The 144179-nt window shown below is 40.6% G+C and overlaps 2 protein-coding genes across 4 annotated transcripts; one reads left to right on the top strand and one right to left on the bottom strand.

Annotated features, from left to right (window-relative positions):
- The first annotated feature begins 5689 nt into the window (after positions 1-5689).
- Positions 5690-8479, top strand: LOC121606990 (probable G-protein coupled receptor 21). Its single transcript, XM_041937635.1, has one exon. It carries the CDS (start codon positions 6062-6064, stop codon positions 7130-7132), a length of 1071 nt encoding a protein of 356 aa, XP_041793569.1. The 5' UTR covers positions 5690-6061; the 3' UTR covers positions 7133-8479.
- Positions 8480-40641: 32162 nt separating this feature from the next.
- On the bottom strand, positions 40642-119199 carry LOC121606156 (spermatid perinuclear RNA-binding protein-like). Of its 3 annotated transcripts, XM_041936344.1 has the most exons (19): positions 118981-119199; positions 88426-88498; positions 79899-80032; positions 76342-76571; positions 73911-74076; positions 70704-70848; positions 65013-65131; positions 62524-62619; positions 62223-62334; positions 59650-59747; positions 57432-57525; positions 57088-57156; positions 48513-48721; positions 47485-47634; positions 46146-46280; positions 44110-44250; positions 43869-43992; positions 41993-42043; positions 40642-41887 (listed from the first exon to the last, which is right to left on the bottom strand). In XM_041936344.1, exons 3-19 carry the CDS (start codon positions 79899-79901, stop codon positions 41802-41804), a joined length of 2028 nt encoding a protein of 675 aa, XP_041792278.1. In that variant the 5' UTR covers positions 79902-80032; positions 88426-88498; positions 118981-119199; the 3' UTR covers positions 40642-41801. The 3 variants fall into 3 exon arrangements, with proteins under 3 accessions (XP_041792278.1, XP_041792277.1, XP_041792279.1); XM_041936343.1 differs by lacking the exon at positions 88426-88498; XM_041936345.1 differs by lacking the exons at positions 76342-76571; positions 79899-80032; positions 88426-88498; positions 118981-119199 and having other exon boundaries at positions 70704-70861; positions 73911-74044.
- Positions 119200-144179: the final 24980 nt, after the last annotated feature.

Here is a 144179-nt window from a genome sequence, read left to right as displayed (position 1 = left end):
GTGAAGACTCCTTCCTTATGGGGACAAAACACAAGTCCTCATGATAAATCTTTAGACTTCAATCAGACTTGGGTTTAGGTCAGGGCTAGGGTTAGGCAAGTAATAGTTATGTTAGGATAAGCCTCCAGAAAGTCCCCAGAGGTGTCCCCAGAAGTGATGGAAACATGACTCTCTCTCTCGCTCTCTCTCTCTCTGATTTTATTGTTGACGTTTGAAATAGTGAAGAATAAAATGCGGGTGTACTTGAGACGAACTGTATTCCAAAAGCTATATATGACGTATGTTTATTGGTTTGTTGCTGCAGTGTATGAGTGATGTATATATACTGTATATATTTAGAAATCTAAATAAAAGAAGGAATGGCCTTCATGATGAAAGTGTGATTAAATGGTCTGTACTTTCCCTGTTTTCCATTGCCCTTTGCTAAAACATTTGATCAGAGATTCATTCGTGTTGGCACTATATTCCTAGTGTCGCTCAAAAAGCCTTGTAGGCTAAACTCTGGGTAGAAATGGCAGTGGGAATGATTCTCAACCTGTGAAGCATTTTCAGTTGTGACAGTAGCTAATTTGTCTTTGATGTCTCTTACTCATAAGTCTAATCCTAACATGGTCAAACGTCAGCAGTAAAGATCAGAATTAAGGATGATTCCCTCAGTACGAAGACACTCCGGTCTTCACACTGCTCTGTAACAGACTTCGCTTCAGGGCTCCACAACAACTGTTGTGATTTTCAGAACTTGCCTGCTGGTGCTCGAACCACTGCATCACAAGCTCTCCTTCACAAAAACTGGGTCACAAGGTGGCTTTCCCCCGCCAGTCTGCCTGCTGCCTGCCTGCTGTTTACTCAGAGCACCGCGTTGACTTGGTAACATGATGGAGGTGCTGATGGCTCTGTTCTTGTTAACATGTCTTACAAGATGTCAGACAACTGACCGCTTGTCAAGCTGCCTCGATGTTCTGCCTCGTAACTTGGGCAGATGTGGCACCTCTGACCCCTGACATGGAAAATAAAAGCAAAAACAGACGCGTAGTGTCTGAATGGTGTCTGTGTTCCCCACCGACAGTCGGCCTGGAAGGGAAAGACGTTCTCGCAGTGCAATGACCCCTCCGGTTCCTGCTGAACCAAATATCACAGGAGATGCTGTGGTTTGATGTGGCGAATCAGCAGATAACACAGTGGGGTAATGACGCATGCTGTTATAGAACCCGGTGCTTTATTTATTGTTTTGTTTTTTTATGTTATGTTCTCATTAAAACAAAAAATAGACCAAGCTTTTCCTGTGGGGATATGAGAGTCCTGCAGAAGAGAGTCGGAAAGAATAAATAAAATGAAGATTATAATGGTTTTATGTGCTGAACAATTAATTAAAATATTATTGAAGCTGCAACATGGCCAAGTACAATTTCCAAACTGCAGGAGCTTCAATTTTTTGATCAAGGTAAAATGTGTCACAACATACCATCATAAATGAAGCGTTGCTACAAATCATTCTCTCCACATGTAAGGGAACATGCTGGCTGGTGCAGACCCCGGCAAAGTCTCATCCTTTTCACATTTTTTCAATGAAAATGAAATGCAAAGATTTGACCTTTGAAAGCAGAGAGCTGAGAAGCTGGTTTCCACCATGTCCACCATGAAGGCCAAGTGTGAAATACTTCCACACACTGTCTTCGCAGATGCCTCGCTGACGTCCTCCTTCATCAACACGTCTTCCATCTTTATTTATCTATTAGCTTAGCTTACTGATACTCAACAAGGCATGTATTAGTTGATGATGGTAGTGAATCCACCTTCCGTCCTCCCACCGGGAGCTTTTCAGAAGTAAAGCCTTTTACCTGCCTGATTTTGATCATTTGCTGAAATTTTGCTGACTTGGTCATTCTGCATGAGTAAATAGGCTACATAGTGAATTGGGTTCTGCACAGGATGTTTTATGTTGAAAACTGCTCGGCTCGATCTTCTCTGTGCAGCTTGTCTCTCGAAAATAGACTAGACTATTCTCCATGGAGCAGAGGAACGAGCCACTTCTGGGACTCTGCGGCGCTTCTGGTCACAAGTGTTGTCTAGAATGGCATACTTTATTCGCAATATTTTTTTCAGACGATTAACCTTACAGATTAAATTGTGCTCAATTTTGACTTTAAACTTCTGTTTAAACGTCAGGCAAATTAGTAGGTCTGAACAGCCCTGATTTCTTCACATACATGGATGTCTGAATAAATGTTGTTTTTGTGACTGGGCACTGACCTTACCAGTATTTCCAATGACAACCATTCACTGTGAGATCTGAGGATTGTCTACAGCAGGACATTGATTATATTTTTTTTAATATAATTTAGAAGAAAAATCTGTCTTTGTGTAATTTGTATGAACTGACCGTTTAATAGCTTTATCTATTACGACATAGTCCTGGCCTTGCTCTGCTTGCACTCTGACAGTTACTGCAGGGGGTTTCTGGCTGAACCTGTTGCGTTTTAACGAGCAGCAGTGTGTTTGTGTGTGTTTGTGTGTGTTTGTGTGTGTGTGCTGCTGCAGATCAGGATGACAGAAAAAAAAAGCACATCACTGTATTTTTCCAGGCTTGTCCTCTCTGTCACACCTTTAGCAGCTTAGTGTTTGTTCCTCTCTCTTCCATCCTTTATCTTCCTTGCATCCTTTCATCCACCTCTGCTTTCATTGGACGCTGCAGGAATTAAAAAGATTGTAGATGCGCATGAACATCCCTCGCTGTGTCTCTGAACACGTGTGTGTTGCCGTGTCATTGCATTTGCACGGGTACACTTCATATGTGAGGGAAGCCTGCTGAGGAGGGTGTGCGTGTGTGAGCACGTGGGTGGGCGTGAGCAGTCTCTGTGGAGCTAGAAACCTGCTCGCTGCTTACTGGCTAACAGATATGGAGGTTGGGAGGGGCTTCCTTCAAGGAGCAGTGAGAGGGTCCATGGAGACGAGGATGGAAGGATACAGAGACATGGGGGATATGTACAGTTACAGTAACAGTGATGATGAATCTGAGTAACATAGAGAGGTAGAAAAAGGATTAGAGGAAATACAGCAGAGATGTAAAGTCACACTGTAATGAATTAATTAACTACTCCAACATGGCTCTGATATACAGCCACAAAGTGAAACCTAATCTTTATACAGTACAATGATTCTTTCATAATCATCTTCATGGCCAAGTATGTGTACACTTACAAAGAATTTGACTCTGTTTTTGTCAATGTGCTTGTATGCAGTTCCAGGAACAATTATCAGAAAGACAGAAATAAACAACAAAGCTGAAAACAGAGACATAGGATAAAAATAAACATGGGACTATAGTACAGTGGGTGAAAAAAAAGATAAATGAAATTAAAAAGCAACACTGAACAACAGCATACAGTGTCAGACCATTTGATCACATGCCTTCAGCTGAAACATAAATGTGTTATGTTAACCTCCTTTTTGTATACCGTGACAGATACACAAAAAAGAAAAATGTCAATGACATTCACATGAACATCCACAGCCAAAGACCCCCCACAGCAACAACAGTTTCATTTCAACATGGCCCAGTTCTTCATGAACAATGGTTTTAAAAATGTTTAAAGGAAATCATTTGTGATTAATCCCATGTAGCAGGACCTCCATCTCAAGTCACTAAAGGGAGTTAAATTCCTTCAATCCAGTGCCGCAGAGATCCTTGTGTGGGAAGCCAGTGCGGGATCACCTTGTTGCAAAAGTGGAGCAGAAATCTGCAAAAAAATCAAACGATAATTTGGTAAGAAAAATATGGATACTGATGCCTTTTGGAATGTCGAGGGAAGCCATTCAATCGAAGTTTTAAAATCTGTGGGAATTTTTGGTGGGGTACAAACCAGCTTTCTATAAGTTATTGATCTGAAGGAGAAGAAGAGCCTTGTTGTGTCACCACACTTTCCGATTTAATTTTTATGCTTGAATTTCTCCAAGATGCAGCAACTAGTTATGCACCAATATCAATACCAGTATAGGGTATCTCCGTCTACTCTGACAAAATGTGGCGTTAACCTCTTGTCAGTTGAGCGGGGAGGTGGAGGAGGAGCAATGTCAGCAGTTCTCAGATATTTTAGGATGAGTGATGATGACAAAAGTATTATATTATAGAGTGCAAATTATGCCGTGCTAAACTGTCAAGAGGAGGGGTGAACTGCAAGTCCTTCAACAAGCCGTGTGATAAAACATCTAAAGAAGCAACACAACGCACAGCTCAAGAAGCATGCTAATGCTAGCAGCGGGAAACAACCAACTTTGTGAGAGAAAATGACCAGAGACAAATAAAAATAACAGAAGCTCTTACCCAGTACATTGCCCATGAGGACCAGCCATTGTCAGCTGTAGATGATGTGAGCTGTCATCTTTTTCTGAGTGCTTCAGAGCACAGAGCCAAGGTATGAGATGCCCAGCCCTCACCACGTCACAGAAACCGTATTGCCGAACATGCTTTGGCCACAGATGAGGATCATGGCATCAATAAAGGGAACCTTAACAGCAGCCGTCAAGACACCAACAAGGAAAAAACTCACTCTGCTGCATTGCTACTGAAGTAAAGTGTGTCTGTGCGTGTGCTGAGCATGCTAGAACTATAATGGTATTATTAAGTACTCATATTGGTACTCGCTATTGGCAAGTACCCATATGCAAGTACCTGTACTTCTGAAAACAAGATTCTGTCAGTGCATCCCTAGGCTACGCAAAATTCAGACACAATTCCTGTTCAGTTTGAACTGGTTTAGTGTCATCTGTAATCTGTTTTAACCAAAAGAGGAAATACAGTAACAGTGAGGAAAAAGAGTAAGAAAGAAAAAAGGAAAATGTGAGGGAGAGATGTGGAGAAGGGAGGAAGAGAAGGGTGAGTATGTGAAAGAAAAAAGTGGGCAAAGGCTGGACTAGAGGGAGTGAGGAGAAAGGGAAGGGAGGGAAAATGTGCATGTAAGAAAAAGAGAGAAGGGGAGGGATCACCAGTGTGTGTGTGTGTGTGTGTGTGTGTGTGTGTGTGTGTGTGAGAGAGAGAGAGAGAGAGAGAGAGAGAGCAGGGGGAGGAGAGGGAAGCAGCAGTGGCAGCGCTGCATCATCACTACTGCCACTACAGCAGAGAGGAGAGGCAGTTTACTGGCTGCCTCCCTGATCGCCCTGTCTCGCTCTCTCTCACACGCACACACACACATTCATGCATACACACCCTCTTACTTTATGCACTTGCACACACGCACACACACACACTGGAAGTCAGCCGTCTGACTCTGAGCCTCACTCGAAGCTTCACGGTGAGAAGATACCGGTGATACTATCCATCACCTCTGGATGTTTGCCTGCCTGTCCTCGCCTGTCTTCAGGACTCTCCCTGCTTAAGACGCTGTGAGAGTGAGTGTGTGTGTGTTTGTGTGTGTGTGTGTGTTCATTCCCTGTCAGCGGACCGTGGACGAGGCTGCCACTTCCACATCCGACTCCTCTTGTTCAGACTCTCTTGCTCTTGTTTGCTGACAGCCGTCACTGTCAGCATGAACGAGTGTTAACGTTGGAGCTGCGGGGAATTTTGCCGTTGTGTGTTCCTTTTCCTTCGCTGGAGCTCAAACAGCAGAAGTGGATGCCTGGATTTTTCGGTGGCTGTGTGCCGGAGCAGAGTGCTTACCTCAGGATTTGCAGTCAAGGGGGAGGGATATGATAAACAGCTGCAAGGGGAGGACAGTTTGCACTGCAGCATCAGACTGGCATCTCTTGTTCTACGTTTGGGATTTTTTTTTGCCTCTTGAGGTTGCACACATGCACATATTTCACACTCAGCAGCAGCAGCAGCAGCAGCAGCAGCAGCAGTGCCTGTCTGCATTTCGCATACACCGATGGATTACTGCTAGTTTAAGGACAGGCTCCCTGCCCACTGAGGAGGAAAGATGCTGATTTAAGGGGAACAGGAGACACGCTTTGTTTTTGGAGACAGGACCAGCAACTTCAGGATTAAAAAAGAGACTCGGACGACAGGATGATGGCTGCGTTGAGCTGAAACCGCCCCCTCCTCCTTCCTCCCCCCTCCAGTCCAAACATGAACTCTTCCTCCGATGTGAACCAAAGCGGTTCTCCCCCATTCTGCCTGCTGGGTGCCGTTGGTTACTCCCACAGCCTGGATACCTGCGTGCTGGAGGTGGTCGTCATCCTCTTCCTTACTGTGCTCATCATCGCCGGCAACCTGGTGGTAATCTTTGTCTTCCACTGTGCCCCACTGCTACACCACCACACCACCAGCCACTTCATCCAGACTATGGCCTATGCTGACCTGCTGGTTGGCGTCAGCTGCCTTGTGCCCTCGCTGTCCCTCCTCCACTATCTCCGTGGCCTGAATGAGGAGCTCACCTGCAAGGCTTTTGGCTATATGGTGTCTGTGCTGAAGAGCGTCTCCATGGCCTCACTGGCGTGCATCAGCGTGGATCGCTACATCGCCATCACCCGCCCGCTGTCGTACGCCACACTGGTAACGCCATGCCGGCTGAGAGTGTGCATCGTCCTCATCTGGGTTTACTCTGCTTTGATCTTCCTGCCATCCTTCTTCGGCTGGGGGAAGCCAGGTTACCACGGGGACATATTTCAGTGGTGCGCAGACTCCTGGAAGACCAACCCAGGGTTCAGCACCTTCATCGTTGGGCTGCTCTATGCACCAGCAGCGCTCACTGTCTGCTTTACATACGGGAGTATATTCAGGATCTGCAGGCAGCACACGAGGGAGATCACCCAGCGGCACGCCCGCTTCAGCTCTCAGACAGAAGGTGATAAGGGCGAGCGGGGAGAGCGTTGCGAGGGCTGCCCAGACAAACGCTACGCCATGGTGCTGTTCCGCATCACCAGCGTGTTCTACGTGCTGTGGATGCCATATATCCTCTACTTCCTCCTGGAGAGCGCTGGGCTGTATCACCACAAGGTGGCGTCCTTCCTCACCACATGGTTGGCAATTAGCAACAGCTTCTGCAACTGTCTCATCTACAGCCTCTCCAACAGCGTCTTCCGGAAAGGTCTCGGTCGCCTCTTTAGCTCGTGGTTTCCTTCCTGCCTGGGCTGCACGGACGGCAAAAAGGCTCCAGCTCCAGTCAGCCCGCGACCAGACCCTCCATGCCAAGTGTGAGCCCCAACAACGATGGATTCGACCCGGTCACTTTGGCGGCACTGGCCCTCTGTGTGTGCTTTGCTCTCAGCTGTGGAGCATGATACAGGTCTTTTTGGTCTCACAGTGAAATATGTCGAGGACCCCCTGCATGGAGCATGAAGAGGTGCTCGTGCAGATGCCTGTTGGTCATCTCAAAGGCTGATTCTGTGGAAAAGAAGGCTGTGAAATTCCCTCTGGGTCTTTCTCGAATCCTCTTCAGTATGATGCTGCTCTTTCAAGAATGAGAAGCTGGTGACACGGAGTGATATCAATGAAGAAAGTGGACTGTAGGAATAAGATTCATGTGTGTCAGTTCAGAGGTCTTAATTAAGACTCCTGTCTGCTCTGATCCCAGATGCAAAAAAGAGAAGCAACAACGCAGCACAACACGACTTGTGTTGTGCCATCAACTGAAATGCAAATAATATTTTAAATCTTTCCAAGCCTGACTAAAGAATCTGCAAATTGTCTTGGTCCATTCAGGGTAGAATTAGGTAATGCAAAAAATGTTGACAACACTTGAAACAGACTACTGATCTGTTTCCCTAGGGGAACTTGATGAGTCAATGAGTGTGTGAAAAATAATTTCCACAGAAGTCATCTATTAATGAGCCTGTGTGTGTGTGTGTGTGTGTGTGTGCGTGTGTGAGTGAAAAATGTGACTTGGATGTGCTCATTTCCCAGAGAAAAGAATGAGGTTTATTTAGGAGCTCCTTTCCTCTGAAGTCAGGTGTTCGTGGGAAGCTCCAAGTATGTTTACACAGTCTCTGGTTTCACACGAAAATGTTCTTTTAAGAATTAGCTTTACTTAAGACGGCCGCTGACCCAGGAGGTTTTCCTGCCCGCGGGCTGTGGCGTATCACCGTCAAAGAGACTATAAATTGTATTTATTTGGAGAGTTTTATTCTCTGTTTGTGTTTCCTCCTCAGGTTGATCAGCAGTCCTCTGTTAAGCCTTTGAGCTCAGCTGAAACAATACATGACTCTTGCATCACAAGCCACGTACCGTCGTAAGATAATCACCTCCTGACTTGTTGTACAGTTGTTGTCAGTGTTGATGATGAATCTGCTGTCTGCCAGGATCCATGCGGCCTTCATGCAAAGACTAAATTCATTGCAACCCGTAACTTTAATGCTTGTGTCTCTCTCTTTAGCCCCCCCGCGGCTGATAGCTGTTCAGATCCGTGTTAACGCTGTGCATCACAGGCCTGACCTCAGACACTTTTCTGAGAGCCAATAACAGCTGTGGGTTTTTTTGCTACATGTAAATACACTTCAGAGTTTAAATATTAAAACAGCGGGTCCTTTGGGAGGATTTTTGGCTGTCCCTGAGTTAGAGTAGCCCTCCAGGATTACAAATGATTAGGTGGATAAGGTGTTATTACGTTAAGATAATTTATTTGTCACAGCCAAGTGGTCTGACATGCTGCACTCAAGACTGAATCTGCTTTTTGTTTTTTTTTTACAGTGTTGAGAAGACGTGTTTATTTATAAACTGCAGAAAGATTTAAGACCTTTTCAGATGTAGAGTTTGGTTTTAAAGTCACAATGAAATGACATTTCTGAGAGCGTCTTGCTCCTGAATTTGACATATTTGGAGGGCTGAAAAAGAAGAGGAAATAAAACAAGAAAGAAACTGTACAGGAAGATTCTTCAACACTAATTAACAAAAGCAGACCACATACGTTTGTGTCCTTTTTGTCTGGGGCTGTTTTCATGGTCTGGTCCAGACTCCACGCATGTAGTATTTTCTATCACCTGTTTTAAACATTATGCCATAAAAATGTACGCGTGAAAACAGCATGCAAAACTAAACCACAAACTAAACTAAATGGAACTAAAAACCAAATCACAGTTGCTCCACTCTGGTGTTGTAATTTCTACTTTATTGGTTTATTTAACGGGGAAGTCCATTTAATGAACATTGCTGTAAACAAGCTAGAATTAGCCAAAGGGTTTAGCTGAGCAGGAGAGCTATATCAAGTTTAAACAACCTAGACTTAGCTAGCTTTAGCTAACGTTTTTCCTTAACTATTTATTGTAAATGTCACATGACATTTTTGACAGACAGATGTTTTGATAAACATCGTTGTCGCTGTAAGTAACCCCTGCTAGACGAGACTTGCTAAATGCTGACTAGCCTAGCTTAGCAGAGTAGCATGAACTGCTATCTCAGCTTCCGACTGTAGTGGAATTCACTTTATTTATTGTGGTCAGGCAATGTTTAAATGACATATTTAAGTGCATTAAATTCTATATTCATTCATTGTGCTGATTTCAATGTAATTATCAACATACAGTGGATGGAAATGCTGTATTTCCCCCTCACAGGGTTAATGCCAATGTGTTTGAGGGTAAAAGTACATAAAATGAAGGCAGTATCTTATATCTCGTCTATCTGTTCCAGCCTGAATACGCTAAACCCTTTGCTTGTTGACATCAGCTTTTCTGTAGGTTGCTCACGAACATTTGCTCCTATGGTGTTCTATATATGCTCATAAAGTGTAGTAAATATGTTTTTGATATAAAAACAAATAAGACATTAACAAAACCCATGTGCGTGTACTATCAGAAGGGAAACCACTTTAAAACATTCAAAAAGTCAAGATTGAAGTTTGTCTCCATTTAGCTCATCTGGAGCTATTGATTGTATAAGATGGAGTTTTCCATGTGGACATTTTCTTACAATTGAACTTTAACCTTGAAAAAGTCATGTCTCATTTCACTGTGACTTTAAAAGCAGCTATTGCTGTAAGGTGGTGAGGATTTTTTTTTTTACATTGACCCTCTAGAGACATTTCACCACAGGGGTTCAGGGGTCAGAGGTCAGAAAAACGGTGGGGTTCAGAGTTTAACTGGAGGACATTTCTGATGTAACAGGGACACCAGCTGCTGTCAGGGAGACTGAATGTCCTACTGACCCTGCTGCCCCCAATATGTTGTATTTATGTAACATTTTTCTATGTAACAGTATGTGTTATGTATACAGTATCTGCTGATGTAATTTCATGCCAAGTGCTGACATGTTTGATCCCTGCTTGATTTGTTGTGAAACATGCTCCTCCGACGGACTTGAACTGCATGATTCTGAATCAGTGTTCCTGTCTCATGATGCTACTGAGACCAGTTTACTGACTGTACTCCTTGTCTTAGTATCCTAATTACTGTTGTATAACGCAGATGGCTTATCGTGTTTTTTATGAGGGCCAAGAGTTCCTGTTTGCAACTGCTCATGTCAGAAAACAAGACTGACCTGCAGAAGACTGTCTGGCATGCCTGTAATCTTCTCCTGATGCTGCTGCCGGGACAAAATGACGCAAATCTGCAAAAAGGGACGTTTTGTAAGGAGCTTAAAACAACAAAAAACGTTTGAAGTCATACATTCAGAGACTGACAATTTTCAAGAGCAGAAGCATTAAAGGTTTGAAGGAACCTGCAGATGACAGAGAAAACGTTTGCAGTTTGCAGTTTTTGTGTTATTTTTCTTGCCAGCAGTGCGATGCTGCTCAACAGTGGAAGTCAGTGCAATAAAGCTCACTGGTGTTCCCTGAAATCACATCAAATCAATAACAGCAGGATAAAAATCAGAGTGAAAGGGCTTTAATTATCTTGACTCTGGCTGAGCTGTGTGCTATTCAGCATGTGAACAAGTTACTTTGAAAATGTGCTGCAGATTACTGTAAATATGGGGGTGTAATTGTGTGATTAAACTGAAGTATTCGGATTTGCTGAATTGATTTGGTACCAAAAATCCTCAAAAAGCACCATCAGACATTTTTTTTACAGCGCAGTAGGGAGGTCCTGTAAAAAAGCTAAATCTAATTAAGATTGATTATTACTTCCTTAATCCCTTAACAACAGTAAATATATGATGGGAGAGGGATTTATTACCTGATTCAGGATTGCATCTGGTTGAACGCCTCATCTCCACTGAATTTCACCGTGTTCAGTGATTCAGTGAAACTGATATTTTATCGCTGTTCTCTACTGGTTAGAAAACTGGATGCAGCACTCCATCTTATCTTTTTGTATCTGTGCTTCCTTACAGATAACTGTAGCATTCCTTCTCCAGCCACATAGACTACAAAAGTGAACAAGCAAAATGAGTTTTTCTTTATGTACATATAAGACGAAGTCGATAACAAGTGAAGTGCATCATAAAATTGAAATTTCGTGTCAATGTCCAATAAATTTAAGACGAATTCGCAAGTTCTTCAGGGTTCTTGCATGCTATTGTATGGGTTGCATGTATGGTGTTTATCATCTCATGATGCACATTATATCTTAATTAGTTTAAATTTGGTGGCTTATTTTCCTGATTGCTAATTTTCCTGGTTGCTTATTTTCAATGTGAGACACTTGGATTTACCTGTCTGCGATTTTACCAAAGGCTTCATTTTGCTGCTAAATTTTTCTGCTTTAAAAACTGTTGCTACTGGGCCTCAATTCTGATTTTTTGACAGTAAACCCAAAGAGCAGCCATCCAAAAGAGAACAGGTACTTTACTGTCCACTGATTACACTGACTGACTACACAAAGAGACAGTGCTTGTTAAGGGATTAAATCAGGAAACCCACTGAGTAAAATCAGTCATTCAATAAATCAGTCATTTCCTGGATTTTATATATATATATATATATATATATATATATATATATATATATATATATATATATATATATATATATAATGACTCAGTTTAAGTTTTACACCCCAAAATTCTAAAATCCAAGGTGTTTCGAGTCTGGCAGGTAATTTGTGTCATGATGACAATGTCAGTGTGCTTCATCCTCCTGTAGCTGACTACAGAGCCAATCCAGATGTTGTTCTGTACAGTAATCCCTCCACATGTCATGCGTTCCTCCAGCTCTGTCTCCAGTCTGCAGAGTCCTGCTTTATTTGCCTCACATGACTGCTCTGTTTCGGTGCCAACTGACTGTTCCTGCTGTGCTCACATGATGTGACTATTTGTGTTTGATGCAATTGATTAGGCTCACATGAAAGTTTTTGATTGGGAGAAAGTATAACAATGTGGAATTGTCCCAGTGAGGGCTGCTTTTTTCCCTTTTTGTCTGAACTGTGTTCCAGGATTCAGAGCGTCCGCAGCACCAGCACGCAGCTTTGACGTAACTGAGTGATGCTGGAGTTGATGTAGACCTCACTACAAGTCACTGAACACTAAAACTAACCAATGAATCCAAACTAATAAAATTCATTCTGCGTCAGGAACTTGTTATGAAAGGCTCAACCATACTAACGCTTTGAAAGATACACTCTGATGTTATCAAGCATCCTCAAACATGGCCCAGTTGACCTGCTCGGTAGCCCTGGAGCAAAAATGAGCCGCTGGGACCTTATTAACCCCCCTACCCTGTCACAATCATTGTCTACAGTTTTTCTCTGCTAGTAAACTACCTGACCACAGATTTGCTGTGGTGTAATTTGATTCAGCATAGTAGTTTATGAATATGTATCATATTAGAAGGGAAAAAATGAAGGCTTTTAAACTGCACTTCACATCAGGGCCTCAAGATCAGGTAATGACGCAGGACCACCATAAGGCCCCCATCATATTGTTGATAGTGTACAGAGGTGGACACAATTCTCAGATAATTTACTAAAGTAAAAACATGAATTATCAGGTAAATATATTCAAAGTATCAAAAGTAAAAGCACTAAAAGTAAAGTAAACGTAAAATAGTCAAATGTTTAGGATTAATATTACTGCTGCATTTATGTGTATGTTGCATTTTACTGCTGTAGATGTGTGTCTTTTGAACTACTTTATATACTGTCAGGTAGTTTAATATACAGCACTGCATCATATTCTATAAGATCATCATATGTTTGTAGTGACGCTGTCCTGTGGAAACCTCGTATCTCTAAACAGTCAACTTTTCATGAGCTCAGAGAAACGGCCTGTTTTCAGCTGTGTGATGAAGTATTTTACAGCTGATCCAAGAGGCTTTTAAACAGTTTATTTAGCTGAAGGAGTGGGAGAATTTTCTCAACCTATAAAGGGAAACTTCATCCTTCAGTTTATGACAAATATTCACATTCAAAGTCACCAAATTTGGGGATACATGGTTTTAACAAGATGGGAAGGTATCAAAACTAAAGCTGTAACCAGTAACTAAAGCTGTGAGAGAGATGTAAAGGAGAAAAAGGTACAATATTACCCTGCGAGATGTAGGGGAGTAGAAGTATTAAGTTGCTTAAAATGCAAATACTCGAGTAAAGTACAAGTACTTTGAATTTGGCCTTGAGTAGAGTACTTGAGTAAATGTAGATAGATAGATAGATAGATAGATAGATAGATAGATAGATAGATAGATAGATAGATAGATAGATGTTCATCCAAGCCTGTTTTTAACAGTAGGAGTCTGCTGCATGTGCTCTCCAGTGAGTAAAAATCAGCTTTTTTTAATCATAGAAATCCTGATGATGGCCCAGTGTCCACTGTGTCAGTTATTTTTCAGGTCTCCTGTTACTTGATATTGCCTCACAGCCTCACAGTGTTCTGACTTTCCGTCCTGAGTGTGTGATTCCTTTTTGAAAAGGAAGCTGCTTCCTGCGTTACATTGGGCTTGTTGTGTGGCACACTCAGATCCCACGACGCTTCTCCTCTCACAGCTTTGATCCCATGGCTCAAAAACATGTTATGTCAAAGTTTATGTTTTTATTTTCCTGTGGGAAAATCATGATGTTGTCAGACTTAGACTGCAGTCAAGAGTTAGACAGAGCCTGATCCCCCGGGGAAATGCTTTTTCACAGAGGCCGACAGTGCCAAATTTGGACCAGGACTGAGAGTCAGAAGAGGGGTGGGGGTGAAGGTTTAGAAGTGGGTGAGATTTCATGTATTTAGCTTGGAACAGTCCAGCTCGGCTCTCCTCCGCCCACACACTATCATTTCCAATGTGTGATCTGATAAATGTGACGCCTGCTGGCACGAAAGCAAAACTCACTGTTGGTTGAAATTATTTATGTTGAAACCTGTATTCATCACACGCTCTGTATTTTGGGAGTACTGAGCTATGAAAATTAGGTAACAGCGTTGAAATCCAGTTGAAATAAACCCAATTCACTGTCACAATGTTTGTTTCTGATGCATATTGACAAGACATGGAGGTTATTATAGCTAATTGTAATGTGTTTTAGTGATGTGAAATGAGGATATACTGTGTAAGTCAGCTCTATGCTATGAAGACGTATAAAATCGTCGGGCCGGTACTGTAAACATTTGGGAAGTTGTGCTCCAAAATGAGGTATCTGCCAGTTTTTCAGCCATTGTAGCTTTTAGGGTTAGTACTCCTGTAAAGCTCGAACTGGAGCCATAATGGACGTCTGGTTGTCTGTAAGTAATGGATAGATTTGTACAAACAAGCCAAGAAGCAGCCAAGAAAGTCTTTGTTGTGCAGCTCCTTGTCTGTCTCTACTTCAGATCAGCTGGATCACAGTTAACCCTGAAAAACTTATCAGCAGGTTTGTTTAGCCTGTAGTCTGTAAGTGTGAATAAGTCAATCACCAGAACCTCAGTCCTGAACGATTTTGATAATTAATTGATAGTTTAAAGACACAACTTGGAGCAAAACTCGCCATTTATCATAATAAGGTAGTTCTAGTTCTGAACATGTTTACTGCAACAGCAGTCACTAAAGTATCTGTTCACTGGGTCACTGTATGCTTGTTTTTTCAATAGACTGTATAAAACATGGATGTAGTGACGTCACCAACAGGTTTCTGAAGAGTCAGTGTGAAGCTCAGTGTCAGTGGCTCCGGCTGTTGCCATCCTGGCAGTTCCTGACTCCCCAAACTCCCAGCTTATCCAAAAATTTGAAAGAGGTGAAGCGTGGGTGGAACTGACGCGGGCTGAATGAAGCCTGGTTGCTGAAACCTAGCAGCTAGCTGTCACTCAAAGCAGCCACAGCCATAATTATGCATAACGTTTAAGGTTTAATATAATTTAAACAAATGAGTTATATAAAAAATGAACCCTGTATTGCAGTCACGAATGGGAACTTAGCTATAGAGACCAGAACTGGTTTTTGTACCAGGCTGTGAACATGTTTATTTCTGCTGTAAAGTTTAATTTTAATATGGAGGTCTTTGGGGACAACCTGCCCAGGGTGTCCCCTGCCTTCGAGACGGCTGGGATAGGCTCCAGCCCCCCCGTGACCCTGCAAAGGATTCAGCGGTGTATAGATAATGGATGGATGGATGGTCTTTGGGGATTGACTCGCTTTTGGAGACAGCCTCAAGTGGCCTTTTGAGGAACTGCAGTTTTTGGCACTTCATGGCTTCATTTTTCAGCTCTGTCGGTTGCTGCTTGGTTTTCCTTGCCTGGTTGCTCTTTGTGTTTCACTCAATCAAATCAATCGCCTCCGCAGTAATTCTTTAATGCTGGAATAGAGGTGATTTTATCAGTCCCTTTTTCTTTAATATGATTAACTTTTAATTTCTATTTTACTATTTTCTCAAATTGTGTGGTTTGTGTAATAATGTAACAAATCAAAATAGAAAAGATTTAGAAAAGAGCAGCATTTGTTATATCTTGTACCAGCATGGAAACAGGATTAAAATAACCGACTAGTGACATTTTTTGCAGTGTGGTCCTGTGAGTGGCTGCATTGTTGGTGTTTGGGAAACTGGGCGATAAAAAGGTGGAGGTCCTATCTGAAATCAGAGAGAAGGAGGGCAGTGAAAACAGCCCGTTCATGCTGCCGGTTATTCTTAGAGCCAAGGAAATTAGCCTGGAGCCAGGACGACTCACCTGACCGCAATCACACACACACAGGCATGCAGACGTACAGAGACACAGCACAATGCGAATACACAGATATGCCACAGACAGAAAGACTACAGTTACATACTGTGAACATTTCTGAGAAGCAGAAATAATATCAGTTAACCTGAAGTTCAGTGGAGGGGGGTTAGGGGGTTTCACACACAAGGAATCTGTCTTCGTATTTTGATGCAAGGGAAAACTCCCCAAAAACCGTTTAACAGGGAAAAAATTTAAGAAACTTCAGGAAGATGGATCCCTCTCCTAGGATGGACAGATGCAATAGATGTTGTGTGTACAGAGCAGACCAACGAAAAAAATCACAGTATACACACAATAAATTACAGATACATCTATGCATTAACTACAAAGGCTGCCCTGCAGATACAGTACATACAGTCTGTAGGTACACAAAGCAGGTACTTGCTCCGTCCCTTCTACAGGATGGTGTACTTTGAAGAATATTTAGTCTTTTCAATGCAAAGACAGATATATGCAGATGACCATGCACACGTTTATAATTCTACTTCCACAATGTCACGTATGAGGCCTAATCCTATCTTTTAACCCTGACCTTTACCACTGAGATAAGGTTGAGAAGATGAAATGCTCAAAAAGTGTTTTGAAAAAGTGAGGACCTTAAAATATATCACGTCTACATCTCAACTTGGTCCCCATGAAGAAGTGTAGAAATGCACACACTCACACATTTTCTGTACCTTTTGCAGTTTTTGTGTGGCAGCTTACCAAAATAGAAACGGTTAATAGCAGCATGATGTAATCTGGGTCCTTGAAAATGTGTGTGTTGTGTTTATGTGTGTTTGTGTGTGTGTGTGTGTGTGCGTGTGTGTGAGAGAGACCCTGATAACCAGAAATAGAGATACATAAACACTGATGATTATCATGGCCAAAGAACAGTGCACTGCAAAAAAAATCTGCCACTAATTTTGATGTAGCTCCTCACAGAGCAGAAGCACACTTTGTGCTGCACCACTATTTTTGTATATATGTTAGTTGTAATCGGGGATATCACATTGTGTTCAGTGTGAATTTGACAGGATTTCCAGTGTGACTGAATGTAATTTGCCTCATTGTGCTGGTTGTTTAGGTAACTTAAGACTGACATTTTTAGCAGTGCATGGTCTGCAGCTCCACAGGTCTCTGGTGGGAACCCCTCATACAGAAAGCTGAAATTCCTCAGCTTCTCCCTCGGTTCATTATCCTCACTTCCTGTCATTCTTCTGTACTCACGTACTCTCTCTCACTCTCTCTCTCTCTCTTTCTCTCTCTCTTTCTCTTTCTCTTTCTTAAACTAAAGTTGAGAATTTCATTACATAACGATGTTAATTTTCTGCTGAAAGTATTGTGTCCCACAAAGGCAGAGTGCAGGAACAGAAGCAGTGAAGTTGAGAAAAAAGGCTTTAAAATTTTCAGGCTGTGCAGCAAACTGTAAAACAGAGAGAAAGGTTGTGATGCTTTCACTTTATGTCTGTTTCACTTGTGGCAGGGTGGCCTTGTAAATAAAGAATAAAGAAGCTGAATAAACCGATAAGAGGGCTGGCTCTGCGCTGGGCACTGCTCTGGAGGTAGTTGTGGAGAGGAGGATGTTGGATGCTGCATTCTACCATTGGATAATAAAACAAGTGTTTCCTCTCTTCTCTCTGCTCGTTAACTTGTTTAAGAAAATTAAGAAATTTTAAGAAAGTCCAAGTCCAAACTGTCCAAGTACTACTTTTAAGATTTGTTAATGCTAACGTGAGACCCGGTGGCATGACCTCCGCAGATGGGTATGGGCTAAGAGAGCGCACAGAGGTGTTTATGCTCAACACACTGTCCACTGCAGCCAGGAGGTGTATAACAACTGTTATTTTCATTATGTTTTTTTTATCTGACCAACAGTCCAAACCCAAAGATTTTAAGGTAGCCATCATACAGCAGATGCAGACACATGTCGCATCAGCAGTAACTCAGTGACCAGATCTGAGAGGGGCTGATCTCTTCACTGTGGAGGGACTTTCTGACGTACATTACATTACTGGACAATTTACACTGAGTGAAAGGAATCCATGTCAACACACACACACACACACACACTGTACTTTCATGCTCAGATAAAGGAATCTGCAGAGGTTTGTTCTGCATGATGAGCTTAATTCTGTCGGGGGTGTTGCCATCAGCTTTTAGCTGTGTCATCAGCTGCTGTTAATCACTCCCATGTTGTTTCTTTAAAATTAGATTTCATTCATTTTATTTTTAGATTGGCTGAGATGTTTGTTACTCGCCTGTTTGCCTCCCTTGTTTGACAACAGTTGTTACATAAAACTGTATGTTCACAAGGAAGAAAGCCAATATGACTGCTTGTTCTCCTGAAGCGAAAAGTGAGAACATTTTTCATTAATATTTCTGGTGGAGTTTACTGCAGACAATTCACATTTGCTTGTGATTCTAATTAGTTGATTAGTATAATTAGTTGCATGATATGTGTGTATTTCGGTTTCCATAGCCAAAAAACGTTATTACAGATGTGGCGATGTTACAATCGCACTGTTTCTCCCATGAGACCACTGTCACTGAGTGCTGCATAACAGCTGCTTTCTGTATGAAGTTTGTTGCTCCTGTCCCAACTTGTCTGAAACGTGTTGCTGCACCAAATTAAGAATAAGCACATATTTACACAAAATCAGGGTTGTGGTTGCATGCAAACGTATCAGTATCGTCAGAGCTTCTGGCCTACTTTCAGTATTAGTAGTTACCAGTAACAGTCACACTGCTGTTGTGATCTTCGGATTTGAATAAAGACTCTGTTGCTGCCATCACTTTTATATGAGAATCAGATTTATTGGACCAGCTTGAGGTGTGTGTTAAATCCCGTCATAGCGGGTTAAAAAACAGGAGGAAGATAGAAAAAGTTTGAATCAATAAAGCAAAGTGATATGGCCTGTTAGCATTCTGAACATTCAGGCTTCCCACTGCAGCAGTAGCTGGCTCTGCTTCTCGGGTTAAATGAGGCGTGTTAACAACCCCAACAAACCATTTTAGGAAAAAATAAAGGATTGACTGTATAAACTTTAATGTTTATTAATCATGTAATAATCAAAAAATGTTCCAAACATCTGAGTGGTTTTTGATTTGCAGTTTGTATGGAGGCTGTTAGCACATCAAAGCGTCTCGGCTTGAGTGTACATGATGGCAGCTTTAAAGGGATGAGAGAGTCAGTGCCTCTCCTTCACTTTTCTCTGTCAGCTTTCCAGCTACATGCCTGCGTATTATCCAGCTCATGCAACATGTCGCCTTTCCAGAAACAAACAAACAATCCTTCATTATAGCTTGATGGCAATGCATTTTTCATCTTAACTGCCTTGTTATGAAAGCTCAAGAGTTCATAGAATCTTATCAGCTCATAGGAGAGCGTACGATTGAAGCAAAAACATAAAATTAATCAGTACAAATATGAGGTTTTTTTGCTGAGGGTATGAGATGTCAGAGAGGTAATGCAAGGATACATTAAACAGTGTCCTACCGAAGATGGTGATTTTGGCTGGCTGTTTTAAAGCTCATTTTACTATTATACCTCGGGGTGGTTTAATTTACTATATAGCAGTGCCTTATATTTGGCATGCTCATTACAGGTTTTCAAAATCTTACCTGCAAAGTAACATAATAACAACAGCTGTCAAATCAATGTGGTACAGTACAGTAGTACAATATTTCCCTCTGAATTTAAGTGGAGCATAAGTATTAAGTGGCAAAGAGTTGTAATACTCAAGTAAAGCATCTCAGAATTGTACTTCCTTTTTGTACTTGAGTAAATGTATTTATACATTTACATACATTATACATCAACCTTTGCTAAAACTGCAGCACAGTGACGTGAGGTTGTCTTACAGGCATGATTTGCTTCAGCTTTTCACATAAATCATGGGAAAACTTCAAAAAAATCTCTTTAAAAAAAGGGCATTTCTAAACCTATGCTGTAGTTCCTTGTATCGCTGTTTTCTTTGTAACCAGTCATACACAACGAATTTACAAAAAGTAAAGAAAGTGGACGGTGCAGTTAGTATTTCAGAGTTAGTAGTATTTAATCTTATTTATCTATATACATACTTTATCATGTGACTAGTTCCTTTTCTGGTTCCTGACACCAACAAGAGTTCTTTTGGTTTGGCCCACTGGACAATAACACATCTGCTGTAAGTCGACCACTGGATGTAAGCCTATTCCTTACAGTAACTACCCATAATGTAAATACCCTCATATCAAAATACTTGGGAAGACATTGTTACAACAAATGACAAAAGTTTATGAAACGTTAATATGGTTTGCTTTGAATTTCCCAAATTGGCCCCACAGAGCAGTGTGTGTATGTCACAGTCCTCTCTTGTTAATTTTATGGAGTCGTTTTCTTCCGTAGTTATGGTATTATTTCAGTATTTCAAAACTGTGATGGACACAGTGTTGGAATTTAACTATGTGCATTTATTAAAGTGCTTAGTACTGACCTTTCATTTAGTGTCACCATCAGGTCCCAATAAAATACTTTGGGACAAGAGAACAAATTCTCCGTTTGTGCTCCCACAGACAGCGTTATCTTTGCGGAGACTTGGTAGATGGATCTGTCCTGTTAGTTGCATGTGGATTTGTAGTCAGAAACCAGTTTGGTTTCTCTAACTCAAGCCCACTGAAGCCTCATTTTGGTTTCAGTTTCATTTTTGAATGCATTTCTGTGCAAGGACCGTGGATGTTGTCCCCATGCCTTGCAGCCAGATTAACAAGGGATCAATTCACAGCCAGCAGTGATGGAGGAAGTATTGAGATAACTTTCCTATGCAGAAATACCTCATAACAAGTAAAGGTCCTGCATTCAGAATCCTACCTAAGAACAAAGACAGTCCTATCAAACGTATGTAGAGTTCTTGTAACATAGAAAAATGTCCCTGTGACTGATGTATCACTTTAAATGACACTGTTGACACTAATGCATCAGTGTGGAAGCAGCATTTTACTGCGATGGCTGCTCAAGGTTGAGCTAGTTTTGATTACTTTACCAGTTTGGTAGTAGTGGTCCCCAACCTAGGGGCCAGGGCTCCCCTAAGAGTCGCAAGATAAGTGGGAACAAAGGTCAACCATGCTTGCATGTATATTCATTTTTTGGAGAGGACTTTTCTCTAATCTTGTTTTGTTTTGGACAACTCTCAGATAGTTTGCCTCACAGGGTCCTGGTGTTACATCACTCTTTAAACTGAAAAGCTTCTAAATTAATGTAGACGAGTAAAACATACAATATTTTCCTCTGAAATGTTTTCCTCAAATGTATATAGTAGCAGAAAATGGAAAAAACTCAAGTAAAATACAAATACTGTACTTGAGGTAAATTGTACAATTCTATGCAAGAACAGTATTTGAGGAGATGTTACTTTCTACCACTTATTGCCAGCAACCCTTTCAACATACATGTAACCCGTGAATATTACATTAAGGCAGACAAAAAATCCGAACCCATCCTTATAATGAACAAGGCATCACACTGCAGCATGCACATAAACTGACACATACTCGAGCTGGCCTCAGCAAAGTTACATGTGGAAGTCTGATGAACACTTAGTAAGTTGACGGGAGAAGAGACTGCCAAGATACAACCACTGTAAATCAGGGTAAGCAAAGAGCCAAAAGAAACCCACAACTGTCATGTTAACAAAGCTGTTTTCACTTTGGATTGATTTGAATTAATCCTGTAATAACACTCAGCACCATCCAAGTTCACGCCACAGTGCCCTGCAGGGAAACCACATTAACCGCTCCGCTGCTCTGATAGCTGAATATCATCAAACAGTCGGCTGCCAGATTGTGTAAAAATAAACCCATATCCAACCGAAATATTTTCATTTCATTATTATCAAGTATGGGAATGTTAATACTCAAATTGTCTGGACCATAACAATTATTGTTGATAATACAGGGCTGAAAGCAACACATAAGGTGCACCACATTTCACTTAAAATGTCCATAGCATAGTGAAAGCTGGCTGTAGCAGAGCAGCAGCTTAAGTCCTCCATCAGGATGCATTCAGGCACAACGTTTAGTGTAGGTCAACCACGGTTTGGCAGTGCTGAAACAATTGCTGCAGTTTAAAGCAGAAGAAAATAGACTAGAAGCATAAAAATACACTTTGCATTATGGCTACTTGTGTAAAGCAGAAATAAAATGCAATCTCTAACACCTGTTACAAGCCTGCGTAGACAGATGTATTAATTAAAATAGACAAGTATCAGTTCTGTCAGATGTGCAGAAGACGTAAGACTGAAAAACACTGCTGGAAATAGTCTCTGCGAGGTTGTACTGAAGCTAAATGCTAATGCTAAATTTGTATTCCCCAGAGGATGGATCTGATAATGACTTTGATGGTCCCTTGGCTTTCTCTCTAGTGCTACCATGAGCTTCACAGTTGTAGTTTTAAGTGAAATGTCTCAGCAACTGATGGATTACATGACATTTACCGTTTATGTTCCTGTCAGGATGTCAGCAAGCTACATTAAGATGGTGAACATATTAGGCTGCTTGGCATCGGCACGTTAGGGTTGTCACTGTGAACATGCTAGCATGCTGACGTTAGCATTCAGGGGTTACCAAGTCTGCAACAGCAACATTTTATGGTCAAAGTCCATCTGGTGGGTTACGGTTAAACCAAGCAAACACTGGTTATGGACAGTAACCCCAGATGAGTATAGACCCTAAATTAGTCTCTGATTGGTACATGATGCCTATCATGTTGTTTGTTTGTGTGTGTGTACTGTAAGTTAGTGATGGAGTCTGTTTTAAATTCTACAAATCTTGAGCATGTCCATTTTGCGTTTGAAAAACGTAAATATAGAAAAAGATTCAGGATTGTGCTGCAGAGAATTCTCTCCTTCATGGCACAGATACAATCAGTGACATTAGCTTTTGGAGAGTTCTGCAAACACATAAGAAAGGTTAATATATTAAGTGAAAAATGATCCTCCGTGCCTGTAAAAACAGTTATCGAAGTAGTTGAGTGTTTTCAAGTCAGCACACGACAGTATGTATCACCCCTGGCATGTAGATTTATCAGTGACACACACAGTACAGGTTATTATAGTCAGTAAATGAATAGCATGGATGATGAATTGGCAGCAGACTAGACGCAGCAGCCCTCCACAGGTTGTCTTCTGTTGAGTTTTATATTGTATATCAGTGTAGCATCTAGATCTGCTCCAGAAACGTCCACAACTTTCAAGAATCTCCTGGCAGCGTCCAGCACCATCTTAATCCTTTCTGACTTCCCCTGAATTTAACAGCACAATTAGTAACCATGACAATAAATGTCAAAAATCCTTGTCCATGTTGGTATTCTGGTATTTCTTTCCTGTCAACATTTCACCATTTCTCTACATTCTCTCAGCATCTTCGGTGTATGACAAACCCTTTCCTGCTCTGATCTTATTCACCTCCATTTCCTTCAATGTTTTGGACTCTCTGCTGACTCCGTCTGGTGATTTTTCCCTCACAGTGGAGGCACTTTGCCGTCCCACATCTTCTGCCTCGTCTACACACTGCAGCAGAAACATCTGGGATCTCCCTCACGTGGCCTCAGCTTGTAACACACACACTCAAGTTACACTCTGTTCAGCAACAGTCAAACACACTGACTCGCTGTCCTCCTTCTCCCCTACTTGGAGTCTGGTTAGTCTTCCTGCTTCACACACACCTGCAATATCCAGAGACGACTCAGCCTCGCCGACCAAGGCACAACACTCACCAACCCTTTCTTCTTTCTGATGGGGAAGTAAGTCACACAGGTAATCTGGAAGTGCACTAATCCTCAGGGCTCTGTCTCTTTGATACACGTTCAATGATAACCATTATACTTCTTATAATCCTGACCAGGCATTCGTCCCAAGTTTTCCTCCTTCAGACTTTCCAACCACATGTGGATCCTTGAAAATCCCGTCTCTTTGTGTCTCCACTATCATCCCAACAAGATAAGTCTCCTCTTTCCTCATTTCCTGATGAATTTGCTTCCCTTTCCTCACATGTCCCCCTTTCAATTTCACGCTCCGAGTCCAGCTCCAGCTCCATCAGCACCATCTTCCATCTCACCGAAAAGCCAATTTCATATTTAACCAGATTTTAGATTTTTTTTTGTTGAGCTGTGAATCTTTTTCTTGAGAAGATCCTGAACCAAAGTCACAGCACAATTATATTAAAACTGGGAGAAGGTGGGGAAACCACAAATAAAAATTAAAACACACTAAAATACAAAATGTTTTTATTCACACACTTGACTTTTTGTAAAGAAAGTATAGCGTGACCTCTCCTTCATCTATTCCTCCCATCCTAATTTGTTTCCTACCATCCGTGCCCCCGTACTCTCCACCTCCTCCTCCGCTTGTCCCAAAAGCAGCAGCAGAGTCGGGGTTCAATCCATTATTCAGCGAGGCCTCTCTGCTGCACACAAACACAGCATCAATAATGGAACCAGCAGCTAATTAATCATTGAAAACAGCAGGAGTGTAAGCTATGGACCACTATGGAGAATATGCAGTGTGCGTGTGTGTATGTCCTTGTACCCACAAAGTTAACTGTTTGGTTTAGGGTTAAGACTGGTAGTGTGTGTGTGTGTGTGTGTGTGTGTGTGTGTGTGTGTGTGTGTGTGTGTGTGTGTGAAGGCTGGAGATGGTTGGCTTTGCGTGGGAGGCAGCAGTCAGCTTTGCTTCCTGCTGCTCCAATCACCACACCAGCATCTTCCCTCCTCGGTCTGCTAATAGGGGGAGTCTTTCCAGTGAATCTACAGGACTTCCTCCGTGTACTTGCGCCCCCCACAGGACGGGAGGCTATGCTATTCAGCTCTGCTGGTCTCTTGAAAAATAACTCCTACCCTTCCATCAGTAAAGTTATGTGACAACGCAGAAAATAGATTTTTTTCAGCATGGGGGTGATCGGCAAAACAACTCCTTATTATATAAGTCTGGCGTTCTGTAATTTCTCAATCTTAATGGGAGAAACTGACACAACAAGTGTCAAAAAGTCAAACCAGCCATTTGCTTTTCTCTCTCCACCTATTTTCTCTATGTTAGTGAATTTCAGCTCAATTTAAAGGCTAGTTAATAAATTACTCATGAATTTCTTTCAGATCCATTTGGATTATTAAAAAAAATGCAAAGGCACCAATTTCAAGGCTTCTTTTCTAATAATAATTCCTATTTTGGAGACATGACAGCGGCAGCTTTGCTGTTTGAACAGTTAAAATGTTTAGTTGCACTGCTCCATAAGGCTGAATATCCCTCTGGCTGAATTAAACAAACAAAGTTGGGAGACAATCATCAGTGGGCAGAACCGCAGTGTTTTGGTAGCACTGCAGGATATCAAGCAAACTTGGATAGCAAAGCTGGTCAAAAACTCTAAATCATGGTGTTATGACATTGAATGGTCAGCTGGGTATAATCTAACTTCCTCAGACAGCTCTCGTCTCATTTGTCTATTTTGAACTCGGAGGGCCGGCTAGACAAAAATAATTAACTTAGATTTTATCAAATTAAATCGCTTTTCTGTTACTTCTCTGATTTGCTTTGGCCCTCAGGCATACAAGCCACAAGCAGATGACTGGTGGTGCAGAATTTACTCACATACTGAGGTGAACACCAGGAAATAATGTGCTCAGGATGAGAACTGCAGCTATTAGCTGAGTCATTGACTAGTCATCTTCATTCTGGTATATTTTTAATTGCATTTATGAATATTTTTATTGCATGTTGGTTCATTTTATTGTAGTTATCTTAATTTTATTCTTTCTAATCTTTCGTATCTTTCTTATTATCTTGTTTCTAACATGGGGGTTGCAATGAAAATTTCATTGACATGTCATGCTCAATGACAATAAAGAAATCTTGAATCTTGAATCTTGAACATGTTATCCCTCCATAAAATGAGGCTGTGCAGTGTTACTGAGTGAGAAACTGAAATTGTTTTTTGTAATTAATCTTTGAGTAACTGTGAAAGTCTGTATAGAGTATATAGAGGTTGCATTAATATTTCAGATGGTTGAAGGCTTCCTGCTGCTGGAGAGGAAACAGAGGTTGAATAGTGTGAAATGTATTTTTAATGTGGTTAATTTTGTCTCTTTACACGCATGGACTCTGCTTTATAGCAGTGATGCTTTTAGCGCTAAGCCTTGCCACCCGTCTATCATAACGCCAATTCCAACTGTGTTTAATACTTTATATTCAGCAATATAAGCCTTGGAAGTTCAGTTTGATTAACAGGTTACAAAAGTTTGTTCATGCTGAAGGAATGCTGGGAAAAATGGCCAGCACACAGACTAAAATAGTTTGATTTTTGAAGGTGGCGCTGATGGACTGGGCAGGAAATAAAGGCACCACTTTTACAGCTGAAAAAAAGCGAAATTGTGGACGACTACTCCAAAGACAGCTCAGAAAATCATTAAACACAGTAACAAATAACTCTAAAGACATTTTGCCTAATATTTGCAAAGTTCTAAAACTACACTTTTTTTCCATTTCCTGCAGGACTGACAAAAATAACACTGCCAAACATCAAACCGTTGTTTTTGTTGCAGGATATTTCGTCCAAAATGGTGCTAGAAGAGGTTGTAATAAACAACGTACACCTTATTGGTATGATGTATTACGCAGCATTCACAGAAGTTACACTCGGGCTTGTTTTTAAAGCTGCAGTCATATATTTGACCACTAGGGGGCAGAGAAACTCAACAACAAGCCTTCATGCAGGCGTAACATTTTATCGCCCCTTTAGTTACTTTGGTTAACATGTTAGCAAAATGTTGCAACATTTTTCAGGAAAGATAAGGGAAACTTGCACTTAAATGAGCCATGAGGAGCAGTGACTGCAACTAATGATTGTTTTTACTGTCAATAATCTTTAAGTTATTGTCTCCGTGGATTCTAGGAAATGCCAGAAAAAAGTGAAAAATAATAATAATAAATAGTTCCTCAGAGACCAAGACGATCTTCAAATGCCTTTTGTCACCACCGTCCCTTTAACCATCCTGAAAAACAATTTTAACTGTCACGATGTGAATGTAATCAAAATGTTGATTCTTTATTATCAAACGTTTGTTAGCTAAAAGTATTGGCATTCAAGGTACTTTTACCTCCAAACTGTACTCTGCTGAAGTACTTCACTACATTAATTTACTTTGAACCTGTTGTCACATCGAACTGCAGTTCACTGTTTAAAGCATCATTCCTCTGAATTAGTCATGCCGATGATTGGATGTTTAGCTCCACTAGCTGTTAGCTTTGTTAGCTCTGCTAGCTGTTAGCTCCATTAGCTGTTAGCTCTGCTGGCTCTATTAGCGCCGCTACCTGTTAGCTCCACTAGTCAAAAACATTGCAGGACTCTGCTGCCCACAGGCCGCTAACAGCTAACAGCTGAGCAAAAGTTGAGCATACTGAGAGTTTTGAAAGAGTATTTTCTCCGTAGTCAGAGTCATTTGATTCAAAGTGTATGTAAAATATCTAAATTTCAGAGATGAGCTCAGTTAATGATCATATTTTAGCCAGCTAGCATCCTGTCTGAAACGTGTTACAATTCACACTGTTCTGTTCTTCATACCACTGAGTGTATATTTTCATGATTTTTGCATCCTTTTTATTCTTTGTATTTTCACTGACTCGTTTGCAGTGGGTTTTTTTTGGATTTTTAATAGTTCCCGAAAATAATAAATAGGTTTTAGAGTCAACAACATAAAAATGGATACTGTCCTGTTTCCACTCCTCTGGGGATTCTCGGGGGTGGGGGTAGGGGGAAGCGGCAGTCTGGAGGACTTTGGACCCGGGTTGGATCGATTAGCCTCCGGCTGCTTCGCCACAATACAGCCCAATGTTGAGGAGAGAGACAGCGGCTCTGTTATCAGTCTGTCTCATGATCTGCAGGTGCAGCAGCAAAACACCATCCAGAACCACAATGAGGCTGTAGCTGATCTTCACCCACACATGTGACTTAGGTTTGATCTTTACGCTGATTACAGTTAGGGCTGTGACTCTTTATTTACATATTGACTATTCTGCCAAACACTTAATCGATTTATCAGTCTAGAATAGTGTGATTTCTGCAAATTGCCTGTTTGGCTGAAAAACGGCTTGAGAAGCAAAGATTATAGTGTTTGTTTTGCTAACTGCAAACTATTTTAGACTGATAAATCCATTAATGAACAAAGTATTTGGCAGAATAATCAATATGTAAATAAAGATTTGTAGCCTGGAAGCAGCATATTTGAGGCATTTAACACCAAAACACTGCATGGAGTCACTTTTTTGTGGCTGTCAGCTGAATAAGCATTACATGTTGTGACTCGCATATGTTTGACAGGTAAAGCTTCTCCCAAGACCGTCTCAGTTTCACACTGAGTGAAATGTGTTTTTTATTGAATTCAGGCTGAAAAGCTGTGTTTCACTGTCCTCTCCAAGTCAGTTTCACTTCATGCTGGGTGTGGTTGAGTGTGGTCAGAAACATTGCTCTGTTGCACCAGTCACTACACCCAACAGTGATGCCACACTGTGCTGGCACACCCCGGAGTACACTTCACTACATCACTGCGGCCTGATGACAAATGAAACCAATGGAGGTCCCGAGTTTGTTTTAGCTAGCTTTTGTCATTTAAAACGTGTTTAAGACAACAAAGGCCAAGTTACAGCTGATTAATGAATATCTCTCATTTCAGCGTGTGTGTAAACCTCAACAGCAGCTGTCCAAGTCACAAAAATCTCCTGCTGGTTATACACTTTTTTTTTATGTTGTAGTTACATACATCCTATCTGCCCACTGTCCCTCAGCTCCTCCGTGACAGATGTTAAATAAGAGTAATCTGGGATTTTTGGGAAAAACTTGATGCTTTATTGTTGTTGTTGTTGTTTTTGGTCTGAATGAACCTCAGAGCTTCCTCGTGATGAACACACAGAGCTTTTGTTTACTGCAGATGCTTAAAACACTCGGTACCTTCTTTGAAATCTGCGCAGGGCAGCCTGAAGAGTTGGGTGATTCACTGAGGGTGTGATCAGAGAGAAATAAAGACACCGTGTGATAACGGCCTGCATGAAGTCAAAGATTCGGTGCAGACAATAAGGTGTTTTGTGCATTTTAGCGTCAGAGGAGACAAAGCAGCCAGTGTTTATGCTGTAGCTGATCTCAGTTCAGACAGACTGGCAGAGAGGTTTGCTGCCATCTGCTGGTTTAATGTAATATCTGCTGAAATGATGATGAGGAGGGTCTCTGTAGTCTCTAATAGAAAGTGCCTCATACCATTCATTCCTTTCTTACAACCAGTTTTTAATTCTTCCTGGCTTTTTTATTTTCTGTCTTTTTTTCTCCGTTTCTCTTGCAATTTTGCTTTGACTACACCAGTAAAATAAAAATAATGCTGCTAGAATATGCCAGGAGAGAAGGTGCAGCAGGAGAGGAGGCAGAGGTAGAGGAAAGAGGAACATTGTGATGGAAATGTAAGTAGGGAAGGAAATGAGGAGGTAGATATTGGAGAAGGAGGAAGGAAAGGAAATGTCATGAAGTCTAAAAACATCACTGCTGATACCGGCTTTTGAGAAAACCATGAAGCTCGGAGGAAACTCCACCAGCAGAGGGCGCTCTGGTCACACATTAAAACTCCTGCGTTGTCAGAGCCCGTGTGTGTTTGTGGATTTGTTGAAGTTCAGATGGAAAGAAGGATGAAAGGATCAGTTACCTGCAGCTCAGCAGTAGAAGAATAACAAGCTCTTAGACCTCCGAACAGCCTCAACGTCTTACTGACTGTGTGGTGGTTGTCTCTTTTCAGACTGAAGTTTTAGTCTGTGGAATACTTATATAATCATTTTCATAAATTTTCAAGATGACCTGCAGCATCAATCAGTGCTCTGGTCTCTGGTCATATTTTTAATATGTCGTTGACTCTACTGTGTATTTTTTTCAGCAGTTTTCCACTTAACTTTAATATAAAGGTTACACTTAGCTTCTGATTAGTTCATCAGTAGTTCCTTTGTCACAACTCTGTAGTTTGTGTTCGATATTATATCACCAATAAAATAAATCACACTACGAGGAAATGTTAACATTTAATAGATGAAAAAAAAAATCAAAGACTTTTTAAATATCAAGCTTTATGCTAAATCTGAACCTATGTGTTGGGAGAAACATTTTTACATTTTTATTTGGTGGAGAGAAAAACAGGAAAATGATAATCACTCATTTACTGCACAGAATCTGACTTTTTGTCTCTCAGAACACAAACACTGATATGTGAGGAAAAATCTTCCTGAAAAGTGTACGTTAACAATTTTTGTTAAATCAAAAGTTTTAATGTGGTCAAATTATAAATTAGTAAACAAAAACGTTGGGTCCAGAAATCCAGTGGAAAAGAGGAAAAAGTTTGATCCAATCACCTTAATAACCAAAACAAAGTCACAGACAAACAAAAGACAACATAACAACATAACATGAAAAGAAGAAAAGGGCAACAATTAGGCCAAGGTATTAGAATCTAATATTACGCAAATTCACTATAACTGCTGCTAATAATGATAAAGTCTTATAATATCAATGTCAACATTTCTGGCATTTTTCTTCCTCACAAGTCTCCATCTCCACAGCGTGACTGTCCTTCTGAGCTGATGTCAGAGGTGTTTGTGTTGGTGTGAGAAGGTGGCTAAACTGCAGCAGAAGTGCGTCTAGGCTGCTTTGCATCATGATCCTGAGTGCTGATATAAGATGACAAACTGCCACCAGTGAGGGCGGCATGCGCCCACATTGCGTAATCCAACACCTTCTGGCTTCTCTCTCACAGCTAAAAATACCAGCAGGATCTGGACCTCCATCTGATACCATCCTTGCTGTCAGCACTCGCATGCTTCTTCCTCACAAAAAAGCAAACACAAGACATCCTCATCACTCACGCAATCTAACGCAGAGGCGTCGTAATGTCTCGGTTATTTCCAAAACAACAGAACAGCTCTACCAGCAGGGCGAGAGGACTTCAGAATGGCCGCTGGATCAGGAAGATGCTGCCTGAAATTCTGCTGCTGTCACAGTTTTGTTTGTGGTGAAGGATCATGTTGGTCCATCCTCTGCAGGCCCAGTGAGGTCTGATGCCACCATGCTGCAGGGTGCAACCGTAGGTCAGCAGCAGGACACTTTCTCAGACACCAGGGCCTTAAAGAAGCAGCAGAAACACTGTCCACATGCTCCAGTCGCTTTCAGCACTGATTTGTGTCAGTCTGCGTTTCAGCGCCATACAATGTCACAAGGACAGCAGCCATCTGTTTCTAAAAGTACAGCAACTCCATGTTGTATAAATAAAACTACTATTCTTAGACTAGTTTGTCGGGATGTTGGGAAATGTGCTTTCTTGCTGCAAGCTGCACGAGAAGCTCAACACTGACATTACTCTGGTGTCTGCAGCCAGAGGCGGTGTGGAAACACAGGGGGCTTAGATTTTCAACTGATAACTGCACCATTTTCAAGTTGTTGCACATTACAAACACAAGACTCCCGCACCTAATCCTCTGCAGTCTGTGCACTGAAACGCTCTCATGTATGCATTTCTCTGATTGCGAGTGCAGAGGACAGCATGCAGGAGCCTGTGCAAAAGTTTGCTCCTCTTAAGTTATGTTGAATAAAACGAATAGAGGATGAATTAGCATGAGAAGTGTGGGGCTGTAGGGGCTGCAGCCCCCCCTGCTGGCCGGAGTAAAACAGAGCGGAAATATCATTTGACCTTTTTAAGTCATCTGATGGAAACGTTTTAACAGTTTCGACTCGACTGCTTGTGGAAACATTCTGTTGTGGTTCAAGTCTGGAAAATATGTTAATTTGGAAGGACAAACATACAGTTTTCTACTTAAACAGCTTGACATGACTGCAAAATCCTGCTGCAGAAAACAACATAAAATCTAACATATCTTCACTAAAAATATTCATTTATGCTGTGGTTTACTCCTTGGGGGATTATATCCTGTAATCCCAGTGTTTTCTTATTCTGTTGAAACCGAATCTATTTATGTTGTCATGTGCACTGAGGTTAATTTAAGGGGAAAAAACATGCAAAAACTAGATTACATTTAAATTTGACTTTTACCGAGCTGGTTATTGTATGAATCCTTGTAACAAAAAAATAAAAATGTATAAATACGGAAAACATGGTGGAGATTTTCAGCATGTCCAGAAAAGTGAGTTAAACTAACCAGAGACATCACGGGCTCTTGGCAGGATGTTCCAGCTGCTGTTTTCATCTTTGGAGCTCTGCAGGTCCCAGACAACAAAAAGTCTCGTCTGTAGTGAAAATGATGTAGCCATGATTGTCACAGCCTCTAATGCACCTACTCATAATGTACGACAAACTGTTCACCCCGGCAGCCTGACTCCTGTAGTGAAATCTGCATGTTGTCTGTAATCTGCACAATTAGATCAGATCACTTTATTTTATAGACCTAACCAATTATTTGAACGCACCAGCCAATATCAGATTATATAAAAGCAAAGCATTAATGAACTATTCCATCCAATGGGGGCTACTGTAGTCATCAGTGCTCATTATTCCATATGAGCTGACAGTCACACAACACAGCAGCTATACTGACTGCCAGCTACAGGCTGTAGTCAATGTAGCAGTGTAATCAATGGATTCTGTGCTCTCTCATCTGATAACATCTGTCTTCACGACCTCATCCCTTCCTCTGCTCCGCTCTTGTTGCTCTCTCTCTCTGTCTCTCTCTCTCTCTGTCTCTCTCAGGATTTACATACAGTAACATGTAAAGGCATGCCTTGGAAATACCTGCTTCGTATATTGGGAGCTGGTCAGGTGTCCCTTGGAATTAGTCTTATTTCTGATGATTTAGCTTTAATCACATGTAGCCTAAAGGTTAGAGGTTGGAAATACTTGATTTCATAAATGTTGCATCTTGTGAGAAAATCAGTTGAGAACCAATGAGCTCGACTAGCTGGCTAGTGTGAAGGCTGAACACACAAAAAAAGAGGACAGGATCATCCATACTGGAGGATACAGGAAACCCACACACACAGAACAGTACTTCCTATTTGACCCTCATAAGTTAGACCAGGCCCAAGAGAAGGAGCACAAACATCTGAGGGACACACGTAAAGCTTGTGGAAACCCTACCTGGACCTGTGAAAACAGTGCACCGCAGGAGGTGGAGACACAAAGAAACACAACAGCATCATTATTCCATACATGTCCGTAGTATCTGAGAAACTCAGGAGGAGTCTCAACAAACACCACATCCCTGTGTTTCTCAAACCCAGCAACACACCAAGACAGAACATGGACTGCTCACCGAAACACACAAGAAACAATCTAGTGTGTGCAGTCCAATGCAGGGAGGAGTGCACAGACCTGTATACTGGAGAAACTAGACAACCAATAAGCAGATGCATGGCTCAACACAGGAGGGTCAACTCCTCAGGTCACGACTCAGCAGTTTACCTCCACCTGGAGGAGAAGAGAGGACAACAACATACACATTTTGAACACGGAGGGCAGATGGTTTGAAAGAAGGAAAGGAGTGAAGGAGGCGACTTGCGTAAAAATAGAGGAAGCATCCTTTGACAGAGGAGAAGGTCTACAGCACCACCACCCCTATCATGCTGATAAAACACATTGATTTGTGGAGCTTTTACCATTTACGCTTTATTTTGAATTTAAATATTGGACAGTAAGTGTTCATTTTGATCCAGAGGAAAAAGAAAATGTGTACATCTGTTTTTAGCCTCCTGTGTTGCGATGCTCACACTGCTGCGCGTGTCGCGTGGCACCGAGGTGAGATGTGGGGAACATCATTGGGATACTGGACACCAGATAAGCTTCCTGCAGAGTCACAAACAGCCTCCCTGCACATTTCTTCTCATTAAGTGCCACAGCTTTTCATAGAAACAGCTGGTTAAATGTCTTGTTTTGGGCTGTTATTTGATCCTCGCAGTGTGGAATCGGACATTTCTTCCACTTTTTGTTCACTCTGATGTAATTAGTGTGACTGGAACACTCGGCCTGCACGTATTTCACAAACGCAGGAAAGACCGGAACCAGCCTCAAAGACAGATCAGAAACCTGCAGGAGCTGCACAGAACTATGAGTATGGAAGTTCAGAAAGGGCGCCATCGAGTGAGGCCGAAACAAGTGTGAGCGGGAGCACTAAGTTCAGAGTTGAGAGCATGCAGAGGCAGAAGCAGCTTTGAGGAAGCGTGAAGGCAGGGTCAATGAGCTGGAGGAAGGCTGGGCTGATTGTGATACGATAAGATTGTCATGTTTACATCACACAAACATTAACGGGCAAACACGATGGATGTGTGATGTCAGAGTTGGCCAGAGTTTCAGTATAAATTCGAGTGTATCCATAAAATCTGGGCTTCATTCCCCTGAACATGGGCTGATGTGAGGCGTCCATATTGTTTCCCTTTTCAGGCATGTCTGTTTTATTAAAGATCCCCTCCAGACGTGTTTAAGATGTATATAAACCACTGTACTTTGATTAATGGTGTATTTCTGATGTTTTTCCACAAAAAAAGTCAATGAATCATGAATCCAAGATTATGCAAATACGTGCCGTTTCAAAAGTTCAACCCTACTTTACTGAGCTGTCCATTCTCAGTGTTCGTGCACTGGAGGCTTCACACTTACATATGTTGAATATAAGACCAGGATTGGCTTTCTAAACTATTTGTGATGTCACAAATCACACTCATAGGCCCGCCTCTTCAAAAGGGGATGTTGAATGAGCACAGAGAAAATGTCCACGTTCAGCAGACGAATGTGAAAACAGCCTGCTAGTCTCAGGCTGCACATTTATTATTCTGCACAGTGAAGCTCAAACATTCGACTGTAGGAACAAGAAGAAGGAAACAGATTTTGGGTGGAGGGGGACTTAAAGTCAGACATGTGGAAGCTTACAGAAAAATCACAATAGAAAGATACGCAATGGTGTTTACAACCTGGATGCTGATGTGTCACTGGTAACTATGGTAACTCCCATTTAACATTAATGTGGTAATATGTACAGTATCATGAGATAATGAAAAGATTTGGATACTGGAGGATATTTTTCTGCGGTGGTTAATTAATGCCGCTGGTTGTATTAGGCCACAGTGCAAAACAATCAGCAGTGCAGCTTTATGACAATTTAGGATTTATTTCTGTAGCCAGGGGTGGAATGTAACTAAGTACATTCATGAGTGCTGTACTTAAGCACAAGTACTTGTGGTGTATTTGAGTATTTCCATTTTATGCTACTCTATACTATAAATACAAACCATGACTCAATTAATAAATAATGATGTATTATTATAGATTAGGATCCCCTACAGTTTATACAGTACAGTAATTAAAATGAGCTGCAACACTACAGTGATGCACACATGAATGCATCCATGATTGGAATATAAACATATTCATATATTCATGCCTCCGTTCTGTTTGATATCCCTCACACGAGTCTCCTGTTGACGCAATTTCATATTCTTAAATTCATGTAATCCATCTGATGAGGAGTTGGCGAGAGCAGGTTCTAACCTGAGCACACAATAAACATCTTTAACTGCACGTACACATTTTTCAATGAACTTCCGTACGTCAGAGGTCAGGACTGTGATTAGAAATAAATAATATAATAAAACCAACACTGAAGCGTTGGACCTGTGTGATTTTTGTACCTGTTAATCTTCTGTAGAACTAATAACATTTGGTTTCATGTTACAATTCAACAGTCCAGGATATGACATAACCGTTTATATTATCACTCACATTCTGTCATAGCATGGAGTCATCTACAGCACAGAAGCTTTGTTGACAGTCTTCTGTCATTTTCATTTGTGTGCGTGTCGCATAATCAGAGTAAGTCTGCATTCCTGTGGTCTTTTCATGGTTTTAATGTTCCTGAGTTCAATATTGCTTCAGACTCTTGTGCTTTCCAGTCAGGCTGCAGTCAGGAACAAAGCACCAAAACATCTTCATCTGGTACCACTTCAGAAAACTCTATCATTGCTTTAAATCCAATCCTTTTCTTTCTCAGAGTGAACCCACTGTTGTCAGGGGCTGTTGCTCAGTGATGTACACCGATGAGCTAATGGGAACGAGCTTGGGAGCTCACTTTCAGCTGTTTTTCACCTGTTTCTTGGCAATCAAGATTCATTTTGTTCATTTATCCTGAAAGAGAGTTCCCCTTTTTTTAAACATGTTTTTAAAAATATTCATTGAAGTTTCAGTTGTTTACTGCAATTAGCATCAGGTGCCTCTTAGCAACAACTGCGAAAACCTGAAAATTCAGAAACGTTGCACACTGTCCAGCACACTGTTCCACTGGCATCTGTTGCCCCACGTATTTCTATCTGGAGGGAGTCTGAAACATGATCCTGAGCTTTTCTGTTCATATTCTACAATAAATGAGTATCTATCGCTATACCGAACAGTAAAAACCATGTCAACTACAACTTAACATCATCTTAACTACAGCTCACATTAGTAATAAAATAAGTGGGCTCAAAGCACCATGGTGCATAACTGAAATTAGCTGTCTAAATATTTCCTTCTATTTTTCTATTTTTTACTTGCCATCTATTGAAAATCAGTGATTGTCCAAATTAGGATTGCTAAGAAACATCTTGCTGCAGGCAAATGATCTATTGACTGTTTTTACTCAACAGTTTATACAGAGATATGCATCCCTTTAATCTCTCTGGGTGCATTAGACCATTGTGGACAATACTGTAAACACAATGTGCAGAGCTGCTCTGTGATAAATTCAGATTTTCAGGATTGTTGCATCCATGCAATTAAGTTTCTGGAGTAATTTGTGGATTGGCCAAAAACCGAGATTCATAAACGATTTCCGAATTAATCTCTATAATATCAACTATAGTGCAGTATGTATGGACATTGTGATAAAAAACAACATATTCCATGATAAAAGCTTTAATCCAGAAATATGAGAAAAAGTTCTGATATTTCTTAATTAGCATTAAAACCCTGCAAATGTCTTTGAGGATCACCTGCAACCATTTAAACCAGCTTTTAGCTTGACAGCCTTTAAAATGAAGAAAAGTCTACTGGTGACCGTTGTTACCTGTTGAATAGTCTGTAAAAAATAAACGTAGTTTGTGTAGAAATATGTTTTCTGTGTTCCTCTAAGACTCGTCCTGCGACCTCTTGTGGGCGCCCCTGCCCCGGTTTTGGAAACCATTGATTTAAACCAAAAACCCAACAGATGTGTAGCAGCAGGAGCGCTTACAACAGATACAGACTTCAATTTAAGAGCTTATCAGTAGAAAACAAGTAATTAAAACATGGTATTGTCACATTGGTGCTTTGAAATGGAATATTACTACTTAGTCTACTGTGTGTAGTCATGTTTAAATAGGGATTATATACCATCAACATACCAATACAGTGTTATAGACATGTTGTAAAATGTATTTTACTCTTAATATTTATAGATAGCATATCTGAGAGTGCTTTCAACACAAAGCTACTTCAGTCACTATTTACATTCAGAGATATATTATAAATATGTTTCTTTACCCATATTTGAGTTTTACATATTCAAACGTATTAACATGTTTATATATATATATATATATTCAAAACTCACATACATCCATATATACAGATAGTAAATATCCCTTTTACATGGAGCAGGTCACATTGTTGTGCATGTGCCGGAGCTGATGGTCTGTTTGAATTCAGCAGCTTGACTGAAAAGCAGTTTCAGACTCCAGTCAAGTTGCTTTGGAACACGTTGAGATTCCCGAAGGCAGAAGAAGTATTGCTTTGTGTTTTATTGACATTTTCTGAGTGAGCTGGGTCAAACCAAGTCTCAGCTGTGGCTTCTTCTTCACTACAGACCGGTCCGGACTTGACAGAGTGTTGCCCGAGGTGTTTTCTCCTCCATATTGCTTTCAATAGTGCTGTGTCTCGTGTGGAGGGAGAAACCAGGGGGGGCAGCGCCGCAGTAATCGAGAGGAGCTGACAGAGTTTAATAAGGGTGAGGGATTAAACAGGAGGTCGAGGCTGCTGCCGAGGCTGCTCTCGGTACATCGGTGGGGTCAGAAAAGATCCTGAGGGCCCAGGTGGATGATAATAGGTGTGGCTATGGTCTGCGGGTGGTAATAGGCACTGTCGATGTACAGGCCGCCTAAAGACAGGAGACATGAGCAACGGGGGTTAACAGGCACAGAAATAATCCTGATCACATAATATAGGTCCTCTGTTTCCTTAACTCTGAAGAGATAAATATGAATGCTGAAAACTAGTTTGAAGACAAAGTTGCAAATTCATAGAAGATTACAGACTCCTGGCAGGCTGTTGTTATTGTAGCTGCTCTCAGGAGGCCTAACTTTTACAGTAGCTCCCAGAACCCTAGAGCTCAGGGGAAATAAGAAGACCCAGGGCAACTTGTCACATTTATTGACCCCTATATCAAACACTACAAAGTTATTTCTCTCTACAGAAGCACAGCGGAATTCTGGGTGTTCAGATCTGTAAAGCAATTATAACAAACTGCTGATAGGGACTGTTGGTGTGTGAAACAGCCTGGAGCAGCTTTAACTCCAGTTTATTACAATTTGGGTTTTGTCCATCATTTGTGTCAACTGACACAGCACATACTGTATGTAGTTTTACACTGACAGTAGTGAAACGTTCATTGTAATTTTTGAAACAATGGGTCCTTGATTTCAGGCAGTAGCAGACTTCTCATTCTCCAGCCCCCATTCCAGCTGTCCCTTTCTACAACAAAACTCTTGTGAATGGGGGGAAATCTTGTAAATATGTACTTATACAGCACTGTACATGATATTGTGCCTAAAGCCTGAGGATAAAGCTGCATGTCCGAGGCATGAGTTATCTTCACCAGTTTACTGATCTATGGCTGTGGAAGTAGTGCTTGGTTACTCCTCTAAACCAGTTAGCTGGGCATGCTAATGACTGTGGATACATTAGAGCAGAAAAAGCACACAGTTTAATCCTTTACTAACTTTACTCTTGCATTTTTGGCTTTGGAAAGGCAAAAAAAAATGCACCGCACTTCAAACTCGTGCGGCCCCACGTTAAAGGCTTCGACATGTGGAGAAACCCAAAGGTAGACACACCTGCTGTGCCAAGATACTGTTGCTTAAGAATAATTGGACAATCAGTGCTTGGGAAATTACTATAATGTTGTACTCAAAATAATCGCTGGGTGCATGGCAACATAGCTGAAAAGTCAGGCAATCACATTCTGAAAGTGACAGCACCTGAAATATCTTTAACAATCCCTCGGTGTGCAGGAAAACTGTGTGCGCACAGTTACATTACATTAGTTACAGTCAGAGTGGAGGTCATTGTGCGTCTGAAAAGATTGTGTCAAATGCACTTGGCTAACCTCTTTTCTTTGTGTTTCTCAACTTTTTAGTGATGTCAGCAATCAATGTGGTGAGTATAATGTCATTATTATGTTTGATAGAAATAATGGCAAAAGCTTTTATCCCTAAACAGCTTATCACTGGACACATGAGGAAAAAGGTTGAGTATAACACTAAGGATGCTGTGTAAAACTTATGAAAACAGAAAGCAATCATTTGCAAAGACGCTGCGTTTACTGACAGCAGTTTTACAAAGAGTTCCTGAGCCCATGTATTAACATCCTTTATACAATCATGTGTTCACAAAATGGTGAACCTCGCTCCATCCTCTGGGACCCAGACTGAGCCTTTCATAGGCTCTTTCATAGCCAGTGGTAAATTCTGAATGGACTGTGTTTATATAGCACTTTCTTTTCTAGTCTGATGACCACTCAAAGCTTTTACAACACAAGCCTTCATTCACCCAATCACACAATGGCAGCTAGACCACCTGCTGTATATACTACAACCTGTGTATTGCCCGAAGTATACTTCAACATGTAGTTGTAGGGATCGAACCACCGACCTTCTCATAGGTGGACGTCCGCTCTACTTCCTGAGCCCCAATCATGATACTATCACCTGTTGTCTGTACATAAATAACTTTACACTCCAAAGACTTTTAGAAGGCAACCTATCTATTATCTAAAAGTAATTAGATGGTCTAATAATGTAAAACACAATCATATGAAGATAGTACATATACATATAGCATCTTACCTGGGTGTGTGGGTAAACCGTGAACCATGATAAAACTTTTATGAACCACAAGTTAGTCAGCTGTTGACGAAATATTCATTTATTTAAACAGAGTATAACCTACAAACAGGTCAAAATAAAATCTCTCTCTAAAAAGAAAGTATTTTAACTCAACACAAAAAGGCTCAACAGCTGAAATACTCAACGCGTAGCTGTAAACTTGGACACTTAATATCCAGACTAAAGGAAAAAAGGTTCCTCAGTGCAACCGATTAATGCAAACCTGTTTTCTCCTCTCCACAGAAACTTAAAACATCAATAGAAAACAGAGAGAAAGTAAAACACAAAACAGTGTTTGCATCCATCCATCAGTTGCATTTTGTCATCATGTTGTCACTTTTCTATCTGTGTATTTGCTTTTAGTATTACACTGTTGTTCTTTACTTCCTTACAGCTGCAGTTACAGTTGATTTATTAAGCTCCCTGTTCTGGATATTTAATATTCAGTGCATGTTTTCTTAAGTTCCCTGTACTGACAAAGTATTTCTTTACTTTGCGACAGTGGCTGGTTTTAGTTTGATATGGTGGATGTTGAGTTAAAAGCTACAAGGTTCATTTATTCAGTTCCCACACAGACGATGTTTGGTTGCCTGCATTGTTTGGGCTATTACTGGTGACGTGCAGCCAATCAGATCAGACATTGAGTGACTACAGACAGAGGCGGCTGTATCAGAGCTCTAAATACATACATGTATGTGTATCTATATGTTGACGAAACTGATGAGTTGTATTCATTAAAGAAAGTTGACATAATAAAAAATTCATTCAATCGGAGGAATCACTTCATTCACATTTAGGATTTTATTTGTTGTTTTAGCCCCAGTGATAAGTATCCATTGTAAGAAACTAAGTAAATATCCACTGTAAGAAACTAAACATCCAATTCCAACAGGGGATGTTTGGTTCCTTACAGTGGATATTAACTTAGTTTCTGACATTGAATATCTAGCAGTAGGTGACCAGTTGGTTTGTTTGGTGACTGGTGATTTAGTTCTTCACAGAGAATATTTAAACAGTCAGAGAGCTGTTTCTTTAGTTCCTAGCAGAGAATGTTTTTTTTCCTTTCTTTGGTTACTAGTTTTGGTTCCTACATATAGTTGCTGTACTTAAGACGCCTTTTTAAGCTCCCAACAGCAACTGTATGTTTAGTTTGCTTTGCTCTGGTTGATGTGGGGTTAGTTCCTCTATGGAGGATTTACTAGTCTGAGTTTTCAGTTCCTTTGAGTAGCTACTATTTTTTTTAGGTCGGTGCGACGACATGCTGTGTTTATTTAGTTCACTGTCTTTGGTTAATGGTTGGGTTTCCTATGGTGGGTGACTAATTTGTTTAGCTCCCTACTGTGTTGTACTTACACACACTGCAGCACAATAAATGCTGAGCTCAGATTTTCATTGCATAATGGTTTGATGATCAAAGAGCTTATTTGTCAAACTCTGTGTTTACACACTTAGTATTTCAACTGCCACACAAATTTCCAATGGCCAATTTAATCTAGCTGGATTGTAGCACAGCGGGAACGTGCTGGTACTGCCTGATTTGAAGCTGACTGGGGATACTGGTCAAATATTTGTGGATATCCAGAGTTGGTTTTTGAAGCGTGTGTCATGGACAGACAGTAAAACGTCAGGATATAACTAACAAGTGATTTCCTCTGAAGTGAGTGAGATGAGGTGAGGGAGGGTCCTAATAGGGGTAGAGGTGGGTGATGGGGTATGTTGTGGGGACCCTGATGACTGGGACAACTACTGAGGGCATTCTGGAGGGAAAACCTGAAGAAGAGCAAAAAAAAAGAGAAAGAACTTAAATGTTGTGATGTAGTGATGAACAAATCAAATGGATGGATTATTGATCAGATAGAATGAGTGTGAGTTTACCGTAGGGTGGGAGGGCGCCTGCAGGGCTGTAACCATAAGGAGCACCAAAGCCTGCCAGGAAAAAGACAGAAAGGATAACAAACATAGTATAATCACTACACAGTCAGCTACATTAATGCATCCAGTTGAAACAGATGATTCCTCAGCCTCCTTAGTCCTGTTTGTTTCTTACAGAAGCCAAAAACAAGTGATTCTTTTCTGCAAATTGAACAATTTTCCTTCAACTTCAACTTAAACTGTCTATCACTGTGGATTTTTGATGCAGATCCAGATGGACATGAAAGATTTCTGAAAACAACCCTGTTTGTAAGACAGATTCAAAGCTGTGTAAGATGCAAATAAGAACAGAATGCAGTGGTGAACCTCGCTTGTGAACGACTGAGCCTTTCATACCCAATCATGACACTATGACCTGTTACCAATCAACCTGTTTACCTGTGGAATGATCCAAACAGGTGTTTTTGGAGCATTCCATAACTTTCCCAGTCTTTAGTTGCTCCTGACTTGTTTGGAACGTGCTGCATCAGATTCAGATAATGCTGGCAGTCTCCCGGTGCAGTACCAGGAGAAAACATATACCTCTTCTCTGAAGAAATAGTTCAACATTTTGGGAAAATACACATTTTCGCTTTCTGGCAGAGAGTTACAGGAAGAAGATGGTACCACACGCACATCTGTATGGAGCTACTGTCAGCAGCCGTTAGCTCAGGATAAAGACTGAAAACAGGGAGAGATGAACGGCCTGTCTCTGTCCAACAACAAAATCCATCTACCAGCACCTCTAAAGCTCACTTAAGAAATAATCCGGCTCAAAACCTCCCTGGAAAAATGGCGAGATGTCATTTTTCTGTTTTTGTACAGATTAAAGGGATACTTCAGGATTTTTGAGGTGGGGTTATATGAGGTACTAATCAATGGTCTGTGTATTTCCCACAGCAGATGGTGGTCGGTGCGCCCCCAGTTTGGAGAAGCAGAGAGTAGCAGTGGGGTCAGCAGCAAAATCTGTATACTGTGTTTACAATATGAACAGCGTTTTACCCCGCTGTCAGACAGCCCTTCCCTTTGGCTCTACATGTTCTCACCTGTGCTGACTGCCTCCCACTGTAGTAATGCACATATTCCTAACTGCTATTACTAACTTTTTCTTTTAAAAAGATTTTTTGGGTGGCTTCTGCAGCGAGAGAGAGAGGGGAAGGTATGTAGCACTGAATCTGGGCTTCTGTGCTCTCTAATGTCTAACTGTAATACACTGACTATTGGTAAGTACCTCATACAACCCCATTCAAAAAGCAAATGAGATATAATGTGTTAATAAGTGAGAGTGAGCTGGTAGGGGAATTTTATTAGCTTTTTCCCCTGCTACTAGTCTTTGTGCTAAGCTAACAGACTGCCAGACTTAGTATTTATTCTACAGACATGAAAGCAGTGTCAATCCTCTCAGTGAATTTGTGGATTTCTGAAAATGTCAGTTAGTATTCCTTCAAAGACTTAATTGCCTCACCATTAGACTGTAACTCAACCAAATCGTAACCAATAACCCTTCATTTCTTTTGTCAAAGTAAAACCTTTAGATTGCTTAAGCAGAGCCTTCAGATTGATAAGTCAAGCACGTTTTGGATCACTGACATCGTAAGTAAAACTGTACATAAACCTAAAGTGGCATGTTACCAGCGAATCAACACATTTTTACCACAGCTGGGTTTAAAAGAAAAAAACAGAAAAACATTAAACTTTTATGGAATGAGCTTCAACATGTTTATTCTGAAATATAACTGCTTCTCTTTCCTCAGTGTTTTTTTCTATAAATCATGCAAACAAGGCTTGTACTCTGCTGTGTGAGATGTGGTCAGGTAATTTGTAATGCAGCTGGACTCACCTGGGGGGATGTACCCATGTGTGGGCGGGGTGCTGATGTACGGAGCTCTGGGGATGACGGGGACTCGTGGAGGTCTGGCGGCGAGGGCCGGGAGGGTCAGCACTGAGGCTATGGGTCGCTTTGGCTACACAAACACACACGCGCACACGTGCACACACACACACACACACAGTACACATCAGCACTGTAACATGACGCTGTGTCATTTCTGGCTGACTGTAGCAGCACTTCATTTACTCACAGGAGGGTTGGGCCGTTTCTTCTTGTTGGTCGTGGTTTTGGAGCCAGAGAACAGGCTGTTCAGGGCTGCGAGTGCTGCGCTGGCTTTGGCTACTTTCTTATTGGGCCCCATCCCTCGAAAAACCTGCTTATCCACCTCCACCTGTCACAACGCACACCGCATAGAGAGGAGGATGTCTTCTGATGAATTTGTATGAAACATGATGCTCCTTTTTTCTCTTGATGGTGGTAGAAGGACTGAAAAGATTAATTGATTGATGGATGTGGATGGATTGACAAAAAAATGTTATGCAATGAAAGTAGCTGTTTTGATAGTCAGTTAACTCTGAGGACAAATGCCAAACATTCTCTGTTTCTGCAGGTCTCTCATATTAGTTCTGGACCACTTTGCTTGAGAAAGATGTTTTTTGGCACCTAACTTCATGTTGGACCCTTTCACAGTACAGCTCTGCTCCGATGAACCACGGTTGGGTCCTCTAATATCATTACTGATTCTGCTAAATATTGCTGATTTCTGAGAGACAGACCTGAAGCTCTGCAGTGTGAAATTCTTATTTTTACTTCAAATTTGCTCACAATCAGAGCAGAGCAGAAGTCCTTAAATGGTAACTTTAGGGGAATCGATTATGCCAATAATGAGAGCTCATGAACATTCACCTCCTCATATTCATCAAGTTGAAGTGAGACATTTACAACAAAGAGAAGTCAAGTGAATCTGACTACAGACACTTACAGAGAAAAGTACAACTTTTAGGATGAAAGAATATGCAAATGTTCAGGTCTTCATTTGATTCTTTGTTTGTAAAGTTTGGCTCTTTTTCTTTATCTGTTCAATCACTGTGGGTATCACTGCTCATGTAAACTACACTACTTGTTTTGTTTATCCTAAACAAACTGGAAACACATTGTTTCTATTTGCCAAAGTGTGTGCATACAGATTTATCATGACTGTCATAGAGAAATAATCCCTAAATGACACAAGATTTTGGTGGCTAACAACGTCTCGAAATACCAAAAACATAATATCTGGACCCAAACTACACGTAAAAGATGAGATTCAGACACCCCTTTCACAACTTGTGTTTAAATGTGTCTCACATCCAAATTATATCTAGATATGATTTAACCTGCTTAAATCGGGTATTAATATATGTCTCCACATTGAGATCTGCTCTCTCTGTCCAGCTTCTGCTTCTTGTTTTTCCTTCTTACACCCTCCTCTCGTTTGTGTGGATCCACACACACACACACACACACACACACACACACACACACACACACACACACACACACACACACAGCCATGTGTGAAACTGCGCTACTGTGTGGACTGATTGCTTTTCAAAGCAGGGGAAGAAGCCGTTTTCAACAACAGGAATAATGAAGGCGACAGCAGAGTACGAAGCTGGATGTAGGAACACAGTCGAGACTGGTGGGAGAGGAAAGTGATAGGGACCATCATGGATGAAGATTGGGTGTCAAACTGATGTATGCGCCATTAAACATTTGATTTTATTTGCAGAAGACTGCGACCGGTGTTATCCAGAGGAGACATGCACTTTCACTCTGTCATGCAGTTGGAGAAGAGGTTCACGGTGACCATCTGGTACCTAGCAACAGGTTTCATTCCCACGCAACTGCATTTGGAATTGCATTTACACTTGTGTTCAATGAGGTCACAATGCGTGTCTGACCACCTCTGGAGGTGGTTCGGTTGATCAGATCACAAACCGTTCTCAGTGCATTGTGGGTGCATTTACACCTGGACTTTCATGTGGTCAAGCACTATCAGACTGCAATTCGATCACCAAAAATGCATTTCAATGCATGGTGTAAAGGGGTGAGAGTGATTCCACAGGATAAAATTGGTTTCAAGTTCAGCTGGCATTTTTGAGATGTGTGAAGACATTTTGATATGCAGGAAGCACAGAGGAGCCGCACATCAAACACGTTCCCTCTCTCATCAATTCCTAATCAGACCCTCTGAAAGCAAGGCAGGAAATCTGTGAAATGGAGTGTGTGTGTGTGTTTTCGTACCTCTATGATGAAGCGTTTGTCATAGCTGCTGCCGCTCTCTGATATCAGCTCATATTTGAGGCCACGGCGTTTCTCATTCAGCTCCATCACTGGGTTCTTACCTCCCGCTGTCAGGATCGGACCTGGAGCTCTGGACTACAGAGACAGAAGAGATAGTGTGTGACACAACTCTTACATTTGTTATAAATTCCTAAACAAAAGTGCTCATGATTCCCCACAGTGAGACAAGATTTCCCATCAGCCCGCTCATGTCATGTATCCCTTCTACATGTTGAAGAGAAAAACAAATGTATCATTATTCTTTTAAAGATGTTTTTCTATTGTATTAGACCTACTGACACTACATTTTTTGCACATTTTTTAACAATTTTTGTTTATTGTTTCCGTTATGCACAAAATTACAAAAGCAAATTCTCTGTATGTTGAAAACCTACTAATAAACCTGATTCTGATTCAGATAAGATAATAACATCGACAATGCTGATCAGACAGTCAGGCTAATTCATAATGCTGGTCTATAATGTAGTGAAAAAGGCCACAATGTTGACACATTTTGACCTGAGGAAGGAGTTAGTGTGCAGGCGTTGCCTTTTTTCATTGATATTATTAGATTATTCATAGTGAATTTCTCCATTGTCAGATCAATAAAGTCTGATCTAATATAACTACTCTCCTTCAACAATGATGCAAACAAATGAAATCATTAAAGCTTTACCATCAGTGTTCATCCATTCAGAAGCTCCTCTGTTTTATTATTTTATGTTGAATGGTTTGGTATGACTTGTTACAAAACTATAATTGCTGTATTTCATTTTATTGATGTGTTTTGTTGCTGCATGATTAGTTTTTTTCATCTTTATTGTGCGCATCAGCATTCTGTTGACCCTTAATCACTTCATGATTCTGTTTTTGAAAAGTGCTCTAAAAGTATGGATTATTAGGACTATTTGTCTCTGAAAGTTGGAAACTTTCATTTTACTGCCAAAGCTTTGAGTATTCAGTAAATCCTTTTGTTCAAAGTGCAGTCAACCTCTGGCGGAGCAAGAGCTCGATGTCATGCACATGTTTTTGGGGAGGACTTTAGCTGAGGGTTTACAGCTTGTTTCTTTGGCAGGTTGGCAAATTAACTAAAGAAATTTGAATCATATTGACTTTTAATTGAACGTCACTGAAGTGTTCTTGTGATATGTGAGGAATCTCTATCACATCACAGGTTGGTGACACTGATATTTCACAAAAGAACACTGTCCGTCTGTGCACCAGTCTAACCCTCATGTGTACGTGTTAATAATCCCAGTGTTTCTGTGTGTGTGTGTGTGTGTGTGTGTGCACTCCCCACCTCCTGTGTGTCTGTGGAGGAGGTGATGGAGGTGGAGCTGGAGCTGGTGGACATCCTGTCATTCTTGCCTTCGCCATCTGACTTCTCGTCGGCGCTCAGCGAGTCCACATCTCCATCGCCACCGACCACGAACCCCAGAGCCTGCAACGCCTGAGGAGGGAACAACATGTCCAACACAAGATGACAAAACACACACACACACACACACACACACACACACACACACACACACATTTATTTACCTTTCCCAAACATTTTAACATGCAAGTCTCTACTGCATACAGGCCTTCATGGCCAACATATAACTAGAAATGTAACTGGTAAACTTCCTTTAATGCAATGACAGTCCCTGAACACACCACAGACGGGAAATGGATCACACTTCCATCATCTGTGACTGAGCTGTCCCTGAGCAAGGCACTCAACCACCTAACAGCTGCTGCAGTGAGCCAGTGAGGCGGCAAAGTGGCCATCAGCAACAACAACAACAACACAAAGGCTGGTTGTACTGGACAGCTCTGACGTGTCAATGTGTAACTCAGTGAATAAATTTGTGTGACAAAGAGAAAGCAGTCAAACTTAACAAGTTCAATGAAAGCTTGTTCAGAAAAAGAACATTCTCTCCTTTCAGTGCAACTGTTCTTTTGTCTAAGTTAATGTTCAAGTTTTCATCGACACCTTCAAGTGCAGAATGAGAGACAAACGTCAGTGAAAGGCAGCGAGAGGAATGACTGCTAAAGCCCTTAGTCTAGAAAAAGCAAGAGGCAGAAAGAAACATGGATGTAATTCTTAATGCTCAACTACAATCAACTGTGTGGAAAAACTTAGCAGTACAAGCACAGATTGGTTTGAACAATCATTGTCTATGTTATGCAGTAAATAAACAGAATTTAAGTTGTTTAGAGAAGAGAAAGCAGTCGCATTATAACCACAGTCAAACGTATTTCCAGCTCAGACAAGCTTGCAGGGAGTTTAGTCCAATCAGATCACAGTATTTATAATGTAGCAGTCTGAATTGAGTTGAATACCTTGAGGGCTACTTGGAGCTTGGCAGTTCTCTTAGAGTTCCCGGTGGCCTGGTACGTGGTTCCCTGGATGTCTACAGACATGGTGAAGACCGGAGCATGCACCGGGCCGGACTGGGACAGCAGGCGGTACTGGAGGCCCGGGTGGATTTGATTCAGACGCATCAGAGCGTTCATGGGGTGGTTTGGATCCATCATCCTCCAGTCCAGGACTAAAGGAAGAGAGGTCTATATGTTAGCTGCAGCAACATTTATTGTCCTCTCTGTTTATCAGTTACATGGAAGAACAGGTCCACTGTCACAAGGCAGTTAAACCTATCCTTAATAACACAATAAAGACGCAATCTTAGCCCTTGATTTCAATTAATGTCTGTATGATATGAAAATTAACTAGCACACTCTTGAAATGTTCTTGAGTTAAATCTGATCAATGTGGGAACAATAAATATCAGTGCTTCTAGAATAATGAGGCGATCAAAAGTCAGCTTATAGAATGCATTTATATGGAAAAACATCTCAACAATAAGGCTTTTCTAAATAAAGATTTCTGACAGGTAATGCTTATAAAGCAAACAGACAGGAACGTATAATGAAACCTGTCTCAGTATCACTGTCAGTGTAGCAGGAGAGCCTGTTTGTGACTAGTTTAATATTTGACATTAGCACAACAGGAACACATGTTAAAGTGAGCGGAAACATGCAGTTCATGTTCTTGATAATGTTATTTCATTAAAATAATGTTCAACTTGACGTGTTTTGTTACTAATTTCCTTATCAATCAAAGTGAAATTAGTTCATTGAAGGTTTTTTTGGTTTTGACAGGGAAAAAAAAAGGTTTGAGAACCACTGTTTGCGCTCGAGTGGTGGTGCGGCCAGCGGTGGTAGAAGCACTCAGATCTTTTATGTTTAAGTAAAAGTAACAATACCACAGTGTAAAAATACAAGTAAAACTTCTATATTCAAGCATGTTTAAGAGTACAAAGGATTATTATCAAAATACACGTAAAGTACCGAAGGTAAAAGTATTCAATATGCAGATTGACCCATTTCGATATTGAGAGACAGTGTTTCTTTATATCGATCAAATAACTGAAACAATGACTCAAATGAATGCTGACTTGATGTTCACTGTGAGTTTCAAGAATCTGCTCATAGATTTTCACATTAAGGAGACAAACTACATGATAAATGATTCCTACCAACAGTTAATATCATGGCACAAACAACAAGAATATACACACAAAGACTCTTCCATGATCCCACACACACTACATCTCTATTACAAGTGAGGAATAAAATTAACAACTGGCTAACCCTAACTGTGTATGGTTCTGTCCTATACATTTCATTATGACAAACACACAGGTTTTAATGTTGCACATTTTTCTGAGCATATAAAAGTACGTGTTGACAAAGAAAACGTCAACAAATAACACCTAAAAATGGATGCTGAGCTCTTGTGCATGGACTGCATCAAAAGTCAATTTCCATCAATAACATAAGAGAAATAAGTAAGAAGCCAGAGTGCTCACGTCCCTCATGAATACAGAACCAGGAAGTCCCTTCACTATTAATAACCAACTGATGAGACTGAGACGACTGACACTGCCCCTGGCGTTACACTGATGACACTCTCCCGAGTCAGAGCACTTCATACTTCCACAATGCCAAGAGATGAGGAGAGCCCCCTGCTTCCCCAGAGCTCCTGAGCAGTAATATCTCACAGATGAATTGAAAATGAAACCGTGACACTTGGTGACATCTATTATAACAAAACTGCAGACCGTCTCCATAATAAATGCTTTTTTTTCTTCCTGCTTTCAGTCCAATTTTGTCAATTGTGCTTTCTATATACAAAATATTTGCTTTACTTTGTTCAGTCTGTAAACACTTTGGAACAACAAGACAAAGCAAATGAAAATGAGACCTGAAGGGAGAAGGAAACTTCAGTATTACTGGATTATACAGAAAAACTACTAATATACTGCACTTGATAAACTTGATTTCTGCTTTGAGAGAAGCATTTTGAAAGAGTCTCTTTCAACCAGAAGGCTCTGATGTTCCATAAGGCTTCTGCTGCTGTGAGGTTTGAAGGTTATGGGCATCAGACTTTACTGTGGATCCTTACTGTGGTTTTAAGATAACTTATTTTTAGATTTGACTTCCTTTACTGTTGCAAAATCCTGGAATAATGTTAGTAAACTGGACACCGCACCAAAAGAAACAATGTACACCTATCTGGCAAATGACATCATGTAACTTGTACAATAACTAATTACAAATGAATGTCACTAAATTCACAGCAGAAGAATTGTCTCATTTCAGAAAATGTTGCTCAAACTGAAAGCCGCCATTGTTTTACATCTTCAAAAACGAAGCAGCTTCTGAAACTTAGAAAGACTTATAAAGCTTTAAATAGTGACTAACCACCACATGATCATTCAGAAGATAATTGTAGCTGTCTGGGAGATCTTATGGCTTTTTAAAAATTATGTTTTTGGGGCTTTCAAACTTGATAATATTAGAAATTTCTGCAAGGTTGTGAAGTCAGAAAGAAGGCCAACAGGCATCCAACTAATGCTACACCGTATTTTTGTTTTGAGCTGCCACTCAGAGAATATTTCATGTAGTGAAGCATACAGCAGCGTCTACACTTGTCTTTTGTCCTGCAGTCACTGTGTGTAATGACTGTGAGCCTCTGACAGGCACTTAAGACTGAAGGGTGGTTCAACATGAATATGGATGGAGACGCTGTGTAAGAAGATGAATGTGAAGGTGCTGATGGACAGGTGCTGGGAGGAAGAGAGGGGGAGGTGTTAATGCACTGTGTGTGTGGTGTGTGTGTATGCCCATACATCAATGTGTGTGTGCGTGTGCGTGGTGGGAGGTAGCAAGATAATTGCGTGGCAGCAGCCTGTAGTATTAATCCCTCTCTATCTCTGCCTCCCATCACCTCCTTTGAAATGGAAGCAGATGAGAGTTGCCGGGGACGATCGTCCCAGTGAGGGCCCATTTAATTACTGTGACGCCAACAGACAGGGTGGAGAGAGACAGAGACAGAGAGAGAGAGAGGAAGGAGGGTGGAGGTTGTAGCTGTTAGTGAGGACTGCTTAGTTGTCTTTTAGGGAATTATTATTCAGTCCAGTTCACTGTTCAACTGTTTGTTTTCCCCTTTGGTACGATTTGTTTGGGAAGATCTGAACACTCATTCGCACTCAGGTGTGCAGCAAAACAATCCCTTTAGAGGAAGTGCGAATACTGGAGCAGTTTGTCTGCGGTGGAACCGTGAGATGACCTCGGCCTGACCCAGCTCAGAGGTGTACTCTACAAGTTTGATCTGAACGGCTCCCTTAAGCCAGGTGTGCTTGAAATCGGTGTCGCTAGCAGCTAGCCAGGCAATGAGGTCTCACCTGGACTAGAAAATCTGTGCATTCAGTTCTTGAGATCTGGGCCTTCTCAGTGTGTTTACTCAGACAGATCTAACCCAGGAGTGGGTGCATTTTGGTTTGCATTCATTTTTGTCTGTGTGAAAAGAAAGCGAACCAAACAAGTTCACAGACTCATCTGATTCAGACCAGAACTAACCAACAACAGCGTTTGATAAACACCTTCATTTTACTGCTGAGCAGATAGAAACACTCTTAAAGTAATTCGGATGTTTAGTAAAAATGAAAAAGTGAAAAAAAGTGAAAGTTTGAAAGTCTGCACAAAAACCGTGTCTACAATACTAGCAACATATATCAGCCGAACAGAGCAGACGGGGGTCCATACACAACACTGTAAATCACATCTTGACAGCACCACATGATGTTGTGTCAGCCAAGAAATATGACAATATGAAGAGTGAAAAAATCTGTCGGCAGTAATGACAGCGGCACACTTCACAGAGAGCTGCCGCTGATTGAAAACTACATTTGTATTAAAGAGAGGTGTACGGACCCGCTGAAGGTCATGGTGGGAATTTCTTTTCTGAACTACTTCTTTGTTCCCTCGCATCAACTCTTGAGTTCACTCTGATCCATGAGAACAGTTAGTGTGTTGGTTCAGTCCAGTTATAACCTAGTTTAGGGAATGTTATGCCCCGGTCTAGGGGAACCTTTGACAAAACATGATGAGGTGCTCCCCCAGTCTTCCCACTCCAAGAAAGCCAGCAACCACAAGGCAAGTTCAAATAATAAGAGCAGTTTTATTGGCTTCAGAGGGAGAAATAACAAACAAAAACACTCTAGATAGCCCTGACTTACCTAACCAAAAGAAAAGGGAAATAAATGACAACTGATAAGCCTACCTCCTATAAATGAGGAAACAGGAGAAAACTGGATTAAATCAAAGGCTTCTCCCTCCTACTACTGCTCACTTTCTACTTAAAGGAATTTAATAGAGTTTGACAATCACCATGATTCACACTACACACGCTACAAACGGATCGTAAGATGCTGCCGTTCACAATGATGACCTGGCATTTCCTGGTGGTGGAAAGGCTGGAGAGGAGGGGGCGCGCAGTCCGCTGGCTGTTCAAATAGTGCGGGGGATCCGCCCCTTGACCAATCAGGCGAGGCAATCACATCACCCAATGGACACACCCGCTCCTCGTTCACACATCATTGACACACACACACACCTAGAAGAGAGGGGAAAACTCAAACAAACAGACAAAACTAAAAATATGAACCACAGGGTCATAACAGGGAAACACTGTACAGATACTACAAAAAGAAGAGATGATGTGACACTTACATGATGCGTTTGCTGCTTATTCCTCCTTTCGGGAGGCTGACAGTATACAGCCACTGGCTGTGAGCATGGCTGCAGCTGCTCTGTCTGGACTGCTGGGTAAAGCTGTGGCTGTGGAGATGGTTAGTGCTCCGACTACTGCTGCATTTGCAGTTACATCTATGATGCTATAGATTTGGCTACAGTGGCTGTACTGTAAGTACTCTTGCCTGCTCCTATTAACACTAGCCAAGAAAGCATCATTAAGGCTCAGCGGCTGGGTCTACTACACAGTACATAATACTATGTCATAATACAGCTAAGCCTTCCTCTATTGATGAAAGGCAATGCAAAACATATTACTAGGTGATTCAAAATAAAAAACTAGTTCAGAAAACAAATTCCCACTGTATCCTTCTGGGGCTTGGTACAAGTGAAGTGTTAAAATAAAACTGGAACAATAAAACCATTGCCTCCCTCGGCTTCCTGATGGCGGGGGTGCTGCTCCCCAACTTTCAGCAGGTATGCATTAAACTAACACTCATCGTGACGACCGCAGTGACAGCAAAGCCTCCGCCAGAGCAGCTGATTTCTGGCATCAAATAAGAGAAGTTACGTCTTGTCAAAATATTCCTCTGATTCCTCTGTCCAGCACAGAGGCATGTCAGGTGTTTCTCCAACATTTCTCATTCTTATGTTTTCTCTCCATTTTCTCTAGTTCGACTGCCAGCCAACATGCAGGGCTATAAAAGTGCCACATAAACATAGAGAGTGTCCACGTTACAGATAAAATGAAACTTTAATGTGAGGTTGGTTGACTGGGTCTGAACTATAGAGCTGCAACTGGCAAGTGACATGCAGGTATCTCTGTAGTGCAGCAACCTCCAACATTTCGTTCATAATGAGCTGAAGACAGACTGAGACTAAACTTTCAGGGCACTCAGTGAGGCAGTTTTGCTGATTCGTGGGGAAGAAGATGCAGACGTTTCCAGGACTTAAGTAAAATTTCAAGTTCTCTTGGCATCTAAGTGATGGACCATCAATGTTTCAACATCAGTGACGACACTTCAGCATGTAGCAGGACCTGGCAAATAGAATACAATGCTGCTGAAGCAATCCTTATCTCTGAAACAGAGTGCAGCAAGTGTTAACCTTCAACGCTTTTTTCCTCACTACAACACACCTGCATCATATTCCTGATTGTAGTAGTAGTATAAGAAGTAGTAACATATCTAACACCGCTTCACTTTACATTGTATTAAATATAATGATACTTTATTGCTAATGCATTGTTTTTATAGTATTAAGATATATCACAGTATTCACTTCCATTTCTATCATATATACAAGTAATATACTACTTACTTACTGCTCTAATATATAACTTTGACACTGACAAGAATGGCAATTTCACCTGACAACACACTGAGCTGAATAGCCTCTCTTATGCCCCAATGAAGGCCTGGATGGTTGAGAAACACTGTTCTGAACTTCAATCTTACTGACATTAAGACTCAGACCCTTTCTCACCTCAACACAGGGGCAGATTAATTCCTGATAAGCACACTGAATGCTTCTTTCAGCTCCAGCAACTTCCTTGCCTCCTTCTTTCTCTCACTCGCAGCTATTTGGAAATCTGATAAGTTGACACATTTTTCTGCTTCGAGGAAATGTTTCACTTAAAAGCCACTGCCGCAACAGCTCCTTGAAGAATTTTAACTTTTTTTTAAACCTGTTTCATGCAGCAGTGTGATACGGTGAATATAGCCACTTTGAGATACAGTGATACAGGTTGAGCGGGTGACAATTCAGTGCACTAAACTGGATTCCTATTATGATCTTGTGAAAATATCAGACATGACTGCAGGATTTCAAACGCTGGCCTATAATCGATCACATTCAGGCAGGGTCAGGGTACTTTTTCTACTTTGATACAGAGATTGAAGTGAATACTGTCTGACAGCAGGATGTCATTTTTTAACCTGACAGGCTGTTTGATCCTCCTCAAACAGAGCATCCTGATTTCTAAGAAAAGCTCAGCCTCACTGCTCACTTCTTTCAGCTCCACTGACTCACTTTTCCACCTTTTACACAGAGTCTGACAGAGGGCACCTTGTTGACAGTCAACTGTAGTTTACAGCTATCCAGCAGACACACATGGTGAACAACACTAGAGCGTTTTGTCTTTGTCATTACATCTGAGCGACAAAGTCCTGAATCAATATCCACTTGTCTGCTCTTCAGAGACAAAGTCTTCTCCTGGGGAGTCAGCCTCTGTGATGTGGGATTGACCGATTAGGTTTCTAATATCAGCCCGACACCCAATATTTTGTGCTTACATGGAATGTTTTGCCATTTTTCTTCTAAAAATTCACACAATTTCCGGTTTTCAGTCTTATTGTGGTGGAGAGGCATCCTACAAAGCATCAAGAGCCCTGGCCATTGTTCACAGTCACAGGGCAGGACTGTGACAATCTACCTTTGGCCCAGGCCAATATCCACCCACTCACAACAGACCGTGCACACTGAAACCGCTTTGTCTATGCCTGTAACATTAGTAACAATTAGTTTTATGACAACATGCAAAATACTGAAAAAAACAGCCAAGTGCCTTCATTTCAAGAGTTAAGGCAAAAGGAAAAAAATATATAAATATATATACATATACACATATACATTCACATTCATATATGTGTATATATATATATATATATATATATATATATATATATACAACTGGAGCTCCTTCCACCACAGAAAAGAGTCTACAGCTCTTGATTTTCTGCATTATTTTCCATGCAGACTCATCAAGTGTTGGTGCCATTTAGAAGTATCTTTAAAAAGAGAATCAACTCAGGAAGGGGTTGTGATATTGATGACATGCGAGGGCAGCTCTGCTACTGTTTTTCTTTTTTACACATTAACTACATCTCCCGCACATGAGCATATCTGTCACAACTGTAGTTGCGCCGTGTTGTTTTTGCTTTGATTTACACATTTCATTTCGCATTGTTGACAGCGGCCTCACACATACAGATTCGCCCCGTGCTCCCGATGGCCAGTCCCCGGCCTGCAGGCCGACTTCAGCACTGTGTCTAAAAACATCAGCCCCCTCATTTATTTCACTGTGTCAGCACTCTGGAAATAAAATGCAATATTGTTGGGAAAAAAAGTTGAAAAAAAAAAACCCAAACATTTTGCTGCAGCATAACATCATTCACCAACACCTTGCATTTGCAAATCAAATATATGCAAGTGCACATTCCTGGAAGACTTTTTAATGTGAATGAGGTCATTCTGCTGTTCTTCACCATAATCAAAAGAAGGATTAAATAACTTCTGACATAATAACTGTCCAGAGTTTTAAATCCTGTTTCATAGTATTGCAACAGTATATCGATTGTCATGTTACTCAACCTGCACTGCCTGGATGGTACAGTATTTAATCATGGAACACCTCGCAGCCCGACTGCTAACCGACAATGGATTACACAACGGGCATCGTACAGTATCACAATTTCTTCTCTGTGCATTTGAGTTTGCAGCTTGGAGAACTCAACTTGGAAAACAAAACCATTAACTTTACCAGAACAAACAAACAAGAACACTGTACTGACACAAATGACATCATTATTTAACATAACTTAATTAGGGCTGATTCTGCTGTGTCTGCCCTCAGATCCTACAGCCTGAACACAGCATTTAATATAAAGCCACTGTTGGCCACATATAACAGTCTCCCTTTAGTTATTTGTATTCTAACACACAAGTCCACTGTAGTGTTTCAGAGGTGAGAGGAAGAGGATTTCAATCATCTGAGCAACCTGTGATTCTTTTAAACAAGCGAGTCGATGGACAAAGTCACCTTTCATCCTTTTGATGAAGTCTCTATCATCTGACCCGACGTCCTCCCGAAGCCTCTTCTGACAGCCTCCTGCAGAGCAGAAACAAACAGAGTGATCACCTGAAACATCACACAGACCGAGAGAGAGGATGCACGGCTCATCTAAACATATCATGATTGTCATTATCTATATTCAGAATGTATCAAAACAGAGGAGTAATACAAGCTGCTTTACAGGGGGGCAAAGGAAGAAGAAAAGTAGAATATAGGGGGGAGATAAAAATAGGAAACCAAATACAGACACACAAGGATACACACAGATGAAAGCCAAAATTATGCACACTCACACACAACTGAACACACACCTTCTAACAGCCTTGGTGAGGGCTTGCTGGCAGGGAGAGGATCCATATTCAAGACCTTGTAAAGCTGTCCAAAGGCTAGGAGGCGTAACGCATGCTGAAAAACACACACAAACACACACACACCAGACAGAATAAGGGCACATCTCTGTATCAGTAAAGCAACAGAACTCTGCAGTCAGAGAACAGGCAGCAGTGCTACCATTTATTCTCCAATCAATGCGGTTTAATTTCCTGGAAACTTATGTGAGCTGTCCGACATTTGTGTAAACTAACTAAATCTGTTGGGAGAAACTTCATGCATTATGGGGGGGGGGGACTGCCAGACTGGCAGGGAGGCAGAAACAGAGAGACAGAGCGAGGAAAAGATGAATTTGAGGATGTCTTCATATTTCTCAGTGCTGAGCCCACATTTTCCGCTCGGGGGCACACTTTGTTGTTCTGTGTGCTGTGCTGTAGCAGTGGCAGCAGTGGCAGAGTTAGCGGCAGCAGTGGTAGTAGTAGTGTCGGTGTGGGTGTACACGGGAAAGAGTGTTCCCACGCTCATTAGGTGGCTAATTAGGCTGCAAGTTCGTGAAGCCTCCGCAGCACAGAGGGGCAGCTTATCTGAGGTCAGAGTCCGGACTTCTGCGGCCACTCAGCTATTTATAGTGCTGACGTGAGCTTAGGGCTTCACCGGAGTGGGACCCGCTTTAAATAACCCTTCTTCAATCAGTGTAACACAGGGGGGAGCGCTGCTCGTCCGATTTCCTGGAAGAAATGCTGACTTTGGTGCAGTGGGTGGTGTGGAAGTACACCCTGGTGAGATGTTTCATGGTCTCACGAGTGGCACGGTTGAGGCTGAGCTGAGTTTTTCTTTCTCAGTGCAGCTAAAGATTACACTCAGTTAAGTAAGTGTCTGCTGCTGGTTCTATAGCAGGAAAACAGGAAGGGAATTTTTAGAAAGGGTGAGATGCTAAGACAACATCAATAAAGCAGCAGCTAAAATGAAAGATTTACTATCATGTAAGTTAAGTAAAAAATATGTCTAAAATCAGAACACATACAAGGTTTTACAGCATCAATTCACCCCCAGGAAGAAACTTGGCTTCTAAACTACAAGTCAATGTTTGGACTATAATGATCCCTGAAAATACTTAAAAATCCCCAACTTGGCTTTAAATTTCAAATCACACAAGAACTCTCTTTAATGATTTTCCACACAGAGTGAATTTGTGTTTCACAAGTCTCTCTGTTGTTTATTAAAGATTGAGCTGCTCTTCTTGCAGCAGTTGAAATGTTTTTTTCAACCCAGACTTGATGAAATTTAAGGAAATTATATGACCTTTGGGACCAGTTAAATGCTGGGCGGCTGCAGCCCAGAGGTGAGAGACAAGGGCCTGTTAATGGAAGCTTTTAATGTGTATGCTCCTGGAGCAGATGGGATAATGTTGATGGGAAAAGCTCCAATCTTCCTTAAAAGCTACTGTCAAAGTGTCCTTGAGCAAGGCATTAAACCTTTAACTGCTCCAGCTGGAGACCGCTAAATTAAAAACAAAAGTATCTCATCAAACAACAAGAGCCTCCCATCTCTCTGAAACAGGTGAAAATAAAACAAAAATATTACTGGCAGTTTGAATTCCTTCTACTAATCACCAAGAGGAGGCTTCACCTCAAATCTCTCAGTTGTTCTTGCTAAATCAAGCCTGGGGCTACACTTATCTATATCTAAAGCTCAGAAACAGGCAAACCAGTAGCTGGGGACCAGAGTATATTCTTCTCTCTATTTTTTTTTTTTTTTTTTTTTGGACATTTTTCTTCAGGAACTCTTAAGCAGGCCAAAGAGAGAACGTTACATTACGTTACATGAACAGCCTTAACAGTGTATTTGTTAGAATGCCAACTAGTTTCAACCTCACTGAGTCTTCATCAGGGAGGCTTACTGAAGGTCAAGCCCATGTTTCTAGCAAATATAATAAACTTTCTCTGCACACCAAACTGTTTATCTGAGTTAACCTCAGTTTTATAAATTACTCCTGTTTTAAGTCTAATCTTTGCATTTGCACTTTCAAATGATTAGAAACTTTAGAAACATTGTGCAACGGCAGAAACACTGGTGATGTGAACGCTTATAGAATCAAGAAATGCTGATTCTGTTTGTGGCTTCAGATTTTCTTTCACCACTGCAGAGGAAGACGACACTGACAGCAGTGGAAAGGGCTGGTAGGTAGAGTGAGCTGACCTGAGCGCTGTCTGTGATGGAGTCAGCCTGCTGTGCGCTGAGGTCAGACAGGACATCCGTGGGTTCCCTCTCGCAGGGGTCATGAACTCCTGGACCTCCTGTAAGGAGAAACCACGTCAGTGTTTCCAAACCGGGTCTTGACTCAGACAGGCGAGCCCTCTAAACAGCAACATACTTTCAACTAAGCTTAATTTCACAAGACAAGAAAACACATGGAAATAATTGACTGACTCCTACTGATGATTGCAACAGTAACTCGCCATTGATTCAGCCGCATTTAGGCCATAACATGCCATTTCAATGCTGAGGGAAACCCTGCACCACATTTCAAAAATCCAATCACATTATCACAAAGACATGCTCGCTGCTCTGCACTGATCAAACATGGGAACTGAAGGTTTCCCAGATAAAGGATTAGAACAAGAGAGATGGTGGTGGAAAAAAATAAACCTTTCTATTAATTAAAGCTGGATAGGAAACATTTTTCACACGGACTGCTCGAGAAAAAAAAAAGGAAATCTCAGAGGATATGCTCCAACAAAAACTTTTACTGAACAAAATACAAGTAAAAGTTAAACAATCATTCATGTTGAGATTCTCTCAAGGAGCCCTGAGGGAATCTGCAATTTGGAAACGATTAATTCATTGTAGAGTACGATGAGACAGGTGCAGGTGATACTACACTGTATCATTGTTGACACTCCACAGTCCAAGAATCTGTAGGACACCCTGTGTGTGACGAGGTTGCAGCCAAACACTGAGGTTATCCTAAAACACATTCATTAAAGATTTTTCTAAATGTTTCTCTGGAAAATAGAAACGCTGTCTCTGTGCATGTTGGCTTCTAATCTTATTTGCCTGCTAACTTTTTGTTTTCAGTCCCTGGGCTGATTCCATTTTCAAACTTCACATGCAAACTTTTTTATTTTGTTAGTGGAACAGAGTTGCCTGGTGCTACCCTCGAGTGAGAGAAAGTTTTCTTTAAGACTTCAGCGGTGATTGACAGCTGCTGTCGCTCCACTTCAGGCATATCGTTCATCATGTACACACGTTGAATCCCTTTAGAAAAGTGCTACTGTACTTAACATGCATTTCAGAATCGATGCACTGACCAATCAGTCACTTATCATAAACATCGGATCGATGGTTTGAAATACTTGATTAAATTAAAGGCCTACGTTTCCACTCATTCAAGGGCAATGAAGCGCTTTTTTTTTTCTGACACTGTTCTTCAAGCGTCCTTGCTGTTGTCACTTTCACTGTCAAACTGTAATTTCATTTCGCAGCCTTCTGAATAGATAGTCTGATTACTGGATTCATTCACTGTGCTTGACTCCTAACCCCTGACGGCTCACATATTAATTTCTGGCAGAAAGAATTTAATCATTTACAAGACTAAAACTGTTGAATGTATCAAACAGAGGGCATGCCATATGCTGCCTACATGAGAACATAACATATTAAAAACTGACTCATTTCCACGAGTCAATGCCCTGCCACCATGAAAACAATCTTTTCACTTTACTTTCAATGCTTGTTGTGCCTTTTTACCTCCCTCGTTAATAGAAAATACTGTAAAATACATAATTTCCACTGCCAATTAAATTCACCATTTCAAAATTTATGATTAAAACCTTGCCTTCAACTCCTGTCCATGAAAATCTCAAGGAATCAGTCCAGTAATAAAAGGTCTAGACGGCTTGTAGCGGCAGCCCTGACACCCTGTATTCCCACAGTGCTCTAAACAACATTCCCTGAGGGTCATGGACAGAGGCCTTTTAACAATACACTGCTGGTTCACTGTTTCACAACCAGGACAGAATCCACAATGCCAATTCTGATTTGGCCAGACGCTCTTTGTCAGCACTTCAAAATAAGCTTTCAGATGGAGCCTGAACACTACAGTACTCTGAAAACTGAAGCACACCCTCCTCTTTTTTTTTTTTAAAGATGGGAACCGACACCCATGCCTGCCAGCCAGCCGAGAGCTTTTCATAGGTCTCAGTGACTTCGACCACAGAGGTCAGAAGTTGACCTTCTGTGTTGAAAACTGCCCATGCAAAGCCGTGCCTCCTCTTCTTGATTCATCTGACAATCTGCCAGAACCTGTTTGAGGTCAATTGCAAAAATATGACTGCTGGATTACTTCTCCAGTCCATATCTTCTAGCCATAAACAGCTTGTTCCCAAAACTGACAGTACAGAGGTTTTCTACATCAAAGTAATTTTACTCAGAGTGATTTTGTTTTTCCTCACTTCTTCTCACTTTTTTGCTCTGGTTCATTATTGAGGAACATCATTTTTTTCTCTTAACATGAAACATTTTGAACTTGTGCAGACAAGTTCAATTTAGAGATTTCTGCTCTTGTTCATGTTCAACTCTGCCTCTACTATCCTATTAATTTTGTATGTGCTGCCTCTAAATCTCACTTGACAATTCCAGGATTTTTTTATGGACAGCACACCCAGGGTTCATAAACGATGTTAAACCCTGGAGCTCAGAAGAGAGGGAGAAAGTGCAAATGTGAACAACAAACATAGCTTGGAGGTTGCTGTGAAGGACTGATCACTGACCTGGAAGAAGAATCCCTGAGGCGATGCACTCCATGACGCGACGCAGGGCCTCACCTGGACCCAGCGGCCGGTTGCAGGTAGCTATGGCCTTTTCACAGATCAGCTCCAGAGGCTACAGAGGAAGAGAGAGAGACGACACTCAACAAAGCATAAACTCATTCAATTACAGTCATGATTCTGGGCTTGAGACAAAAAGTTTACTGTTTTAAAGCCTGGGAAATAAACTTATACAATTCCTGTCTATCTTCTTCTGAATGTGAGATGTACTACAAGCCATTCTGATTCTGTGGCCGTCACCTACCCATCCTTTGAGAGGCTGCCACCCGGGCAGTCTGTTGCACATGTCTCTGAAAATCCTCAAGACGATGACGCAGGACTTGAGATCTGTGACTCTGGCCTGAGGGGACAGACAGACAAAACTTAGTGACAGCATGAGGAGCATCTCAACAAGGCAGTAGTCTAGCTGAACAACACACACTCCAAGAATATGTGTCCATGACACTTCCCAGGCTCGGGGATATGAGATCCAGCACTACAGGAGGCATTTTCACAACCCCTGAAATGTCAATATGCTGCTGACACCATTGTGATACGCTGATTGTCATATTTAAATTGATAATGTTCAATTCTGTGACAATTTCATCTGTTGGCAGTAATTCTGTTAAGTTTAGCCTCTGAGGGGTATAAACATGCACTCTGGAATAGCCAAAGGGATACTGCAAAATCTTTCTTTTGAGAATAAAATACTGGTACCAGGACTAGAATATGGAATATTTCACAATAAACAGCTTTTGACAGTGAATTTGCACTGTTCACACCACAGAGTGAAATGTAGGTGACTCTTCAAGGCATGATACTCCTTCTCCTGCTAGTGAGCTAATCTGTCAACATATTTACTGCCAACTAACAGGTTGTTTTACAGGTTTTTATTTGAAATAAATGTTGCAATGGATCATTTTAGTCAGAATTGATGATTAACACTGTTGGTTGTCTAATTTACAACAGCGGCATTGAACTGTTTCCTCTTCATTATCTGACATTTCTGAAGAGCAGAAGTGGTTTGCTGGATGACAGAAACGAACAAAAGAATTTGAGAGTAACCCGTCATAATACAAGTGAAATGGAAACATGGTTTTCAAGATCTAATTAACTACAATACAATACATACATTACATATACATGGAATAATAAAACCTGCTAAAATCTCTGGAAAAGAGATACAATGAATTTACAATTTCCAAAAATGCTTTACAAACCTCTAAATGTTCTACCAAAGCTGAAATATTAGAAGAATGTGGGAATAGCAAATTACTCTGGAGATTACTGACACTTCAATTTGCATAGAATGACTATTCGCAACAATAAAGTCTGTAATTTTATTCAGGTGCTTTCATTTAAACCTTCCAGACATGGTGGATGGTGAAGATGAACATCACTAATTGTATGTGCAGTTATTATAGATCAGTAGAGGTCTGCGGTTCATATCAGCCATGTGTGAATGTGATGAAAGAGAATCCTCTTTGGATTGCTTCACCTTCAGTCCACAGTGCAGCCCTTTGCTCTGATATCACTTGACATTCAGCTCTCCTTCCCTGAGGGAAGCTGTTCACCGCTTCACCTGACCTTGACTCTCATCTCCCTCTTGCCTCCTCAGGAGTGGAGGAACTCTCAGTTCAGTCAGGTCAGCAGAGTTGCAGCTCATCTGAAACTTGATTTGGTGAAGAATCTCTTCATGACCTTCACAGTGACATCTCATTCTGTCATGCTCTTCTACTTGCACTGAAAAATAACATTTCAACTGTTTCCATGCTGCCTGTTCTTCCCTTTAGATTTCTCCACTATTCATGATCATTCTAGAAACACTCATACACTCTTACATGTCAGCTAATGTACACCTGTGTGAATATGCCTGGATGTTGCTCCTCACACATCTGTGAATGAACCAATTATTGTATTAAACGACTGCTGTCAATCAGTTGATAAAAAGGCAGCTCCAGCGGCCCCCCTGAAATCAGGCTATGCTATATTAAAATCATATCTGGCAGTTGGACGCCTCTGCCAACCAGTCAAGTTGTATTTATATCCATGTCTGTCCTGACTCATAAAATATGAAGTGAAGACTTTAAGGAATTTAATGAAGGAATTTAAAAGTGTATTTTCTCGTGAAATGGAAGTTATCACTATATTGACATGTATGATTCCATTGAAAACATGCTGTCTTCACTTATGAGTCTATTTTTCCAGAGGGGCACAGAGGACTGAGAGCTTCATCACATGGTGTAACAACAATCACCTGAAGCTCAATATCTGCAGAACCAATGAGCTTGTGGTGGACTACAACGCTTCAAATATGGATGCTGCTGCAGAGAAGCTACAGATTCAATTCACACACATCTTCAACCCGGGGACACAAACGATCTATACAATCAGCATTCATCATTTTGTCCAATGAGACATTGGTGTTAAACTTTGTAATAATAAGCATGAATTCTTGAGTTATGCTCTAAAATTTGTTGTGTCACAGTGACCATTGACCATAAAATATAATCAGTTCATCCTTGAGACAAGAGAATATTTTGGCAAAATTTGAAGAAATTCCTCCTTGAAGGCGTTCCAGGGATATTGTGTTTGCACACCTTGAGATAGATATCCTTCCAAATCTGGGTGGCATTGCGTTGCACATTGAAGTATACAAATTGTACTTTTCAGAGAGAGGGTTGAATATTCAGGGAAAGACTGATTGCCAGCGTGTAAAGACACTTATTGTGTCATCAGCTACGCTGTTCTCACCTGAAACCATTTGGCGTGTCGGAGCGAAGCCAGCGCAGCCCGGCACTTCTGCCTGTCCAGGACATCCTCCTCCTCCTTGTCCTCCTGCTTCTCCTTTTTGTCCTCCTGAGTGTCCTCCTCTGGAGAGAGGAACAGGATGAGACAGGACAGACTGAGCGTGACCACACTGACCTCGCACACTCACACACAGACACACAGGCAGCAGGGTTGGACAGCTAATTATTAGGCAAACCCACTGATCTGACCGAATGAGCTAAGAGAGGGGAAATTTGAGAGAGTCCGTGATTTTCTGGGAGAGGGGGGTTTCTCATGCACAAGGCAGGATCTTTCATAACATTGACAGGAGGAACCGGAGTAGACGTGAGCGCATGCGTCTTGCTGCTCGGCCGGAGTCTCACTCTAGATGCAGATCAGTGGCTGAAGGCGATGGAACACGCCAGATTAGTGTGTTATCAATTACGGCGCAGGACGAAAATGAGAGCATGGCAACGACTCAGGACCAAAAGCCAGATTAAAGATTAAAATAACACTTTGGAACAACGACACATTTGGTGGATTGTGAAATTCTGGCTCAGGAATGGCTGAGATTGGGGACAGGCAGGGAACACTACAGACACATTAGCAATTCTACTTGTAGAGAAAAACGCCATCCTGCTTTGAAAAGGCAGCTTGCTCTGCAGTTTTCTGGGGCGCCATGCTAGTATTTTCACTCTTGCGGGGTCGGTCAGATGTTTATGTATGACTGAATCAGTCTCTCCACACCGGGTTCCTGTGGGGAGCTCTCCTGCCATGACTGGAGGCCGAGCCATGGGAGAACGACAGCAGAAGAAGAGTGACAACAGCAGATGACAACGACAACATAAACATCTGAGAGTGAGAACGCCACCCTGGAAAGAAAGTGAAGGCTGTTTGTTCTCGGGAGCAGCTAAGGGGTGCCCACTGTGGGACAGTCAAGCAGACGAACAAAAGGGGGAACAGACTGCAGACCACACTGCAGAGCTCAAGAGTAAAGGCTCACAGGTTATCAATTATCTCATCCAGGAAATCTAAGATAGTGACATTTCTGCAACCTGAAACATATTAAATCTTGATAAATGTCCCATCACACTGGAATCAGTCTCATTATGGTTCAGAGATCTCTCCCAATGAGCAATAGCCGGCAGAGATTAAATCACAGCTATTTTCTACAAAGCTGACAGTAATGCTGACACAGAGCATTATAAAAAGCTCCTGCTCGTAGGGAGGAGGTCACACAGTAGTCTCCAATTCCAAATATACGCAGTATCCAAATTCCAATTTATCCGTCTGCATGCGATTCATCAGCAGTAATGTGAGCTGAGGAGCGATGTGTGTGGTTTAGCAGTCTGTTGCTGTAGAGACCGTAGTGAAAGCTGAACAGGATGGAAGAGGTGGAAGACAAACGAAGGAGCTGATAAGAGACACAGGGTTTGTCCTGTGTCACTCCTCCTCCAAGACCAAGGACTGAGGACCTTCATGTTCTGCCCCTGGGACTTCTGGGTAATATACTGCACCACTCTGACAGGACATCTGCAGCTCATGGCATGATTGGTTAAAGTAAGATGGAAGTAAACTTTTTTTAATCCAGCACTTTTTGGTGCCCTCTCTCAGTTTAGCTTGCTCAGTGCACCTGGACAACTCAGAACAAATGAAACTGGTAACTGAAGTGAAACCCGACAAAAAGCCAATGCATTGCTTTTCCTTCTTAAAAATTACTTTGAGGCAAGAAACTAAAGTTACTAAAAAGTGCAGAAGTGGTTCTTAGGACCATGTTCTTCTGTGGTCCTCGTGATACCAGGGTTAATGGACTGATGCTATATAAGGACGCACTCATGACAATGTAAGGTTAAGCACTTCTTTTGTGCTGTCATACATCGTGTTCTGGACTGTACTCAGCTTTTCAATACAATGAACACTAAAACTGCAATTAAATAATGCCATTCTCTAACCGTAATCTTTGTAGTCTCAAGTGTGCCACAGAAATATATGAGTATAGACCTTTTCAGTGTTAAATTATAATTAATTATCAAACTGATGAACTTATTCAATGGAAAGCTTAGATAACACTTAATACTTTATGGCTGCAAGATAGAATTGTTGTTATTATTCTGAAATTTTCTTGTTATTTCTATTAATCAATTACGTATTTCTTAACATATCAGAAAACAGAAAAAATGCAGGGGGGCTGTGGCTCTATGGTTTGATCCAAGGCTCCTCCAGTCTGCATGGCGATTTGTCCTCAAGCAAGATATTGAATCCAAATTGCTCCTGATGGCTGCACCATTGGTGTTTGAGTGTGTGTGTGAATCTGGCATGTGTTGTAAAGTGCTTTGAGTGGTCAGTAGACTAGACAAAAGCTATAAAAATCCATTTCCAAAAAATACCAAATCAAATATCAAATTTCCACAACCCAAGAAGGTTTCATCGTATCACTATAACTTCATATTCTTTATCTACCTGCAGCCTAAAACTAAAAACAAAAATATTGAATTTACAATTATAAAACTGAGAAAAGTAGCAATTATCACGTCTGAGAAGCTAGAATCAGTGAATGTTCGCCATTTTTCTTTAGAAAGGACTGATAATTGACTGTTGACAATTCATTTTTCTTTCCATCAACTAATCAAATAATGAATTCCTTCAGCAGAGACACAGTTGCGCTTCAGCTGCTGACTATCCATTCTCTGCTTGAGTGAGACAAGGATTTCAAAGGCGGCTTAAAAGTATGTTAGGTGAGGGGTCAGAGAATGGTGTCACCTGTCAGAGTTCAGTAGATTTAGGGCACCACAGCCTGATACCCACTGCAAGGCCTAATGATCAGTCAAAACATCACTTATTAATACTAGACTTCCATTAGAGTACACACCAAACCTTTGGCACATTTCACTATGTGTATTGTACATAATATACATGAATGATAAATGCTTCTGACTAATTTTCTTCAACTACATTAATTGATTGTTGTTAATAATAACGTTAATTGCTTCAGCCCTAGTTTGCTCACTTACATCACTTACATTTACTGTCTGCTATCACATTCCATCTCACAATTACTTAGTTTCCCGCTTTGACATTTAATTTCCATTTTCTGATTAGCTCTCATGTAGAGATGTTTCTCTTTCATTTAAACGCGAGTGCCACCTACAAACTAAATGGGATCCAATTGATTGCGGCAACAAAACTCCAGACACTGAAACACTGGATTATTCTGGTGGCATACTCAAGACTGGTGATAAAAATACACAAATAAGGAATAAGACGTAGATTTTATTGTACCCGAAGAAAAATACTCACGATTATTCCAGCTATTTTGTGAATTTTGAAGTATTTATGCATTGATTTACTTTACAGACTTGTTATCTCAATATAATTAATAACCTAAATTCTTTTCTGTTTGCCCGGTATGCAGATGAATTGTGGAAGCTGCTTCCCAGAGACAGGCCATGAAGGAACCATCACTCACAGGTCAAGACCACATACAGATAAGGACAACCCCCGCTAAATTCTCCCTGACATCAGTTTAGGGGAATTTTGATTAGTGACCAGGACATCAGATTAATTCAGTTAAGACCGTTTTTACAACATGAAATTTTGGGATGTCATTTTGAGCCAATAAATAATTTAACAATTGATCAACAGAGAGGGGTCAGCCCCTGTAATTAAAGCAAAGAAGCACAGATGTGGACATGGGCTGGTGGTTAATGTACTCGTTTTGCCCCTTTCGTCTATGTGCTCGGCAGTAGACATGGACCAGAATTTCATGGTGACCCAGAGAGAAGTCCAGTCAACAGAGGAAGGGGGGAGGAGGGGGTAGAGGAGCATGTCTGAGGCAGAGAGTGAGTGGGTTGGTTTGATTTGGTTGTCGGGGAAGCCCCTTGTACCCGGGGTTTCCTGCTGCTGGGTGGGGGGGGCGCCTCATCAGCAGCGGGGCCGCAGAGAAGTGTCAATCCACACAGCGCGCTGACCTGCGGAGCTACGGCAACAAAACCAACAGTCAGTGAGCAGAGGCCAGCTACAGGAGGTATACTCTAAAAACCAGGGGTCAGCTAAGAGCCAAAGGAAGCCAGTTACGGGTTACTCACCAGAAAAGAAATATTCCTGAATGGGTTCCTTGAAGAACCGTCATATATGAGATGTTAAGTAGCACAGATAGGGTAGGGGCTCAATATGTACACATATTTAACCTGATAAAGGTACAAAAAGTGAAAAATCATCAATAAAGTGATTAAAGTGTGGAAGATTTGTTTTGTTTGTTTGTTTTTCCAAAGTCAGAATTTCTGTTCAGGCACACCCGTCAATGAAAGTTTCTGATGTGCAATAACTTTGCTACCTGAATGTTTAAAAGAAATATTTGTGGCTAAAAAAGAGCAAGAAGAAATACAAGATTCAACAAGGGATTTATTAGCCCTTGATCCTGGCAAATGCAGATATTTTGTCAACCTGGAACTGGATCCAAAATGGAGCTGGTTATTGGACCCAAATCCAAAGAAGAGAGTTCATAAACCCTAAATTCTTCAGGAAACCATCTTGGAGTACCTCAAAGGCTGGAATCTTAATAACCGATTCAAATTCTGCTACTTTTTCAAGTGTAGTAAACACTGTTAGGATAATCAGTTGTGCTCTTGTTTGTGTGTGTACAGAAGTAATAGAGGGACAGTCTGTGTTTATGGGATTTCACACTAAAACAAACTTGGATGAGAAAAAAACCCAAAAACTCTGTCCTTGTTTGTGCTGACAGGATGTTGAACCTGAAGGAAAAATGGTTTTCTTCTTGATGCGACTCTGCACTCGACAGCTGTGCTCTGGAACTGCTCTCTCCTGTTTGGCACAATCCATTTTTCTACCTTTCGTGATGGCTCGACTCAATCTTTCCCACTGAGAGTGGGACCATAATCAGACTCGCTGTTTCATAATGGCAGCTCTTCACTTTTGACTTGCCTTTCATTCATTTTTAATTTCACTCCCATTTGCGGGAGAAAACAAACGCAGTCGAAGCAGTGACTCTACACATCAGCTCTTGACTTAGACACCTGACAGAATGGAGACTCAAGTTTCCCATCAATGTTCGGTCAAAGGAGGTGATTTTTAAACAGCTACTGAGATGAACTGTCTTGTTGGTGTGAGGGATAACTTCACTTGAACAACCACCTCCCTTTCTTTAGGGATTGATTCCTTAAAATAAATGTATTTCTGGTCTAAAATGATGCCTGTTTTTAACATGGCTGGACAAAAAGGAACAACTTCCCCTCTATGACGTTTGGATTTCTGAATCCTTTCTCATCTGATGCAGGATGATACAAGAGGACACCTGAGACAGACATCTCTTTTTGCACCAATCCCAACCCAACATATCCCCTGCGGAAATCATCCTGCACCAGCCATCTGCTATTTCCACCACACTTGACCCAGATCCATATCATCCCTTCTCCTTTTTCCCCTGTTTGCCTCTCAGCTTTCAGCCCTCTCAATGTATCTTCCCAATTTTGCCCAGATTATCTCCCATATCAAGCTCAGGTGTCATAGTACTTTTATACCTTTACATTTCGGTATGACCCTGCCCTCTCTTCTTCCCCCTTTTCCTCTCTCTCAGCCTTCTGTTGCCATAAAAAGGTCAATAAAAACAGGGGTAGCGTCCTTCCCAGCCAGAGGCATGGGAGGGGGGTAGGTCAATACCTTCTTCTGTGGTGCTGTGTTCCTCCCTCATGGCTAAGGAGGAAAGGGTGATCTTCAGCGTGAGTTGCGGGTCTTTGGTGCTGCAGACCCGGATGGCTGCCTCAGGCACGCACGACTGCACCTCGTATTTGTCCTCCGTCATTGTCTGCAAGGCAGGGCTGCACGATTAATTAAAAATCGAATATCACAGTCGCAACATTGACTCCTGTTGTTTGTAAAGAACAAGGCTCTGCAGTTCTACTTGTACTGTGTAGAATCACTGGACTACAAATAAAACATTTTTGTAAATATATTCTCAAATAAATTTAAATAACTGTACTTTATTTACGTTAACTACAGATATAGGCAGGCCTTTATTTGAAACAGGCTATAGCCAGTCAGACTTGTAACATCTTTGTATAACTTTCAACACATCCGAACTGAATGGCGTCAAATTAAGGTAAAGATTCCCTCATAACCCTAACCCTTCCTTAGCTCTTCAACTTTAATCCGTGCATAAATGAATATCCAGCAAAATGCTTTTAGTACAGTGTGTATCACACCAGTGTCCCAACTGAGTGTCCTGTCATTTTAAGTACTGTCAAACTCGATGAGCAAATGTATGAGTGGATTCATTGTGAGGTCACTAAGCAAAGTTTTACATGAGCATTGTGGTTCTTCTTGCAAAGGTCGTAGAAACAGGTGTTAAAGACACCTGCAGCTAAATGACAAAAAACATAACTTGAATAGGAGAATTGAATAAAGCTTTAGAGACAGGTCTTTATTCTTATTGGATACTTGCTCTTACTTGGGAATTTACAGTATTCATACAATATATTGATCTTTAGGTGCCGAGAAAACTTAAGTAAAAACAAAAACATAATTTGACTTTAAACTACATTTTTTGTTACTATAAAATAGGCCTTTCAAAGCAGCAAAAGGCACAAATAGTTGTGTTTGCAATGAAGCTTTCCTCCACATTTCATTCAGAGTTTCCACCCCTGTTGTTATAGTCAGCCAATTCCCAGCACGCCAAACTATCTTGTTTTTCCTCAAGATTCCTGTTACCTTCAGTGGCATGTTTTCAAGTGCATTCCCTCTATCTCGTCTCTGTGAGAAATGACCCTATCCATCACCCCCTCTGCTTGTCAATCTCTCCCAGTTTGGCCCAGGAAATGAGAGCTTCAAATGGTTTCCTCCATTGATGATGAAGCACGCACGGCAGCTATGGCAGGTAATTAACTGAGATGGGGGCACAGGAAGCACATTTAGGCTCTGTGTACGTCAGAACTGCTTCGTTAGCCAGCAGATGCTTGGGGGAGGGGGGACTCTCTGGAAACCCATTTGAAGGGTACACATCTTCTGATAAAGTTATTTGTACAACTCTATCCTATCCCAACAATTTGGGATGTTAAGAACACACAAAGCTCCCAGGGTTGCTGGAATGCATCATGTCCAACTGACATAGCAAGTCAGTGATGTAAAGACAGAGTCCCAGTGGTCAGAAGTTGTGGTGTGACGATTAAACTGCAGTCTGGGCTTTAAACATCTCACGGAGACAGAATGGCAGAGATGAATCAAGTATAGTCTCAGTAGCACAGGCCACTTCCTTTTCATATCATATCCACTTCAAATCATCTCCTCTGTATCCCCTCCTGCTGCTGACTAAAAATAATCCTTCCATCTGGTTTAAGAATAAAAAAAAAGTTCTCCCTGAGAAATTATTTATTTTGCCTCAGAGCACCTCTGTAATACAACAGTATTCTGGGGACAGAACAATGTTTTGCTCCGGTCAGGTTTAAATTTGTCTTTACTGGTATGTGCTGTTAATTATTTAAACTTGTTCTGCTGTCACACACATGAGTCTGGATTAGAGGGTCAGATAATGACTTTAAGGAATACCTTATCTATACTGAATTGTGATTTTTTTTAAATTACCTACCCTAATTTATCTAATTGTGATTTTTTAAAATTAGGGTGGGTTAAAATGTCAATCAAAAAGTATATTTGGGATTGTTTTGTTGTTGTATAGTAGGCATCGCTGGTATTTTTGCAACGGTTTTAATTTCATTAATAAAGCTAATCAATTTTAATGCTAATCTGACAGAGAACCTGACTGCTTGTGGTAACTGTGCTTAGGGTGCGCTCTAAAACTGCTGGTCTTCAGGAGTAATGGCAGATGTTTACGATAACTCACCAGCTAACTACTTTTCTTTTCACTTGGTGCATTTAATTTATAAGTTATAAAGCACTTTGAGCATTTCTTGTATCAAAGGTGCTATACAAATAAATCTCTTTATCATTATCATTATTATTACTAGAAAAAACAGACTGAGAGGGATACAGATTTAGATGCTGAGTGATATGGATATGGTCAATATTTAAACTAAACTCAAGTAGATAATTCTGTGACTCTGTCCAAACACTTGTTAAAATTTCAAATAATCTAAAGCATGTGTGTATAATGCCCCAATGTCCTGTGCTTATGTGATGGACTGAATATCATTCTGACTCCAAAATATTTATTTACATTCATTTTGCAGAGAATGCAAAGAACTGGGACATATATCACAAAAATGTGTAAGAATGCAGTGTTGTTGTGTTGTGTTGTTTAACAATGTAATCTTATCTCAGAATTTGGTGATTTGTTTCCCATATCACCCATCACTGATGGAAATACACCCACATATCACAGCTGACAGGGGATGTTTTTGTTCCCATTACCCTCTGGTATATCTGATATATGCATGTAGAAATATAAAGGAACAACACTGCACAGTATGAGTGTTACTATAAAATAGGCCTATCAAAGCAGCAAAAGGCACAATTTTAGGTTACAATGTATTTCAAATGCTATGTTCTAAACATATTACTTTACATTTTATCAAAATTCAAGTTAGATTTCTGTATATGATATACTGTCTACCATACATCTTTGCAAATCCATGTGCCATTTATATTATTATTATTATTATCATCATCATCATGTTGTGCTTCACTTCAGGGTTGTCAGCGTGTCTCTTCTTCAATGTCACCAGACACACTCCTTTATCCCGCATAAAGAACTTGTGGTTGTTCTCTGTGGACAAGCGTTTCCACTGAAGCTCAGATCACAAAGATGCTTTTTTAAAGCACCCAAGGTTGTTTCCTCAGCTGTGCTTGCATGGCTCATTTTGGATGCACCGTGCTGAACACTGACTGCAGTGCTGGAGGTGTGGCTAAGTGTACCTGGATCTGCAGGGGGAGGTTGGCACTGATAGTGTACAGCAGGAGTTTGGTGGGTTTCTCCCTGCACATCAGCACCAGTTCCAGGTCCATGTCCCCTTTGATGAGCAGGCCTTTGGCCACCAGATCAACGCGTGTCACCCCGCACAGCACTGGCGTACTGTCTGGCCTGAGGGCAGATGGATGACAGCCAGGGTCAGTCTCTCACAGCCATGCAGAGGTGATAACATACAAATACAGCCAGGAGCTCAGCTCTCACTGCAGTGAACAGCTGAATGTATTCATAAATGTGACTATTCTAACTAAGTCTGTATTGATACACCCATCACTGTTTTGAAACACACACATGCAACATGCAACATGCAGTGAAACCCACAGGAGCAGTGGACTGCCGCATCAGGCGGCCGGGGAGCATATAGGGGGGCTTGCTCAAGGGCACATGAATCAAGTCTACATGGTATTTTTAACATTGGTATTTTAAGAGAATTTTTTTTTGTGAGACTGGTTTGATTATCGGCCCCTGATTTTAGGGTGGTGCCATGTTATCATTAATTCATTTTAATAATGTTATTGATATTAATACAGTTATTGGTATTAATAAGTATTATTAGTATCTGCTAATAAAGAAACCTATTCCTTTTAGATTGCAACAATTAGTCCCGTCAATCAATGTGAAGCAGCCTCTGGATCGAAATATAAGGAAGCGAGAAGGAAACTTGAATGAAAAGAGAATGGAAACTTTAGATTTTGTTAATAATATCTTATATTATGATTATAGGCATACTTTATGGGGCACATGGTGATACTTGGACATGGACACCTAGTTGCAAGCAGCTGTTAAAGTGGCTCATTCACAACCAACTATGCAAAGCACAGCTGGCAACTGGAGACATTTCGCTCCAAGTATGCCTAGTGGGTGGATTGGATCAAGGTGAGATCATGTTCCCACCACAAAGAACCACTCCACAGTTTGTTTGGGACCAGACCAAGACCCTTGAAAGGAGGTGGTCTTGGTCTGCACCAGGACTCAATGAACAGCTTTCACACCAGTTCAAACGAACCACACTAACCCGGCAAATGCACCAGGGTTTGTTTGTGAAAGCACATCTGGAAGACACACCCAGTTGATTTGACTGCTGAAGCATCCTATTAGCTTAGGCTGAACTTCAAAATGTATGAAGATTGAGGATATTGTCCCAAATTTCTGTAGCGACCAATTCCCGCCACAATAATCTACACTTTGTTTGTGATCTGCCAAAGCTTAAAGGGTTTTGACCCACATTTCCAAGAAGATATGTTTACCTACCTGTTGTTTACCTATGGTAGTCGCCAGCCATACATTCAGTTTCGGTTTTATTTACCTGAGATTTTAGACATCACTCTGACGATTTCTGTATAATACAACGGAGAAAAGGAATTTCCCTTGTGGTGCTCCAAGTATTACTATACATGTTACAGTGGTGTGGAGTAGGTCCATTTACTCAAGTGCTATACTTAAGTATAATTTTGAGGTACTTGTACTAAGAGTACAATGAATGTTTCCATTTTGATGTTGGCTTAAACTTAGAGTCAAACTATATTTCAGCAGGATATATTGTACTTTTTCCTTCACTGCATTGACATGAATTTAGATGCTAATTTCATTTCAACTAGATTGTTGTCCAGTCAGTGCATGCAGTCCATGGGTATAGTCTGTGCCATAATTTTGGCCTCCTTATGGACGTCTTTGTTGATCCTCAGAGACATGGGCAGATGACAAAATGTACATAACCTGGCCCCTTGTGCACCCTCACAAGTAAACAGATGTTCAAAGCAGAGTTTGAGCTTAACAAAATATATATTTCTTATACTCTGGGCGAGCTGAGACTTTTTTTTTATCTTAGTCTTAAGACATTCTGGATATAAATTCATTTAATACAACAGTGCTGACTTGATCTACTCTTTCAAACCAACAATATAGTTTTCTTTTTATGTCCACATCGATTTATTTGTATGAAATCAGCTCTCCACTGGATCTCCATCTAGAAGGTTTGCTCATATAAAACCTCTGTGTGGATGTTTAGGCCACAAGCCAAATCTTGAAAATTTATGAGTGTTTGTTGAGCTTGTTTAATCATCCAATCATCACACGTATCTACCCGATGAAGATTTACAGCAGAGCACATTTTTTATGAAGTAAACAATCTGGCACTGTACTGAGAAAACAAGGAACAAAAATAAACTAGAGCAAGCAATAAATTCTCCTCAGCTCTGAAAACACACCCACTTAGCGATTCCATGCAACAGAATGGTACAAAAGTGCTTTACTCTGATTGAAGCAGGGGTGTTCTCAGGACAGGACAGTATGACCAATAGTTGGTTGTAACAGTGATTTTATTCATCACGGTAAAAACATTTAAACAAACCTAACAAGCGCACACACAGCAGGACGTACTTTATTTCAGCAGCATCCTTCTCCACTGTATTGTCCTCAGTCTCGTTATTGGTGGAGGTCTTCCCTGATGGTTTGTTGAGGCCATCCATCCAATCAGAGACTTTCTTGAGCGCTCCCTCCACGGTGGACACCAGCGTCTGGACAGCCTCCAGCTCCTCCGGGGCTGGATAGATGCTGGCGTGTTTGGCCATGACATGGCGGTCGTCGTTTGCAAACGACCGGAACGACCTCTGGGTTCAAACGAGGGGAAAGAGAGACATTATCATTCTTATTTTAGACGTGTTTTCATTTCAGCAGGTGGAGGTTCAGACTGAGGCTCAAGGATATTCAGCGAGGAAACATGTCTGCTGATGGCCATAAACGGGCTTCTGTAGGAATCAAATCCGTGACCTTGACAACCTGTGACCTTTGAGATGGTCTGTTTGCCTTATCATTATCATTAATCAGCATAAATGTCATACAGGAGAACACTGTTGATTGGTCACTGGCATGTACTGATTTAATAAGTGAAAAGTGCCTAATGTATTTTTTTAATTAGAGTAAATGAAAACTTCTTTCAAATCAAGAATTTTTCAACAATTTTGAAACACTTTCGAAGAAAGTTGCAGTTAGAAAAAAACATTCATGCTTATAAATAAATGTAAAACCACATAATTTATTTTATTCTTTAATCTTTTATTTTTTATCTGCTTTACCAGGACTGTGGGAGGGTGGTTTGATCATATTTGACTGGCAATAACTCCTAAAAATATAAGAGCATGTCAGTCATAACTTTAAAACTCCTATTTTGGTCTGACATGAATTCACAAATCATCAAACCATTAACTTACTACTTCGCTATCGAAAAAGTTATGCAGCACTGATGAATTTTGAGTATCATCTGTGTCAACAGACTTACTCACAAATGGTTCAGCAATTCATTATGTTTCCAAAAGGTTACACAGGATAACTGCCAACTGCATAAATGAAAAAATAAAGTTGATTTTAAAAATATACATTTCTTTGAACGTGAACACAGTGTTTTTAAATTCAACGCCTGGTGTTGTTTTCCTCAACTTCCGCCTCTGACAGTATGGAGCAAAAGCAGGAACTTGTTTTCGGTGTCAGAAACACTCGTCTGTCTGCACGATGACAGCAACACCTGAAGCGACCTGTGCTGCTGCCAATCTCTGAGTGGCCTAGATACAGCCTGCCGTTACTTAACATTAACATTTATGACATGTACTTAGGGATATAGCCCATCTCTCTGAGGGGAGAAAAAAAAGGAGCTGATGTACAAAATTAGCACGGTGCTCATTTTTACAAGCCTGAATGCGTCGCAACGGGCTTTCAATCCAAGGTCAAACTGCTATCCCTCTCAATCATCCCTTCCCCTTCATCTCCGATCCTCTCTTTACACCTTTTTTCCTCTCCTGCCTCTCTCGCAGCCCGCAGCATGTACGCACGCCCTCATTACGGTGAGTTATTTATGATGGTGCTTTAATAATTCATGGCCACAAGTCTCTGGGGCTTGTGCTGGAGTTGCGAGGGTCATTCATCATGACCTAGCTAATCTCTCGCTCAACTGCCAGGGGCATTTGAGGCTATGTAGCGGCAAGTGTGGGCAGCGTCAACAACCATAACACAGAAACGTACACAGAAACATTAACGAGATCTAAATCAAAGATTAAGACTTTCATGGCCTCAGCACTGACTCTGGATCCCAGCCCGGCCAGGCATCAGGCCGGTTTCTTTTATTTGTTACCTACAAGACAGCTGGGAGTTCAGGCTCGCACTCAAATTAGAAGATAATGACATTCACTGCTTTAATGAATTGCATTGCAGGATTTGTCGGTGAATGCCATTTATTTAAATCTGGTACGCACATCAGAAATCAATCTGTTAACATTTTCTTCTCTTCACTTTATCTCTCAACAGATAAAAAGCACATATAGAGATTACACAAAAATGTATTTGCTTCACATATTTTTCTAAAAAATACTAATCTCCATCTATGTGCGCGTGAATAACATACATCATGATGTATTGAAAAAGAGAAGCCGTTTGATTTCTCCAAATTCTCTACATTGAGGTAAAGAATCACTTTTGTTGTTATGACAGCAGTGTTTTGGTGATACTTCGATAATGACATCAGAAGATCGTTTAAAGCTCTCCACCTTGGGTTGGAACTACTTTTATGCTATAGTTTTTTATCTTATTTGTCAAACACAAGGTTTCACAAATACTATTTCAAAACTGACAAAATACAAGTAATCTGACTGACTCTTGGTAAAAACTCCTGTCACACTTGTAGTATTAAGAACAACCCCATTGTGACACCTTCATCAGCATCATCATCACATTGCCTTTGGTAACACATCAGTTATCTGATGACCTCGAAGAAGGCCACAAGTTGAAATGGGTTGGTCTCATAATAAAGTTGTTCTCTACACCACTAGCGTTGTTGGAGATTTGACCTCTTCAGACTTTTCCCTCCTTCACAGACCTTAAAAGTAGGTGAAGTTGTGTCAGAAATCCTTACTCTGCTTCTGAGGTTTGGTAAGAGAGAAAACTATGGAACTACAGTCCCTAACATTGATATTCCATAACTGTGCAGATATTACTTGTGTGAACAAGATATGGATCTTGTGCCCCCAAGTTAATAACTTTTAGCAGTGACTCTTATTAAAATAATTTTAGGTCATAGTATCCATTCTTAATAGATACTTAATATTTTTAAACTGTGATTTTTAATAGAGATGCAATATTGCTATCAGACAACTATATACTGTAAAATCAGCCCATAACATATGAATTCATGATCTAGATAAGTGATGATTCAGTGACATAGGTCATGTTGCTGGAAGCATCACTCCGAATGTTTGCAACAGTCTTCTTCAGCTGACGGCCTGATATAAAACTGGGTTGGGATATTTCAGACCGTATACTCTGTCTATTCATACATCAAAACTTACCTCTCAATCAAATCTCTGGAGGATTGTCTGTGTTGTGGTGTTCCACAAATTATGTGAATGGGACCTAATACTCATCAAGTATTGAAACATCAAGTGTTTCAGCATGGTAGAAAAAGGTGTTTCAGCACACCACTTGTTATCCTGCTGCCTCAAACAGTCCAACAGGAAAACAGTTCATTATTTTGTCTGACAAATAAACTCTTAAGCTGCCAACACACTCCAAACTAAATCAGCTTACAAACAAACATGATGGTTTGAAAAAGAAACTGCACAGTTCGTGTAGCATCACCAGCCAAAACAAGAATATTTTCAGCAGTCAGGCATAGACCATGACCAGCATGTCCATTTTTTTCATGTAACTCGTTTCTGTAAAAGTTTACTTCTAGTTGGATTTTAACCTCTTCCTGGGAAGCAACGAGCCGTGTCCGCTTCCGCTCACAAGGTATTTTATCTGATCCGAACACAGATCAACAATCAGGTCATACAGATACAGGTAGTCAACAACAGTAGTCCAACAACAACACAACATCTATAACTTAGTTTGGAGTCTATTCATGGCTAAAAGACATGAAAACCAACAGCAGACATGCTTAGAAGACTCACCATGTCCAAGCAGCAGGGAGGGGGGGTGGGGGTGGGGGGGTCGTGAGAGGGGTCTAGGTGAGGACCAAGGTCCCGTCACTTGGCCTCTTCATGCAGTCAAATGTCTTTCGGCTGGCCTCTCGGTCACTGTCTCACTGGAAGAAAAAAAAAAATCCCACCATGAGGAAATTTGTCTTAACCCTGTATTTCTCAATTATGCACAAAAATACACATATCTATACATTTGTTGCCGTGGTGAATTTAGCTTTAACCTTCACATTTGGACTATTTGTTGCTTATAATGTGAGTGATCCAGGATTTTAGGCTTATTCTAAGCTGCTCAGAGAAAACATCAGCTAAATGCTTAAAACATTGGGCTGCATTATCAAGGCTAAAATGATAATCCCAAATGTCAGATTTACAACCATTGTACTTCACATTTGAAAATTATAAATCACAAACATTTCTGACATCCTTTCTTTATATTGACAAAACTACAGTGAAAATAAAGCACAAGAAATGAAAAACTGAATAAGCTTTGGGAAAAAGCAAACAGGATAAAGTCGGCCTTCGAGTTCTTCCCAAAGGTATTGGATGGGGTTGAGGTCAGCGTTCTGTGCAGGCCATTCAAATTCTACCTCACACAAACTTGGAAAACCATTTCTATACAGAGCTGGCTTTGTGTACGGGGTCACTGTCATGCTAAAACAGTAAAGGGACAAACTAAAAATTGCTAACATAAAGTTGGAAGCACACTACTGTCTAAAATATTATTTTGCAATAAAGCATTAAGATTTCAGTGGTATTAAGGAGCCTAGCCCAAACCATGAAAAAGGCCCCAGGCTAGAGGTGTGAAGATTAAATTACATGAAATAAATCGACTTGGTGCTGAAACATTTAGTCTATAATCTAAGGAGGATTTGCTCTGTTTTATATCATTGTAAATTAAATATGTTTGGATTCTGGACTGTTATTCTAATGAAAGAAGCAATGTCAAAACATCAACTTGGGCACTGAGAGCCTATTATAGGCATTCCTTTTACCATTTTCTGACATTTTGCAGACTAAACAATAAATCAAATAATAAAAAATAATCTACAGATTAATCAGTAATGAAAATAATTGTTATCTGCAGCTCTAAATCTGTTGTTTAATATTTGTAGGGCTTTCAAAAGCTTAAAAGACTACTCCACAGATTTAGCACTGCACTCCTACCACATTGGCAAACTCTAAGGTTGTATATCGTTCCCATTTGAGTGGAAACTGGTACCGGTTTCTGGGATTTTTTTTTTTTTTTTTTTAAAGATGATTGTACTGTATATTTGTATATTTATTTATATTTATTTATATATATATGCGCTCTATATACTCAGGTTCGGACATACAAAAAAATCTCACATAGTGTTTACACCTACTACACTATGTTCCAGATCATTATGAACATGCTGCTTTTACATTTTACACCTTCATACCCATCACGTCCTCATTGAAAAAGTAAAAACTAAGTGAACTGAAATCCTGCTGATACATTATTTGCATGATAATGTAGAACACAGTATAAATATCATGTTGGTAAGGAATTGTGGATGCCAAATGCTCTTCAAAATGCTAAGCTACCAAACAAGACAGTGAAAAAATGATGAAATCAGTTATCTCCAACAACAACTTATCCAACTAGCTAATCAATATTTAAAGATTCGATATTTAAAGATTCGCCATGCATTTTCAACTTCTTTGGCTGCAGGCGTGCTAGTTTAAGCTGCAGCTGCAGAGGAAGACTTGACTTTCAACTTGTAAACATGGTACACTCTTCAGCTTTAGACACGTTTATGTTTTACCAGGTGTCAGACATGTTGCCCTGGCCGGCTTTGCATGTCACATCACAAACATTGCAGTGAGTGTTGTCAGAGTCAAGAGCTGTCTGAATTTTGAAAAGTGTGAGCACGCTTGCAATTGCTTTCAGCTCACCATTGCCCTGACTCACTGTGACATGAACAAGCTGCAGGGGTGGTCCCGCTTTCTCTTTATACTCGCTCACCTAGATGCGCTCTCAGGTAATGAAAATTGGCCACAATCAATTTAACACGAATCAGTACTTGATGGTGTTGATGGAATGTGGTCGGTACCTTAAAAGTACCAAGTTCGGAAACCAACCCTGTCAGACTCACAATGAACAGTTTTAAAAATGGATAAAAATCTATGCAGCAAATCCAGAGATATTATCTTCTTTATTCCAACGCCTACATAACCCACAATGCAACTTTAGCACTGACAGTTCAGTCGGAGATTCGGCTGTGTTATGCTATTAGCCACTAGCCTGCAGCAGAGTTGAGGAGTGGGCTACGGAGGTCTGGTAAGCTCACTTCTTTCTAACTCCACACCCAGAATGTTTTTTTCAATTTTCAAACTTGTAGTGTTCAGGCCCAACCAACGCTGACTTGAGGATATTTATTAGACTTCACACAGCTCCCTCTTGAGGCAACTTTTTAAACAGATGCTCGTCCTTTCAAAGGACCTGTTGACAGACCTGTGTAAAACTGATGTTCCTCAGTTGTGACAACTTCGTTATTGTTTTCAACAAACACAATCCCGATGACTTGAGAGCACTAAGATTTAGACCAAACCGTGTATCACAGTTGTCCAAAATGCAAATTATGTTTAACTGTTCATGCAGCTTGTGTTTTTTGGGGGAGGTTATTTACAGCACACACGATGATCTGACCTGCTGTGTGCAGGATTTATTTATACTTTCTGAGTAAACTTTCCTCATGCTGCTGGTATAAACTTGCCCGTCTTACAGTGGATCTGTAACCATGTGTCATACCACAGTCATTCAGCCATATTTCTCTAAAGACTGCTCATGTTCTTTTAGTGAGTTTTATTGAATGAATGTTCATGTTTAATATAGGACATTTCAACAACTTGCTTCTAATCCTGATGAAAAATGAACCAGTCTTTCATTATATATATATATATTTACCAACCACTTTTATTCTGCTGCTGCTGGTGTGAAATTGTTTAAACGTTATCTGGCCACAGACACACTAACACATTAATTAAATTACGCAGAATATATTCTCACTATTAAATGCATTAGCTCAAGCTGCTTTGCCCACATGGTCAAATGCTTATGGGATGTGAGTCTGAGCCTGTGGTGTAACCATGTGGTGGTGGTGGTGGAGTGAGAGCAAACAGCACTGCTATGTACAGTCTCGGGGGAATCGGTGGGGTCGAGTTGAGCATCAATTAGATTCTCCGCCACCTTGACCTCATTTTCAATGACAGAGCAGAGCAGGCTGATGGTGGTCACAGCTTCAGCTCTGCCTTTATTCGCTCTGATGCAAGTCTGTCCTATTTGCAGAATCGCTTAAACATCCAGTAAAATAAACACAGAGTTGAAGAGAAATAAAGGGAAAAAGGATGTTGATCAATACGACACAATAACTGGGCTAGCTGCAGAGATTTCTGTCTTTCAAAGCTGCACGTTCCCACTCCTGCCCTGTTTTGGAACAAAAACTCCCCAAACAGCGGAACTTCAAAGCATTTACAACTGCTCAATAATGGAGGACGTTGCTACGTGTGAGAGACGAGGAACGCAACACATGAATGCTAACAAGCCTTACTCGCGCACCAAAAGCGAGAGGAGAGAAAAGGCAGAGCTGTGTCAATGCCACAGTATTCGGTTTGATGACACATTACCTCTTCACACCACATTTCTCCTACATCTCTGCTAATCTGGTTCACACGTCGCTGATGAGAAAATGTGACTTAACTGAGAGTCAATAAGAAAGAGGGCAGAAGAGGAGGGAGGAGAGAGGAAGGTGATGTGGTCACTTCTAGAGGCATATAGAGGGTGAGGGCACCATTACTGTGGTAGTATTTCATTCTCAAACCCACACGTACACTGTGATGTATTTGAGGGATTTCACTTTTAACTGCCAAAATATGTTGCCACTGAAGTAAAGAAATGTAAAAAAAAAAAGCATAAGCATTTTATTAAAACTGAGTCCAGCTCGTTTTCACCAGTAAATCACCAAAACTGCACTAAGTGAGCAGTGCCGATATCAGTCGCTCCAACAACACCCTTTTCATTGGGAGGAAAAAACAGACAGCAAAACTCTAAATCCTGTCCTCAATGAAATACTTTTATTCTTAATTAATTTTCATTAAATCCTTATGTTGCGTCTAAAACCACACTTCCCTTCTGCACGCATGCAGACAAAAGACTGTCCGGGGACCAGTGTGCCTACACATGGCTGACAGTGAGCCACAGATTTCTTGCTAACCAGGAACATTTCTTGGACCAGACTCAAATTTCACAATTTCACATGTTTTAGATTTTTTTTTTGGATTATGCATTTATTCTACATACAACACAAGAAATCATTGACTGCAAGTCTGTTGATTTATAATGATACACTACCAAGTAATGCTGGTGTGTGATTATGATAACAAAGCTCCACTCTCCTTAACAAATTACTTATTCTAACCCAAACCATCATCCTTCCCTAATGCTAACAAGGTGTGGTAGGGAGTGGTAGAAGACAGGAGTTGTCATATCATAAAACTGATTTAGTTTTCAACACTGATGTGCTGTGAAGGCACAAACAAATGATGTTGTCCTGCTGAATGGAGCCTCAGATCAAGAAACATTTCTATGCATTGTGCTATAGAACATGGAAGAACAAGCTGAAAACAGGAAAACTGATATAATTACAGCTAGAGGAGACAGCAGTGAGGAGACTGAGTGATGGAGCAGCAATCATTTCATCTAAAATGCTATAAAAACAGTAAATACTGAAACACATGGCACAAGGACAACAGGACTTACTGTGCCATCCACGGCCGTACACACTTGCATACAGTATTCTGCTGCACTTTTGATAAATTCCCTATGTGGGCTCATTTTCTCATAACCTTTCATTTCCCTGGAGAGGAGAGGTGATTAAATGAAGATAATTAAGAATACAGCAATGACTTTTTAAGGACACTGATGAGGCTGCAGTAGCAGCAGATGGTGAGCTCAGCATGTGACAAAAAGACAATGCTGATTTACCAAAAAAAAAACAGGCCAGAGAGTGAGAGCACGTAAGCGGGGATGGTTTTTTGCCTCTGGATAAAAATAGACTTTCTACACAAATCTCAAGAGTCATCCTGGCGTGATTTTACATGAATAAAAGCCAATATAGTGAACGATACAAGCATGGGGTGCTTCTAAGGCACCTACTCCCTATAAGTCAGGTTTATTTGCATAGTTCTTAATCACAGCTAGAGTCTCAAAGGGCTTCACAACACCCACATTATGAGACAATAACTGAAAAGGACACACTCCAACCTCAGATCCTCAGTGAGAACAAAAACCCTGCGAGAGCTTTTTGTTTTATTTCACCAAGCAGCAATTAGCATCATTAAACTCCAGTCAAAGACGAATGTTTGCTACAATTAAGGCATGAGAGCTAAATTAGCTTCACTACAGTTTAGTGACTTGTTACAAATGCAGTGCACTATTGTGCACAGAGTACAAATGAGCTTGGTTGGTTATGAAGAACTGGTTATTTATAACTGGATGGGAAGAAAGCTGGTCACAAACAAAGGTTTACTTCTCTGCAAAGCCACTCAGAAAGGGCTTTGAAATGCCCCCAATTAGAAAATAATAAATCCAACTATCGTATATTACATTACATTTGAAATGCAATGTTATGATGATACTGTTGCTAGTATGACCTAATCCTGGTCTGAGACTTTTAAGATTGAGTATCTGCCATCAAGTGCAAGATGATAATTATTCTATTATATTTTCCTCAATATAAGACAGCTGCACAGTGCATATTACATAAAGAAGTCCATATTCATGAAATTAATTAGAGCAAATTAAATATGTTTTACAAGCCAAATAATAAGTTGAATTAAATGAGTTAAGCTCAGGCAACATGTGAATATATGTTGAAACAGATAAAACTGACACAAGACGTAAGAATATGATGCATAATAAAAGATTTTCAAAATTCAAGTTCTTCAGATATTTGCATTCTGTTGAATGAGGCCGAAACAAATACCTGCAAGAGAAGTAAACAGAGCAGCAAGTAAGAGGAGCAGCAAGCCTGTTGTCATACAAAAGGGTGGAGGTCGACACAACTGGTAGGTTGTGAGGCAATGTAAGAGATTGCCAGTATTGCAAGAGCAACAGAGAGTCTGCTAAGGTATGAATGATGCTTTCAGATCAACCAACAAAAAGACCAACCAACCAACACACACACACACACACACACACACACACACACACACACACACACACACACACACGCACACACACACAGATGTGTTTATTTTATTTATTTATTTTCTTCAAATGTAAAAATTCACTCTGATTGTAGTGTTAGGGGTTATTAGTTCCATTCCCGGTGGGACTCAGTGTGTAGACTAAGGCTGTGACACCACCAGAGTCAGAGGTCAGACTGCAGTCTTGCTAAAAATGCAACCACTCATACTGCTTTAATGCACTCTGGACAAAAACATCCACCAAATGGCTGCGCTCTGCCACTCCAAACCATCACATACTCAGGTATTCTGCCCCTAATGCCTCCTCCACCCTCTCCTGTCCCCAGCCTTCATTTTGAGGAAGGTTAGATGAACTCGGGGAGGGTATTATTCTAGGGCTGTGTTTATTTAGGTCGTTTTCACTGCGGGGAACTTTTACGAGCAGGCTTTTATGTTCACACAAGACTTCAAATAATGCCCTGTGCAATCCTGTGAGCTTGCACCAGGCGGGATGGGAAGTTAAAAAAAAAAAAGCCTTGTTCTCTCATACAAAGCTTTTGTGACTAACATTTGATCTGACAACAAAAGGCAATACAGACCCAAGTGCTGGGGATCACACATTTTTCAGCACTTGGGGGTTTTGCTCTGAAATGATGTGTCCAAACTAAGAGTACTCCAACTGCACAAAGCCACAAAAAACTAATGAAAAACAATATTATAATAAATTGGTAGGATTATATACTAAAACAAAACTTGCAAATAGGACAGTAGGCAAGTGGAGATCATCTCCAACAGATAATGCAGAATGACCTTCAGGTAATGAGATCTTCTCTTCCTGAAATGGACACACATTTTTGTAAATTACCTCATTTGTTTGCAGTATAATGCTGCCTCGCCTTACACATTAAGGCTCTACATGATGGTGCGCAGAAATATGAACAGTGGCCTTTATGAACATTAACAGCGGAGAACTTATTTCATTGTGTGTGCAGATTGCAGGAAATTAGATTTGGGATGTGTGTCACATTTCTGCAGAGCCAGAATATTATGCCTGGTGTTCAGTGTAGATGAGGTATCACACTTAAAATAGATTTTCTTTGGGTCTGAACCACAGTGAAAGAGTCTTGCGAGTGACATTTAATGGTCGACCTGCTTCTCCCTAAATATAAGAAAATCAGAGTGGAGACATGCTTTCTTACTCTTTGCTGAAAATGAGCAGGATACATACTTCAACAATTGTAGTCCATTCAAGACGAAGTTTGATAAGTGCTGCACTCTCAGATTATGCATAATTCCTACTATTTAACCTCTGATCCCTCAGATCGCCACTGGATCACTGGATTTTTTTGTTTTTTTTAGACCAAACTCACTCACTACACAACTCAAAGACAAGAGAATATTTTGCATTTTTGATAAAAAATGAATAAATGAATAATCATTATCAATGTTGTCCAACTTTTTGTCAACTGAGTAACTTACTAATAGTTTTATTAGTATACCTAATATCATTAAACTCAGTATTTCAAAAGTAACTACGTCTACTTATATAGCCCCAAAGCACAAGTTTGTCCTGTGTTCACATGTGACCACATTCTTTTTTTTAACCACAGCCAACATTTCACCCTGAACACACACACACACACACACACACACACACACACACACACACACACACACACACACACACACACACACACACACACACACACACGCACACACACACACACACACACCACTTTTTGGTCTATTTAAAGTACACTAGCATTACACGTACAGTATAGTTGTGATGTTTTAGAGTTGTGCATTTAGAGAAAATTTGAAGGCAGGTCAGGAACAAAATAACTACTTCTTGCACACTTAATTTCAAGAGCGATAGAGTCCTGACCTGCTAACCTGACCCATTCTCTCCAGCCTCCTTCAAATGTGTGGGTGCTCACACCAGCCCTGCAGAACATTGAGTGGACCATAATGTATTTCAGTGCAGGTACTGTAACCCTGAACATTATGACTCCTCACAGCAGAGCAACATATTTCATCGGCTGTTCAAATTCTCTCTGATCTTGCAGAGCCGGAGATGCCTGACTCTGCTGCAGAGCCAATAAAACTGACTACAAACGTTATATAAGTGAGCCACAGCTGGCAGGGGGTGGGCTGCAGAGGCAAACATTCAGCAACATGGACACACACACACACACACACACACACACACACACACACACACACACACACACACACACCTACCTACCTCAGACAGGAAGGCGGGTACTTATAGGAACATGGTTATACTTACCGTTGTAGTTATCTCCCAGCATGCACTGCTTTTACAGCCTGATCTTGAGCAGCAGCTGAGCAGTGGCCAACACCTGGTTAAAATCAGAACGAGGCTGAAATTTATCTTTCTGATAGTAAATTATGAAAAAAAGATAATTTAGTTTTGCATTACATTTTATACGCAGTAAAAAGCAAGCACTGGTGATTGAAATAGTTCTATTAATTCTTAAATTATTAGCATGTCAAGTATGAGTGGGCAGTATACCGGTTTCATCACCATCACTGGTGTCACATTCTGCCACGACATGGATTTTGCAATGCTGTCATTACCATGATAAACGTTTTAGCATATTGAAAAGAATGCAGTTTACTGTGGCTGTGATAACGTGCAGGTAGAGGGCTACACACATACTTATAGAACTGGAGTTACATCCAGTAACTATTTTCCTCGCTGATTTCAGTAACATGACAATGTGGAAGGTAACATTATGAGCAATGCACAGCAATTTCACAGTTGTTGGCTGCAAGAACCAACACAAAAGTCTTCATCTACTCCTATCATCTGGGAAGGAACCCAGTGGATTGAGCTGATGGAAATTACCCCATAACAACACTGGGAAATTCTTAGGCTATATGTGTGCACTAATTATTTTAATTTACATTCCTTTGAAGACCAATAGAATTGCACACTATACTGCAACACAGGCTCAGCTCATTTGTTATTACTGGTTCTGTTGTTCTGCTGCTTGTGTCGGTATGTGTGTCTGTTGCTGCCGTATGGAAATGAACCTGATAGACATGCTCTGCGGTACACTGACTACTGGACTTGTGTGATAACTTTAGGTTTTCTAACAAAGTTTATTATGTCTGTATGTTTGTCTGTCAGTGTGGGGCAGTAGTGGCACTACTTTACTACTTAAGCTACATTTCTCAGTAGCTTGGTGGCAACGTTGCTGTTTCCTGAATTGAATAGTCTTTCAAAAGCTTAGCTCTTTCACAATTTAGTATATTTTTGTAATACCATGATATAATACCGTCACTGTAAAAAACAAACAAAAAAATATGTAGTGATATTTATTTAAGGGCATGTCAACCAACCCTTATTTCAAGCAGCATTCTAAAGAAGGGTCAGGGGTCAGAGCCATGTCAGATATAAATAACAGCCAGAAAGAAAGGACAGTTTTTAGTGCAGCTAAAATTATGAATATGTGACACGAAGATGTGATTTAGTAAAGGAAGAAAAGCCTGTATGGTTGAGGTGAGTGAAAATAATGTGTGAAAAATCATCAAAATAATTTATGGTACCAATTAACATCCATTTGTCTCTCTATAGTTTTTTAGACTGCTGACAGAGCTGACATAACGGCCTTCATTAAAGAGCTGTTATCCTGTATTTCAGGCTCAGATCTGCAGATTTTCTACACATTTGTTTTCAGATGAGATGCAAGATTGGATCAGGGTCTCTGGAAAAGTGATAATTGGACAGCGACGGCTCCAAACATCAGGTGTCATCAAGGTGGAAGAAGACGAAACAAAGTAGCAAGGGTAACAGTGCTGATGCCTGCTTTAACAACTTTTTGTACTGTTCCTATTTACAAGCTTATGACATTGTCTCTGCAGCTGGGTGTGACATGAACTGAGCTATTTTCAGAATCCTTGTGAACGTGACATTCAGAGCCTTAGAAACTAATTATTTTCATGCCGAAGATGTGTAAACACACAAAAACAGGCTTTCTCTTGCAAGTCTGTATCTTTTGGGTATGTTCAAAGGTTCAGTATGCTTGAAACAAACAAGGTCTCCTGCCATGTTGAAGGCCAAAAGTTGTTTTGAAAGACCTCACCAGATGTCAGGTGAAATGCCCGCCATCATAGCCTCCTACAGGGTGCTTCCCACTGCCTCTTTGATCTCTGTCCATGAACTATGTGTTGTAGTCCCGACACGATGACTCGCACAAATCGGGATAATGGCGCACACGATGTTGCCCTCAGTTGTACAAACGAGAAGTGACAGAAGAAGCAGTATGGAGAATGAAAAAGAGAGCTTGAGAGAGAAGCTTTCAAGACTCTGCCTACTTTCACACCTCCACACCTGACCAATCATCGTATAAAGTTGCTGTAATTGTCGGTTTCAAAAACTTCAGAAACATCTGAAAGGTGTGGGGGAGAGGATTTCAGACACGACCCGACAAGCACTTTGTTTGAAGTATACTGAAACCCTTGACTTGTGTACAAATTAGCTCTACGCTTTGAAATATATTTACATCATTAACACAACTCTGTGCTTCTGTTTTCTATTGGACTAAAAAACAGTGCTATTGGTTGCTGCCTGGAAGAAGTCCTAGATCCTTAAGTACAAGTACAAATACCATGCTCTAAAAACACTCCATTACAAGCAAAATGCCTTGAATTCAAAATGTTATATAAGTAAACGTGCAGAAGTATAATATTTGCCACCTAAATAAGTAGAGGTATGGCAGAATTACTAGAGTAAATGTACTTAGTTACATGCCATCCTTTGTTGCTATTCCTTGCATCAGAAACATTCTCAACTCCCTCAGCACCTTTCAAATCTGAGTCTCAGTGGCTAGTACCAGCATGTGTATTGAGATTCAAGTCAGAATGACTGTCACATATTTTCTAAACTAACAGATTATCTGAGTGAAATGTGCAAAATCTTCATGAGAAATGTAACTAGCAGCTATAGCTGTCAAATAAATGTAATGGAGTAAAAAGTAAAACATCTCCCATTGAATGTACTTCATTATATTGCACCACTTGTCAGGAGATGGGAGTAAAAAAAATAAATGCTTTGCTGTATATGAATAGCTCATGTTTCAGCCTGAAGTTATTTTCTTCATTTATTCAAATCTGCACAATTGAAGTCATGCTGCATTAGCTACTACAGCAACAGTTTCTGTTTGCACTGCTACCAAGGATGCACAGACAACAATCACCTGGACTTCTTGCATGCTGAAGAAAAACTCTGAGACTTAGACCTGAAATTACAAGTCTTCTGATACTACTCTTGAATGGAGATACTGATATCACTTAACAGGGGGAGTTGTACTGTTTCCAGCACTTCATGCGTGATGTCAAGTAGAAAGTGAAGCAGAGGTGAAACTTTTAAGGTAAAATGCATCGATCAGGCACAGAGGGTTTAAACCAGGAGATGAAATTGGACAATTTTAATCTTTCCTGTTTTAGAACGTGCAAAAACCTCAATGTGATAGGCAGAACGGACAAACTGCCAATTCTGAACATAAACCTTTTGGCTGGTGACTCATGGCTCGTTTCCACCCAGTGAGCGAGCCATGCCAGACCTCTCTACAGACCGGTTAGTGTCTGATCATTACAACAGCTTTACCAGCAGATTGAGAGAGCTACCTGCGTGGTCACCTGCAGTCAGGGGTCTCTGGAGGAACCTGCAGTAGAGGTAAAGGTTGGGCGGGCCCTAAGGCGACTTTATAAAGCCCAGCTGGGTGACGCCCACACAGAGGGTTTAGAAAACACAGCTGCTTTGTTATGAAACAGCAGCTTCGGTGTTTTTATTTTTTCAGAGGAGGATTAGGCCTTCATTAATGCATTAATGGATCCGTGCTGCACTGTGGGCCTGAAAACATCCAAGTAAGCACAACACTCTCATCCCTGTCTGCTACTAAAAGCAGCAGCAGCAGTGTGTGTATATATATGTGTGTATGTGCGTGTGTCTCTCCGATGAACATTGTGTGTATTAGCTGGTCGTTTTTGTGTATCAGTGATGTGTCACGCTGATGGGACATAGTTTGTTGATGGTTCAAAAATAGTCTATAAATAATAGCAAAAATCTTCAGTTAGGAAATTAAAAAAAAAAAGAAGCTGTGTGGCTTCAGCTTCAGAATATAGAATCTATGGGTTTGTTGTTGTATTAAATGACAGCTGGTTCCCACAAATGAAAAACAACTGGGCCAATCACAGCTTTGCAGGCTGGGATGTCATCTTCTCCTGCCAGAGCCAGAAAAATGGTACCAGAAAAACAAACACAAAATGGCTGAGAATGACACAGATGTACAGGTTGTTGCAAGCCGAGTCAATTTAGAGAAAAAAAACAATTTTTAAATCTGCATATTTATTCCATTCACATGAAAAATCTAATCTGCTCCTATCTGCCACTGCTGCAGCTTCTATATTGACTGTCACAATAATCAATGTTTGTACAGTTCTCATTCTAAAAAGTTGGGACGCTATGTAAAACATAAACAGAATGTTATAATTTGCTAATCCTTTTTGACATATACTGGATTGAAAACAGTGCAAAGACAATATAAAGACTAGATGTTTGACCTCATTTTTGTAAATATCTTTTTATTCTGAATTTAATTTTGATGCAGCAACACCTTTATAACAAGTCGAGACAGGAGCAACAAAAGACTGGGACACCTGTTTGGATCATTCTACAGGTAAACAGGTTGATTGGTAACAGGTGATAGTATCATGATTAGGTATGAGAGAAGCATCCTGGAAAGGCTCAGTTGTTTACAAGCAAGGATGGAGCGAGGTTCATCACACACATGATTGTACAAAGGAGATTTAGGAGGCGCACAAAGACTTCATAAAACCGTCATCGATAAACACAGTTCATGTGCAAATGGTTTGATTCTGTTTTTCTTTACCTTTTACACAGCGTCCCAACATTTTTGGAATTAGGGTTGTACTTACAATGGATCAAATGAAGCTTGTAGCAATGAACCCACCTTTCAAACCTGCCATTCAAAATCTTTTACCCAATTGTTTTTATGAGCAAATTAGGGGCTGAAATGTAAAGTTCTGCGATCACTTGAGTTCCTGGATCAAGTCCCAAACAGAGAATGTCTCACTCTCAATATGTCAGACAGAGTGAATGAAATAAACAAAATATCAGCTCAGTTTAATCATCAGTTTTTCAATCACTGCCTCCACTTAGCAGTTGTGGGGATCTGAACCAGTGACCTTCCAGAAACTTTCACAGTCTGCCATGAGATTTAATGGCAAACTAGTCAAACAGACAGTGAATAAAGGACAAATGCCAATACTTTTCAAATAATCTGAAAAGTTTCCCTGAAGGAAATACAAGAAAAGTTAGCCAAACTGTGAATGTTATAGAGTAGAAATGCAACCACCAGTCGTTGCATCTCCCAGATAAAACCATCTTCGTATCGACAAAGACTCAAAGGAGGATTTCTGCCAGGAAAAAATGAGAATGAACAGAGAGCTGAGCGAGCTGCTGCCGCCTTCAGACCTGCTTTATTATTCTAGTCCACAGAAAGAAGCTTGCCTTGCATTTCTATTGCTTGCCATACTGTCTTCTTTATTATCCTGACGGTATACTGTTTGTAAAGCACTTTGGCTCTGTTCTTTATGTAGCAGATTAAGTTTCTATTTCTTGCATGTGGGTTGGTGTGTTTCTGTTTACAAATGTGTGTCAATATTAATTGTGGAGGAAATTATCGTTTATGTGGTTTGCTGACAATAAGAGTGTCTCTGTCAGTCAACTGAATGAGGACCAAATCAGTGTTTACAAGGTTGTCCTTCTTAAAGATACAATGGGTAAGAATTGGCCACCTGTCAAAGGTTGTGCCAAACAAAAAAGGGGCAGCATATCACATATCAAGTAACTGCTAACTGCTGATCACTATACTCCTTGCGGTAGCAATCTTGTGCTGTAGCTATTAGCTGCTGTTAGCTAGTTAGCTCTGGTAGCCATGCAGCTAGAGGTCCTATTAGCTGACTAGAGTCTGCCACAGCCAAGAGCTCAGAGCACCAGAGGATTGTTGGTGTTTACACCCCGGGTAACAGAACGGGGATCAGCAGCCTCCCAGTGCACACGACGGAATCAGAACTGAACATAGACTCCAAACCCAAAGGAGAAGAAGAATGATGTGTGTTTTACAGTGAGTTAACCTAGCAATTAAACTTGTGTCAGTTTGGCAAACGAGAATAACTTTCAGAAGATAATTCAGAAGGTGGTGGGTTGTACTGTATTTTTCTGTTTAATAAGGAAAATATATATAAGAATATTTCCTTTCTTATCATTTTGTGAGTTTGTTTTTTTATCAGAAAAAAATATTACATAACATTCCACCTTAAAGTTTTCGGTAACTGCCATTTAATTAACTATGAGCTCAAAGTAGCCTTTGTTAATTGAATAATTTTTTCTCCACTCAATAGCTAGCTAATGTAAACTAGTGAAAATGAAAAGGCAGCAAAACATCACAAAGTAAGGAAATATCATCATTAAAACACAAACTACTGTTTATTTGCCTGTATTGCTTAATACCTATAACTATACCTAACTATATCCATGGTATTGCCTAATACTAGTTAACTGGATGTTTGGCTGACGTAATATTCTCAACTTGATGAAATTATTCATAAAGTGTATGTAAACTTGCTTTTGTATTAACAATGGCTACATAATCTTCAAAGCAAGCCACACCTTAACTGTGTGAATGCACATATGGGTGAGTCAGATGTTTAATTTTAATTTGCACTGTGAGAGCTCTATCTACCTATCTACCTATCTATCTACCTATCTCTATCTCAATTCTAACCTATTTCTTTGATTCCATTTTAGTTTTGATATAGTACAGTAGATTCTATGCACATGTGTATATATTTTGAAAACTATATTTTTCTTACCTACCTCAGGTCAGCTTAGTGTAAGTCATGCGTGTTTTGTTATATGTGAATTGCTGTTGCAACACTGCAGTTTCCCTTACGAGATCAATAAGTCTAATAACTCTATCAATCTTATCAGGGTATCCCTACCTATAATTAACTATAATTAGTAGTAGTATACTAGTTAATTCTAAAAGAAATCTTTCCAGGGAACTTCCAAGGAAATGATTAAGTCTTTAGCGGAATGTAAAAAACTCATCATCATCAACATCAAACAGAAGTCCATTAATATCTTTGAGGGTTTAGCAACCAGAGAAGCCAGATTTATCCTCCATAAAAGTTCGTCTCAATTTTCGAAATGTCATTAGCTGTCAGCTGTTAAAGATCAGCTTCAAATTACACAATTTTATTGGAAGAACAAAAAAGCAAAAATGTAACTATCCCCCACCTGCAACAACTATACTGCAAACATATTTCACCCTTAGATACACCATTGATCAACACAACCGTTAAACAACACAGCTGTTTCAAAAATACTGTAATCTCTGCAACCCTGACAGCCTGGTGGAAAGTCAATAAGATCTTTAATTCTACATCAACACTGGGCAAATATATCCCCATATGTCATAACCACACATGGGCACAAAAGGGTATCATACAGCTTCAACATCTTTTTCAGAACAATCAGATAAAACACCTTATACAGAAGCACAGACTTGGGGGACACCAGTTTCTACAATACCTACAACTTAAATCCATAATCAAACCAAAGATTAACATAATGCATAACACACTGGAACCTCCTCAGATAATCAATGTAATAATTCAATTTACTAATCTAAATAAACTAACCTCAAGACTCTACATACTTCTCTTACCTTCAGATAATTCCATAACAGTTCCGACAGCCCGTTGGAACACTGATCCCTCAACTGACTTCTAGATAGAAATAAATTAAAATATTTTTGCCATGACAACCAATACAAACCTACAACTGATCCAATATAAAAGTTATCCACAGAACACATATCACCCAATATAAAATGTACAAAACAGGATTGGCAAACATAGACACTTGTTCACAATAAACAACAGGCACAACAGATAATTATTTTCACGCACTCACGGCCTGCCAACCGGTTTATTCATTCTGGGACTCCGTAACAAAAAACTCTCAACCATCTTAGACTGCAGAATCCCCACATCCCCACAGCTTTGTCTGCTAGGAGATACTTCAATAATCAGTATACCAAACACATAAAAGAACAGCCTACTAATTTCTCTAACTGTCGCCAGGAAAACAGTTTTTCTCAGCTGGAAATCAAAACACTCTATAAGCATTAACCATTGGACAAATTTTCTTTCAGAATACATATCTATGGAAAAAACAACAATAACAATAAAATGTACATTTTTACGGACAGATGGCAACCATTTTTTGTCGTTCACAGGGGTGGATTAGTACTGTGCACATTCCTATATACATGCACCCCTCACATTGCATTGTAAAACACATGCACACACCTTTATACCCATTCCTATAGCACTGTTACACACACACATATAACATAACCATTCACAACTCATGATTATTCAATGTTTCATTTAATGCTATTCCCACATATACCCACAAATGCTTGAAATCATACAACTGTCAGCACTACCCTGATCACGACTATTGCCATTGTTTTAATATTCTGTGATAATGGTATGTCATATTATTTTGTTATTAATTTATGACATTAATATCACACCCTCCTGCTACACATTTCATACTCTAACCTGACCAAAAGGACTAAACATAAACACAAACATGCACACCTACACATCACTCGCATTGACTCTATGTATGCCAGTCTAATGCCTATTTCTGGATGCTCATAATATCATACACACAATCTGCTACCTTCTTATGTTTACACTGTTTTCATTCTGTTTGTTATTAACTTCCTCATTTATCTACCTTTCGTTCTTGTGTCTGACTAATTCTCTTTACGAATACTCTCTATGGATGAACAGTGTCATCTTCGTGAAGACAGTTAGGGAAGGGGAGGAAAAAAAGAAGCTATATACATGCATATGTAGGTGTATATATGTATGTACATATATATATTTTGAATAGTGAGGCTGCTAATGTGGCATTGGTTGGTGGTCAGTGTCTGGTCTGCCCAGGCGTGGGGTATGTGGGGCTGTTGTGGGTGCGGCGACTACTTCCCTGAGGCATGGTGCCCACTGGACCCTATGTGCTCTCCTGGCACGGCATAGGGCCACTGGAGGCACCCTGGATGGTGGGTGGAGTGGGTGTCTACCAGTGTTGGGGCCATCAGGACCATGTGAATTACCAGGATGTTCAGGCACCCCCAGTGCAACGACTATACCATCACCATCACTGTTGATCATCAACAGCTGCGTGAACTGTTGGGGCAGCAAGAACCCCAGCCTGGAGATCAGTGGTCAGCCCTCCACTCCTTCCTCCAGCATGGGTGACTCGGGGGAGAGCCTGTTTACTGAGTTCCAGCAAGTTATTTCTAGTATATCCAAATATTTAATATTGTGTGTAAGGTTTTGTTGAATGGTATTTTTGAATATTGCCTATTTTGGTGAATAAACTGTTGTTTTATCTGACATCATTGTGTTTCCTAATTCAACTTTGTGTTGATGCTGTACACACCAGTGAATTCTTTACCGCAAACTGTTGCTTATTTGTTTTATTACTACTGTAAGAAATCCCAAGTCTCACTCAGCTGCTCAGCCTGCCACTCAAGCATTGACCACTCCCTGACCACTCCCTCCAAGGTTATAAAACCCCACCCTGCAAGCCTGTCTTGCCCTTTTCCCTCCAAACCACTGAGACAGGACAAAGCAGCACCTGAATACCTGCCAGATTGGTGATGCATTACTGATGTAAGTCATCGAACCTAAGTTGACCTAAGTTATTTGACTATTATTTGTGTTCTTGTTATTGTTTGTATCATTGGTGATACTTTTCCTTTAATCCTTTAGACTAAATCATCCACCAATCATCTGATGGCAAATAAATAAGTGAAACGGCTTCCTGGGTCCTGTGTTTGAATGTGCACACCACATCTGATGACGTCACCGTCAGCCCTTTTACTTTCTTTCAATGACCTTCAATAAAACAAAAATGAAAAGAAAAGATACAACTGGCTTCAGTAAGGATCAATGCTGAAATGGCTGTAATACAGCAAACACAGCTGATTACATTGCGCCTCCGATACTGACAGTCAGGATTTCCCCACTGCCAACTCATTAAACAACAACAAACAAGACAGTCAGGAGACTTTAACATGTGTGTTGCAGCAGTTCACCTCCTGGACACAATTTCAGCTCCTTGCACTGCCTACAACCATCAGAACAGATTGATACATAAAATGAGTCGCCTGCAGAGTCTGCAAGCAGCAGGTGGTATGTGTATGTGTGGTGTGCCTGTCTGTGTGTGTGTCTGTGTGTGTGTGTGTGTGTGTGTGTGTGTGTGTGTGTGTGTGTGTCAGACAGGTAATAGGGACATCATGTGGCCGCGCATGGCTAACCACTCAGAGCTCAGCGCTCCAAGGAGCTCACAGGACAGTAAACGTGGACAGAGATTTACAGAACATTTCTACTGCAGGCCCGTCAGCCTCAAGCCATCAAACATCTACATCTCTACACTGCAAGAGGATTTTATATTTGGGGAAATATCTGTCTGAGTCACAGCTGTTTTTTAGATATTTAGAATTACTTGGTATTCTTTACAATGACAATTTGACATTTGGCAAACAGTACTCTTTTGTTTTTATTAGCTTTTTAGGCTTTAAGGCAGTGTCAAATGGCTGAAATAACAAGTGACCAGTTGAATGTAGCAAGAAGATCACAAAAGCAGATAACACATTAATGAATCAGCATTAATTTAAGTTTCATCTCATTGGTTTTACCTTTTTGACACAGGATCTTTTTTTAGTGCAGTAGTACATATTTGGACATATGTGGACAGAATGAAAATTTCTTTCCCAGACTTGCCTGGCAGCTCTGTGTGAACTCTGAATAAAGTCCCAGTGTAAGAAGCTAATTATAATATCCAGCAGTGTAGTATTGGGCATCGGTCCAGGCAGCCTTCATGGGCTGAGGCCAATTCAACTACATCCATTCACCTTATACAATCCATAGCCTGGAAGAAAGTTATCGTAGCGGTGAGACTTTTCAGTTCACCGTACCCCAGCAGACCTGCTGCCACAACACCTGAGGTATCAATAAACCTGTGAGCTGCACTTCTAAATCCACTCTCCAAGTTTGGAGCAGTCAGGCTCACAGAGGCAGGAAGAGGGATGAACCAGCAACCTACACTGTGGTTTTACAGGCTGCTTTGTTCTTTATATTCTAAAATATGGATGATTGGACTCTTCTTAAAATGTTAATTCTCCCTAAATGGGAAGCTGTATGAAACCAGAATTTTAGTTTACTTTTTGACATTTGCAAGGGCAGCTTCCTTGGAGCGAATGCGTTGTTAGTGTTGTGCAAAAACCTTTAAACTCACAGTTTTCTTTTTGTTTGAAATAAATGTGATAGGGAAGAGCTCCAAAAAGTGCCGCGGTATAGTTGTTCACACAGTATTGTAAGCTCGGGACAGGTGGTGTCTCAAAACTCTTCCTCTGTTAAGTGAGAGCTGCTCCACTCGACATGCGTCGACTGAGCGGCTGTTTACTTTCCCTCACATACAGGTCCTGTTGGATTACATCTCAGGTCATGTGCTGATAATGTTACTTCTTCATGTGTATTTCCTGCCAGAGTTAACTTTCTGTCACTTTTAACAACTGATGACGGTGTTTGGATGAACACCGGAATGTCTTGTGGATTGTTTCTTTTCAATAGTCCAGTGATTTTAAATAAATGGTAGGGATGCACGATAATTATTGGGCCGATAGTTATCGGCCGATAACAGGAAATTATGATGTCATTCCGATAAGTCCGATATCATGACAAACAGCCCCGATAACATATGTGTTTTCGTCAGCACGGCAGTGCCTCGCTCCCACTATGAGGCCCGAATGGCCTGCAGTGAATGCTGCGTTCAAGTGACGTTAGCATAATCAGAAAAACTCTTTCTCACTGGGAAAAATCAAGAATACCCCCTCATGCCAGAAAACAACTCGTTAACTCGGTCATAATTTTGCTAGTTGCTGACTTGAATTAATATTCGCAGTATTTTTTCACATGTTACACACAAAAAATAGAAACATGAACTTACATAGGCCGAAAGAACGACTGGCAAACGAGGGAACGGGGGAATGTACGTTACACCTTGAATGCAGCATGCAGCACAGCGTGCTTATGAAAACAGAGTTCAGACTTCTTCAAAGTTTCCGAAGAAGATTGTTCGCTGGTTATTCGTAACAAATGTTCCAAGCGAGTTCCACTAGGGGCGAGAAATGGCACAAGCTTTAATACCCGATCAGTCACCTGAAACATAACCACCGCTTTGACGGAGTTTGGAAAGCATATGAGGACGGCCGGCCTGCTAAAGACGCTAACGTTAGCAAGCCAGCCGCAAAGAAGCCACCGGGACTTATGCATCGACGAGGCTTTCGAAAAGTCCAAGAAATTTGCCAAAGATGACCCACGGGCTAAGGTTGTTGAAGATTTAATCATGGACGTGATGGTGCTTGACTTACTATGGACTGCCCTTCTTCAGTTTGTTTACATAGATAAGTCTAAGTAAGGGATCATGTATCTTCCTTCAGGATGACATAGAAGCCTGACGCGACGCTTCTCCATAGGAAACTGCTCACTATACATTATCCCGCTTAGAACACGGCTTATTACTAAAGCATTCAATAGTGTGACACAAAATAGTGATTAAAACATATTTTATTGATTTAAAATGAGTCTACTCTTGCCTGTCATCGCTCTCACTGCGCAGCGGCTCTGAAAGTAAACACGTAACTCTGCGGCGGTCGGCTAGTTTAGCTGTAGTTTACGACTGTTATTTTCACAAAAAGGATGAATATTTTTCCGACTCTGAGGTGGTGGACGATGACTTTGTTTACGATGGACATCCTTACCGTTTTGAGCCGGAGTACACGGACGAGGAGCCCGTTGAAAGGAGGATGCGGAGGCAGAGAGAGGAACAGCTGGCCAAACAACAACAAACGCGTATCTCCTGGCCGCAAGTCCCACTCTGAGCAACAGAGGCATTCCTCCTCTGTTGTCATCGATGAACATTGTCCACAAGAACACCACCAGTTGCCGTTTACTCGTGGACGCGCAGCCGTTTGCTGTTGTTTTGGCCAGCTGTCAGTGTGATGTCAGTGTGTGATGTCACCGTGTGTGATGTCAGTTTGTGATGTCACCGTGTGATGTCACCGTGTGATGTGATGTCACAGTGTGATGTCAGCGTGTCATGTCACAGTGTGATGTCAGCGTGTCATGTCACAGCGTGACATCACTGACATCACCATGTCAGAATGTGATGTCAGTGTGTGATGTCAGTGTGATGTCACTGTGTGTGATGTCATAGTGTGTAATGTCACAGTTTGATGTCATTGTGTGATGTTACTGTGTGATGTTACTGTGTGATGTCACTGTGATCGTCATTTCTAATTATATCATTCTGAGATATTAAAATCATCGTTTGTAGGGATGCACGATAATTATCACCTGAAACATAACCACTGCTTTGACGGAGTTTGGAAAGCGTATGAGGACGGCCGGCCTGCTAAAGACGCTAGGCTTTTGAAAAGTCCAAGAAATTTGCCAAAGATGACGAACCGGGCTAAGGTTGTTGAAGATTTAATCATGGACATGATGGTGCTTGACTTACTATGGACTGTCCTTCTTTAGTTTGTTTACATAGATAAGTCTAAGTAAGGGATCATGCATCTTCCTTCAGGATCACATAGAAGCCCGACGCGACTCTTCTCCGTAGGAAACTGCTCACTATACGTTATCCCGCTTAGAACACGGCTTACTACTAAAGCATTCAATAGTGTGACACAAAATAGTGATTAAAACATATTTCATTGATTTAAAATGAGTCTACTCTCGCCTGTCACCGCTCTCACTGCGCAGCGGCTCTGAAAGTAAACACGTAGGTTGCGTAGCAACCGCCTCTTATTGTGCGCAGGCCGGCAGGCAGGAAAACTTATTTCTTTACAGATATTCAGCGAAATCATGTCAAATGTGGAGAAGTGATGGGATATCCCAGACCCGAGAGAGACGTAGCTGGAGACAGAGTTTGGTTTACTGCTATTTTTTCGGACTGATGGATAAAAGTCCTGCATCAGCTGATTTCTGCTTTCAGCGTCAGACATTAAAAAATCTGTCTCCAGTTTTGTCTCCACTCAGCAGTCTTATAGCAGACCGATCGTCCATGCTGTGTTTCTCTTGGTGTTTTTTTCGTGTCTGTCGGCTTCAATCTGGTCAATCTCTGCGTCCTCAAGTCTTTTGTGTCTTAATATCGCTCCTCCTGTCGGTCCAGCGTTGTTCTTTACTTTTCTCATCTTTTTTGCTGGGGACATCATTCTCAAGCCAAGTCTTTGGTCCTCTCCAAACAAATTAAAAATAATGTACGGAAAATGCTCCATATTATGCCACTCAAATCAGCTGGCGATTTGTTATTGAGCTTGGTACATTAAGGGATTACCCCTTTAGTCTGACTGTTAGGAACACCGCTGAATTTTCGCAATTGACCAATCAGAATTGAGTATTTAAGAGTGCCGTCTTCTAACTTCTGTCAGTACAATATGCACTGTGCATTATTTTTGTTGTCATTGAGGAATGCACTTTTTCAGTTTGTTTAAATAGAAATGTTTGAATCTAACTTGTGCCAGTGCATTAATTTTCTATGTATATTTATTTTTTGTAAACTTCTGGAATACACTTTTTCAGTTTGTAATCCCGATGAATGTATTTGCATCATTTCAAGGGACCTTTATTTTTTATATCAGTAAGTAATGCACCTTATTTAAATTGATGTGAGATATCAAATAGGTTTGTTTGATAGCTTTAAGAACATGTTTGAGAGGCTTACCAATAGTTTTTCATTGGAAAAATAAATATCTCTTCATTTAAAGAGTCAAAACTGTTTTTGGTTTTGTTCGTGGTATTGATGTCATGATGTTAGGTATATGTGTGTGTTATCAGTTATCGGTATCGGCCTTTAGGAGCTGAAAGTTATCGGTTATCGGTATCAGTTTTAAAAAACAGTTATTGTGCATCCCTAATAAGTGGGTTTAATTTTCAACCAGGATGTCTTACAAAATGAATCTGCATAGACAGATTTTACAAATTCTTTTGGGGTTGAGAAAGTTTCCCACCACTGACTCACTGAAATTTTTGAGATACAAAGTTCTTTTATTTGACAACAGTGCTTTTCCCGATTCTAAGAGGAAATTTGCATTCTAAAACACAAAGAAAGATGATTCTTTCCACTAAAGCTATTGTCCAACAACTTTCTTGCATAAAATGGTTGCTCATGGTGGAGATATCACAAAACACAATCCAAGAAGCTGCATAGGTCACGAGTCGACTCCCTCTCTCCACTTCAATTGCACGCACTAAAGCTAATAATTCTCTTCTTAAAATTATGTCTGGGAGTTTCAGCCTTTACTCAGCAGCTGACTGCAGAGACAGAAAAAAAGACCAGTCAGAAGACAAGAGGAAGATGATGTGAAATGAAGAACTCATGTCAGACAAAAACACCACCACACTTTAAAGAGGTATTCTCCCAGACATTCTGCACTAGCAGGCATTAACATTCAATCTATCCAATAAAACCAGCACAGATTTTTGAGCAGTTTCACCCTTCAGTTCCTCCTGTTTAAACCAACTGCTTTTTTATTCTTAACTGACGTTACAAGAATTCAGTAATTAAAGAATTATATCAGTATTTCCATACAGCTTGCAGCATGTCACCATCTTGACAAATTGGCTGCAGATGGTTTACAGGAAAAAACAGAGCTGTACAAGTAACTAATCCACACCTGACCAGCAGCTTTCCTCCTTATAAAATCTAGTGTGAAGTTAATCTGTAAGGCCACCTCTACATTAAAATGGAAAAATCTGAAAAAACATCTTTTTCTACCATGTGGCCTTCTGTTGACACTAAGCCGGCATTTTTTGGAAATAGAGCTTTTGGATAATGGTCTCTGGTGGATAAATGTGAAAACGTTTGTCTCACTTTTAGGTGTGAACGAGGAACACGCGGCCTCTCTGGTCAGGGCTGTGTGACAGAAAAGCTCAGAATGCAACTTTCTGCTGCCTCTAATCCTCATTTTAAATGTGAAAATAGCTGATCACATAGCTCAGGTGATGTCGATAACATTTACAGTCTGTTTAATTTCTCAGATGAATTCACAGTCCAACCTGTTCAGACTCGGTAGTCACCTGGTTGTCTGTCCCTCTGTTTGCCAACTGAAAGAGGAGAAAAAAAAAGACAAATCACTGTTTCTCTGTTGTCTTAGTGTACCTAAAAACACTAGCATGTTCTGGGCAAAACCCCCTCTGTGTCAGAACCTAAATACATCCTGAGAAATGCAAAGAAAGCTTGAGCTTCTCTGCTGGCCATGGACTTGATGCGATTCCTGGACTCCAGGGAGCTCAGGTGAAGCTGCAGGACTGTCTCGTCTGAAGCAGCACAGGCCACTAATGGCTTTCATTAGTGCAACTCTGGATGCACAGCATTCATCCTGGACTCCACCTTATCACATTCACAGCTCAAGTACCGCTTCACAGCACTCCTGCTACCAAGTGTAAAACGAGAGAGGTCCTATAACCATACATCCTCTCCACCTGACCTGCTGCACTTTAACTTGCCCAGGTTACCACAGAAATTACTTTCTACACATCTTTTTTTTCATTTTCAAGTGTTAATGCTCTCTCCAGACTTAACCTGGATTTGAAGCTTGGATTTTGGTGATCAGCAAGTTTTTTGTTGTGATTTTGTTGGTGAGACTCTGAACATGACAGTTTAACAGAAGCCTGAGACGAATCTTCTTTGCAAAAGCATGTGAAATGAGATAGTCACAGGTTATACTCATGCAATTTGTCATAAAAAACCTGGACTCAAAGCCATAAAAGCCTGAGAGTAGTCAGTATGGTGTTGCTAGACTAAAATGTCATGTGAGTGCTTCAGTTTAGGGGTTTAGGGATGTGTCAGCCTATTCTCTAAAATGATTTGTCATAAACTGTTTATATTGAGGCACTCCTCCCTCTCACATCTCTGGATGTATTACACTACAGTGGCCAAAAGACCTAATCTATGAGCTATCTGCTTTACTAAAGAATATGAACAAACAGGATTGTTGCCTCACATTGCTACAATTGTCAAGTCTCAAATTCACTGGAATAAATTCAAACATGTATAAACCGTCTCTGAACATAGTTTTCAAAAAATTAACTACACCAACATATATATACTACAACTGTAGCCCAAGGCTTTGGGTTGATGCTGTACACACAAATTGAGACAAATACCAACATTTTCAAATTCAATCACAATATATTCTCAGATTTGTTTTTTTTTACATTAACACATAATATAACTTCTTCATTAAAGAGTAAGAGCTGTTTTGTTTGACCACAAACAGCTGTTATATCAAAGCCAAAGACACCAGACTCCATTCAAAGAACAGTACAACAGTCATTTTATCATTGTAAATCACACTTCATTTAAACTCGAAAAAAAATAAATGAAACTCACCAAAACATTCTTGGTTTGTCTTTTCACTGTTCCAATCACCACCAACTCTGGTCTGCTTAAAAAAATTCTGGCCTATGGAAGAATTTAGAAGATATTGTCCATATCTACCAGACCTACTTCAACCCTTCTCATTGCATTCATTATACTGTCTTATGAGAGTCGAACTGCCTGTAAAACTGAATTAGAAACTAACTCTCCACTGACATCAGACTAGTCATATTTTCTTTAGGTTTGCTGATCTTTAATCTCCTGTGATCCCACAATCTACTCAACAGTAAGAAGAATCCTGGTATACTTCCACCTTTAAATCAATAAATAATTAACAACATTTCGAAAGATGTGAATAGAAGAAAATCCACTGCAGATTTCTTCTGAGTCGTAGTTATGTTCACGGAGCGTTGGCAGCAGATGACATGATACAGAATAAAAGGCCAAATTTGAACCATATATGAGTCTAACCCTGAAATCCATTTCTTATGCTTATCAAGACTTGAGAGACTTGTGTACGAGCTCTGTCCTTCACCTGGGGGAGCTGACTGAATGTGCCAGCACAAAAGAGGATGTGAAGACCGTCCTTTCATGCTGTCAGAGCAGAGTGTGAATATTTCAGTCCCTGTGAAATTGCTGGCAAAGAGCTCTGCTTCTCTGTGGGTCCTTTTCAGCGAGCCTCAAACAAGCGGTGCTCGTCCTCCACAAGCCGAGCAGCACTTAAAGATATGCAAGGGAGATCTTAAGGGGAGTGACGCCGCCTGGTGCGCGTATTCACTTCTGGGCTGACAACAATCAGGTGGGCCTGTTCATCCCGAGCGGCATGACAACTACAGAGCCAAAATGAGGCTCAGGAAAACAGCTTGCGGGAAAAACACACTGAGCTGTTACTGAACTGAGCTCGCAGGTTGAACATGAGATGTACCAACTCTGGGCGAGACTGAAACCTCGAATTCAAAATCACCACAAGATTACAGAAATTAAAATATCCCAATATTAATAACAAGAATCAAGAATATTTAAAATCACAGCGTGTCATCTTCCTGCCTGCAGATACTCAACAGGTGTTAAGCTTTTACTACCTGTGTTCCAGCTTGAAGTTTGTCGATTCAGTGCTAACTGCAGCATTCACTTTTTCCACCAGCCAGTTTTCACTGAACTGGGCTGACTTGATCCTCGACACACTAAACTGATCAGAAAGCAGCTTGCAAAACTCTAAAAGGGTAAAACTTAAAAAAGACTATATCTTAGTGAGGATGCAAGGTCAGCACAGACCCGAGCTCTAACTTAACCTACTAATAAGTCTTCATTCATTATTAAAACAGAGCATTAGGAGTGTAGAAACTGTGAGTGGTTCATCCGTTGCTACTGCTGACTAGATATACATTACAAATTAATCGATGTAAAATGTGTAATGTGAAAGAGGCCGCTTGAGGTGACCCCAGTCACAGAGAATTATCACTAAGCTCTACAAGCGTTTTAGCATCATTCAGCTCTATGTTGGTTTTTACAGTCCACAACTGTACTGTTCAGGTCCACTGCCCTCATCTGTGCTTTTTCAAGCAGCTCTGATAAAGCCTCTGTACACGACCTGCTCAGCACCTAACAGCAGACAGATACAGATAGATACAAGCTAGTGAACTTAGTGGAGCATTTAGCCGCTTAAGAGCCCAAAACAGAGCTAAAAGGAGAGTGAATATTGGACTTATATTCATCAACTGGACACAAACACGACACCAAATGATAATAATGAATCTTCTTGCTGTGTAAATATCTGTTTACTAACACATTCCCCATATTGACATTATAAGCAGATAATATGTCAGTTTTGTGTTTATAGCTTCTTGCTCTGAATCCTAGTGGCAAAAAAACACTTCATGCAAGTTCTGCAATTTCCCAGCTTGGGATAAATAAAGTATATCTATCTATATATCTATCTAAGAATGAATCAAGATGCATCAGTTAGGCTGTGTTCATTCCGACATCAGCAGGGCATGAAGAAACACAGTCTCCTTATGCTTTTCAATTAGGCACCTGCACTGATGCAGCAGGTGTGCAAACATACTGTACATACTGTACATACTGTACATACTGTGAAGGGGTGGGCGATATGGCCAAAATCCTCTATCACAGTATATCTAATTTTATATCACGGCAACAGTATATATCACAGTTTAGTAATCGCTACATAAATTCAATCAAGAGATGGTTTAAAATAACCATGCCATAACATAGTTAATGGTTTTATTGTATGGAAGTTTCAAATAAAGAAAAAACAAACACTGTTTTGAGTCAAAATGGCAGCTTTAGGGTTCCAAATGGGAACAACAGAGATGTAACAGAGGTGCATTATCGCCACCAACTGTCGCTCTCATATCGCGTGAGAATGTGGTCAGCAGTTCTGCTGCTGAAATCACGTGACCTTTCGAGGCAGCTGGATTGCTACATCGGGCTTCTTACCCTGAATATATAGCACAGACACTAAAGCCGTTTTCTCATATGAACTTTGGACAATCTCCACAAAATCAGGTCTGGACATTGTCCACAGTTGCCCATTCACACATATAGCACATTCATCTGGGTAAGAGGCGCTCTCACTCCGTTCACTTTAGGTGAGGGGTGGTACCTGGGTAGAGCGTGCAGGAGGACGAGGAGGTTTCATCCGTACTGACGACTGCTTTCACACTGATGTCATGTATTTGGACATATCCACAATGTCAACAAAAGATTGGAAAGCAATATCAGGAAAACAGAAAAGCTCCGCACGTGCAATGTCATCAACACGTCTGCTTACTCACTGTGTAGCAGGGTAGCAGTGCACACACTGAATTACAGTGGGTAAATACGGCTTAAGGGATAGCTCCCACAGTGGAAACAGTATTGCCAATTCTCTACCAGGGGACACCTTTCTACCCTACTGTAGAGGACTTCGGCAAAAAACACATGGTGGTTTAACACAAAAAAAGTGACTCAGTCTGCTAATTAATTTAATAAACACCCTTTTATCCAACTCCACAGATTTGCAAATCATCAAAGCCTATATATTTTTTTTTTGGTTTTAGTAAATGACAACTGAACAACAGCAAGTAGCACAGGAAGGAAAGCTTAAATAGGAATTTATATTGTGTTCCATGGTCCCAGCCTGGCTATAAGCGATCCCTCAACATGTTTTAAAAGGAAAAGGCAACATATGAGCTGATAGCCCTATCATGGCGGTCCATGAGGGGCTTGGTAAATGAGTCCCAGGGCTGGCAGAAGCAGTCAGCTGGCAGCTACCACAATTCAAACATCCAGAGTGCTGCAGGGTTTCTGTTTTCAGAGTACATCAAACGGCTCAGGAGAAGAGACGTCCTCTGGGACTCTCATGAAAAATGCTCTGTCCCGGATGATGAGGAATTTATTTCAGCTGGGCAAAGTCAGAGAGATGGCTGATTCAGATTGGATTCCTTCTCTTCTGTCACCATCAGGGCTCTAATTTGAGGCTACTTTCTGAGGTTTACACAGTAGTGCAGGATGAGTTGAGCTCTTAAAGCTCTTTGGGTGAAATGAGAGAAGATGGAGCTGATGGCAGCAGGACCCTCTCTGCTCAGGTTTCACTGCTTTACCTCAACAGACCTGTTCAGTTTCACTGAAGAGATGCAGCTACTGCAGTCAAGCCAACACACGAGAGGGAAGCACGGTTTGATTTTCGGTCTTGGCAGCAGGATGAGTAAACAATATGCTGAAGGAGGTATCACTAAATATTAATACCAATTCATAATTAATGTGGGTGCAATGTTATATGAGGCCATAATTTTTATTTATTTATTTATTTATTTTGTTAGGTCTTTCTGTAAACTAGCTTTTACTTTAAAGATGCAGAGGAATACGGGACTTTCTCTACCACTGCCAAAAGGCATAACAACAGTACAGGCATCTTACTCTAGGGTGACCAGATGTCCCGCTTTGTGCGGGACAGTCCCGCATTTTAAATACTTTTCACACGTCCCGCAAATTGAGATAATGTCCCGCATTTAATGACAGTGGCACTTGATTTTTTGAAATGCAGTCTTACCGTAGGCTATAATCTGGTGCTTATCAAACAGCTGTGTGTATGTGGTCGGGAGACGGGAGAGCTGTCATCAGGGGGTGGGGTGGGCTCTGGGATGATCTGTCAATCAAGCTAGACGCAGGTGTGCGCGCCCGGCACTGCCCGCTCACACCACCAAAAACAACAGCATCGCTTTGGCATGCAGCAGGAGACATAGAGGAGAAAGATGCCATTTACTCCTCCTGGGTAAGACCAGTGCAGGGTGACTGCACCAGAGTTTTTTGTGATGTTTGTCAGAGCAAGTTTTCCGTTTCACATGGAGGTGAATATGATGTGAGACGACACCAACAGTCCGAGACTCACAAAAAACGTGTGGCTCAAAAGAACAGTTCCCACTCTATGAATACGTTCCTGCTGAAGCCCAAACAAGACTCCAACACAGATAAGGTGACAGCAGCTGAACAAACAAGCGGAGCGTCTATATATGTATATGTCAGATTTTATTTATTTATCTATTGTTTTATGTAGGGCCAAATCTTTTACCTTGTGGCACCTTTATCACCACAAAGTGACATTGTTCAGTAAATAACAGGTTAATACATAATGTAAAATGCATTTGGAGTAGGTCTAATTAGTCTGTTATTCTGAACTGAATGAGTGAGGTGAGCTCCTTGCAGCATTTTTTTTTTTTTTTCAGATTGTTGGATTTGATTTGTTGAGCCTATAGGCAAATGGAGCCTTCTTTAGTGGCCTACATCTTGTACTTGAATATGTGGTTCATTATTGTTCAGAACAAAAGGTTTTGTTCTTTTCTTACATGAACCTGGGAAAGTTGCATTAAAATAAAATACAGTATCATATAGTTCAGCAGAATACCGGTAGATTTTTAAAAATTAATTACTGAAGACAACCACGACACCTTGGTGTCCCACATTGTCCCACTCAGATGTAGTCCCTGTCCCACATGTGGTAAATTGGGATGTGGTCACCCTATCTTACTCCCATTCATGAAGCCACGATGGTCTGAATCCTGTATAAGAGAATTGAGATGATCAAATTTTAAGAGAATTGAGATTCTCTTAAAATTGAGAATTGAGATTCTCTTAAAATTTGATCATCTCAATTCTCTTAAACAGGATTCGAATGAAAATCTGACCAACCTATTGACCTCTACTGTATAGAAATGAAGGAGTTGCCATCTGTAAGCCCCAACTCAGTTACATAAAATCCATTTGTAATTCAGTTTGTTCATTTTGAGTCGCTAGAAAAGGCTGACAGTCTAAAACACAAAGATGTTTCATTCACAATGATATAAAACACAGAAAAAATATCTGCAAAACCAAATTTGGTGTGGAAGTATGTGACTGTCCTGCACAAAGAATTGGAACTCCATCTAGCACAGGAACCAGATCTTCTCACCCAAAAACAGTGTTGGGCCTCACTAACGAGCTTGTGTCTGAATGGAAGTAAATCTGTCAGGTTCCAAAATCTATGGAAAGCCTGAAACTAGAGGGGTGGGGGCGTCACAGCAGTACATTCATGCCCATGGCTTTAGAAACACCACATATGAGTGCAATGTTTGGGTGTTCATATATATGTGACAGTGTCGTGTATCATCCATTTATGCGGTCCAGCAACAACATGAGGCTCCTCCCTGAACACAGCTACACAACATAAGACTGTAAACCTGCACTGTCAATTTGTTTCCTTTTACTGCTGGCTATGGTTCTGGCAAATTAATCCTAATTTCAAATATATTTTGACACTGAAAAGGTGTAGTAGATCACTCTGCATTAAAGAACTTCTAATATCAAAGAATTGGTCTGGTCACCATGGAGCTCTTTAGTTTCCCATGATCCTCTACTGTTACTGTGTTCTCAGGGTGTCTCCATGATGAAAAGAAAGACAATGTAGGGAGAAACTCAGGTTACATGTTTTTTTCATCATGAAAATTGAACAGCATCAACAGGGAATATCAAAAACCTTGAGATATTCACTTAGTGGAGATAGCTCTGCCATGAATACGCTGTGTGATACTGCTGACAGGGCCAATCAAAAGGATGGCATCGCAGCCATCACTGCATGGACTACAGAGCCAGAAATTATCCAAGGAGGTCGGGGTTTATTTAAAAAACTATGTGATGGTGCTGCAGAGCAGCTCATCTCAGCAGCCGTGTTAGAAAATGACCAAGCAGAGGGGTTGAAACTGTGCAGTTTCACCAAGATGCTCCAACAACACATGAAACAGAACCACAAATGATTGTTTTAAGACTCCTAATTAGATGCACACTGTTGATGCGTCACAGGCAGAATCAAAGCTTTCAACAGGACAAATTACAACACAGAGAAAAACAAGAAGAACTGTACAGCACATACCAATTAATTAACAATATTTTGTTAATAACAAGACAAACGGCGCTTTTCCATTAGCACTTTTGGCCATAGGTGTGGAGGGTTGGTATGAAAATTAACAGTTGTCATACTACGTACATTTGCTTATCTACCATATCAAATTCTATTGTATTAGTGTTATAAAAAAGATATTTCAAATTTTAGCAAGTTTCATGTCTCCCAGCAAATATGTGAAATTGTGATAAACCGTTTTTCAACCAAAAACCCTTCTGTTTCCATTCCTTTAAGGTTCATGGTTCAAGGTTCAAGGTTCTATCTAATAACAATAGCATGAGATTTCTTAATGAATTAATTTGGTCTGATACACCTACCTGCACATATTTTTTGTTTCTACAGTAACATGTTTCTGTGGACACCTAAGTAATTGTGAATATGTCATATTTCTGAAGTGCAGCTTGGTGTAATATTTTCCCCAGAGATCACAGAGAGCTTCAGTTTCATTTAAGTACTGTATGTATGTCTTTTTTAACATTTATGTCACTACCACAGAGGCACTAGCTACTTGCTGAAGTATGATAAGGTTGTCTGACATTCATTGACTCTGGCTCATTATTGGTTTGATTAATGGTTTAGCTACAGTCCAATACTGTGTGTTTACAGTGATTACTGACGGTGGCTGATCCGGGTAATTATTAGCTAATTGCACACACTTTCTAACAGCACTATGCAGTAAATGGTTGCCTTTGTGTGGATGGTTTTTAAAGCACTTTCCTAAACATGATGTGCTTGATGGTGTTATTAATGACTCCTGATGAAACTTGAAAGCTCAGAAACATGAACATTAATTCACCCAGAAACAGCTAATTTTTCTCTAACTTCTCTGTATAATACCTCCTCTTTCTGTCAGCTGCTATATGTCTGCAGTATATGTAGTGAGAAAAGACAAGTGGTCTCGCCTCGAGAACACTACAAGTGTGTTTAATGTTTAATGTGTAAAAAACTGTTTTTAGTCACTGTGGGCTTGCATGGGTATACTCAATTTAGACGTGGGCACATTTGCAGGACAAACTCAAAGTTTCATAACTCAACTCAAACCAATGTAGAAAAAGAATAAAAATCCAAACTCCCTGGGGATCAATTCTTCTCCGTCCTCACCCTTTGTCATACTTCCATCAATTAACTCAAGCATGCAGCAGAGACATTGTAGGCATGATTGGTATGTGATGTCAACGTCATACAAAAGTGCTTCTGTGGCGGCGATGTCACTTACTGATCCTTAGCTGTTTTATTTCAGACAACAGTAGAAAACAGTAGAAAAACACACTGCACAAGCTAAGCTTTTGAAAGGCTACTTGATTCAGAAAACAGCAACGTTGCCACCAAGCTACTGAGAAATGCAGCTAAAGTAGTAAAGTAGCGCCACTACTGCCCAACACTGACAGACAAACATACAGACATAATAAACTTTGTTAAAAAACCTAAAGTTGCCACATAAGTCCAGTAGTCAGTGTACCGCAAAGCATGTCTATCAGGTTCATTTCCATACGGCAGCAACAGACACACATACCGACACAAGCAGCAGAACAACAGAACCAGTAATAACAAACGAGCTGAGCCTGTGTTGCAGTATGAAGTGTGGAGGTAATGTTAGCTCTGTCTATGTGAGACAACACAAAAAGCAACATGAAAAAACTGTTTCCCACAATCAAGCTACTACTCTGGTTACTTACTTGGCTTCAAATGAGGCTTAACGTTCACATGGTTTCTCTTGAATGTCCCTTAATATTAATACTGAAACATTGCTCCAGCATGTAGGTCTGCAATAGCTGCTAGCTGCTACGAGCCACATTAGCTGCAGAACATGCTAATGCAAAATTCAACAGACTAACCAGCAAACTAAACAGTAATGCAACTTAAAAATTGTGAAACTTGAAGTCGGTATCGATTCAGTTTTTAAGCGACTCTATAGGCCCTCAAAATAGTCTGAACTAAAATGATTAGCGCGCACATGTAGCGTAAGAGTTTTCCAGTTGCTGTTATGGGGTAATTTTTTCATCAAGTTAATCCACTGGGTCTCCACCTGTGTTGGTTGTTGATGTTAACAACAGAAGTGGCGCATGTAGCTCGTAAAGCTACCTTCCACATCTCAATGTTACCAGAGTCAGCGTAATAGTTAGGAAAATAGTAATTACTAGATCTAACTCCAATTCTATGAGTATGTGCGTATTCCTCGACCTGCATATTATCGCAGCCAGTGCAAAGCACATCAAAATCCATGCTGGGGGAAAACATGACACAGATGATGTGAACAAAAACACCAATCAGCCCTTATTTCTACATGAAACAAAATGTCAAACTCATCATGGCACTAGAGGAAAAAAATAATGGAATGATCAAAGTCAGTAGGATTTATCCTCTGGATCCATGAGTGTTTGCACAAACATTTGCACCCCTTTCTGCCAATTAATCACATGGATGTTGAGATATTTTACTGAGTAAGTGACATCAAAATAACAAGTTAAATTATTACTAAGCCAAAACTAATGCTATAAAATTGGGTTGAGTCAAGGAATTTAACACATTTATTTATTATTGAAACGTACTGAACTATTTTATTTTGTATTTGATAAACTATGGGGTTGGCAAACAACAGCCTGCGGGCAAAAATAGGGCCTCTGGACTGTTTTCAGGCCAATTTAAAACTTTTAGGTGCTTTTCATTAATCTAGAGTTATTACAAAGAAGCTGATGTAACTCTACATTGAGTAATGGCCTTACATCTCAAGTTAATAGCCTAATCAATGGTCTGGAGAGAGAAATTCAAACCTATATCGTGCTGTATTCTGTACCACATGCCAGATACAGATCATACCGTGGAGATAAAATTAAGTTTTCATTTTCCACCTGTCATTTGTTTCCAGCTCACACAGCTGGCAAACATCTGTCATGCTATGACTTGAAATGATAAATCAATCATCAGAATAACCACTGAGTAATTTTCAATTTTCAACTCACGAACAGATTAAATCGGGTGTCTGTTTTGGCACTACAGCTGGACATCACATAGTGAAATGTACTTTTTCTTATTGGTATCAGCAGAAGAAGCCACTGATCTTGTTGTTTTATTTAAGTCACTAACGCTGGCCTATAAACATGCATGATTCAAATCAACGTTTGAGGATCTCCAGATTCAGACCTTGTGTTTTCAGTCATTGCAGCAGATTCTTGTTTTTTTCACTGCGTCATTGTAAAGCAACATCGCAGGTGGCCTATGAACTTATCCAAACCTCGTCTTGCCCCCAAATTACCTGCTCAAAAACCTAATTGTAATGGAAACAGAAAATCGTGATGAAAGCAAAGCACAATCCTAAACTAGTTTTTTCAACTTCACTCCAAAGATTTTTGGTGACATCTTTGTTAAAATGCATATAGTTGAGCCAAGCTTCACTAAAACTGACAGAAAACATCTGAAAACTGAAACGAAAATGTCCAGATACACTTAATCTGTCGTGCTGAATTCGATTACTGTGAAACACGGCCGACATGATGTCACCGGGAAGGAGGTGCTTGCAACCAACTACCTGGAGCAAGAATGTGAACAAAAAATGCTGTCCAAAGACGTGTGTATGGTACAGGCTGTCTTCTGTTCAGAAAAAAGAAAAGAGAAAAAAGTGTTTCAAAGTTCCCCCTTGACTTACGGTTGAGTACGGAAGAGTGCTCTGTTGGTCAATGTTGAAAGGAAAACATTTTTAACATGCCCATGTCCTTGTTGGAATGTTGTGAGGCTTCCAGATGCGTCTTTCGTTGTCGTCCACCATGATACACTGATAAAACGACCAATTGTCGCGCTTAACAGCCACTTTCGCTCCTCTTTCAGGTCAGGCTGTCAGGCTATTATTGGGCGGATATCTTCTTGTCATCTGAACCCAGCATAAGCGTGATGTAAGATAAACTTAATTGGGCACAACTTGCAGATACACAACTCTTTTTTCTTTAAATTGGAAGCTATTTCACAGGACACACAAGACAACACAACTCGAGCAGAAATTATACACAACAGGAAAACCATCATGTTCTCATCCTAGGGTGAGAATTTATTTATGTAAATATCATATTGTAAGTAAGAAAACAAAGAAGGCAACAAAACCTCAAAGGTTATTGATAATCAGAGCAGCAAAAGTTCAAATGTTCTTGTCTAAACAGCTGCTGGGAGCTCTGTTGTGGTGACTTTTAGTCAGTGTCCACACGGAGGATTTACTGTTAAGAAAACATTTGTGTATTCCTTTCACACAGCATAGGATGACTCTAATTGAAAACATGTCACACACACTTGTACTTAATTTACAAGAGCAGCGCTGCATCCTCGTCAACACTTTTAGCTGCAGCCGGTCCCAAGGCAGCCACGGATGAACATTAGGCTCGAGTTACCGTCTCTATTTACATTCCTCCAGCTCAGAGGAGCCACCTGCTCCGACCGGTGCTCGCCCTGCTTACTGAGCGCTCCGGGTCTGAAACCTGAACTGGAGATGTACAGAAGAGTGTTTATCCGGTTCGAGCAAACGTGGGAAATACAGATATAGAAGCAGAACAGAGCTGCCTTTTGTTCCAGAACAGAACGAGAACAGAACAGAAACACTGTCACTCGTTGAGCCAGTGGTCTTCCACTGTGCAATCTGAGTATTTGAGTTTGACATAAAGATTAGGGCTTGGTATCAACTGAAAATTTTCACATCTAGAGATGATAAAATAACCTGGTTCAAGACATCTGAATTACTTTTTACATCTCTGAAAAATGAAATAAGGCAACAGAGAAGTGGACCCAACAATGGAAACGACTTTGGATGAGACTGACGCAGCTGTACAAGCTGTTGGGCTCACAGACACAGCAGCTCTTACTGACTACTGATCAGTTAGGGTAAAATAACCAGGCCAAACCAACCACTTCCAACCAAACACAAAACAAGCTAATGTCAACACATCAGGCTGAATGACTGAAGTGAAACCAAAAAGAAACTGACTGCTTGTCAGGCTACCAACATGATAACTGAGTTTCAGGAACAGTTCTAAAATTACTTTGTTCTCCTGTTTCATGTTTTTCTACAACATCCTGTTTCCATTTAACAAAAACAGTTGTCAAATGTTAAATGTCTGAACACAAACATACCTCAACAAAATACAGTCTAAAACTGACTTTCAGCATTTGGTACTTGCCAGTCACATTTCAGTCAGCACTAATAAAAGTACTAAGGTTCCATATGCAGAACTACTCTAGGACTCACAAGCCAAGCTGCTACCATTGCTGGTGAAACTCCCGAGTCTCTCTTTTCATCCTGATTTAGTTCAAAATGTCAATAAAAAATTGAAAGATCAGACTGTTTATCATCATCAGCTGGTTTACTATCAGTTTGACAATGTCCTTTGGAGTAGTGTAATACAGCAGTATTATTTTGATATCATAATATGATCCTAAAAATTGTGATGTTTAAAAAAAACACAATTTCTAGGCTCTTACAGGATAGGTTAAGATTTTTTTTTTACCATTCTCATACATCCATGTGCTGCATGTGAATCTCCAACTATTCACTTATTTGATTGAAAAGGGACTGAATTTCCTGCTTTTCTTCATTATTTATGCTAGTAAAAAAGAGTCTGGACTAAAGAAGCAATCTAAAAAAATGTCACTTTGGGCTCTGGGAAATTCTCATGAGCATTTTTGTACAATCTTTTGACTTTTACTGGACTAAATGATCAATAGATTAAATATGGAAGTAATCAGAGGATTAATCACTAATGAGAATAATCGTTAATTGCAGCCCTATATTCCTTGTGTCCATAGAAAGAGATCCCTCCTTGGCACAAATACAACGGGACAATATCCACAGTCCCTTCTGTGCAAAACTCGATTTAAAAAATTAGAAATTTTAGAAGATACTCATTTGATTTGGCCAGCTCCAACTGCCAAACCCTCATATTAGCTGAACTTTCTAATGACCAGCCTTACAGGGGGATCTCTCTGGACATCTGGGCATGTGAATATTGAATTAAGACAAACTTGAAACCAGTTTTAACCCGTCCTTAAACGTTTGCGACTCACCTTAGTCACACTGACATTTATGCGTAGCGCTCAAATAGTAAACAATATCGACAATAGCATCCTGTGATTTCTTTTCTCGCACGTTTAAAAAATGTGCAAATGTCCTCTGAAAACACAACCAGACTACATTAAGATTCAACAATGTGAAGTCATTTTGCCAAGTCCACTTCTAGGTGACCAAGCTTAACTCAACCCCGGTGAGTCTTGGAAGGTCAAGGCAGCGAAGTACTGATCATGTTAAAGTGGAGCACGTTCAAGCCAGGCTGTGATCAGTCATCGCGCGTGCAGGTGCATGAGCTCCACGCGGCCTCCCGCTGCTTCTCCATCACCACAACAAACAGCTGCCGGTTTGCCATCGATGAGAACTTCATTTCGAAACAATGTGAACTTAACGTTACTGTAATTTTAGTCCCAGGTAGTCACCTGAGCTGCCAACAGCTGCTGGGCTATTGTTTCGAGGAAAATTACATGTTGTCTTTTAGCGGGAAAAAAACGGTAAAGAATTTCCCTTTCAACATCAAAAACGCGTCTGGGACGGTCAGGGTGCTCCGCGCGGGGCGGACGGTCAACAGACGGCCGGGGGAAAACTTGCCGTTATTGTGGTCATCTTGTTAACAAGTGAAGACTTGAGCACATTAACACATTTAGCACAGAGACAGTTCTGAAGCTGAGCCGAGGGAAGGCTGAAGTTAACCGAGCCGTGCGGGACAGCCACACAGCAGCAGCCGCCCGCTCATCCCTCTCTTCCTCCGCACTGAAAACTGTCACAGAAAGCGGACACTTACCTTCACCGACGGTCCGCTCACCACCGGGAGGAGGACGGGAGAGGAGAAAGCTCGGCGGTCAGCGGGACCAAAGCCTCCCACAACACTTTGTTGGTATTGCTTTTGTTTCCTGTAACAGAAATTAAGTCCAGTTCTGGTGTCAGTTTGTATCCCCGGACAGCGGCTCACAACGTGGAGTGGAAGCCGGCGGCGGCGGAAGCGGCAGCAACAACAACGGCGGCGGCAGCAGCAACGGTCTCCGGCCAGCCTGCTGTCAGCGCGCAGCGCGAGGGGGAGCGGAGGTTGCGACCACGCATGCGCCCACCAACTGCTGCTGCTGCGAAACAAAGATTGTCTAATTACAAGATGGTCTCCTCCGTAGCAAAAACGAACACATGTCATCCTGGAAGTATCATTTGCCATGCGTTACATAAAATGAGGATGTCTATTTAGGTGGGTTGAGGGGGAGCAGTTTGTGTATGTATACCTCATCTTTTAAGGCTTATTGTCAAATATTTTTAAGTAAACAAAGAAAGTTCAGAAAACAGAACACCACACAACAATATTTTATTGTATTTCTTGTTTTATTCTTATTTAAAGATATTCTAAAGCAAATGTAGCCTCTCTATATAACTAAGTATATATACATATACAGTTTTGTGTTCTTTTGTTTTTAGATTTACATACTTTAAAATGTGACTGTGTTTAATCAAAAAGGATCTTAAATTAATTAAATAATGCATTAATTTAAATTGAACACTTTGGTGGATAAAATAACTATATAATAATAATAATAAATATTGAAAAGTTAAATGAGTAACCATCTATCAAACTCCATACAGTTTACTATAATGAAAGAGCAGCGAATATTCACATTTGAGAAGCTTGAGCTAGTGAGTTTTATGGTATTTCTAAATATATATTTAAAAATGAGATGGGACTTTCCTGCAGATATGGCAGTACTTTGATGAACACTTAGATACTGTGCTATCTTATGACAAACATGCTTCTTTTTTTTTTTTTACTTTAATCTGACCACATCAAGAATGCCAGTAATGCAGTCTCTACTGAGCTCAAGATCAAGATGGATATTCATCTGTAACTATTCTTAGTGTGTATACAAGCTTTCCCCTTCAGCTGATAAAATGCCTGCACCCAAGTGAAGACAGCGGGACAGATGTATGATCCATCTGTAGCCTCTAATTTGAACGCTGCAGTGCCATTATCCTGTGTGTTTGCACACTGTTTACTTTGAAATAATGTGCAGCCAAAACCAGACTGCTGCGAAACAACCACTTAAACCTCTGTGGCTGCTCAAAGTGGTTGCTTCAGCATCTTGGACGCACGTAATTCACAAAGTTGAAACAGTTGAGACAGATTTTATTATACCCGGAGAGAAAGTCAGTCACTGCTCATAATTATTGTGTGCATCACTGTGATACAAAATTATAATATGCAACATAATTGCATTACATTTATCTCCATAAACTGAAAACCCACTTTAAAAGCCACATCATCTGTCTCTGGCACCGCTGTATTTGAATTGCTGCACATTCACAAGTTGGTACACTGAACCTCCAAGTCAGAAACTTTATTTTCGTGCTCGGTGAAGTTGTTTTCATCACGCACCACTGTAATCACGCAGTAGATTAAACTATGTGACTGGCCAACTAAAAAAATATATTTATAACTTCCAGCATCTGATTAGATTTAGGCTGCAAAAATACTTGAAGGTCAGGGAAAGTTTCAATTTTAAAGTTTGACATTGATGACAAAAAACAATTAAAATCAGTCTTTCCTCAACTCTAACCCAGAACTTTGAGTTGCCTAAACAGAATCATATGTTATCGTTATGTTTCTTTTGAAATGTATTTGCTGTTGCAAATTAACACCATATAAAAATAATTTCCCTTTAAATGTATGTATATTAGCACAGTCTTGTTTTAAGAAAACTAGCATGTGCGCTTGGATACACCGCTGACCTCACAAACCCCGCAGTATTATTAATAGGCACTCATGCCATAAGATGCGTAGGTTTGAGAGTCAGCATGTACCGTCAGCATGCGCAGTACTGGCAGTATCCTGTTACTAAGGAATGCTTTCTGAGTAACATACATTAACCATACGTACTTTTGTTAATTAAAAACAAACAAACCCAATGGCAGAAAGTAACTAAGACATCTACTCAAGTATCCTGCTATGTACAATTTCAAGGATTTTGTACTTGAGTGATTCCATTTTCTGCTACTTCTACTCAACCACATTTCAGCATCACTACATTGATTTCAAAGCTTAAGTTACTCATCACTTTGCAGATTAAACTACCCAGCAGTATATAAAGTATTTAAACTTAGCTCCACCTGCAACTGCAACATTAAAGTGATGAACACAAGCATTATAATCCAGGGACATAACATACATGATTCTGAGAATAGTCATTCTGATGTTCATAGTTTTGAACCTTTACATAAGTAACATTTTGAATGTAGGACTTTTCTTGTAACAGCGTATCTCTACGCTGTGGTATTGCTACTGTTTCTGATGTAAATGGTGAATGGACGGCATTTATATAGTGCTTTTCTAGTCCACGATAATCACTCAAAGCTTTTTACAACACATTACACGTTCACCCATTCACAAGCACACTCACACACCAATTTTGTGTGTCGTAAAAGTAATCCAAAGCCTTTAATCTAACAGTGTACCTCACAGACTGCATTTTGGAGCTCATCAGTAATATTTCAGTCTCATTTTCACGGCACTGATCTGTGAAAACTGCCTGATGAAGATCTCTTCAGGTCCTCAGTTCTCCTGTTGTGTGCTGTAATGAGAAGCTCATTTGAATACAAGGAAAGAACAGCGAGATTTGTGTGAAAATTCACAGCCGAGGTGTGAAGAGTGTTGAAGTTTCATTTTCACACTAATGCAATTATTACATGCCTTTGTTGATTAGATTCTGCTAAGTGAAAAACATGTGTTTTGTGGAAACGAAAACAAGTTCTGAATACTCTGACATGAAAGTAAGAAGTGTCTGTTGGGACTCCTCAAACTTCACTTACAGGCTTTTTTTTTAGAGCTTTCAACTGCAGCTCACACTCTGTCCCAGTGGACAGAGTTGGTCAGAGAGATGAAAAAGCTGATCAGAGGTTCATTAGGACACATAATGACAATCTCCATGAAAACAGGGATGGGATTAGATGGTTAAAAGCTCAAAAAAATGCAAGTTAACCTTCAGTTGAGTATATTTTTTTCAAACTACAGCTTCATATGTCAATAATGAATGGCATCTATTGTTCAATATCAAGTTATTAGTACTAAGGCAGAAGTTAGACCTCAAACCTTGCTACAAGTTCAATCTGAAGATGAACTGAAGCTTTTCAGTCTGCATTTAAAATCTTAAATCTTAAGAAAAGGACAAAAGTATTAGCATCAAGATATAGGCCTACATAAAGTAGCACAAGTGAAACTTCTCATCTCAAAATAATACGTATTTTATTAATGGATTACAATTAGCATTAATGTGTTCATCACTTTAATGTTGTTACTGGTAAAGATGGAGCTCCTTTAATTACTTTATATACTATCATTTTTGAGTTGAGTCATATTTTGTTTTAATAATCTAAATCGGAAGTAGCTTAAGCTGTCCAACAATTTAGAGCAGCAGTATTTGCATGAACTATAGCCTAAAATATAAATACTCATCTTAAGTACAAGTACCTCAACACTGTTTCATATGTAACAGGCTTGAGTGGTACGTTTGGTCCAAGGAAGAGCAGTAGAGTGACCCCTCTTCGTTTTTTTAACTCCTCTCAGGTGCAAAAACAGGGAACCTGTCCTCCAGCAGACAGAAAGGCAATTCAGGTAACACTAAGTAAGCCTGCTGGTGAGTCACCGCCACGTGCAGATTAATGCGCTAAGAAGTGCATCATATTCAACATCCCATATTAGCCAAATGAGCAGAACAGTGGTTTGTTCAAATTAGTTCATGTCAAGTCATGTCAAAAATTACAGTAATTGCAGCAATTTATTCGCTTAGTTGGCTTTTCTTGTTGACTAAACACCCTGTGAATAATCACACACAGTTTTAGCTGAAAGTTGCACTCAAGTCGGGCCTGATGAAGATGACATATGGCAGCTGATCATTTAGGCTCCTGTGGTGTTTGAGCTGCTGCGAGTGTATCTTCATTATCATCTGTCTCAGCGGCGGACTCAGGCAGTCTGGGGGGCGGGGGCGGAAAAAATAAAAAGGGCACCAGCACGCCAAGACAGCTATTTGACACTGCTTTGCATTCTCTCCGCTGGAAGGATACCTCAGAGGATGCTTCATCACATTTTCTCTGCTGGAAGGACACTCAGGGTCACTTTGTCACGTTCTCTAGCACATTGGGCCCCCGTAGAGGATAGTTTATAATGTTAATATACTAAAGGGACATCCAAGAGGGCATGTTTGCTTTTTTGTTTTGTTTTTTCAAACACGGGGCCACGGACCCATACCTGCATACACACATACGACTACATACTATTTTCTGCTCTCCTTTTTCTGTCTTTCTCACATTCAGATTGAACACTGCCTTCCTCTTCTTCTTTCACACACATAATCTCATGCTTTCACACACATACACACACACAGCAGACACACACAGACACAAAAACACACCGCTGACGCGCTCCATCTGGTATGTGCTTGAAGCCACAGACGTCAGGTCCCCCACGAATATCTATAACGCCGTGCATCACCAGCCGTCTCAGCCCTTCAAGCAGCGAATAGGACAACGCTTATCAGTCATGTTGCACCACTCTGTGGCTCTGCATGCTCAAGTAACCCTGTTTAGATGGAGAGACACACTGGCTGCTGTTCTGCTGCATCAGCAAAGTGCTGGGTTACAGGGGTGAGCGTGTGTGTGTGTGTTTGTGTGTATGTGTGTGTGTGTGTGAGAGAGAGAGAGAGAGAGCGCTCTATGTACGTCACTCAGCAGCAGGTGGACTGGAGAGTGAGGAGCCTCCCTCCTCTCTGCAGCAACCCTCCAGCCTGTTTTCATACAAACACGCACAAGCTTTGGTTGACTTGCCGTCTCTTGTCTGGTTTCACACCTCTTGCATCCTGTGGACATACAGAAGTTTGCTAACAACAAAACTATTGAGCAATTAGGCTGATATTTAGAATCTAGGCAGAGGTGGAATGGAACTAAATACATTTACTGTACTTAAGTGCAGATTTGTGGGAACTTCAAGTCTTTTCACGCAACTTACTACTTATTAGCTACTTTACGTATTACAATTTTTGCATACAAAACATATGAAGATTATATGAAATATGATGCTTTGTTATAAATCAAACTTCCAAATAGTTTATACAATTGCAGTTGAAATGATGAGTCCATTAGTCAATTAGTTGATAATTGAGAAAATTAATTGGCAACATTTTTCATGAAAAAACATCTCATAGTTCCACCTTCACAAATGTGGAGGTTTGCTGCTTATTCTGGAGATAACAAATAAATAAATCCATTACGTAAATAAACATTAGTTGCAGTATTATATGAAATACATCAAAATGAGCTCAACCAACAGTGAAATCCTGCTTTTACATCGATGAATGAGTAACAATAATCTAATGACATAATATATGTGTAATGGTATAACAGTCAGAGGGGACATTTTTCTACATTTACCACATTTACTTGTAATACTTTAGGTCCATTTTCCTAATCTTACTTCATGCAGCCCAGCGCAGCGCAGCAGGGATGCCTGGGTCCTCTGGCAAAAATGTTGAACCGGCCTCAACTTTTGCACGCAGCTACATGGGAAAATTTGGTCATTACATACAACAGTTTTGCTTTTCCTCGGCCAAAATAATGCAACCTTGCACAACATTTCCTGCAACACGATGTACACAGTCAGTAGCATTCTGCTGCACGACGCTCATCCCAGTTATTTTCTAACAATAAAAGTGGAAATCTGCTGTTAACCTCACTTACTGTGTTGTTGTGACAAACTGTCACAGTTGAAACACAAACACATTTGGTTTTGTCTCAAACTGAATCCCACTAACACACCTAGACAAACCCCTTGCATTTTATTTTGTATTTGGTTTTAACTCCCTCCCTCAAGTCCATTGGCTACAGGCAGTGGCGTGCACAGAGGGGGGGCAGGGGGGGCCACTGCCCCCCCTCGTGGCCCAGTTTTTGAAAAACGCGCGCTAAAGTGCCCTCTTGGGAGCCAAAACACGTGCTAAAGTGCCCCCTGCGAGCCAAAATGCGTGTTAAAGTACCCTCTTGGACTCCAAAACGCATGCTAAAGTGCCCTCTTGGATGCCAAAACGCGTGCTAAAGTGCCCCCTGGGAGCCAAAACGCGTGCTAAAGTGCCTTCTTCAGTGGCGAGGACACGCTATATGTGCCCTTTTTTTCCTTTCCGCCCCTGCCCTTCAAAAAGTCTGTGCACGCCACTGGTGTTCGGACACCTGTGAGGCAGTTATGACTTTTTTAGCACTGACTAAAGAAAGGCTGTGTTTGATTAAGTCAACTCATAGTGAGGCAGTCAAGATTTATTATGCCTGTTAGCCTTGTTAACTTTGTGTTACAGGAGTCTGGCTGGCTAGTGTTTGCAAGCTTTCTTAGCTACGTTAGCTAACATATAAGCTAGCCTTAGTTCTGAGCAAGTAATTAATGGTCATTTAATGAAAAATTTGTTGCGATAACATTGAGAAAAAAAAAAACGGTTTCAAACCGGGTTTGGGTTAGGTTGGTTTGGCACACCAAAATGGTTAATATAGCTAACATGCTAACTGTCATAATGTTTGCCAGTTAGCATAGCCTGTAGGCTGTCTTTACTGTCTTTTATTTGGTATTTCTGTCCTATATCAGAGAGGATTGAGATCATTAACATGTTTTATTATGATTTAAGAATTTGTATATAGGCTATGTTATGCATCTTTTATCACAAAAACATCAATATCACATTTAGCAGATTTTAATACTGATAAATATGTTTATCATCCTGTGCTTTATAATTTCTTGATAGGCTACAGCCACATATTCAAATAGTCGGAAAGTCTCTGGAGATAAACAGCTGGATGAGGACTACACTGCCAAACAGAAGAGATCTGAACAGAATCGTGTACGATTGACACACACACACACACACACACACAGTGGTGTGCACAGACTTTTTGAAGGGCAGGGGCGGAAAGGAAAAAAAGGGCACATATAGCGTGTCCTCGCCACTGAAGAGGGCACTTTAGCACGCGTTTTGGCTCCCAGGGGGCACTTTAGCACGCGTTTTGGCATCCAAGAGGGCACTTTAGCATGCGTTTTGGAGTCCAAGAGGGTACTTTAACACGCATTTTGGCTCGCAGGGGGCACTTTAGCATGCGTTTTGGAGTCCAAGAGGGCACTTTAGCGCGCGTTTTTCAAAAACTGGGCCACGAGGGGGGGCAGTGGCCCCCCCTGTCCCCCCTCTGTGCACGCCACTGCACACAAACATACACTCACACTCACACACACACACACACACAGATAAACATATAAACAAGTCAGTCGGATCCAAGCAGTGTGCTGAGCTTCTCTCTTGTTTGACATGTGAGATGATCAGAAACACATGTCAGAAGCTGTGTACTGTCTTAGCACTTCATGTAGCCGAGGTAGTGAAATATACTGTAGAGGACTGCTCCAGGGGACATGTTCACATGTTCTCGCCCAGAGTACTTTAATTGCAGAATTTAATCAATTTTGAGCTTGAGCCCCACTATCAAATTGAATAGTTTTGCCCCTTTAATCAGATTTGCAGTGGTTATTAATCATGTGTAGGAGTCAAGTTTCATTTAACTTCTGTCCTTCCAGGAGTCTCTCTGTCCTCAGTCGATCCAACCTCTCTACTAAAATGGTACATTCAATATTTTCACGATGAAATTGGGTCTGTGCGTTTAAGTTCATTCTTGTTTGTGCTTTCAAGTTGTAAATCAGATTTACCTCCAATCTGTGCCTCCCTCCCTTGTCAGTGATGGTCTCTTATGTTTATAGCAAATTAATTCAGTCATGATCTACTGATGTTAAAATGCTGCATGTAGCTCTTAGGTGTGCCCACTTAATCATCCTCTGTCGTAGAGATGTGCAGCGTTATCCTCACTGAAACCATGTATCTATTCTCACATGTAAACTCTAGCCTACTTGACAGTCCAACTGCTTCATGTGAAAGCCTCACTTAAACAGTGGACGGGACTGTTTACAGTGTTTCCATCGATGCATCTGTTCAATAATTGCACAAGTCATCCTAACAAGTGCTACCACAGCGTCGACACGTACGGTTGATAGAGATTCAATGTGATGCCTGCTGCTTCATGTGCCCCTGCACTGGTTTCCCCACTCAAGTGGAGCACAGCCACTGAGAGTCATTATCGGCATGTCACATAGTGTAAGCTGTGATATGGGTGCACGGTGTTGAACCTTTTGTTTTTTCCGAAGCAGCCGGCTCAGAAGTCATGCGTCAGCGCTCCCTCAAGAGGAGCTAAATGGTTTTCTACAATGTTAAACAATTTGTGGCTGATCAAGTGAATCAAACTTTACTGAATGGCTTTACTGAAGAGCTTGAATAGCCCGTGTCTTTATTAAATACATGAGTGGGTCATTATGCAGCGTCAGACACACACACACTGTGGGAAAGTGCAACCGAGTTCATGGATGGAAAACAAACAAAAGGCCTAGTTAATGGATTTCTAATCCCGATAATTCAAATGCAAATTAACAATTAGCATTTTGTCTTCATTTGATGAGCGGGATGAAATTCACATGCAACTGCAAAGTGCAAAAATGTTATTTCTCCACTGTTGCCCTCTCCTTCCATTCTAACCATGAAACCACAAGAGAAGTGATTTAGTTTTATTTGTTCATGGAAACTCATTGTTTACTCCTTTGCATTGCTTGTCATTCACTGTCTCCCATCTTTGACTTTATCAGAAATGATTCGTGCAAAATCTTAATGACTAATATGGGAGTACAGGTAGAATTCTCCTACTGTCTCAGCTGACTTTTATTGAGTCACTGTTAACACCATGAATTTCATGTTCAGTCACGTGAGCTGCAGTAAAACACCTTTCAGCACTCTCTTCTCCCTCAGATCACACACTGAACTTCCACTCGTTCTTCTGTTTGAGCTGCTGCTCTTTGCTAACAAACCTAAAGCCAAAAAAGATCCCCTTTCTATATTTGTTTGTGTACAGATCAAATGAATGAGATGCACTGTCTTAGTTAGTGTTTTTTGGAGATGTTGGTAGGTATATTCCAGCCTGATCTGTTATCCCCTGTTCCATATCTTTATGCTAAGCTAATCACCTCGTGGCCCCAGCTCTGTAACTAATGCACACTTGAGACTGACACTGATCTTCTCATCTCACTCTCTGCAAGAAAGCAAATCCACACATTTCCTAGAATGTCAAACTATTACTTAAGATATAAAATGATCGACCCATAGGGGACACCATAGCTGTGTCTTTAACACTGTGGCCTGTAGGTCCAGAACTAACGAGTACAGAAAAAGAAGTTTCGGGATCATGTTACTTTGTCAGATTCTATTAGCACACTGCAATTTCCCTTTGTGTGGCATGTTCTGTTTTGTTGACATTGTTGATCCAATAGTCTCAAAATATGATCACATATTTTGAGACATGTGCATCAGATTAATGGACAAAGTCTGGTCCAGTCCACAGTGTACAAACCCTGATTGTAATTGGTCAGTTCAGCTATAAAGATTTTTCTACAGTAGTGCTCCAATTTAGGAAAATTATGGTTAAGAGTTGCCTGCCAGTTCACAGTAACTATCTACTAATCCATGTACAGCTTCGTGAGTATTATGTATTGCATTTGTCAGTTGTGGCTCATTTGATAAAACTGTGTCCCATGCCATAAAACCGATCAATGATAAATCTAAAGATGGCTGATAAATAATTTCAGAGATGATTAGCCCAACAACAGTTCACAAAAATGTCACCAAGTTTATCTGAATCACACCAGGGAACCTAAAGAAGATAAAACGACTCAGTTTTTAGAAGCTGTACGGCTGTAGCATCGCCAATTTGTTGATCTGTATCATTTATTTTGTCTGACTTGAGATAAAACAGCTAATATTTCATCACAGAAGCTCAGAGCAGAACAAAACAAAATCACAGTATCAGTTTAGCAGTGATCTCAGAACCCTGGAATTTTCTGCGCACATGAAAAATCGGGAAGTTAAAAGCAGCAACATCGCCTGCCTCCCCGCCGTTCCCTGTCACACTTTCACTGACGCTGCCACACACACGCTCACACTCTCTCACTGTGTCACCTTCAGCCTCGCTGTTAATCACTCCTCTCACCTGAGGGAAACTCCTGTTTCTACTCACCACGGATGTGCTCATCGCCTCCATCTGCCCTTCACCTCCACCGCTGAATTACAATCAAGGGATCAGGACAGAAAAAAAAGAAACAGCTGAGCACAGCGGTGAAATAAATCAACAAGCTATTGGTCGCTCTGTGTGTATGTGTGTGTGTGTGTGTGTGTGTGTGTATTTAGGTGTTGAAGGGATCTTGCACTGTGAGATAGGTGGGCACATGCTGGTTTCTGACTATGCCCCTGACACTATAAGCAACACTGCCATGATCTGCGATGCCCTGCCCACACATTTGTTGCGATGGAGCTGATATCTTAGCAAGCTAACGAAGCTAACCACCAGCACCTACCTGTCCAACAGAAAAAAGTCTGACTCTGTGTCGCTCTTCATCCCCATCCTCTCCTTCAGTGCTCGCCAGCAGGCGAAGCCAACCCCAGGTTCACTCTTGTTTTGGAACAAGCTTTGTTGTTTCACCTTGCTACATTTGCATTCTTTTGGCACTGTGTCCACCATTTTTATTGCTTCCTCTTAGATGCATGCTGCTTACAGTCTGGCACCTGGCTGCTACCTTTTTAGAAAGTCCTGACCTCACCTGTGCACGTTTATTGGCTGCCGGCTACACACCAGCTGCCCAAAGGTCGCAGCCTAGAAACGTCCCAAACGCAGGCAGGGGGCATCTTCTCTACAGATACAGACACTACCACACACTTCCATCGGGTCGGAAGTGATCCTGCGTAGAATACCTTTAATAAGGTTCAGCACACTAACATGGCAACCTTTAGCCTAATTAAACACAACACATGGTAGAGTAGTATAGCATGGTAATTATAAGTATGCTATTTTGGCATTAATCTCAAGTACAGTTATGTGTGCTGTGTATATGTACTGTGTATGTTTTTGCATCCAGAAAGCTTGCCTGACGAAGGTGCCACACAAAAGGTTAATGGATCACTAGAGTTATTAGGATTCATCCCCTGGGGACCATGAATATCTGAAATCCATCAGCTGTTCAGATGTTTTTCAGTCTGGACCCAAGTTGTGGGCCAACAGTTGTTACTAAAAACTCATGATATTCAAACCGTGGCTTTGAACAGGCCCTCCCTCCAGAGAAACCTGGACAGTGTTTGATCCTTTTCCTCTTTCACCGCCTCTGTTATTTCGGGGATAATTCATCACATACTGAGATCACCTCACGGTATTTCTGTCTGTCGGAGCTGCAAACACGTGAAGCAGCTCTTATCTCCATCTCAAACTCAGGTTGACTGTGTAATCTCCTGAAACCCGAGACGATAACACCTTTATATTTGGATGGAAACGGAGTCAGAGCACTCACACTCTGACTAGGAGCAGACTGGGTGTGTGGGAGTTCTGCCTATTAAAGAACAACACGCTTCATGGACCCACATGTTGTATTCACACCTTAATTATCCAGTAAAGGTGGAGCATGAATGCTGCGTTACAGCAACACGCTACTTCACACACACACACACACACACACACACACACACACACACACACACACACACACACACACAGTTACACTGGGAGATGTCCACCACAACCACAGCCCTCAGGCTTTGTTTGGGAAGGAGAAAGTTTAATTTTCTCTGCCAACATTTCCTTGGTGGTTTCTTTGGGAATCAATCCGCTACCCAACCATTAATTTTCTCCAACCACTAGATGATCCTGCTGTCCCAAATCATTTCCTCTGTATTTGTATTTGATTTGTACATCCTTTTTAAATCTGCAGCACAAATTACATGCCAGAGACCCTCATATTTCCAATAATATCAAGAATAAAATTTTAATAAATGGCAATGTTTCTTCTTCAATTTGTTATCGTTAAATGATTAAGTTTTCCTCCGTTGGGACATCTGGTGTTTATTTTCCTCCAAAATAGAGGAAAAATTCTGAGGCATAATTTTAATGCAAAGTAGGAATTCAGCCTTGCTTAATCGGCAGGTGATGAATAACCCTGAATACTAAATGATGCCCCAAACTCTGCTTTTGACAAAAACAAACTGTGTGGGCTATGATTCATTAATTACATGAGGTTTAAGCTAAATATGAGTCCTGTGCAAGCAGAACATTTGTTCCAACAGAAAAAGATAAATATACACAAAAAATTTGTGACGGTTACTTTCTTCCACGAAAGCTGGACAACATTTTTAAGTTCCCTACATTCAGAGGTGGAAGTTCAGTGATAAAATATCTTCTTTTGATATGCATCCACTGGTTTCACACGACTCCACTGATCTACAGGTGGCAAGAAACGCAGCGATCCACCAGCAAAGGCAGGAGAGAGGAAGACTGCAGGCTAGTTAACATGGATGGAAACAAAGTTGGTTTTAAATGATAAGGAGGATGAGGAATGAAGGAAATTCAACACTCAACTGTTAGACCCATGCTTTTAGTGAGCAACAGTCAGTGTAAAAATAAACTGCACAGGGCACCTTTGAGTTACACACATTATACTGAATTTTTATGCTGATTTTTTAGATTTCTTTTTCTTAAGTTTTACTGTTTTTAGGACAAAAATGTATTGCAGTGAAGAGATTTGTATTTTCTTGCTGAGGACTATGTTCCATGGCACCGTGGAGAGTGCTTTGAACAGCATTTAGAGATAATATAATTTAAGGTAAATTAATGTTTATGATGTGAAAAACTGAATATTGCAAGAAGATTGTTTCACAAATCCTTTTCAGTGGGAATCAGCATCAAGGTAAAAACTCAAATTAAATACGAAGAAATCAGGCTTCTTTGAGCTGTAGACATGTCACACAAGAGGAAAACAGACTTGTGCTGAAACAATTCGCTGGATAATCAAATCAATGAGCATGCTTTAGTTTTAGCAGATTAGCATGCTAATACGCTGATATAAAGGAAGCATATTGTTTATCATTTTCACCATCTTAGTTTAGCATGTTAGCATGCTAACATTTGCCAATTAGCAATAAACAAAAATTGCAGCTGACCGTGATGGGAAAGTCTTTAATTCTGACAATATTTGGTTATAAACCAAAGCATCGGACAAATTAAGTTATTGCCCTGATGGTGGCGTCAGACGATCACCAAAGTGATCACAGTTCATCCTGAGGGGACCATGAATGTTTGTACCACATCTCATGGGAATCCATCCAACAGCTGTTTGGGTGTTTCACTGAAATCTAAAATCATTAGCCTGCTGGTTGCACTGCAGGGAAAAGTCAGAAGACCACCGAACTTGGTAGGATTCGTCCTCTGGGGAATATGAATCCTGTGTGTGAGTGACATCCCCACAGCCATGCACGCTGAAAAGGACAAATCTTCTCTGGTTCCAGCTTCTCATGTGAGATTTGGGCAAAGCAAGACATCAGTGTGGGTTGTGAGACATTTTTCTATTAATGTTTTCACAATTTTTTTTGTCATGTTATAGATTTAAATAATAAAAAAAAATAATCAAAGCTATTATTAACCTAATCATTAATTTCATGCATAAAAAGACATCTCTTATTATATACAAAACGTTTTATTTCCATTTTCAAACCTTATTTCAGTAACAGAAGCTGGTTTTAAGTTGAAAGTGTCAAACATGAAAAGCCAGTGTAACAGCTCATTATGGGATGAGGTGTGTATGTTGCTTTTCATGTGTTTTTAGTGGGTCTGGACTTGGGTGCTGATGTGTTTTTCTCTCTTTTCTGGCAGCCTGCGGCCAACAGCCTGGGGCCAGAGGAAGAAAGACCACATGAAGTCCTGAATTAGATGGAGCCGTAAATATTTGATGAGCTGCTGCGTGTTTCCAGCAGCTTAACGGGCGTCCAAGGTCAGAAGAATCTGCAGTCTCTCTCTCTCTCTCTCTGTCTCACACACACACACACACACACACACACTCACACACACACACTCACACACACACAGGGAAAAACACAGGCACAACCATGTCCACAGACAGATACATATGCTTCCAGTGCATGCACATAGAGAAATGTGGACACAAACAAACACTCACACAGGCAATCACGCATGGCTGTATGTAAACAGACCTCTGCTTCTGTACCCGTGGGGACGCTTCATCGAAACGGGTCTATCCTTAACCCTAAAACATACTCACACTCACAGAAAATCCCCAAACGCCCTCACTTTACAGAAGGGTTCTTCTTCCAGATTTCCTCAGATGAAACTATCCTCACTTTCCACCACATTCTGAATTAAAAATTGTTCTGTCTTACTATAAATGTTCTCACTCTTTTCGAAAATGTCCTCATGGTTTTCAATAACATTTGGGACCATGAACTCATATCTTGCCCTGCACTGCGTATTCACTCTCTGCCATCTTATACTTCAGTATATTATCTTTTTCTCTTTTTTCAATCCTATGTCTGTGTCTTTTCATATTGTTTTCTCATATTGCATATTCATTTATATCTTGTCTTAATGTCTCTTATGTCTTATGTAAATCATTTTGTATTACCTTGCTGCTGACAGGTGGTGCGCAATTTACCTTGCCTGTCAAAATGTATGGTGGCCCTGAGGGGCAAAATTTAAAAAAAAAAAAAAAAAAAAAAACAACACTTCAGAAAACACAACAAGGTTTCAAATTATGGAAAAGGTAGGACAACACTTCTTGTTTGTATTTGACCTGGTAACAGCTCAATGTCTTTTCCTGTTTCTACGGTGTACTACTCTTAGCAGCACGCTTGCATGAATTTTAAAAGGATGGAAAAGATGATTGGAATCAAAATGGAATATCTCAACCGCACATATGATGTAATTCTTGATATGCTTTCAACATGTCAAGACATTAAAATGTCTCATGGAACCATTAAAGACGGGGCAGATACTCAGAAACTAATCAGAAAGGCCGCCCTGGCTGATCCAGTCTAGCACCAACACACCTTAATACATCCATCCAATAAACTCTTGGGTTCTGTCCAATAACAAGCAAGAAGTGCTGTCCGACTCTTTACGTCATCTGAAATGTTGTGATTTTCCTTTTTCCAGAAATGTCCTCACTTTGCATTCTCCAATAATATCCTCAGTTTCAAAAATGAGTCCACGTTCCACACATGCATTGTCTTTCCAAAATGTTCTTACTTACAACCCGTCTTAAAGGCCTATTTTCTGTTGAAAAAAAATGTCCTCCCAACATATCCTAACTTTCCAAACAAAGCCTGACTTTGTCTACCACTGGTCCTCGCAAAGATAGAAGTACAAGAAAACACACACACACTAATGCTCATATGCACAGTTCATGCTCACAGGCAGACAAAAATGTGAAGGGAAAGCACACACACACACACACACACACACACACACACTCACACAGATGCAGCTTCTTGGCTCACCAACTGTATGAAAAATACCTGATCAATTCATTGATACATGTTGTGCTCTCATATATCATTAAAGCATCGTCAATACTTAACTCATTTATAATTAAAAGCTGCCCAGAGGGCTCTGAAGGATCAGAGAAAAGAGCAGCACACTAAACATCCTCGCCTCCGTCTCTCTGCTGCTGGCGTCAGTCCATCTGTGCTGATTTATACATGTCGCTGCCACTCACATCCATCTGCTGCAGGGTCGCTGAGACTGCTGATGGATGCAGGAGAGAACGCAGCTCTGCCTGTTTGGTTGAAAGTTTGCAGAACAGGCAGAGCAAAATTTAAAGCTGCATAGCTATTTGGACACTAGGGGGCAGAAAAAAAATCTGATGCAAACTGGACTGTGGTCACAGGCAGGGCAAGATGCATGAGGAGGGTTAAAAACCCCTGAATTTTCATACAACAAAACAATGTTGTGTACTCCATCAAACTCCATCTGGATGCTAGCAGAACAGTACTAAAACAATGCTGACTTTGTTCCACCATCATCATATTACAGTTATTAATCTTATATAGATACATTGAGTCATTACTCTATGCATCCTGCAAACAGCTGTGTTTAAAAAAGAAAAATAGTTTTCAAAATAAAGTGCGCAAGTTTCAAACTTGCCAGATTGAGATCTTTACACCACGAGTCTTCACTGCAGTGCAGTCTTCATTCTGGAGAACACTACCACTTTTCTCCACAGGGGGCGCAAAAACACAAAATGAGAGTTTGTTGTAGTTGCTTTAACTAAAAGTCTTGTCTAAGTGTAGATTGTTGCATAATGTCAAATGGATGTGGAAAATTATTTGTGACATGATCTAGTGACTTTTTGAGCAGGCTTTTAGCTCCTTTCCATTGAAAATTGTAGCATGTGAAATATTATAACAGCTAATGGTTGGGTGGCCATGGTCCCCTCAGTGTGAACTGCACAACTTTGATGATAATCTGACTTTTTGTGCAGCTCCATCATCAGGTCACAATGTTAATGTGTTTCCTTTGCTTTGGTTTCTGACCAAATACCCCCAAAACTAATGATAGTCCCATCAGCCACACCTCTAGTTTGTGTTCACTGCTAATTAACACATTTTAGCATGCTAACATAGTGATAGCTGCTCATCAGCAGTAGACTCTTGGCCTCGTTACATTTCTGTTTGTGTGCAGGTTTAACAAATAAGAGACTGCATATTAATCAGTGAGCTTTGGAGGATGTTGGTGGGTGTATTTTGAGCTTTGGACTGAGCCAGGCTAGCTACTTTCCCCAGCTTCCAGTCTTCGTACTAAGCTAGGCTAATCATCCTGACTCCAGCTCTGTGCTAATACAACAGATCGGTATTGAGCTTCTCATCTAACTATCTGCAAGAAAGTGCAGATGCAATTTGGATCAAAGAAAGTGTGACGTGTTGTCAATATAGACTCGACTGGTGCCCATTTGGTGCCCTCCATCCATTATTCTGTCCTCTTTACATTCAGCACAAGTTGATGCTGATGGTCATGGTATGGTCACTGTGGAAATCAGCTGTTTTTCCATAAAGAAACATTAAGATATTGTATTTACAGACTCACAGAGCCTGTGGTGAGACAGTAATCATTTCTCAGTGAATTAATAAAAAATCATTTCTGACTTATGACAGAACCATAGCTGATCCAGGCTGGTATGTGCACCTTACAGAGAATGATTGATCAGTTATCTACAGTATTTGCTCTTTCATATCACACTGAATGTGATTAAAAACTAATCCAGTACTGACTCGTGTACCCTCATTTGTCTTTAAACAAGCAGAGAAGCCTTTTAGTTAGGCGTGAATCAGCTTAGCAGTGGAAGAAAGTGCAGACATTCACATTGTCTCAGGGAACAGAGGAGAGAAGACATATCCTCTGTAGCCTACTTCTGGGTGATAAGTCTTCTATTTTGGGCAGTCGTTAAGACAGGTAGCATCACTTGGGAATTACCTGAAAGCCACAGAGCGGTGATAAATCACAGCCGCAGAGATGTGTTCAGCAAACGAAGCGCAGAGGGAGAGGGGATGAAATTAGCAGCAGATCATGTCTCTTCCAGGCTCCAGAAGGTAAAAACAAAGACAGCACAGAAAACAGCTCTCGCGGAAAGCAGCAAACTGGGCACAGATCATGGTGAGATGAAAATAGTGACAAACTGTTCGCAGCGCAGGATGGTTACCCATCCTCTCCCCACGTGCTCTGTGTGGATTTTAAAAACATGGTCTGCACTGCGGCTTTTGTTAACAGTAAACAGTCCTGCTTGTTTGGCAGGAAAAACACCACAGCGCTCATCAGTCAGAGGCAAATATCTGAGACGGCGTAAAGGGAGGCTCATCAATATTTCAGTGCGTGCGATAACAGAAAGGAGGCCAGTGGCTTTAAGCTGACATTTCTGTGTCATTATTCACAATGAGGTCTCTGCTGTTCATCAGCGCTTAAAGGTAAGTGTGTAACAGGGCTGACAGACACCGGGCTGAGTTTGACTTGCATGGTTTGGGTGCATGGGACCCGAATTTACTTACACTGAAATGAATATACAGGGTGTACCACTTAAATAAGAGAACAACAGAGGACGGGAAATGGTAAAAAAAAGTCAATGCAGAAAGAAAAGTGAGGATTTATCTGCGACTGACAATACTCCCCAAGAAATGCACTATATTTCCTCCTGCTTGAGTTACGTTTGTTAAGTGTGGAAATCACTCACTTAGAGCTGAGAGCCAGACAGGAAGTCAGAGAGTACTGAGAGACGCACAGTGTTGGTGCTGGTCTTTTAAGGGGATTTGCTGACAATCAGAAAAATATATACTTGATTGTTCTATTTTTAATAGAAATACCGATGATATTTTTTTTTGATTATTATTGTCTTTCACATTGTCACATCTGTATTGCTCCAGTCAAATGCCATTATACCATTTTAGAAGAAGAGGCCGCAGCTCCAGTCAAACCTCAAATGATGGAAAAAAAAATGTTTGTTTAAAGTTTCAATGTGAAGTCCAGTGCCCTCATCGCTCCACACAGATTTTATGTATTCGTGTGTGGTGGACGTTGATGCCTCATGCACAAGATCATTAATCCACCAAATGTGCTTTCATTGCACTTTGTCACATTTTACACCAATCCGTCCACCTCAGCCAAGTGTAAAAACTTTCTGTCAATATCTTTTTTCATTAATTCGTTATTTTTTTGTTATTTTTTTAGCGTTCCCTTTCAGGGTTTTTTTTTTTTTTTCAAAACACTAATTGTGAATGTGCATAAGAAACAGGTGGATGGAAACCCACCTGGTGACCGCCCAATCAGAACTAGACTAATGTGGTCTCTCCTCCGGGTTTTATGCAGTGATCCTGGATAGAGCTGACAAAAGGTAATGAAAGGGGAGAGAGTGGATCAGGATGGAACCAGGCCATGAATAATGCTCTTTTCGCTCCATAATCCTCTTGATTGATCAGGATCTGATCCTGTATTTTACTCAGAATCCCTTTAGCCAACTGCCATGGGAAGGTGACAACGTGTGTTTAATTAATGTGCAGTGATTTAGCATTTATTCACTTGAGTGTTGAGAAAAAAAAAACAAAAAAAAAACATAATAAATTAGCGAGTTTACAGCTCAGTGGGCCAGATGGTGCCGTTAGATGAGGGACACATTTTAATTTGATCAACCAGATGTCCTCGTATTCTTCATGTTTATTTGTGGTAAAAGAGACCTTGACAACATCATGTCAGACGTCATGTTTCTTAGGAGCAGATGGTTCAGACAGCAAAGTCCTCAATGGTCACAAAATACTTTCAGGGATGCTTCCAAGTTTTCAGGAGACTCTCCGGTGACTTCCTTTCTGAACAGATTTGAGACCTGAGACAGTGACGTCCTCTCTGACGGTCCTGTTTTTATTCAGTGTCACGGCTGCCAAAATTAAAACTGGACTGAAACACAACATTTGACTTTGGGCATTTTTGTGTTGATTCAGATTCAGATTGTTGTTCTGGCTCTTGTTAAATCCCAGTTCTGATTCCTGTTTGTCCTGTGATTTTTTTATGTGTTAAAACCAAAGAATTGAAAGCACCTTTATTTTACTTTTTACATTTACTTTTCTTAATTCCTAAATCAAAACATTCTTCATGCACATGTTAAATGTCTGCTGTTTGATGTCTGATAGCATCAGCTGATCCTGGGAGGCTGTCCAAAACATAAAGTATCGTATTGTACTGTATTGCTAGTTTTGCATTAACCTCAACAGACACAATCGTAAAAAAAATAAAAATAAAAAGTAGTATGTCCCAGTACATAGTATGCTGAATACAGTACGCCAAATCAAAACTCATTCTTTATAATGGGTACTTTCACTTTAAGTACTTGCATGGATGGCATGGATGGCTCACTGTTGTATTGGTACTTCTACTTCAGTCACGTCTGGCTCCACTGCCTGGAAGGATCCTGACTGGATGAATGTTAAAGATATTGCAGATTGATAATCCTCCTGGATTTATTCAACATTAACTGTGAGCTACACCCCTGAATTGACTTAATGCAAACGTTCCCAAATGCTGAATGCAGGTTTGTTTTCAGCCCAGAGAACTGCAGGCGAACTGACCTGAGCACTGCCCTGCTGCTCCAGGATCAGATATTGATCATTTCCCAGCAGAGAGAACAGCTTTCTCCTTCAGAAGCCTGAACTGGCTCATCATGGAAATTGGATTATCTCACCACACAGGCTTTTTTTTTTTTTTTTAACTTTAAGGACAAATGATATTTGATGAGTCAGTCGCAAATTAAATGGCATGTTATAACAGGTTTTCTTCCGCAGGGACTAATCTCATTTAGCAAAACATCTGACGAAAACCCAAGCTGCTCCTGTTTCAGTGTGTCTGCTTTCGGATGTGAATGGAGGCAAGGAGCCACGCAGCATTTCCACTTTGATTTCATAAAAGACAGAATGCGTCTGTTTTACCGCAGCTCTGTAAATCCCAAATCTAAAAATCCAACTCCAAAGCTAAATGTTTTATTCTGTTTGTCCTCTGCGTTTCACTGCTGCTTATTCTTTTTATTTATTCCACTAAGCTGCATGTTTTGTGTCCATTATTCTCTCACTGCAGATTCCCTCTGAGGGTGAAGTGAATGCACCATTCTGTGCGTGTTTGTACTGCATTATCTGTGAATCCTGTCGTCTTCAGCAAGGTCAGATACTTCGATATTCCATTACTGCATTGATAGGATCACATTCTGTTTTGTGAATTCAAAGAATACATAGATTTTTTTGGTACATGTATTAGGATCGCATCAAGTGTTCAGGATTTATTTTCTGGATGTGAATAATTATTTTTTCTGACCTTACAAACAAACAAACAAACAAAAAAGTTTACAGCTGAGCAAATGATTTTTAAATGGAACAGCATGCAACTTAATTCAGTCATAACCTTTGAAATGTTGAAATAAATGAACTCTTGTAGTCATTTGTAGCTTTATGTGTTGTATTATATTAGTTCCCTGAGCCTGAATTCAGTGGCATCAACATCAGCGCTGCAGAGTCCTGAGCTCTGCGCTTCTCTTTACGGTTTCTTACACTGAAACACAAGAACCTTGAAACTCAAAACTGAACCTTGAACCTTTGTGAGACTTTCTTTTTTTGCTCCACCAGATTTCCGATGGAAAGGTGCTTTGCAGATTTTAAGGATAGATTCACATTTTTCAACTCTTTCTTATGTGACACAATACTCACATGTCTACATTTACAATGAAAGCATTGATAGTCACTGTAATCTTTATTCCAAACCATACACAGTCACAAGGACAGCTCCAGTAATAATACAGTTTTCCATCCATCCATTATCTATACACCGCTGAATCCTTTGCAGGGTCACGGGGGGGCTGGAGGTTATCCCAGCCGTCTCTCGGGCGAAGGCAGGGGGCACCCTGGGCAGGTCGCCAGCCTACCACAGGGCTACACATATAGACAGACAGACAACCACGCACACCACTCATTCATACCTACGGACAATTTAGAATTATCAATTAACCTCCGCATGTTTTTGGACTGTGGGAGGAAGCCGGAGAACCCGGTGAAAACCCACACTGCACAGGGAGAACATGCAAACTCCACACAGAAAGGGGATCTTCTAGCTGTGAGGCAACGCTGCTAACCACCGAGCCACCGTGCAGCCCATAATACAGTTTTACAGTATATAATAATAAACGTTCACAGCTGCCATTTTTCAGCATAATAAATCTTTTTACTTATGATGATGATTGTATGTATTTGTTCTTAAGTAATAATTTCAATGCAGAACATTTACTTGTATTGGATTATTTCCACAGTGTGGTATTTTACTCAGGAAAGGGATCTGAATACTTCTCCCACCCTTGGAAATAGACATAAAAAATGTGAACTTGCCTATTACCCAATATGGTCTTCTATCTCAGAAATGTCTGCTTTCCAGGAACTTTGAAAAACATGAACAAGTGACAGTTTTGATGAAAGGTTGGAGATTTTTCTCAGCCTATAGAGGAGCGTCAGGAGTTGAAGGCACAAACCTTGAACACACCTTTGTCACATACAGAGTTAACAGACAGTGATATGATGGAGCTGAAACTCTCCACTTTAACACACCACCTGTTCTTGAGGACATTTTTCTGCTTATACTTACTTAGCAGGAAATAAGTAACATTGTAAACCACTGACATCCTCTCGCCTCTCTTTGCTCTAAAAGGAATTCTGCTACCACCTAGTGTCCAAACCCAGAGCAGCAGGCAGGATACAATCAATAATAATAATAATGATAAACTTCCAATGTTGGAGTATAACCAAGTACATTTTCTCAAGGACTGCACTCAAGTGCAGTTTTGAGGTATTTGAAATTTACTTGAGTATTTCCATTTTTTCCTCATCTACTCCACTACATTTCAGAGGGAAGTGTACTTTCTAATCCACTACATTTATTCGATAACATTAATTAGTAACTAACTTACTTTGCAGATTTAGATTATCAATACAAGATATAAAATCAACTAATAAATGAGCATTTTAATGAATTGTATTGTTAAGATGATCTCCACCTTGACCAGCTGCAACATTGATCACATCAATGAATCACTAATTATTCTGCAGTAATGTAATCTACACAATTTTGAAATGGGCCATTCTGCATAATGAGTACTTTTACTTCTACCTTTCTACTACTTTTACTTACTTATTATTGCTTCAGTTGTGTTTTTGTAATTTGTGAACTGACCCAGTTACACTATCTTTTGAATACAGTAACATGACTTGCCTGGTACATACAGTGTTCATTCATCTGACGCCACTCTGAAACGTCCTTGTTCAGACGACTTAGCTGCTGTTATATATTGCAGACAGAAAGTCAGTCACAGCTGCCAGCTGGGCTGCAGCACAGTTCAACACCAGCAACGGGCAGAGGTGGAAAGTAACAAATTGCTGTACAGCTGTGCTGAGTATTTTCATTTTAAGATTCTTCTCCATTAGTATGTAGTTAAAATCAGCTCCACTTCAGCCAGCTTCAACATTAATAGGAATTTTGCGGTAAGAATAATGGAATAAGATAGTATATGATGTGATAGCATTACAGTGACAAAGGCTGCCTAATGAGCAGTGCTGGAGGAAGGCTTCATTTCTTTTACCAAAAGTATAAATGCTACGCTGTGAAAAGTCCTGCAATCACAATGTTACCTAAGAAAAATGTAAGGATAATCAGGAAAATGTACGTAAAGTATTCAAAGCAAAAGTACTCAATGCAGAAAAATGTCCCCTGTGATTGTTGTACTGTTATATACCATATCATGAGAGTATTATTATTATTATGCATGCAACTAATTTTGTACTTATTACACTTACACTTGTTTTTAAGTTGAACAAAAGTCCAACTGAAGTTGTATTAAGTTTACTTGACTGTGTTAAAATGGGACTATTTTAAGTGTACTTAATATACTACAAATATACTCATTATTTTATATTCGCTCATGCTATTCTTTAATTTAAAGCACAACTGAAATACACTTATAATGTAATGTGAGTTGTACTTTGAGTGTAGATGTACAGTAATAGAATACAAATATATCTAAATTGGCATACTGCTGTATTTTTACTTCTTCAGCATTTTCAATTCACAAATGCATAATTATAAAAATCATCATTATTATTAAATTACAAATGTATGTATGGCACAGTTAACATCCAAGACGAACGTTCAGTGCCAACGCAGGCAGCAGCTTGACCTGCTTTCTGTCAATTCCATTAATATATTGTTGATATAAAACAACCACATGGAAAGACCTGTTTCTTATTGTATTTTCAATATAGTCGACAAATATTATTATTATTATAAAAAATTATGTATAGTTTGTTCTTTATAGTCTTATTTTCACTTATTTCACTGTGTGTAATGCTGCTGCTACACTGCAATTTCCCAGCTTGGGATAAATAAAGTATGTCTATCTATCTATCTATCTATCTATCTATCTATCTATCTATAAAAGGTACTCTCATATTTCATTTTTTTTTCTTTTATTTAGATTCTTTGTGCAAATTTTCAATTGAGGCTGTAACAAAGTATGAAATATTAATATATAAAATCTACAAAGTTAAAAAGAAAACTTCCCAACTATGGCTGCAAACAAAAAAAGCCGACGTCTGCGTCTGGGCTTTGTTTTGAGCGCTCAGCTGTTCTTTTGTGGCTCTCATCTGCAGCCTCTCTGCGCTCTGTTTGACATGGTCCTTGCGTAGGCGGTAAAAGAGGCTTGTGGTGTTTCAGCCTGTCGTGGCAGGTGTGTGTCAGTCTGCGGCACAGTTTTCAAAGTGCGGTTTGCATCAGAGCTTTTATAGTCGTCTCATTGGTACGAGCTCCTCCGTGTCACTTTTGCTGCCCTCCATGTTTGTTTCTTTCCTGCTTGCATCCATAACGTGCAAAGAACGCAAAGTGTGGTCCACATGATGAGCCATCGAGCATGCTTAGTGCTGGACGGAGTAGTTTGTTTGCAGTTTTTTGTTACAAAATGCAAATGTTGCTTTTTGTTTGGTGTCGTAATGCTTCTCTTCAGATCATGGGGGTTTATGTTGGTGCTAGTTTTTAGTTTGAACCATGAGTAGTTTTCTACTGTGTTCTTTCCTGTGTTGAATGTCCGTGTTTTATAACCAATCAAAGTAATGTGTGAGGAGTCCATTTAAATGTCAGATATCAAAACTGCATTATTCAATTTGAAAAACTAATGTTTTGTTTCTAGTTTGTGCCAGAAGTTTTAGTTATGTGCTACCTTGTGGTACTCCATCCCTGGGGTTTAACAGAGCCACAGAGGGAGGATGAGGGTTAAGGGAAGGAAGGAAAGTTGAGGACCACATTACCGTGGTCCAGAGGGAGAGGGAGTCTTCCAGCTGTGACACACGGCTCAAGGCGGACCTCCAGAAGGAAACCGAGGAGACTGGATGGAGAGAGGACAGAACTGGCTCTCTCCACCACTGTCTCTCTGCCCTCGAGAAAAGATGTGACGCAGCCATGGTTTCCTGCAGAGAGGTT

The sequence above is a fragment of the Chelmon rostratus genome, chromosome 5, assembly GCF_017976325.1.
Source record: "Chelmon rostratus isolate fCheRos1 chromosome 5, fCheRos1.pri, whole genome shotgun sequence".
Taxonomy (NCBI): domain Eukaryota; kingdom Metazoa; phylum Chordata; class Actinopteri; order Chaetodontiformes; family Chaetodontidae; genus Chelmon; species Chelmon rostratus.
This window is presented reverse-complemented; position numbering and strand designations above follow the sequence as displayed.

Coding starts and splice junctions, on each gene's coding strand:
- LOC121606990 (XM_041937635.1), top strand. CDS start 6,062: ATGAACTCTTCCTCCGATGTGAACCAAAGCGGTTCTCCCCCATTCTGC.
- LOC121606156 (XM_041936344.1), bottom strand. Junction 62,335..62,523: donor GGCAGCCTCTCAAAGGATGG/GTAGGTGACGGC, acceptor CTTCCTCTGTAG/CCTCTGGAGCTGATCTGTGA. Junction 59,748..62,222: donor CTCAGGGATTCTTCTTCCAG/GTCAGTGATCAG, acceptor TTCTCCTTACAG/GAGGTCCAGGAGTTCATGAC.